The sequence below is a fragment of the Dendrobates tinctorius genome, unplaced genomic scaffold (assembly GCF_039654945.1).
Source record: "Dendrobates tinctorius isolate UK_male_01 unplaced genomic scaffold, ASM3965494v1 ptg000055l, whole genome shotgun sequence".
NCBI lineage: Eukaryota > Metazoa > Chordata > Amphibia > Anura > Dendrobatidae > Dendrobates > Dendrobates tinctorius.
This window is the reverse complement of record NW_027361723.1, coordinates 2283872-2427392: the sequence shown is the minus strand read 5'-3', so window position 1 is coordinate 2427392 and position 143521 is coordinate 2283872. Positions and strand designations below refer to the sequence as shown.

General features: G+C 50.5%; 5 protein-coding genes across 19 annotated transcripts; 3 read left to right on the top strand and 2 right to left on the bottom strand.

Annotated features, from left to right (window-relative positions):
• The first annotated feature begins 49182 nt into the window (after positions 1 to 49182).
• On the top strand, positions 49183 to 60902 carry NAPRT (nicotinate phosphoribosyltransferase). The gene is made up of 13 exons (XM_073577282.1): positions 49183 to 50013; positions 52350 to 52477; positions 53117 to 53199; positions 53788 to 53918; positions 53992 to 54107; positions 54184 to 54389; positions 54473 to 54613; positions 56247 to 56331; positions 58423 to 58503; positions 58588 to 58690; positions 59130 to 59287; positions 59490 to 59597; positions 60369 to 60902. Exons 1-13 carry the CDS (start codon positions 49743 to 49745, stop codon positions 60435 to 60437), a joined length of 1680 nt encoding a protein of 559 aa, XP_073433383.1. The 5' UTR covers positions 49183 to 49742; the 3' UTR covers positions 60438 to 60902.
• Positions 60903 to 61248: 346 nt separating this feature from the next.
• On the bottom strand, positions 61249 to 92942 carry EEF1D (eukaryotic translation elongation factor 1 delta). Of its 7 annotated transcripts, none has more exons than XM_073577276.1 (11): positions 92786 to 92884; positions 80829 to 80845; positions 77802 to 78904; positions 76524 to 76653; positions 75517 to 75588; positions 73785 to 73856; positions 73129 to 73216; positions 72918 to 73027; positions 62218 to 62442; positions 61807 to 62001; positions 61249 to 61335 (listed from the first exon to the last, which is right to left on the bottom strand). In XM_073577276.1, exons 3-11 carry the CDS (start codon positions 78902 to 78904, stop codon positions 61297 to 61299), a joined length of 2034 nt encoding a protein of 677 aa, XP_073433377.1. In that variant the 5' UTR covers positions 80829 to 80845; positions 92786 to 92884; the 3' UTR covers positions 61249 to 61296. The 7 variants fall into 7 exon arrangements, with proteins under 7 accessions (XP_073433377.1, XP_073433376.1, XP_073433379.1 ...); XM_073577275.1 differs by having other exon boundaries at positions 77802 to 78914; positions 92786 to 92880; XM_073577278.1 differs by lacking the exon at positions 75517 to 75588 and having other exon boundaries at positions 77802 to 78914; positions 92786 to 92880.
• An 80-nt stretch (positions 92943 to 93022) lies between these two features.
• Positions 93023 to 99390, top strand: TIGD5 (tigger transposable element derived 5). The gene has a single exon (XM_073577284.1). It carries the CDS (start codon positions 93455 to 93457, stop codon positions 95099 to 95101), a length of 1647 nt encoding a protein of 548 aa, XP_073433385.1. The 5' UTR covers positions 93023 to 93454; the 3' UTR covers positions 95102 to 99390.
• A 10703-nt stretch (positions 99391 to 110093) lies between these two features.
• PYCR3 (pyrroline-5-carboxylate reductase 3) lies at positions 110094 to 135277 on the bottom strand. 2 transcript variants are annotated; one of them, XM_073577273.1, is made up of 6 exons: positions 135146 to 135277; positions 135034 to 135059; positions 132229 to 132408; positions 131817 to 132029; positions 110923 to 111015; positions 110094 to 110796 (listed from the first exon to the last, which is right to left on the bottom strand). In XM_073577273.1, exons 1-6 carry the CDS (start codon positions 135234 to 135236, stop codon positions 110614 to 110616), a joined length of 786 nt encoding a protein of 261 aa, XP_073433374.1. In that variant the 5' UTR covers positions 135237 to 135277; the 3' UTR covers positions 110094 to 110613. The 2 variants fall into 2 exon arrangements, with proteins under 2 accessions (XP_073433374.1, XP_073433373.1); XM_073577272.1 differs by having other exon boundaries at positions 134995 to 135059; positions 135146 to 135262.
• Positions 135273 to 142259, top strand: LOC141091595 (protein brambleberry-like). Of its 8 annotated transcripts, none has more exons than XM_073577265.1 (13): positions 135273 to 135431; positions 137659 to 137909; positions 138113 to 138241; positions 138319 to 138504; positions 138792 to 139014; positions 139288 to 139404; positions 139498 to 139677; positions 139874 to 140080; positions 140696 to 140843; positions 140925 to 140986; positions 141060 to 141241; positions 141403 to 141503; positions 141847 to 142259. In XM_073577265.1, exons 1-13 carry the CDS (start codon positions 135410 to 135412, stop codon positions 141983 to 141985), a joined length of 1947 nt encoding a protein of 648 aa, XP_073433366.1. In that variant the 5' UTR covers positions 135273 to 135409; the 3' UTR covers positions 141986 to 142259. The 8 variants fall into 8 exon arrangements, with proteins under 8 accessions (XP_073433366.1, XP_073433367.1, XP_073433370.1 ...); XM_073577266.1 differs by having other exon boundaries at positions 135312 to 135439; XM_073577269.1 differs by having other exon boundaries at positions 135348 to 135431; positions 137722 to 137909.
• Positions 142260 to 143521: the final 1262 nt, after the last annotated feature.

The window sequence follows — 143521 nt, the reverse complement described above, 5'->3', positions numbered from 1 at the left end:
GTGCCCTTGACTGGCTTCACCAAGGGTGCAGTGAGCACCTGTACTTTCAGTCATTTTGTGTTCAGACTCCCTTTAAGTTTTTTTTTCCCCCCAGAATCAGATTGAATGACAATAGGTCACTATGATGAGTGATGCATAAAGGAATTTTAAATGGCAAGAACTACACATTGTGTCTTCCCATCACCTCCCAGGGGTGTTCTAAACAGACAAAAGGCATGATCATCATACCTAGGATGCAAGTATACGTTTTGTCAGCGAGAAGGGGTTAAAGCATTCTTGCCCACACATTAATCCTCTATATGCCTTAGTTTCGTGCAAACATCTGTAATCCTGCCCCAGAGTCATAGCGCAGCACAGTGCTATCTCCTCTCCGGCAGCATCGCTCGTCCTTCATCCAATTAGTGTTTAATCGCCGTTGCGTTCTGCTGATTACAGCTCTTCGCTCATTACTCAGGAAAATCGGCTCATTTTTCACTTTTTTTTTTTTCCCTTCCTGATGTTTATTTTTTTCACATTTGGTCCCATTTCTTGTACAGCTGGACATACTGTAGCATTTAATGCTTAATTGCCTTCTTTATCTATGTTAGCATGTAATTTGGATCAGGATGCATCAGGATTGCTACGCATCACAGCGCACCGTACCAAAACACTAGTGTGAACACAGCCCCACTCGTACAGCCCCTAACCAGCTGCCCCCATGTTATATACTGTACATGCTCCCAATACATTTTATTATCATTACCACACTATAACATAGGGCACAAACCCTTCTAGTGAGGCGGGAAAGATCACTGTATGACAGATCAGCATACAGACGTAGTCTACATTATGTCTGCATAATGTTCCCATACAGTTTCCTCACTTTCCCATACAGCACATCCCTCGCTTCCGAGCATGCTCAGTGCCGCAAAACGTATCCCTGCACATGGACCCGTGTTCTCCTGGATCCGTGCTTCATAGAGCTCCATGTTAATTCCAGACGTGTAGCTGCGGATCCGTGCGTCTCCCTGCGCCTGCGTGTTTTTCAGATGACACAAAACTGCAATAAGTTGCGTTCTTATGCATCTGATAAAATATGCAGACAGCGATCCGTGGGAAAACGGTGACACCTGGATGCACACGCAAGTCCCATCCGTCACCACTGAAAGTCAATGGAGACTAAAACGGATCCGTGTGCAGCCAAAATATGCCAGTGTGAGACCAGCTTAGCCCTATATAATGATTGGGGCTGGACCTGATCTCTCCACAGGTTTTACCTAAAATCACTTTACATTACTTACCCTACCCTAAGGGCTCATACTCACTTGCGAGAGAGTCGCGTGATTCTCGCGCATGGAAACCTGGCACTGCCGCCAGCACTCGGACCAGAGGGCGCGGCTGCATAGAAATACATGTAGCTGCATGCATCAGTCCCAGTGCTGGCGGCAGTGCCAGGTTTCCATGCGAGAGACTCAGTCGAGAAACACGCGACTCTCTTGCAAGTGAGTATGAGCCCTTAGACTACGTCAGTTGTTGCTGCTATCTTCCTCCCTGTAGTGTTGTCCTGAATCCTGGCCCTGCATTCAACGGGATTCATTACATAGCGGCACTAACGCACCCATTGGCTGCAATGATACTAACGCATCCAAAATCGGTAAGATGCGTTACTTCATGACGCACCCTGGAACGCGGTCTGCAGCATTTGGGGGTGCGCCATGAAGTAACGCATCATGCGTTTGGATGCATTAGTAGCATTGCGACCAATGGGTGCGTTAGTGCCGATCGCTATGTAACGATCCCGTTGAACACAGGGCCATTAACGCAATGTGAACCTGGCCTAATACTATGAGATGATGACATACCAAACAATGTGCTGAGCCTCTCCTCCTGCACATACCATATACTGTATGTATATGCCATTCATGAGGGGACAGTGAAGTGTATCTTTATTTGGGACTAAAGGTAACGCACAGGTCATTGCAGATGATGATGATGATGACAATGTGCTGAGTCCCTCCTCGTACTACACATAGTCACATACCATATATGCCATGGAGGAACTGGCAGGATACTTTTGGGACTGAAGGGTTAACTCACCTGCATTTATTTACAGCCCACAACTCCACATCTCCTCTTCTCCTGACCGCTCCTCCCCCCAGATGAGTCACAGTCAGGCTTCACTAAGCTGGAGCTGCAAGGTGCCAGAAAAAAAAACAAAAAACTCTGCTGTTCTCCCTGCAGAGCCGGCTCATTTCGTTCACAGCAGGGAGCCGGCTCTTTGAATCGGATCGTTCACGAACGACACATCACTACTGAAGAAGCAATGTTATGTCACAATTCACAGGGAGGAAGCCAAAGTCCTTCACACACCTCATCCACCTCCTGACAGACAGAATATAACTATTATAATACTACTCCTATGTACAAGAATATAACTACTATAATACTGCCCCCATATACAAGAATATAACTACTATAATACTGCTCCTATGTACAAGAATAGGCTGAGTCTCCTCCCTCCTCCCAAGGAGCAACATCTTAACTCCTTCTTGTGAGCTCATGTTCTGCAGGGGGAACACACAGTGCTCTGCTACATCCTGACCAAGCACAGCCCACCACTGACAGACAGCCTACACGTGCAGACAGGACCCTTCATTATAACACATCACCTTGTACATGTAGCTCATCAGCACCAGAGACCCTTCTGCTTCCTGCAATGCACATGTGCTGCTACATCTCTGGCCGCCAAGGGAGTGGCGTTCTTATGCATTCCAGCTGGAGACTTCAGCCAACTGCTGACCAGGAAACAAGGAAAGGGGTTCTTCAAGGGGCCCGGGGGTATACGGCGGCCGTCGCTTACATTTAATTAAAGGAGATAGTACTGTGTCAGCACAGCACAGCTGCCAAACCGCAGCGGCCGTCGCAGGCCCCCTCACCTCTCCAGGCCCCATAGCAGCTGCGTGGTCTGCTACTATTAACGGTACGCCACTGCAGATGGGTTGTGTAGTCTCCTTTCTAGCGCTTATCTGAGGCACTTGCAGTTCTGAGTAACACTGAAGTTCCTCTTGCTTGCTCTCTTTAGAACTCCCCTCGTATGGCAGGCAGCCTTAGCCTCCTTTTTCTGGCTCACACACGTTACTGCTGTGCCTCCGAGTCTTAGTTGGGAACAGAGCATTTACAGCTTCTCATTCCTCTGGTTTCTGCTGCAGGGTCATCAGCATCCATACAACCTCGGATACCGGACCATGCGCTACAGCTAGAAGTGAGCCAGAATTCTGCTCAATCCTCCAGCTCCTCTCTTCCACGTCTACTCCTCTAACTTCCCTTTCCTGGCCCCAGAGAGCAGCTCCTTCTTCAGTTTGGTTCAGAGCTCCCTTTGCTGGACTGGAGTGGGAAATGAGCTGTGTGCTGGATTTACCTGATAGAGAGATCCTTCATTGCCTCCAGGCATGACATCACACTCCCTAGGAGGAAGGTAATGCCACTGTGGCGACCATACTCCTGGGGGCACCATAATTGTATGGACCAGCCATAATGTTAAGTGTGTAACAGTACGGACACAGAGAGCTAATGGATGCATAAAGCATGTGGGAACATGATGCGGGAAATCTGGTTATGGTAAGACTTTTGGCTGTGCCACACAGGGATAGGTTAGGTTAATGTGTTGAGGCGATAGGTCAGTCTGAATAAATGCATTTTCAGGGCACGCTTAAAATTGTGGGGATTGGGGACTAATCGTATTGACCTGCGAAGTGCATTCCAAAAAGAATTGGCGCAGCATGAGTAAAGTCTTGGAGACGGGAGTGGGAGGTTCTGATTATTGAGGATGCTAACCTCAGGTCATCAGCAGAATGGAGGGCGTGGGTAGGGTGGTATACTGAAACAAGGGAGGAGATGTAGGGTGGTGCTGAGCCATGGAGGGCTTTGTGGGTGAGGGTAATAAGTTTATACTGAATTCTGGAGTGGATGGGTAGCCAGTGTAATGACTGGCACAAGGTAGAGGCGTCGGTGTAACGATTGGTGAGGAATATGATCCTGGCTGCAGCATTCAAGACAGATTGGTGGGGGAAGAGTTTGGTAAGAGGGAGACCGATTAGAAGAGAGTTACAATAGTAGAGAATGAATAAGAGAAACAGTAAGAGTTTTTGCAGAGTCAAAAGTAAGAAAAGGTCGAATTCTAGAAATGTTTTTGAGGTGCAGATAGCAAGAGCGAGCCAGTGATCGGATGTGGGGGCGAATGAAAGCTCGGAGTCAAGTATGACCCCAAGACGGCGGGCATGTTGCTGGGGAGTAATAGTGGAACCACACACGGAAATGGCAATGTCGGGTATAGGTACATTAGTAGAGGGAGGAAACACAAGGAGTTCAGTCTTTGACAGGTTCAGTTTCAGATATAGTGAGGACATGATGTTAGACACAGCGTTTAGACAATCGCTGGTGTTTTCTAGAAAGGCTGGCGTGATGTCAGGAGAAGAAGCGTATAATTGGGTGTCATCAGCATAGAGATGGTACTGGACACCAAATCTACTGATTGTTTGACCAATAGGGGCAGTGCACAAGGAGAAGAGGAGGGGGCCTAGAACCGATCCTTGAGGAACCCCAACAGTAAGGGGAAGATGAGGAGGAGGAACCAGCAAACGATACAGTAAAGGAGCGGTCAGAGAAATAGGAGGAGAACCAGGAGAGAACGGTGTCCTTGAGGCCAATGGAACGGAGCATAGTGAGGAGGAGTTGATGATCCACAGTGTAGAATGCTGCAGAGAGATCCAAGAGAATTAGCATGGAGTAGTGACCATTTGATTTAGCTGTTAGTAGATCATTAGAGACTTTAGTGAGGGCAGTTTCAGTAGAGTGTAAAGAGAGGAAACCGGATTGGAAAGGGTCGAGAAGAGAGTTATCAAAGAGATAGCGGATAAGACGGGAGTGGACCAGGCGTTCCAGGAGTTTAGCGATGAAGGGAAGATTAGAGACAGGTCTATAGTTAGCGGCACAGTTTTGGTCGAGGGATGGTTTTTTTTAAGTAGTGGATGTATGATGGCATGCTTAAATGAGGAGGGAAAGCTACCAGAAGAGAGAGAGAGAGAGGTTAAATATTTTAGTTAGGTGAGGGGTGACAGCAGGGGAAAGGGCCTGGAGGAGATGTGATGGAAATGGGTCACTGGTGCAAGTGGTTGGGCGAGAAGATGCAAGGAGCCTGCTTACTTCTTCTGTAACTGGTTCAAAATCAGAGAGTGAGCTAGATGCAGTGGGAGAGGGAGGACGGTGCATGGTATGAGGTGATTGGGAGATAATTTCCTGTCTGATCTGGTCAATTTTTTCTTTGAAGTAATTGGCCAGATCGTCAGCTCGGAGCTCCGTGGTTGGGGCCTTTACTCTTGGGTTGAGTAGAGAATGAAAAGTGTCAAAGAGACGTTTCGGGTTATTGGACAGTGAGGTGATGAGGGTGTTGAAATAGGTTCGTTTGGAGAGGTGAAGGGCAGTGTTGTATGTTCAAAGCATAAACTTATAATGGATGAAATCTTCGGGTAGGTTGGATTTTCTCCACAGACGTTCGGCGCACCTGGAGCACCGCTGCAGGAAACGTGTTTGCAGGGTGTGCCAGGGCTGTCGCCGTCTGTGTTGTGGTGTTCTATGTATAGGAAGTGCAAATTCATCCAGGGCACTTTGAAGTGTTTCATTGTAATGCTTCAATGCAGAATGAGGACATGAGAGGGAGGAGATAGGGGCCAATGAAGAAGGCAAGTTCTTCATAAGTTTCTGGGTGTTAATGGCCTGTATGTTTCTATAAGTCTGGACAGTGGGGGTGACCTGAGCGGCCTGGCAGTTCTTGATAGAGAATGAAAGAAGATTGTGGTCAGAGAGCGGGAGAGGGGAGTTTGCAAAATCATCCACTGCACAAAGCCGAGAGAAGACCAAGTCGAGGGAGTTCCCGTCTTCATGCATTGGAGAATTAGTAAGCTGCGAAAGGCCAAACGAGGAGGTTAGAGATAAAAGGTGAGTAGCAGATGATGAGAGGGGAAGATCAATGGGGATGTTGAAATCTCCCATGATGAGGGTAGGGATGTCACAGGAGAGAAAATGTGGAAGCCAAGTGGCAAAATGATCCAGGAACTGATGGGAGAGGCCGGGAGGACGATACACCACCGCCACTCACATGGAGAAGGGGGTGTAGAGTCTGATGGCATGGACCTCAAAAGAAGGAAAGACAAGTGAGGGTAGTTCAGGGATAACCTGAAAGGTACATTTTGGTGATAGGAGCAGACCAACGCCTCCACCTGCTCAGTGTTCTAAAAAACAATAAACACCATACTCACCTCTCCTTGTCATTCCTCCGCTGCTCTGGTCTCCGCAGCACCAGCTTGTCTTCTGAAGCATCGCATCACATCTCAGCGTCTTAGTGATGTCAGTGCGCTGAGACATCAGACATTGAGGAAGAATGATGGGGAGGAAGCCTCAGCTGACGCTCCCTCCTCCATCTTGCTTTCAGCTCTCAGCAGATGCCGATACAGTTGAACTTGCTGGAGGGGCCCTGTGTCAGCGCTGGAACCGGGCTGCACCCTCTGCCCCTGATAGCTACGATACTGGCTCCAGTGATGGGACAAGTCATTTAGGACAATTGTAGCTTTAGCTTTGTGGGAACAGTTTGGGGGAGACGCTTATCTGTCACCCGTGTACAAGGTCCATACAGACATGGGGGACATGAAGGCCACACAGAGCACGGACTGCAGCCCCTATCCTGTAACAGAGATTGTGAGCTTGCTGCCCCCCAACATCAGGGACTGACCCCACAAACGTTCTGGATGATGGGGCAAAAAAGTCGGTATATCTGCCGAAGGCCGACTCCATATTAATGTCTATGGATGTACAACTGCTCTGCATGTACTGAGATTTATTCTTTACTGTACAAGAAACTGAATGGGAGGAGGCACAGATTAGATATTAGAAAAAACTTTTTGACAGTTAGAGTGATCAATGAGTGGAACAAGCTGCCACGAGAAGTGGTGAGTTCTCCTTCAATGGAAGTCTTCAAACAGAGGCTGGACAGACATCTGACTGGGATGATTTAGCGAATCCTGCTTTGAGCAGGGGGTTGGACCAGATGGCCCAGGAGGTCCCTTCCAACTCTACCATTCTATGATTCTAAGCAGCGACCTGATGGATTCCTTATAGTAAGAGCAGTGACCTGATGGATTCTTTACAGCAAGCGCCGTGACCTCATGGATTCTTTACAGTAAGCGTCGTGACCTCAAGGACTCTTTACAGTAAGCGCCGTGACCTCATGGATTCTTTACAGCAGGGTTCCCCAACTCCAAGCCTCAAGGCCCACCAACAGATCATGTTTTCAGGATTTCCTTTGTATTGCACAGGTGATGCAAATATCACCTGAGCAATACTAAGGAAATCCTGAAAACATGATCTGTTGGTGGGCCTTGAGGCTTGGAGTTGGGGAACCCTGCTTTACAGTAAGAGCCGTGACCTCATGGATTCGTTACAGTACGAGCAGGGAGATTACTGGACTCTCTACCACATGATGTTGTAATGGCTAATTGATTAAAGAAGTACAAGGAGGCCCAGATGCATTTCTTGATAAATATTACAGGTTATGGGCATTGGATTCTGTGATGGACGTTGTTTCGGGGAAGTACAGTAATTGCCGTTTTTGGATCAGGAAGGAATTCTTCCCCCATTTTGGAGACATTATCATCCATCTCATGGCGGGTTTGTCTTCTCTGGATCAACATGTCAGGTTGGTTGAACTTGATGGACTTATGTCATCTTTCAACTTTAAATCTATGAAACCTCCTGGCGGAGGAATGTGGCGGGGCACATACTGCTCTCTATTCAGTGCATCTACGTGGTGACCGTCAGTCTGGTCGTTCCCAGGAGGTGAGATCTCACAGGGACACAATGTGATCTCTAGTAGGAAACGACAAGTCCAGTCACTGCTGCTAGGATAACAATGCGCACTGGAACCTCACATGAATCTACCAACAGGAACCCATCAGCAAGCAGCTGGCGGAGAAGAGCCTGCCAATAATGCAGTAGTGAGGCTTACAGCCTGCAATGATCCTCACCACTACTGGAGCTACCGCCTCACCATCACTGGAGCTGCTGCAACCCCCCAACCTACTGTCTCCTTCCCCACCATCCTGTAGCATTTAAGCCCGAAAGGGCAGGGTCCTCTCCCCTCTGTATCAGTCTGTGATTGTCAGTTTACTGTAAGTGATATCTGTAGTTTGTATGTAACCCCTTCTCATGTACAGCACCATGGAACCAATGGCGCTATAGAAATAAATAATAATAAATAAATAGTGAGAGATGTCGCAGATTTGTTCTCCAAAACTGTAAAAAAGCAAGATGACAGACAATATGACATCAATCGAGCACCCAGCGTGGGCTGACAGTAGCCGGGGGGGGCTGACAGTAGGCGGAGGCAGGCAGTAGCCGGGGGGCTGACAATAGCGGGGAGGGGCTGACAGTAGGCGGGGGCAGGCAGTAGCCGGGGGGGCAGGCAGTAGCCGGGGCAGTATTCCCCCTCCTAGCAGCGCTCCCACCTGTCCTGTATTGAACCCTTATCCTCCAATCACACATATTGTATTTATACTGATGAAATCCTCATTTCCCCTTTGATTCTTCAGTTATTTTCTGCTTTTTGCGGAGGTCAGACCTAACATTTAAAAATAAAAAGTTATCAAAAGTGATAAAAACTAATTTTTCCCTGATATTTTTGGTGTAACTATTGCCCCAGGCGCAGCTATAACCTTCACCCGACCACCAATCAGGGTTAGAAAAAGTGTAAAAATGGAGAAAGCCGCTCTCGTATATAGACAGTGATGACTGGCGCTCGGTAGACGGACTGTGGGAGCTCTGACGTGTGTGATCTGACGCGCTATCCGCCCTCCCTGCGTGTATCGGACACACTGGAGCCGCCGTCCCCCCACTGCAGTCATATCTACAGATTGTCATGTTATGTATTAGAAATAAACCGATCCCAAGTCTCCTCATTAATTCTGGAAAAAACACTGACCCATAGATACAAAAATAGACACCGCTGCAGATAAGCTGTGCAAAATCAGTCATTAAACCATGATATGAAATGTTATATTTAGACAGTGAGGCCCACGGCGGGCCCTCTTGGCCTGGAGGAGAGGGATCACACTGGTTTAGGAGCGGAGAACACTTCTGAACATAAAAACTGCAATAGAAGAAAAAATAAACAATAAGAAATCAAGTTAAATACAAAATTGAAAAACTGCTAAAAAAAAAAACAAGCAGGCGAGAAAAGGTGTATCTGGTAAGGATCCGTTCAGGAAGGCTCTTTATAAGCAAGGAGCAAAGTTCAGTGACTCATTTAAACCACCTGGTGTCATCATCCCCAGTGTTACCTGCCATATTAATTCACACTGGGCTAAGAGTTGTTTAAGTTACCACCTCTAACCCCAGTGTGAATGACCTCAATGCCCCTGACCCAGAAATCCCCTGGAATCATAATTGTGGTAGGCCCTGAAGTGCCTGGGGATTGTTTTTAATTCAGAGAGGTCGCCTCTGTCCTGGCCGCCGTTATCCTGCACTCTCCCTCTGAGCCCTCTGGTGGTGCGTCCCACATAAATAAGCGGGCAGCTGCAAGGAGCACAGTAAATAACATTTGTGCTACTGCATGAAATATGTTCTTTAATTTGGAAATGTTTGGCACCATCTGCAGAGTCAAAGGAGGCGCAGATGGGTCATTAATGGATAATCAGCCAGAAAAGATCCCAAGGAGGGTTTGGCTTTCAGTATGGACAAGTGCTTCATGAGAATCGCTCTCATATTGTCCCATTTATGATAAAACACAGAGATAAAGCAGATTTTTTCATCTTTCCTCACTTTTCTTTTCTTTTTTTTTTTGATACAAGAGATGATTTCGAGGGGTTGTTTCAGCCCTATTGTACTCACGCTGTATACTCCTGTGACTATGTCCCGTTTGTTCAAATCTGGCCCTGAGATCATTTGCCTGTGCCTCAAACCTGTCATCTGAGGAGCAGAGCCACCTCATCCTTAGGAACTGCCCTAATGGTGGCGCTATTGTGAGCTGATTGTGTGTAGATCGAGGCATTTACTGAAGTCTCCTTTCGATAGACATCAGTCTAGATGGACGAGTGATCATCCACCTCCAGACTGATGCCCAGAAAGTTAATTTTTCTCAGGTCATATTCGTAAGTTAGCCTTATACTGTGTGAATCAGAACTGAGAGAGTCCCTGAAGCCCTTGAGCTGCTGCACAGATCCATGACAAAGAAACCAGCACAGCACATGGTCAGCGGCCCCCGCGCCCACGTCACTGCAGATCAACCTCCCCCGTACCCCAAGAAGAGGGTGGCGTACGGTTTTATAGCTTTACGTCAAAATAAAATAAATTGATAAAGACTTTACACTTCATTGAATCATATATACAGTGCCTTACGAAAGTATTCGGCCCCCTGGAACTTTTCAACCTTTTCCCACATATCATGCTTCAAACATAAAGATACCAAATGTAAATATTTGGTGAAGAATCAACAAGTGGGACACAATTGTGAAGTTGATTGAAATTTATTGGTTATTTTAAATTTTTGTGGAAATTCAAAAACTGAAAAGTGGGGCGTGCAATATTATTCGGCCCCTTTACTTTCAGTGCAGCAAACTCACTCCAGAAGTTCATTGTGGATCTCTGAATGATCCAATGTCGTCCTGAATGACTAATGATGATAAATATAATCCACCTGTCTGTAATCAAGTCTCCGTATAAATGCACCTGCTCTGTGATAGTCTCAGGGTTCTGTTTGAAGCACAGAGAGCATCATGAAATCCAAGGAACATAACAGGCAGGTCCGTGATACTGTTGTGGAGAAGGTTAAAGCCAGATTTGGATACAAAATGATTTCCAAAACTTTAAACATCCCAATGAGCACTGTGCAAGCAATCATATTGAAATGGAAGGAGTATCGTACCACTGCAAATCTACCAAGACCCGGCCGTCCCTCTAAACTTTCATCTCAAACAAGGAGAAGACTGATCAGAGAGGCAGCCAAGAGGCCCATGATCACTCTGGATGAACTGCAGAGATCTACAGCTGAGGGGGGACAGTCTGTCCACAGGACAACAATCAGTCGTACACTGCACAAATCTGGCCTTTATGGAAGAGTGGCAAGAAGAAAGCCATTTCTCAAAGATATCCATAAAAAGTGTCATTTAAAGTTTGCAACAAGCCACCTGGGAGACACACCAAACATGTGGAAGAAGGTGCTCTGGTCAGATGAAACCAACATCGAACTTTTTGGCAACAATGCCAAACGATATGTTTGGCGTAAAGGCAAGAAAGCTCATCACCCTGAACACACCATCCCCACTGTCAAACATGGTGGTGGCGGCATCATGGTTTGGGCCTGCTTTTCTTCAGCAGGGACAGGGAAGATGGTTAAAATTGATGGGAAGATGGATGGAGCCAAATACAGGACCATTCTTGAAGAAAACCTGTTGGAGTCTGCAAAAGACCTGAGACTGGGACGGAGATTTGTCTTCCAACAAGACAACGATCCCAAACATAAAGCCAAATCTACAATGGAATGGTTCACAAATAAACATATCCAGGTGTTAGAATGGCCAAGTCACAGTCCAGACCTGAATCCAATCGAGAATCTGTGGAAAGAGCTGAAAACTGCTGTTCACAAACGATCTCCATCCAACCTCACTGAGCTCGAGCTGTTTGCCGAGGAAGAATGGGCGAGAATTTCAGTCTCTCGATGTACAAAACTGATAGAGACATACCCCAAGCGACTGCAGCTGTAATCGCAGCAAAAGGTGGCGCAACAAAGTATTAAGTTACAGGGGCCGAATAATATTGCACGTCGCACTTTTCAGTTTTTGAATTTCCACAAAAATTTAAAATAACCAATACATTTCAATCAACTTCACAATTGTGTCCCACTTGTTGTTGATTCTTCACCAAAAATTTACATTTGGTATCTTTATGTTTGAAGCATGATATGTGGGAAAAGGTTGAAAAGTTCCAGAGGGCCGAATACTTTCGTAAGACAGTGTACTCTGTTTTCTCCTTTTTGCCATATTTTGTGTTATGTAAGACTGGTGAAGTATCACCCATTGCCTCTGAAGAAGCCATACTTAGCGGCGATACCCTTGGGACTCTTCCCTACCACCTCCCTGCTCACTTGTGTCTCTATTGGATATCATTACATTTCAGCATTTTCTCCATTTTTCCTCCAGTGGCTTTGCACTTTAGAGTGTAATTTGTACTTTTTGGTACACATGACACTGATTCTGACAGACAATTTCAGAGGATCAGAATTGGGGTGCAAAAAGAAACTCCTAAACAGTCATCCCTTTAAGGAATGCACCGAGACTAACCGATGCAATCAGACCAGCTCCAATCACATCAGTTTAACCCCATAGGGTCAGAATAATATCACCATACTGTTACTAGTAATACCTGTACACGATGACCACATATTATGGCCACAGAGTGAGGCGGTATTATTTAACAACAGTATGATGGTATTAATCAGTCATTATGTGGTGGTACTATAATTTGGTAACAGTACAGTGGTATTATTTAGTTACCATTATTGAATCATTCATAGATGCCACGATAATATCTTCACATAATTACTGAGTAATACCACAACATAGTGTCTGAATAACACCGCCATACATGTGCCAGATAATTTGTGAGATTGTATCACACATAAGAGGCATTGATGCAATAGATCGGCAGACAGCTCTTGAAGAAGGACAGATGTGAGCGAAACATCACTGCTTGTTACAGTGGAATGAATAAATGTTTTATTGCAATTTTCAGGGCTTTTCATCTTATGAATCATACCTATAAAAAACAAAATCAATAAAACGATTAAAGAGCGAGAGGTTATTGAACTATAGGAACCAACAAAGAATTAATAGGCACTCAAAAAACTGACACTATAATTCATCTATATTACTCATTATAGCCTTCTTCACATGTCAGCTTTTTAAGGGCTGCAAATCCGGACACACACACCTATTGTAGTGAACAGTGGTGCACACGTCAGGTTTCAAAATCTCTGCGCGCCGCTCTCTCCCGTCCTCCGCCAGTGACGTGCAGGGGGCGCGATGACGTGGAAAGCACGCGCCCTCTGCCTGAGTCACTGAAGAGCCGGCGACGCTCAGGAGCAGCTGTCATCAACGTAGGTGAGTATATAGTGTTTTTTTTATTTTTAAATTCCAGCAGGGGCAGCGGCAGCAACATGATAAGATTACCAGTAATCCTATCACTTTGGGGGCAGCATTACGGTATTTGGGCCACCATTCACTGTACAAAAAGAGGACTTGAAAATCCTCCAATAATGAGAACAGCAATAGAACAACAAGGTTTACCCGTACAGGCCTCCAAACAAATGCACTATCAGGATGCAGTGGACCCATATAATAAAGATGGCAACACAGGTGCAAAAATACCAATCAAGCAACTGCTCCAGCCTACCAATACATGGAGGGGGCGATTGCCTGGTATGTTGATGCACAAAACAACTTGTATGCGGCGCTGTTCACACTAAGGCCATGCACAGCATCCAGGCCAGCCTAGTACCAACACCCTTCTATTAGTTCAGGCGGGCTGCCCAGCGCTAACAAAATGCATGCTGTGTGAACAGACACCGCAGTTTACGAGACCAGATGGGCCCAACTGCACCCTGAATAAAAAGTGCAAAAAACACATTTTAAAAAAATGTGGAGTATTAGCTGATATTTTAGCCAAAATACGTGAGCCCGTAACCTACGTCAAAGATCTCCACGCTTACGGGTACCTAACACTAAATAATAATACAGCACAGTACAAAAAGAGGACTTGAAAATCCTCCAATAATGAGAACAGCAATAGAATACTGTGCTGTATTATTATTTAGTGTTAGGTACCCGTAAGCGTGGAGATCTTTGACGTAGGTTACGGGCTCACGTATTTTGGCTAAAATATCAGCTAATACTCCACATTTTTTTAAAATGTGTTTTTTGCACTTTTTATTCGGGGTGCAGTTGGGCCCATCTGGTCTTGTAAACTGCGGTGTCTGTTCAAACACGGCATGCATTTTGTTAGCGCTGGGCAGCCCGCCTGAACTAATAGAAGGGTGTTGGTACTAGGCTGGCCTGGATGCTGTGCATGGCCTTAGTGTGAACAGCGCCGCATACAAGTTGTTTTGTGCATCAACATACCAGGCAATCGCCCCCTCCATGTATTGGTAGGCTGCAGCAGTTGCTTGATTGGTATTTTTGCACCTGTGTTGCCATCTTTATTATATGGGTCCACTGCATCCTGATAGTGCATTTGTTTGGAGGCCTGTACGGGTAAACCTTGTTGTTCTATTGCTGTTCCCACCATTCACTGTGCAGCATTTATGGGGGCATATGTTGTGCAGCGTTATTTGGGCCACCATTCACTGTGCAGCATTTTGGGGGCATACTGTATGTTGTGCAGCATTAAATTTACCAGGATCTTCGGGAATTCCCACCCTAGACTTATACTCGAGTCAATAAGTTTTCCCAGGTTTTTGAGGCAAATTTAGGGGGGTCGACTTATACTCGAGTATATACAGTATTTACTCTCAGCCGGGGCACAAATCATTGATCCCAAAGTTCCAGATTCACGTGGATTACACTGAGATTACAGAAGACATTCACCTAACCACCAAGTCAAAACCAAGGTCTACATGAGAAACAGGTGTAAGTCTGGTGACGAGGTCACGGCACCGTTCACCTGTGGTGGTCCCCGCACAGGCCTATGATCTGCGTTGGCTGCAGCTAGTCCCAAAAATCTTCGGTGCCAAAAATGTCTAAAGTAGAGATGAGCGACTTTTCCTTTTTTTGGGTCGAGTCGGGTTTCATGAAACCCGACTTTCGCAAAAGTCGGGTCGAACGAAATAAGCCGACTATAGGGAAAAGTCGGAGGCCGACTGAAACACGAAACCCAATGCAAGTCAATGGGGAATCAAAGTCGGCAGGGAGTGGAGGACAGGAAACACACCTACAGTGCCCATTTCAATTCCAAAAACATCAATTCTTATTACTGAAGCTTGTCAACCTTAATTTACTTCATAATAATAGTTACGCATTGAAAACTGGGGGTTATTTGGCTGAAGTTGTGGGGGGGGGTAGTGCTGGCTCCAGGTTTTCGTGTGTCCTGGGCCAAAGAGTGTCAGTGCGCCCCTTTAACACATACCACAACTCATGATGCTCCGATACGCCACAGAAATATAGGTATAGTACAATGACAAATACTTCACTACTTCCATGACACGACTGATCTATTTTAAATTGTACAATAGCTCAAAAACAGGACAGTATATTACTCCATACAGTATTATGGCCACCACATTGTGCGCCATACAGAATAATGAGCCCCATATATTTCTCCATACAGAATAATTGGCCACATACAATGTTCCATACAGTATATGATGAGCTCCACATAATGCTACAGTATATGATGGTCCCCATGAACGATGCTCCAGTGTATAATGTGCCCCGTAAATGCTGCTCCAGTGTCTGATGTCCCCCATTTGGAATGCTCCAGTATATGATGGGCCTCATGGATAATGCTCCAGTGTGTTATGGGCCCAAATAATGCTCCACATACAGTTGTGGCCAAAAGTATTGACACCCCTGCAACTCTGTCAGATAATACTCAGTTTCTTCCTGAAAATGATTGCAAACACAAATTCTTTGGTATTATCTTCATTTAATTTGTCTTAAATGAAAAAACATAAAAAGAATTGTCCTAAAGCCAAATTGGATATAATTCCACACCAAACATAAAAACGAGGGTGGACAAAAGTATTGGCACTGTTCGAAAAATCATGTGATGCTTTTCTAATTTGTGTAATTAACAGCACCTGTAACTTACCTGTGGCACCTAACAGGTGTTGGCAATAGCTAAATCACACTTGCAGCCAGTTGACATGGATTAAAGTTGACTCAATCTCTGTCCTGTGTCCTTGTGTGTACCACATTGAGCATGGAGAAAAGAAAGAAGACCAAAGAACTGTCTGAGGACTTGAGAAACCAAATTGTGAGGAAGCATGAGCAATCTCAAGGCTACAAGTCCATCTCCAAAGACCTGAATGTTCCTGTGTCTACCGTGCGCAGTGTCATCAAGAAGTTTAAAGCCCATGGCACTGTGGCTAACCTCCCTAGATGTGGACGGAGAAGAAAAATTGACAAGAGATATCAACGCAAGATTGTGCGGATGTTGGATAAAGAACCTCGACTAACATCCAAACAAGTTCAAGCTGCCCTGCAGTCCGAGGGTACAACAGTGTCAACCCGTACTATCCGTCGGCGTCTGAATGAAAAGGGACTGTATGGTATGAGACCCAGGAAGCAGGGCTGTGGAGTCGTGGAGTCGGAGTCGGAGTTAGTTTTGGTTGTAGTCGGAGTCGGTAGAAATGTACCGACTCCGACTCCAGCTTTAAAAAAAATGTATTAATATTTCATAATTGAACTTTCATATGAATTTTATAAATGTTACTCAAATATATATGTTCTATCAAACTATGAACAACAGTGATAAGCAGTTCTGCTGGAGATAGAGACATTTCTTACTTCTTGTGTGTCACTGTTCTCCACTGCCCTTATCTAATCTTATACTTGGTTAACCTCATGCTGCCCCAACCCCCCTACTTACAATGTATGAAACTGAAAGTGAAAATGTGTTGGAAATTCTTAGTAGTAAAGCTCCTCCTCTAGACTAGATCATACTAGGTGTGCGTCTTCCAAGCATCTCACAGCTGCCTGCTACTCAGAAGAGGAAGACTGTAAGAAGTATTATCCTTTCAACAAACTTTGCATCAGTTAACTGTGAGTACATGAGGAATAATAACAGTATTACTGACCACTATATCAGTTGTACGACCTGGCAATAATTTTGTACAATTGTTTTTAGGAAAAACAATTGTCATTTGGATTGTGAATGCAGAATTAAAAACCTGAGAATGTCAAAGAAGCATCACATTAAATCAGCTGTATTTGAACATTTCACCATCACTCAAGATAGAAAACATTATGTCTGTCAGTGTATGACAAATGATCCAGGCGAAAACAAATGCTGTGAAGCCAAGATGAGTGCATATTCAGGCAAAGATAAAAATGCTCCTACCAGAGCTTCTAATCTAAAGAGACATTTACAGAGCTTTCATCCAGAAGTACTGAAAGCAGTGGATGAGAAAGACTGCATCCAAACCAATGAACCAGTGCCCAGCTCTTCCAGCCAAAGGAGCAGAGAACTGTGCAGCCATCAGTTGCAAGATATTTTGTCAGTGACAAAGTTACTGTGACAATGACAGTAGATACATTTAAAAAACAGATCATAGAGCTTGTTGTTTGGATAGTGTGCCTATTTCATTATTTTCACGACCAGCTTTTATGTGTCTGAATGGGGAAATGGCCCGCAAGCTTGGTGTTTCTCTGGAGAGAGAGAGTATTAGAAAATTAGTAATCGAAGAAGCTTTTAAACAAAAGGAAGAACTTAAAAAAACTCTCAAGGGACGCTTTCTGTTTCTTAAAATGGATGCCTGCACACGTCACAGAGTGAACTATTTTGCCATCAATGTCCGATTTGTTTGTGACAAAAATGAAATAGTTACCAAGACATTGGCAGTAAAAGACACCAAAGCTCATCACACCAGTGAGTTTCTCCAGGTCTTGGTGGAAAAGGTTCTGCAAGCCTATGAACTTAAAAAAGAGCAAGTTCTTTCTGTCGTAACTGACAATGCTTCAAATATGATAAGTACTATTAAGCTAATGAATGAGAGTAATGATGGTGACCAGCAGCTAGAAGAACATTCTGGGTCCACAGACACAGAAATGTTTGAAATAGAGGAACACAGTATTGTAACTGAGGAGTAAACTGAAGTTGCTTCAGATGAACAGCAACATGATAGTTTAGATGATCTTGTTGAAACTGTGTCAATATGTTCTTTCATTCATCACATGCGCTGTGTTGTGCATACGCTACAGCTGGCTATAAGAGACAGTCTGCAAGAAGGACATGCTGCTGCACTGATTGGCAAGGTGAGAAAATTGGCTACTGTTGCCAGAACCCCTAAAGTTGACTCAATTTTGAAGAGACGTGCTGGAAAAGGGGCAATTATTGATCAAGCCACACGATGGGGCAGTACTTACTTAATGATTCAGCGCTTGGTTGAACTGAAAACCTTTCTTGTAGACATGGCTAACCCTCAACTGACGCTAAATGAAAGTCAGTGGAATCAGGTGACTGAGCTGGAAAAATTGCTAGAGCACCCATTTACAGTGACTAAAAAATTACAAGCAGAGGACTTAACTCCAGGTATTTTCTTAAAGGAGTGGAAGAACCTGATGTTTCGCCTGTCCCAAAGAGGAGGGTCAATTGCAAGTGGCATTGCTACATCAATGAAACGGAGAGAGGAGCTACTATTACAAAATAACATTCTTTTGGCAGCTGTTTATGTAGACCCAATGCATCGGATTCTTCTAGATGATCAACAGCTAAGTAAAGGAAAAGAAGCTCTGTGTGAAATAGCAGTAAGGATGAAAGGGTTGCAGAACAGTCAGGAGGAACAAGAAGAATTTGGTCGTCCTGCCACATCTTCACCCTCATCATCAACTGATGAAGAATTTAATTTTGAAAAATATTTGGATCAAAAGGACCGTGCAAAGCGTTCCCGCATAGAAGAAGAGTCATCCCCATCAAGGAACACAGCCAGTACATTTCAGCAGAATTTTTCATGTGCACTAAAAGAAATTGAGAAATTTGACCGTTCATCAAAGATAACAGTGCAACAAGCGATTCCTCTGTATCCTGAGATGTTGCCCGAGTGGTTACTGCTTTGCCACCAACACAAGTTAGTGTAGAGAGGTTGTTCTCTGCTCTCAAAATAATTAGATCAGATTTGAGGGCATCCATGAAGGAGGATCTGACAGAGGCAATACTTTTTCTGAGGACAAATTTATAGATTTCTTCTTATTAACGGCATAAAAGTGTTTATTGCATATTTACTTACAGTTTAGAAAAGTTTATAAAAGTTATTTGCTATATTCTAATTGTATTCTAATAAATGTAGTTTTTGCTCTAAGTGGTCTGATTACTTATATGATGGTGAGAAACTGAATAAGCACGATGTTTAATATTTTACAACAGTAAATTTGTTGTTATGAATTGGCTATTTATGAAGGAGTCGGAGCCGGAGTCGGAGCCTGATAAAATCCAGGAGTCGGAGTCGCAACTGTGGCTTACCGACTCCACAGCCCTGCCAGGAAGACCCCACTTCTTAGCCCGAGACATAAAAATGCCAGGCTGGAGTTTGCCAAAACTTACCTGAAAAAGCCTAAAACGTTTTGGAAGAATGTTCTCTGGTCAGATGAGACAAAAGTAGAGCTTTTTGGGTAAAGGCATCAACCTAGAGTTTACAGGAGAAAAAAAGAGGCATTCAAAAAAAAGAACACGGTCCCTACAGTCAAACATGGCGGAGGTTCCCTGATGTTTTGGGGTTGCTTTGCTGCCTCTGGCACTGGACTGCTTGACCGTGTGCATGGCATTATGAAGTCTGAAGACTACCAATAAATTTTGCAGCATAATGTAGGGCCCAGTGTGAGAAAGCTGGGTCTCCCTCAGAGGTCATGGGTCTTCCAGCAGGACAATGACCCAAAACACACTTCAAAAAGCACTAGAAAATGGTTTGAGAGAAAGCACTGGAGACATCTAAGGTGGCCAGCAATGAGTCCAGACCTGAATCCCATAGAACACCTGTGGAAAGATCTAAAAATGGCAGTTTGGAGAAGGCGCCCTTCAAATATCAGGGACCTGGAGCAGTTTGCCAAAGAAGAATGGTCTAAAATTCCAGCAGAGCATTGTAAGAAACTCATTGATGGTTACCGGAAGCGGTTGGTTGCAGTTATTTTGGCTAAAGGTTGTGCAACCATTAGGCTGAGGGTGCCAATACTTTTGTCTGGCCCATTTTTGGAGTTTTGTGTGAAATGATCAATATTTTGCTTTTTGCTTCATTCTCTTTTGTGTTTTTTCATTTAAGACAAATTAAATGAAGATAATAATACCAAAGAATTTGTGTTTGCAATCATTTTCAGGAAGAAACTGAGTATTATCTGACAGAATTGCAGGGGTGTCAATACTTTTGGGCACAACTGTATAATGGGCTCCATTTCTAACGCTCCAGTGTATAATGGGCCCTGTAAATGCTGCTCCAGTGTCTGATGTCCCCAATCTGGAATGCTCCAGTATATGATGGTCCCCATGGACAATGCTCCAGTGTATGATGGGCCCTAATAACGCTTCATATATAATGGGTTCCATTTCTAATGCTCCACTGTATAATGGGCCCCGTAAATGCTGCTCCAGTGTCTGATGTCCCCCATTTGGAATGCTCCAGTATATGATGGGGCCCATTTTTAATTAACCCAAGCATGGTATGTGAAAAGAGCTCTATGAAGTAATCTGAAATGTGTGCTGCCGCATCCTTCACTTTTGGGGTGGGTGAAGGAAACAAGGAAAGAGGTTGCTCCTGACCAGAAGCCTCCACTTAGGACTCAGTGCTTGCATTTTTTTAAACTTCAGAAGAGGAGGCGATAGAGCTGGAGGCTGTTTCAGCAATGTAAGGCAAAAACAGTTCCTGATGCTCCGGCTTTAAAAGCAGTCTACCTACTCCCAGAAAAGGGAGCCTTACAGGCCTTCCAGAGCTACACCATGACACAGGCTCAACACCTCCTGCCTTAGCTGCTATTGTGTTTTTGGCACTACCAGCAGATGCACCACCATCACCATCAGTACCAGGTGGCCGTCCACGTCCACGTCCTCTTCCACCATACTTCCTCATGTTTTGGAAAATGGACCCAAAATACCAGCAGATATATGGTACTGTATCAGAAGCGCACAGCTCTATACAGTCTAGGGATAACAGTAAATCTCCATATATATTTCATGAGTCATACACAGACGCTCACAGGCTCAGTATGGATTACCCAATAAAATAAAAAGTTGAAAAAGGGTACAGTATCACCAGATACAAGGTATATATACATTTCAGGAGGCAGACACAAATGCTCTCAGGCCCAGTATGGATTACACAAGAATATGAAAAGCTGTAAATGGGTAATGTAACACAAGCGTACAGCTGTATACAGTGTTGGGGTAATCTTAAAGCTCCTAATATATTGCCGGAGTAACAGACAGACATTCACAGACTCATTATGGATTACACCAGAATCTAAATAGCTAAAAAGGTTACTGTATCAGTAGCGTTCTGCTGTATACAGTGTTGGCCAAATTGAAAATATCAGTATATATTTCCGGAGTCACCCTCAGACGCTCACTCAGTCTGGGTTTGACCATAATAAAAAATGTTGTCAAAAAGGTACTGGATAACAAGATAGCAAGTATATATATTACAGGGTACAACTAAAATCTCTGTATAAGTAGTCCCGTAGTCACTCTCAGACGCTTACTCAGTATGGATTTGACCGTAATACTAAATGTCGAACAAAGGTACTGTATAACAAGATACAAGCTGTATCGAGTATAGGGTAAAAATTGGTATCTCCGATACACAGTATATATAGAAGGCGTAAACCACACATGCTCACTCACTATGGATGATACCGTAAAACAAAATTTTGAACAAAGATACTGTATCAGCACATACCAGGTGTATCCAGTCTAGGGGTAATTGTAAATTTCCGTCTATACTTCCGGAGTCAGACACAGACACTCACAGGCTCACTATGTATTACACCAGAATTTAAAAAGTAGGGAAAGGTATTCGAGGCGTACACCAGTATACAGTGTTGTGGTAATTTTAAATCTTCGTATATATTTCAATCTCCAGTAAGCCAGTCCAGACTCTCCGCTACTGGAAACTACATGGATACAAGTACAGACGGAAAGTCGAGTGTTTGCAGAAATTTGGGAATTACTCATCGCGGGGAAACCTCCCGGTAGATGTTGCAGAGGCGATGCAGACCCTCAATTACTGTGTCTGTGGAGACAGCTAAAACGGTTCTTTGTGAAGAAAGGATTGCTTTATCGCAGTAGCGTGGATCACATCACCGTTACTCGTCTCCATCAAATTGTGATCACAGGGAGAGATGTACCCATGGTCCTCACTGCCTATCATGATGTGTCTGGTCATTTTGGAGTGCAAAAGGCCGTAGGCGATTCTATTGGATTGGCATGAGAGGAGGTATTGAAAAATGGTGGCAGGAATGTCACACGTCTGTGACTATCACAACTGTGAAAGGTGATCATAAAGCACCACTGCATCCGCTGGTAAGTTGACGTCCATTACAAGTGGTAGCCATTGATCATCTGAAGGTAGAGGCCAGCAGGACAGGCCATAGCTACATCTTAACCATCATTGATCAATACACCAAATTTCTAGTGGTCGTCCCTGTGAAGGATTTAACTGGCCAGACTACACAGCGGTGGAGCAGGGAGCGGTAAGTATTGCAACTTGCAAGTGCTGTGGCCATGACCAAGCAGGGGGGGCACACTCGTGGTCGATGGTACAGGCACAGGGCCCCTCATAGTACGCTGGTGTGTCTGACGGCTAGTGGGCCCACCCACCGTCAGAGACACTGTATTGTACTATGAGGGGCCCTGTGCCAGTGCCGTCGGCCATCAGTGGGCTCATCCACCTGTTCAGAGCAACGGCACTTGCCCAGGTGCGCCAGGTATTGGGGGGTGGGTGGGCAGCCCAGTTAGCGAGGTTTAAAAAATGGCATATGTTGATGTGTAGGCTGGACATTCAGCTGCTGCAAATGGCGGAATTGGGCAAGTCCGAGGAAAAGGAGGACAAAAGCGAGGCAGTTTTCTGGCAACCTATGTGTCATCAGGGGAAGGTGGGACAAAATCCTTTGAAACCCATGCATGGTTCATTTTAATGAAGGTTAGAACATCACCATTTTGGGTCGACAGACGGGTCCTTTTTCCTGTCAGGATTGATCCAGCAGCACAGAAGACGCTTTCAGATAACACACTAGCAGCAGGGCAAGCGAGCTCCTGTAAGGCATAGTGTGCCAATTCAGGCCAGGTGTCAAGTTTAGAGGCCCAATAGTCAAAGGGGAATGACCTGTGAGGGAGAACATCGATATGGGAGAAGTAGTTTGTAACCATAGTTGACAACTGCTGTCTCCTGTCACTTTTAATCGATGCAGTATTACCAGTTGTGTGAGCGGTACTTGAGAAATCATTCCACAACATGGTCATTAAACCCCTGTCTCCAACGCCACTTCTGATGTGTGCACCACCAACACCTCTTCCATTGTGCCAACTACGGCTCGTGGGAGAACCAGTACCGCTACTGTGTGCTGGGAAAGCCTCAACCAACCGGTTTACCAGAGTTGCTTGTTTGTTTGCCAATATTCTAGGTTCTCCTGTTGCATGATGTTGTGTAATTTGCCTTTGTAGTGTGGATCGAGGATGCTGGCCAGCCAGTAGTAATCCTTCATCATTTTGGCAATGCGGGGGTCCCTTTTTAGGATCCGCAAGGCATAATCGCACATGTGGGCCAATGTTCCAGGTGTCAATGATGCACTGCCAGAGGTGGTTGGAGGAGCACTTTCTGGCAAATCCACATCCCTACAGTCACGCGCAAACCCTGTACCAGACCTTGGAACGCCAACATTTTCTCTTGCCCCCTGAGAAGCATCCTCCTGCCCAAAATAATCATCCCCATCATCCTCCTCTTCCTCTTCTTCCTCCACCTCATCCACGAGACTTCCCTGAGCAGACAATGGCTGACTGTCATCAAGGCTTCCCTCCTCCTCTTCCTCCTCATCAACCTCGGCTGCAGACGCCTGATCCTTAATGTGCATCAAACTTTGCATGAGCAGACGCATAAGTGGGATGCTCATGCTTATGATGGTGTCGTCTGCGCTTACCAGCCGTGTGCATTCCTCAAAACACTGAAGGACTGTGTGAGTTTTGCACGGGCTATGGCTGCCAAAAAATTACGGCCGTTATCACTGACTACCTTGCCTGCTTCAAAATGTAGACTGCCCAGCCATGACTCAGTTTGTCGCTTCAAGTACTCGGCCAGCACCTCCGCGGTGTGTCTGTTGTCGCCCAAAGACATCATCTTTAACACAGCCTGCTGACGCTTTCCACTAGCTGCTCGATAGGGGGACACCTCGTGTGCAACAGTGGCAGCTGCAGATGGAGTGCTCGTGCGACTGCGCTCTGTGGACGAGCTTTCGCTTATGGAGGAGGAGGGTCGAACGCCTGCAGCCAACTGTTTCCTATACCGTAGGCTAGGCAGCACTGTTCCAACGCCACTGTCCCCTGTGGACCCTGCATCCACCACATTAACCCAGTGCGCAGTGATGGACACGTAACGGCCCTGGCCATGCCTACGGGACCATGCATCAGTTGTGAGGTGCACCTTTCCGCTCACTGATTGCTTGAGTGCATGGACAATGCGGTCTTTCACATGCCGGTGGAGGGCAGGGATGGCTTTTCGAGAAAAGAAGTGACGACGGGGTAGGTCATAGCGTGGGACAGAGTAGGCCATGAGCTCGTGGAAAGCTTTGCTTTCAACCAAACAGTAGGGCATCATCTCCAACGAGATTAGTTTGGTAATGTAGGCGTTCAAACACAGTGTACGTGGATGAGAGGATGAGTACTTTCTTGTCCTACTCAGAGTGAGTGTCTGGTAGGGTGAGCTGGACTGTAGAGCTGCATGTGGGGGAAATAGCGGTGGACCGGATGGAGAGGGGGTTGGTGATGGTATTGGTGGTGATGGCCTAGATTCAGTGTTGTGTTGCAAAACCATTGTGATTCCCTGAGTGCTTTGGCCTTGCGACGACACCTCCATATTTATTGCTGTGGCTGTGGTCTTACAGTGGGGGTAGCGATGGAGCGTTGCTGGCTACCTTCAGTCGGAGCAGGTGCACACGTGCTACCTGAGGTTTTGTAGTACGTCCACGCTTGCAAGTGCATGTAGATTAAATGTCTAAGCATGCAACTGGTATTCAAATTTCTGAGTTGTTTACCTCGACTAAAGGTCCTTCCGCACTTGTTACAGGTAACCTTTGCCTCATCAGTAGGATTTTGGACAAAGAAGTGCCACACTGCACTCTTCCTACTATGGTATACATTTTCTGGCCTTGCACGCTGTGCTAAGTTGACTGTCTGGCCAAGCTGTCCTGCAACTCTTAGTTTTTGGGCCACGTTTTTGGACCGTTACGGACCTGGCAGATAACCGCTGCTGCGATGTCAATGCCTGCTGTGGATACTTCTCCTTATCTGAACTATTGCCAGCGCCACCCTCCTCCCCCAATGGATGCCAATCCGGGTCCAGAACTGGGTCATTCATCACCTCCTCTTCAAAGTCATCTGCACCTTCCTCTTTACCTTCCTCTGTGTCACCGTGTAAGGTGGTATAGTGTGCGGGAAGGGGCACCTGAGTTTCATCAGGGTCAGATTTTGGCTCAATAGACTGCGAGGACAGTGTAGTGCTGTGGGTCAATGTACCAGTAGAATCATCTAGCAGTGGCTGTGCATCAGTGCACTCCACGTCAGATTCATCTTGGACTGGGGAATTCTGGATTTGACTGGATAACCCAGGCATGGTATGTGAAAAGAGCTCCATAGAGTAATCTGAAGTGTGGGCTACCGCATCCTTAACTTTTGGTGGGGGTGAAGGACACAAGGAAAGGTGTTTTTCCTGACCAGAACCCTGTACTGACGACTCCGTGCTTGCAGATTTCGAACGTTCAGAAGAGGAGGCAATAGAGCTGGTGGCTGTTTCGGCAATGTACGCCAAAACCTGTTCCTGATGCTCCGGCTTTAAAAGCGGTTTTCCTACTCCAAGAAAAAGCAACCTTACAGGCCTTCTTGGGCCAGAGGATGACGCAGGCTCAACACCTCCTGCCTTAGCTGCTATTGTGCTTTTGCACCACCACCATCATTACCAGCTGCGCCCCCCTGCCCACGTCCGCGGCCTCTTCCACCATACTTCCTCATGTTTGGAAAAATGTACCAAAAATGCCAGCAGAGAGATGGTACTGTATGAGGAGCGTCCAGCTGTGTAAGGTGTATTAAAAAAATTAAATCTATGTATATATTTTGTTAGTCACAGACGCTCTCCCAGTATGTATTGGACCGAAATCCAACAAGCAGATATACGGAACTGTATCAGAAGTGTACAGCTGTATTCGTTTTTTGTGTAACTAGCAATCTCTGTATATGTATTTACGGAGTGTCTCACACACACACACATGCTGACTCTGTATAGATGTGACTGTAATGCGAGCGGCAGATATACAATACTATTTGAGAATCAGACAGCTCTATACGGTGTCTGTATGGAAAATTGTCAATCTCCGTCTATTTTTATACGGACTGACAAACGCTGTCTCTGTCTAGTTTTGACCATGATCAAACAGAGCGGACAGCTCTCTAAGGTGTAGGTCTGTAAAAATGGAAAATCTCCTCGGCTTGTTTTTCCAGAGTCACACCCAGATAGCTTCTATTTGTCCGTGATACCAGCCGGTACACGGTAGTGTGTGAGGAGCGTACACCGCTATACGGTGTCTGTATGGAAAATTGTCTATCTCCGTCTATTTTTATATGGACTGACATGCTGTCTCTGTCTAGTTTTGACCGTGATCAAACAGCAGATATACGAAACTGTTTGAAAAGTGGACAGCACTCTAAGGTGTAGGTCTGGAAAAATGGAAAATCTCCTCGGCTTGTTTTTCCAGAGTCACACACAGATAGCTTCTATTTGTCCGTGTTACAAGGCGGTACACGGTAGTGTGTGAGGAGCGTACACCGCTATACGGTGTCTGTATGGAAAATTGTCAATCTCCGTCTATTTCTATACGGACTGACACACTCTGTCTGTCTAGTTTTGACCCTAATCAAGCAGCAGATATACAAAACTGTTTGAAAAGCAGACAGCTCTATAAGGTGTAGGTCTGAAAAAATGGAAAATCTCCTCGGCTTGTTTTTCCAGAGTCACACCCAGATAGCTTCTATTTGTCCGTGATACCAGCCGGTACACGGTAGTGTGTGAGGAACGTACACCGCTATACTGTGTGTGAAAAAAAGAACGCTCAGTAACTCACCAGAACAAAATAATAAAAGTTGGAGTGCTTTGAAAAAAGCAGTTTGAACAGCAGTGTGCACACAGCAATGCAGCTAGCAGGTAGCCTTAAAAGGCAGCCTAATCACCACCAGCGCTGCTGCACACAACAAAAATCCTCCCCTGTCACTGCACACTAACTGTACAGTGAAAAGCGCTATCAGCAGAAGCAGTTTTTTTTTCTTCTTTCCTGCCTAACGCTCTCCCTACAGAATCAGCAGCAGCAGCTCTCCCTATTCTAAGATCGGCAGAAGTAAGATCAAAGGCGGATTATAATGAGGTCAATTTGGGCAGTTGCCCCGGGCCCAGTGGGGTTAAGGGGCCCACAGCCCAGGCCAGTAAATTGCCCCATTATAATCCGCCACCGCGCAGGGCCGGATTATAGGCAGGGCAGGCGGGGCTTCAGCCCCGGGGCCCCCACCACAAGAGCTTCTAAGGGGGCCCCCACCACATTCCTGCTGGCTGCTGCAATGGCACTCCATCTTCTCCCCACCTAAAAGTGAGTGACCGTGGGGGCGGCATTATGTGCTCTGCTACCAGCAGCATCTACAAGTAGCGTGCAAAGGCTTGTGATGAGATCACAGGAGGGAAGGTGTCAGGGCCCCGATCATGTGACCCCTGTCTCCTCCCCTCCTGTGACCTCATCACAGGTCCTGTGCGCACAGCACTGAGCACTGAGAGCAGCCATGTATGTGGAGTGTGGCTCTGCGGGTGGAGGTCGGTGCTGGAGGCCCCATTATTCTCTATGTGGAGTGTGGCTCTGCGGGTGGAGGTCAGTGCTGGAGGCTCCATTATTCTCTATGTGGAGTGTGGCTCTGCGGGTGGAGGTCAGTGCTGGAGGCTCCATTATTCTCTATGTAGAGTGCGGCTCTGCGGGTGGAGGTCGGTGCTGGAGGCCCCATTATTCTCTATGTAGAGTGCGGCTCTGCGGGTGGAGGTCGGTGCTGGAGGCCCCATTATTCTCTATGTGGAGTGCGGCTCTGCGGGTGGAGGTCAGTGCTGGAGGCTCCATTATTCTCTATGTGGAGTGTGGCTCTGCGGGTGGAGGTCAGTGCTGGAGGCTCCATTATTCTCTATGTGGAGTGTGGCTCTGCGGGTGGAGGTCAGTGCTGGAGGCTCCATTATTCTCTATGTAGAGTGCGGCTCTGCGGGTGGAGGTCGGTGCTGGAGGCCCCATTATTCTCTATGTGGAGTGCGGCTCTGCGGGTGGAGGTCGGTGCCGGAGGCTCCATTATTCTCTATGTAGAGTGTGGCTCTGCGGGTGGAGGTCGGTGCCGGAGGCTCCATTATTCTCTATGTGGAGTGCGGCTCTGCGGGTGGAGGTCGGTGCCGGAGGCTCCATTATTCTCTATGTAGAGTGTGGCTCTGCGGGTGGAGGTCGGTGCCGGAGGCTCCATTATTCTCTATGTGGAGTGCGGCTCTGCGGGTGGAGGTCGGTGCTGGAGGCTCCATTATTCTCTATGTGGAGTGCGGGTGGAGGTCGGTGCTGGAGGCTCCATTATTCTCTATGTGGAGTGCGGCTCTGCGGGTGGAGGTCGGTGCCGGAGGCTCCATTATTCTCTATGTGGAGTGCGGCTCTGCGGGTGGAGGTCGGTGCCGGAGGCTCCATTATTCTCTATGTGGAGTGCGGCTCTGCGGGTGGAGGTCGGTGCTGGAGGCCCCATTATTCTCTATGTGGAGTGCGGGTGGAGGTCGGTGCTGGAGGCTCCATTATTCTCTATGTGGAGTGCGGCTCTGCGGGTGGAGGTCGGTGCTGGAGGCTCCATTATTCTCTATGTAGAGTGCGGCTCTGCGGGTGGAGGTCGGTGCTGGAGGCTCCATTATTCTCTATGTAGAGTGCGGCTCTGCGGGTGGAGGTCGGTGCTGGAGGCTCCATTATTCTCTATGTGGAGTGCGGCTCTGCGGGTGGAGGTCGGTGCCGGAGGCTCCATTATTCTCTATGTGGAGTGCGGCTCTGCGGGTGGAGGTCGGTGCCGGAGGCTCCATTATTCTCTATGTGGAGTGCGGCTCTGCGGGTGGAGGTCGGTGCTGGAGGCCCCATTATTCTCTATGTGGAGTGCGGGTGGAGGTCGGTGCTGGAGGCTCCATTATTCTCTATGTGGAGTGCGGCTCTGCGGGTGGAGGTCGGTGCTGGAGGCTCCATTATTCTCTATGTAGAGTGCGGCTCTGCGGGTGGAGGTCGGTGCTGGAGGCTCCATTATTCTCTATGTAGAGTGCGGCTCTGCGGGTGGAGGTCGGTGCTGGAGGCTCCATTATTCTCTATGTAGAGTGCGGCTCTGCGGGTGGAGGTCGGTGCTGGAGGCCCCATTATTCTCTATGTGGAGTGCGGGTGGAGGTCGGTGCTGGAGGCTCCATTATTCTCTATGTGGAGTGCGGCTCTGCGGGTGGAGGTCGGTGCTGGAGGCTCCATTATTCTCTATGTGGAGTGCGGCTCTGCGGGTGGAGGTCGGTGCAGGAGGCTCCATTATTCTCTATGTAGAGTGCGGCTCTGCGGGTGGAGGTCGGTGCTGGAGGCTCCATTATTCTCTATGTAGAGTGCGGCTCTGCGGGTGGAGGTCGGTGCCGGAGGCTCCATTATTCTCTATGTGGAGTGCGGCTCTGCGGGTGGAGGTCGGTGCTGGAGGCTCCATTATTCTCTATGTGGAGTGCGGCTCTGCGGGTGGAGGTCGGTGCCGGAGGCTCCATTATTCTCTATGTGGAGTGCGGCTCTGCGGGTGGAGGTCGGTGCTGGAGGCTCCATTATTCTCTATGTGGAGTGCGGCTCTGCGGGTGGAGGTCGGTGCTGGAGGCTCCATTATTCTCTATGTAGAGTGCGGCTCTGCGGGTGGAGGTCGGTGCTGGAGGCCCCATTATTCTCTATGTGGAGTGCGGGTGGAGGTCGGTGCTGGAGGCTCCATTATTCTCTATGTGGAGTGCGGCTCTGCGGGTGGAGGTCGGTGCTGGAGGCTCCATTATTCTCTATGTGGAGTGTGGCTCTGCGGGTGGAGGTCGGTGCTGGAGGCTCCATTATTCTCTATGTGGAGTGCGGCTCTGCGGGTGGAGGTCGGTGCCGGAGGCTCCATTATTCTCTATGTAGAGTGCGGCTCTGCGGGTGGAGGTCGGTGCTGGAGGCTCCATTATTCTCTATGTAGAGTGCGGCTCTGCGGGTGGAGGTCGGTGCCGGAGGCTCCATTATTCTCTATGTGGAGTGCGGCTCTGCGGGTGGAGGTCGGTGCTGGAGGCCCCATTATTCTCTATGTGGAGTGCGGCTCTGCGGGTGGAGGTCGGTGCCGGAGGCTCCATTATTCTCTATGTGGAGTACGGCTCTGCGGGTGGAGGTCGGTGCCAGAGGCTCCATTATTCTCTATGTAGAGTGCGGCTCTGCGGGTGGAGGTCGGTGCTGGAGGCTCCATTATTCTCTATTTGGAGTGCGGCTCTGCGGGTGGAGGTCGGTGCTGGAGGCCCCATTATTCTCTATGTGGAGTGCGGGTGGAGGTCGGTGCTGGAGGCTCCATTATTCTCTATGTGGAGTGCGGCTCTGCGGGTGGAGGTCGGTGCTGGAGGCTCCATTATTCTCTATGTAGAGTGCGGCTCTGCGGGTGGAGGTCGGTGCTGGAGGCTCCATTATTCTCTATGTAGAGTGCGGCTCTGCGGGTGGAGGTCGGTGCCGGAGGCTCCATTATTCTCTATGTGGAGTGCGGCTCTGCGGGTGGAGGTCGGTGCTGGAGGCCCCATTATTCTCTATGTGGAGTGCGGCTCTGCGGGTGGAGGTCGGTGCTGGAGGCCCCATTATTCTCTATGTGGAGTGCGGGTGGAGGTCGGTGCTGGAGGCTCCATTATTCTCTATGTGGAGTGCGGCTCTGCGGGTGGAGGTCGGTGCTGGAGGCTCCATTATTCTCTATGTAGAGTGCGGCTCTGCGGGTGGAGGTCGGTGCTAGAGGCTCCATTATTCTCTATGTAGAGTGCGGCTCTGCGGGTGGAGGTCGGTGCCGGAGGCTCCATTATTCTCTATGTGGAGTGCGGCTCTGCGGGTGGAGGTCGGTGCTGGAGGCTCCATTATTCTCTATGTGGAGTGCGGCTCTGCGGGTGGAGGTCGGTGCCGGAGGCTCCATTATTCTCTATGTGGAGTACGGCTCTGCGGGTGGAGGTCGGTGCCGGAGGCTCCATTATTCTCTATGTAGAGTGCGGCTCTGCGGGTGGAGGTCGGTGCTGGAGGCTCCATTATTCTCTATGTGGAGTGCGGCTCTGCGGGTGGAGGTCGGTGCTGGAGGCCCCATTATTCTCTATGTGGAGTGCGGGTGGAGGTCGGTGCTGGAGGCTCCATTATTCTCTATGTGGAGTGCGGCTCTGCGGGTGGAGGTCGGTGCTGGAGGCTCCATTATTCTCTATGTAGAGTGCGGCTCTGTGGGTGGAGGTCGGTGCTGGAGGCTCCATTATTCTCTATGTAGAGTGCGACTCTGCGGGTGGAGGTCGGTGCCGGAGGCTCCATTATTCTCTATGTAGAGTGCGGCTCTGCGGGTGGAGGTCGGTGCTGGAGGCCCCATTATTCTCTATGTGGAGTGCGGGTGGAGGTCGGTGCTGGAGGCTCCATTATTCTCTATGTGGAGTGCGGGTGGAGGTCGGTGCTGGAGGCTCCATTATTCTCTATGTGGAGTGCGGCTCTGCGGGTTGAGGTCGGTGCCGGAGGCTCCATTATTCTCTATGTAGAGTGCGGGTGGAGGTCGGTGCCGGAGGCTCCATTATTCTCTATGTGGAGTGCGGCTCTGCGGGTGGAGGTCGGTGCTGGAGGCTCCATTATTCTCTATGTAGAGTGCGGCTCTGCGGGTGGAGGTCGGTGCTGGAGGCCCCATTATTCTCTATGTGGAGTGCGGGTGGAGGTCGGTGCTGGAGGCCCCATTATTCTCTATGTGGAGTGCGGGTGGAGGTCGGTGCTGGAGGCCCCATTATTCTCTATGTGGAGTGCGGGTGGAGGTCGGTGCTGGAGGCCCCATTATTCTCTATGTAGAGTGCGGCTCTGCGGGTGGAGGTCGGTGCCGGAGGCTCCATTATTCTCTATGTGGAGTGCGGCTCTGCGGGTGGAGGTCGGTGCTGGAGGCTCCATTATTCTCTATGTAGAGTGCGGCTCTGCGGGTGGAGGTCGGTGCCGGAGGCTCCATTATTCTCTATGTGGAGTGCGGCTCTGCGGGTGGAGGTCGGTGCTGGAGGCTCCATTATTCTCTATGTGGAGTGGGGCTCTGTGGGTGGAGGTCGGTGCTGGAGGCCCCATTATTCTCTATGTGGAGTGCGGCTCTGCGGGTGGAGGTCGGTGCTGGAGGCTCCATTATTCTCTATGTAGAGTGCGGCTCTGCGGGTGGAGGTCGGTGCTGGAGGCCCCATTATTCTCTATGTAGAGTGCGGCTCTGCGGGTGGAGGTCGGTGCCGGAGGCTCCATTATTCTCTATGTGGAGTGCGGCTCTGCGGGTGGAGGTCAGTGCTGGAGGCTCCATTATTCTCTATGTGGAGTGCGGCTCTGCGGGTGGAGGTCGGTGCTGGAGGCTCCATTATTCTCTATGTAGAGTGCAGCTCTGCGGGTGGAGGTCGGTGCTGGAGGCCCCATTATTCTCTATGTAGAGTGCGGCTCTGCGGGTGGAGGTCGGTGCCGGAGGCTCCATTATTCTCTATGTGGAGTGCGGCTTTGCGGGTGGAGGTCGGTGCCGAAGGCTCCATTATTCTCTATGTGGAGTGCGGCTCTGCGGGTGGAGGTCAGTGCTGGAGGCTCCATTATTCTCTATGTGGAGTGCGGCTCTGCGGGTGGAGGTCAGTGCTGGAGGCTCCATTATTCTCTATGTGGAGTGCGGCTCTGCGGGTGGAGGTCGGTGCTGGAGGCTCCATTATTCTCTATGTGGAGTGCGGCTCTGCGGGTGGAGGTCGGTGCTGGAGGCCCCATTATTCTCTATGTGGAGTGCGGCTCTGCGGGTGGAGGTTGGTGCTGGAGGCTCCATTATTCTCTATGTGGAGTGCGGCTCTGCGGGTGGAGGTCGGTGCTGGAGGCCCCATTATTCTCTATGTGGAGTGCGGCTCTGCGGGTGGAGGTCGGTGCTGGAGGCTCCATTATTCTCTATGTGGAGTGCGGCTCTGCGGGTGGAGGTCGGTGCTGGAGGCTCCATTATTCTCTATGTGGAGTGCGGCTCTGCCGGTGGAGGTCGGTGCTGGAGGCTCCATTATTCTCTATGTGGAGTGCGGCTCTGCGGGTGGAGGTAGGTGCTGGAGGCCCCATTATTCTCTATGTGGAGTGGGGCTCTGCGGGTGGAGGTCGGTGCTGGAGGCTCCATTATTCTCTATGTGGAGTGGGGCTCTGTGGGTGGAGGTCGGTGCTGGAGGCCCCATTATTCTCTATGTGGAGTGCGGCTCTGTGGGTGGAGGTCAGTGCTGGAGGCTCCATTATTCTCTATGTGGAGTGCGGCTCTGCGGGTGGAGGTCGGTGCTGGAGGCCCCATTATTCTCTATGTGGAGTGGGGCTCTGCGGGTGGAGGTCGGTGTCGGAGGCCCCATTATTCTCTATGTGGAGTGGGGCTCTGCGGGTGGAGGTCGGTGTCGGAGGCCCCATTATTCTCTATGTGGAGTGCGGGTGGAGGTCGGTGCTGGAGGCCCCATTATTCTCTACAGTATGTGGAGTGCGGCTCTGCGGGTGGAGGTCGGTGCTGGAGGCTCCATTATTCTATATGTGGAGTGCGGCTCTGTGGGTGGAGGTCAGTGCTGGAGGCTCCATTATTCTCTATGTGGAGTGAGGCTCTGCGGGTGGAGGTCGGTGCTGGAGGCTCCATTATTCTCTATGTGGAGTGCGGCTCTGCGGGTGGAGGTCAGTGCTAGAGGCTCCATTATTCTCTATGTGGAGTGGGGCTCTGCGGGTGGAGGTCGGTGCTGTAGGCCCCATTATTCCCTATGTGGAGTGCGGCTCTGCGGGTGGAGGTCAGTGCTGGAGGCTCCATTATTCTCTATGTGGAGTGAGGCTCTGCGGGTGGAGGTCGGTGCTGGAGGCTCCATTATTCTCTATGTGGAGTGAGGCTCTGCGGGTGGAGGTCAGTGCTAGAGGCTCCATTATTCTCTATGTGGAGTGGGGCTCTGCGGGTGGAGGTCGGTGCTGTAGGCCCCATTATTCTCTATGTGGAGTGGGGCTCTGCGGGCGGAGGTCGGTGCTGGAGGCCCCATTATTCTCTATGTGGAGTGGGGCTCTGCGGGTGGAGGTAGGTGCTGGAGGCTCCATTATTCTCTATGTGGAGTGGGGCTCTGCGGGTGGAGGTCGGTGCTGGAGGCTCCATTATTCTCTATGTGGAGTGGGGCTCTGCGGGTGGAGGTCGGTGCTGGAGGCTCCATTATTCTCTATGTGGAGTGCGGCTCTGCGGGTGGAGGTAGGTGCCGGAGGCTCCATTATTCTCTATGTGGAGTGCGGCTCTGCGGGTGGAGGTAGGTGCCGGAGGCTCCATTATTCTCTATGTGGAGTGTGGCTCTGCGGGTGGAGGTCGGTGCGGAGGCTCCATTATTCTCTATGTGGAGTGCGGCTCTGCGGGTGGAGGTCGGTGCCGGAGGCTCCATTATTCTCTATGTGGAGTGCGGCTCTGCGGGTGGAGGTCGGTGCCGGAGGCTCCATTATTCTCTATGTGGAGTGAGGCTCTGCGGGTGGAGGTCGGTGCCGGAGGCTCCATTATTCTCTATGTGGAGTGCGGCTCTGCGGGTGGAGGTCGGTGCTGGAGGCTCCATTATTCTCTATGTGGAGTGTGGCTCTGCGGGTGGAGGTCGGTGCTAGAGGCTCCATTATTCTCTATGTGGAGTGTGGCTCTGCGGGTGGAGGTCGGTGCCGGAGGCTCCATTATTCTCTATGTGGAGTGAGGCTCTGCGGGTGGAGGTCGGTGCCGGAGGCTCCATTATTCTCTATGTGGAGTGGGGCTCTGCGGGTGGAGGTCGGTGCTGGAGGCTCCATTATTCTCTATGTGGAGTGTGGCTCTGCGGGTGGAGGTCGGTGCTAGAGGCTCCATTATTCTCTATGTGGAGTGGGGCTCTGCGGGTGGAGGTCGGTGCTGGAGGCCCCATTATTCTCTATGTGGAGTGGGGCTCTGCGGGCGGAGGTCGGTGCTGGAGGCCCCATTATTCTCTATGTGGAGTGGGGCTCTGCGGGTGGAGGTAGGTGCTGGAGGCTCCATTATTCTCTATGTGGAGTGGGGCTCTGCGGGTGGAGGTCGGTGCTGGAGGCTCCATTATTCTCTATGTGGAGTGGGGCTCTGCGGGTGGAGGTCGGTGCTGGAGGCTCCATTATTCTCTATGTGGAGTGCGGCTCTGCGGGTGGAGGTCGGTGCTGGAGGCTCCATTATTCTCTATGTGGAGTGCGGCTTTGCGGGTGGAGGTCGGTGCTGGAGGCTCCATTATTCTCTATGTGGAGTGCGGCTCTGCGGGTGGAGGTCGGTGCTGGAGGCCCCATTATTCTCTATGTAGAGTGTGGCTCTGCGGGTGGAGGTAGGTGCTGGAGGCTCCATTATTCTCTATGTGGAGTGCGGCTCTGCGGGTGGAGGTCGGTGCTGGAGGCTCCATTATTCTCTATGTGGAGTGCGGCTCTGCGGGTGGAGGTCGGTGCTGGAGGCTCCATTATTCTCTATGTAGAGTGTGGCTCTGCGGGTGGAGGTCGGTGCTGGAGGCCCCATTATTCTCTATGTAGAGTGGGGCTCTGCAGGTGGAGGTCGGTGCTGGAGGCCCCATTATTCTCTATGTAGAGTGGGGCTCTGCGGGTGGAGGTCGGTGCTGGAGGCCCCATTATTCTCTATGTAGAGTGTGGCTCTGCGGGTGGAGGTCGGTGCTGGAGGCCCCATTATTCTCTATGTAGAGTGTGGCTCTACGATTCGTGACCCCCGTCACGTGACGAGGGGGGCCCACAGAGTCTGAACTGCCCCGGGCCCTGGCTACCCTTAATCCACCCCTGAGTAAGATGGCGGTCGGCGGTCACGGCCTTTTATACCCCCTGTGACGCCACACAAAGCCAGCCAATCACTGCAATGCCCTTCTCTAAGATGGTGGTGACCGCTGCCCATGTCATCGCGTTGCCCACAGTGTGTGTCCTCCATCATTGGCTGAAAAAAGGCGCTGGAAGCATTATTTGAAACGCGACTTTGGCGCTCGGCGACCTCATGGCCGACCTCACGCTATGGTCGGGTTTCGATCGGCGAAACCCGACTTTAGCTAAAGTCGGCTATTTTATAATTTGACTGACCCGTTTCGCTCAACTCTGGTCTAAAGCAAAAACAAGGATCTGCATCTTGTCGGCCGATGCCGAGCCCACACGCCGGCGTTTTGTAGACTCAGGGTACAGTATGGGGAGAACACTTCACCGGGGGTGGTCAGCATCCCCTCAATATGGAGGGTACAGGATACCGTCTCCCCTCTAGAAGTCACACTCAATTTCCCTGGGAGCAGACCGCCTGCTTCTTCACGGGAAAGATGTCTTCCATCACTTTTCAGCTTACTGTCCCGTTCAATAAAAGATCTCTAGCCTAACATAGCAAGAACTTCAAACAGATCCAGAGTCACACCGCTCTGCACATGCTCTACACCTGTCATAGAATCATAGAATGGTACAGTTGGAAGGGACCTCCTGGGCCATCTGGTCCAACCCCCTGCTCAAAGCAGGATTTGCTAAATCATCCCAGTCAGATGTCTGTCCAGCCTCTGTTTGAAGACTTCCATTGAAGGAGAACTCACCACCTCTCGTGGCAGCCTGTTCCACTCATTGATCACTCTGTCAAAAAGTTTTTTCTAATATCTAATCTGTGTCTCCTCCCATTCAGTTTCATCCCATTGCTTCTAGTCTTTCCTTGTGCAAATGAGAATAAAGTTGATCCTTCTACAATGTGACAGCCCTTTAGATATTTGTAGACAGCTATTAAGTCTCCTCTCAGTCTTCTCTTGCAAACTAAACATTCCCAAATCCTGCAACCTTAACTCATAAGACAGGGTTTGCAGACCGGTCACCATTCTGGTCGCTCTTTTCTGAACTTGCTCCAGTTTGTTGATGTCTTTTTTAAAATGCGGTGCCCAAAACTGGACACAATATTCCAGATGAGGTCTGACCAAAGAGGAGTAGAGGGCACACCACAGCAGAGACACACGTTCTCCAGAGCGAGGGATTAGCAACCCCCACAACAAACGCTGGCAGAGAACAGTCTAAGGCTGTGCGCACACGTTGCGGATTTAGATTCGGATCCGCAGCGTTTTTGGCTGCATGGATTCGCATCAGATCCGCATTGTAGTGCATAGCCAACATTAGTGAACGGGAAATTCGGGTTTGGTGTGCACACGCTGCGGAAAAACCTGTGCAGATTCAAAGCGTTTTATTTTCCGCAGCATGTCAGTTCTTTTTGCGGATCTGCAGCGCTTCTGCACTCATTGACTTGCATTGTGTCAGGTACATCCACAGCAAAACCGCAGGTCTAAAAAAGATCTGCGGGTGTGGGTGTGAGAAATGCTGCAGATCGGGAGGAGGGAAGTGTGTGGGCAGAGCTATGTGCGTGTATCTGTGTGAGGGGGTCTGCGTGTCTGTGTAAACAGCCATTGTTTGATGGGACTACAGCTCCCATCCGGCTATGAATGCTCACAGTGATAGCATTGCTAATGATGGGAAAGTTGTCCCATCAGACAATGCATGTGTTCAGTAGTAAAAAAAAAACAAAGAAAAACAGAACATACAGTACATATACACATACAGTACAGACAGTACAAACAACATATAACATAGAGTACATACTCACAATCACCTAGTCCCCGAAGCCCTCGATCTCCTGTAATAAAAATAAAAATAATGAACCAACCTATACTTACTGTTAGGGACGGCGGAACGCACTAAATATAAAATAACCTAAAGTGCGTTCGCCGTCCGGGGTCCACCGTGCAGAAGGTGTTAACACTGCTGCTAGCTGATGGCTGACGTACAATATGGCGGTATAACGCACGCGGGTTGAACGTCACCCAGGTGCGCTGAGCGATCTCTGTTTTACTCACAGAGATGCCTTAAGTGCAAAACACAAAAGGGCTGAGCCTGTTAGCGTCACAGGTCTCAGAGGAGTGCACACACGGTATATGGTCACAGGAGCTGGGCCCTAGGCAGAGGGTCAGCGTCCGTCTAGACCTACCGTGCGTGCGGCGTCGCAACTGCGGACGCCAAGAGGAGCTGCAGACTGCAGCGCGGCGATTGACACTGTCGCTAGTCGACCATGCCCAAGAGGGGGCGCACTGTCGGACGCTAGCACTGTGGAGGATGCTAATGTGGCTTGCAGCTTGCCACTGGCTGGCGCTGACTCTAAAGCTAAGTCCCTATACACACTTGTAATATCAGAGGGAGGGGATCTTAACCCCTTCGCACCCGAGCCTGTTTTTGCCTTCGTGACCGGGCCAATTTTTTCAATTCTGACCAGTGTCACTTTATGAGGTCATAACTCTAGAACGCTTCAACGGATCCTACTGATTCTGACATTGTTTTCTCATGACATATTGTACTTCATGATGGTCGTAAAAATTTTTAGATATGATCTGCGCTTATTTGTTAAAAAAATCAAAATTTGGCGAAAATTTAGAAAATTTTGCAATTTTCAAACTTTTAATTTTTATGCCCTTAAATCAGAGAGTGATATCGCACAAACTAGTTAATAAATAACAGTTCCCACATGTCTACTTTACATCGGCACAATTTTGGAAACAATTTTTTTTTAGGAAGTTATAAGGGTTAAAAGTTGACCAGCGATTTCTCATTTTTACAACAAAATTTGCAACACCATTTTTTGTAGGGACCACCTCACATTTGAAGTGAGTTTGGGGGGTCAATATGACAGAAAATACCCAAAAGTGACACCATTCTAAAAACTGCACCGCTCAATGTACTCAAAACCACATTCAAGAAGTTTATTAACCCTTCAGGTGCTTCACATGAATGAATGGAATATGGAAGGAAAAAATAAACATTTAACTTTTTTTCACAAACATTTTACTTCAAAACCATTTTTTTTTATTTTCACAAGTGTAAAAAGAGAAAAACCGCCGACAGTAGATAAACGTCGGCGCTGCACAAAGCCCAGCAAGCGCCAACGTTTATCTACAGTGGGCGGTCGGGAAGCGGTTAATGAGTGATTTGCAGGTTCATGCATCCATCATCATTCACACAGTAGTAACTAGAGACTATGCTAGCGCATGGCCGAGCAGCCATGCTAACCTTTTATAGCCAGGACCTTCTGGAAGCTTCCAGATCCCTGAGATGGACCAAACAGATCTGGAGAAGGACCTGGACATGTGGCTCTCGATCTCCAATGGGAGATCGTCTCGTGAGCATGCTCAGTAGAGCTATGGAGGGACTTGGGCCTCTGGAGTGATTTGCTGCTGAGCAGCCTGCATTGCCATTGCTGACCCAAAGGTGGCAGCAATAGCCAACCCCACAGAGCAGGTCTGGGCAGAGCGTCTGGGGAGCTGGGATTGCTGAGCAATGTCCTCTGCGGTCGAAAGAAAATGGGAGACCACAGAATGTGAGGCTCTGGATTCCTGTTGAACTGCTGCAGGAACCCGATGCCTAACACTTACCTTTCTGCTGTAGTCCAGATAATAACGAGTGTCCCACGATGATCTCCTATGTAGAACAGTGATGTCAGTGCTCTACAGGGGCTCCCGTGATAACCTGACAGGCGGAAGTAACCACATTGTAGCCCTCCGCTGCCGGGAAAGAGGTCCCATAACCCTAACCCCAAGTTCCTTCTCTCACCTGCAACGCTGTGTGAGAAAGTTCTCATGCAGCATTGCCGTAAAGTGAGAGGATGAACTCGGGTAACCTCTTCAGTTATGCACTGCAGGAGCCATTGTCACCTGTCAGTGCATCATGGGAGGCCCTGTAGAGCAGTGACATCATCTGATGACACTGTTCTACAGAGGAGATTGTCATGGGACACTTGTTATTAAATGGACTATGTCTGAACAGGCAGTATTTATTTTTTCTGCAGTAGATCGAGGGCGTCACATGGATTAGGCATCTAATAAATATGGCAAAACTGTGTAGTGTTTGATTTCATTAAAAGATTTTTTCTGGCTGTGTCTTTTGTTTAACCCTTAACAACTATAGGATTAGTAATGTATACGTGTCTTATTGACAACTCTCCATTACTAACCAGGCTTGATGTCACCTTACAATACAAAGGTGACGTTAACCCCTACATGGCAGTGGGAAGAGAGAGGCTAAGTGCCAGAACTGGCACATCTCAGAGATGAGCCATTTCTGGGGCGGCTGGGGCAGATGTTTGTAGCCGGAGGGGGGGGTGCAATATCCGTGGTCCCTTCCTAGGCTATGAATATCTTCCCCAGTCGTTGGCTCTCCCTCTCTAGCACAGTAAATTGCACGGGAGCCCACACCATTGTTTTCCCTTTTCCAAATTAAACATATTGTTCATTAATAAACCTGGGCCTTGGTATTATATATCTATATATATATCTACAGCTATCTGTATAAATATATATCTGTGTGTAAACATTATTCTTCAACGGAGTATGCAAAATAAGAGGTTGGACAAGGAAATGACATCACACAACTCTTTGTATTTGTAGGAAACACCAGTGCGGTGGTTCCAATCAGCGGTAACATTACCACCAGTACATCGTTACTACCGTGAGAGCGTTGCGATGTCATGCTGTCAGATGTCGGCATGTCAAGCTTGAGAAAGGTCCACACTCTTCAGGACCGAAACGTCGCTGTATGGGCAAATAGCCTGATGGGCTAATAAATAGCACTTTAACTGGAGGCTCCCTGGTGTGCTGCTTTCATTTTTGAACGACTATCTATCTATTAATATTTATCATCTATATATGTTTTGATGAATATTTCGTTTGAAAACTATGTGTAAATGACATAGAGTATTGCAGTATGTAAATGCTCATGTTAAAATTGCATAGCAATCGCACTCCTTGACAATGTAAATCAGATGCTAGGTGTGAAAAATCGGATTGTACTCGCATCAAAAACACATGACACTTGCATTACACTCATCTGACATTGTATTAACAAAATCAGACTCCAGCCTTAGGGTATGCGCTCACGTTAAGAGGGAGGAAATTGTGAGGAGACAGTATGGTGAATGGGGAGGAAAGTGTGAGGAGACAGTATGGTGAGTGGAGAGGAACGTGTGTGGAGACAGTATGGTGAGTGGGGAGGAATGTGTGAGGAGACAGTATGGTGAGTGGGGAGGAACATGTGAACAGACAGCATGATGAGTGTGGGTGAATATGTGTAGATACAGTACGGTGAATGGAGTAACGTGAGTGGAGACAGTATGGTGAGTGTGGTTGAATATGTGTGGACACAGTATGATGAGTGGGGAGGAATGTGTGAGGAGACAGTATGGTGAGTAGGGAGGAACGTGTGAGGAGACAGTATGGTGAGTGGAGAGGAATGTGAGTGGAGACAGTATGGTGAGTGGGGAGGAACGTGTGTGGAGACAGCATGGTGAGTGGAGAGGAATGTGTGTGGAGACAGTATGGTGAGTGGAGAGGAACGTGTGTGGAGACAGTATGGTGAGTGGGGAGGAATGTGTGAGGAGACAGTATGGTGAGTGGGGAGGAATGTGTGAGGAGACAGTATGGTGAGTGGAGAGGAACGTGTGTGGAGACAGTATGGTGAGTGGGGAGGAATGTGTGTGGAGACAGTATGGTGAGTGGGGAGGAACATGTGAACAGACAGCATGATGAGTGTGGGTGAATATGTGTAGATACAGTACGGTGAATGGAGTAACGTGTGTGGAGACAGTATGGTGAGTGTGGTTGAATATGTGTGGACACAGTATGATGAGTGGGGAGGAATGTGTGAGGAGACAGTATGGTGAGTGGGGAGGAACGTGTGAGGAGACAGTATGGTGAGTGGAGAGGAACGTGTGTGGAGACAGTATGGTGAGTGGGGAGGAACGTGTGTGGAGACAGCATGGTGAGTGGAGAAGAACGTGTGTGGAGACAGTATGGTGAGTGGGGAGGAACGTGTGTGGAGACAGTACAGTGAATGGAGTAACGTGAGTGGAGACAGTATGGTGAGTGTGGTTGAATATGTGTGGACACAGTATGATGAGTGGGGAGGAATGTGTGAGTAGACAGTATGGGGGAGATAAGCATGAGTGGGCACAGAATAGAAACTAGGTAGTGTGTGTTGTTGGGGGGCTATAAAGAGGGGTCAGCATGGGAAGACAATGTGAGGGCCTAGAAAGAAGAGGACAGTATGCCAAGGAGGGGGCATAGTATAAAGACTGGGCCCTATAGGGGGGACACAGTGTGAGAGGACAGGGTTAAGAGGGGGCCCAGTATGGCAAAAGAGGACAGTGTGGATGGCATGTACCATAAGAGGCACAATGTGTGGGGTCATATTTTGTGCAGAGAACACAATGAGGGGTCATTCTTTAATCAGGTGCACAAATATTTTTATTCAGAAGTATCGTAATGTTATTTTTAAAGGCACCGAGTAGGGATGTGCTGCAGAAGACCAAAGAAGATTGAAGTCTGCAGACACGGTGTCCAAAGATGGAGAAGAAAAGAAGGAGAAGCACTCTAATCATAGAGGATGTCACCTATAAGGTGCCTGGATGTAAATGCTCATCTGTAATCCTGCCATCAGTGCCGTGGTTTCTGTACGGTCCGCAGTCTGATGAAGGCTGGTTAAAACAGCTCCCAGTATCTCCGACCATTGATGAAGGATGATGAAGGATGCCGATCTGAATGTGAGTGGTTTATTCGTCAACGCGTTTCAAAGTATGCAACTTCTTCATCATGACTACCACCATAGAGACACAGTCAGCGGGGGCAGGTATGAATAGGCACGACATTGGAGAAAAGGGCGTGAAAAAGAGGAGGTCTGGAAGATCATATGCCCGTGGAGGGACAGCTCACCCGAGGTCAGCCGTTACATGTCTCATGATATATACATGTCAGCAGTTACATGTCTCATGATATATACATGTTGTCAGCAGTTACATGTCTCATGTTGTGTACATGTTGTCAGCAGTTGCATGTCTCACGATATATACATGTTGTCAGCAGTTACATGTCTCATGTTGTGTACATGTTGTCAGCAGTTGCATGTATCACGATATATACATGTTGTCAGCAGTTACATGTCTCATGTTGTGTACATGTTGTCAGCAGTTGCATGTCTCCTGATATACACATGTCAGCAGTTACATGTCTCATGATATACACATGTCAGCAGTTACATGTCTCATGATATATACATGTCAGCAGTTACATGTCTCATGATATATACATGTCAGCAGTTGCATGTCTCATCATATATACATGTCAGCAGTTACATGTCTCATGATATACACATGTCAGCAGTTACATGTCTCATGATATACACATGTCAGCAGTTACATGTCTCATGATATATACATGTCAGCAGTTGCATGTCTCATGATATATACATGTCAGCAGTTACATGTCTCATGATATATACATGTTGTCAGCAGTTACATGTCTCATTTGTGTACATGTTGTCAGCAGTTGCATGTCTCACGATATATACATGTTGTCAGCAGTTACATGTCTCATGTTGTGTACATGTTGTCAGCAGTTGCATGTCTCACGATATATACATGTTGTCAGCAGTTACTTGTCTCATGTTGTGTACATGTTGTCAGCAGTTGCATGTCTCCTGATATACACATGTCAGCAGTTACATGTCTCATGATATACACATGTCAGCAGTTACATGTCTCATGATATATACATGTCAGCAGTTACATGTCTCATGATATATACATGTCAGCAGTTGCATGTCTCATCATATATACATGTCAGCAGTTACATGTCTCATGATATACACATGTCAGCAGTTACATGTCTCATGATATACACATGTCAGCAGTTACATGTCTCATGATATATACATGTCAGCAGTTGCATGTCTCATCATATATACATGTCAGCAGTTACATGTCTCATGATATATACATGTCAGCAGTTGCATGTCTCATCATATACACATGTCAGCAGTTACATGTCTCATGATATATACATGTCAGCAGTTACATGTCTCATGATATACACATGTCAGCAGTTACATGTCTCATGATATACACATGTCAGCAGTTGCATGTCTCATCATATATACATGTCAGCAGTTACATGTCTCGTGATATACAGATGTCAGCAGTTACATGTCTCATGATATACAGATGTCAGCAGTTACATGTCTCATGATATATACATGTCAGCAGTTGCATGTCTCATCATATATACACTCACTGGCCACTTTATTAGGTACACCATGCTAGTAAGGGGTTGGACCCCCTTTTGCCTTCAGAACTGCCTCAATTCTTCGTGGCAGAGATTCAACAAGGTGCTGGAAGCATTCCTCAGAGATTTTGGACCATATTGACATGATGGCATCACACAGTTGGCGCAGATTTGTCGGCTGCACATCCCTGATGCGAATCTCCCGTTCCACCTCATCCCAAAGATGCTCTATTGGATTGAGTTCTGGTGACTGAGGAGGCCATTTGAGTACAGTGAACTCATTGTCATGTTCAAGAAACCAATCTGAGATGATTCGAGCTTTATGACATGGCGCATTATCCTGCTGAAAGTAGCCATCAGATGTTGGGTACATTGTGGTCATAAAGGGATGGACATGGTCAGCAACAATACTCAGGTAGGCTGTGGCGTTGCAACGATGCTCAATTGGTACCAAGGGGCCCAAAGAGTGCCAAGAAAAAATTCCCCACACCATGACACCACCACCACCAGCCTGAACCGTTGATACAAGGCAGGATGGATCCATGCTTTCATGTTGTTTACGCCAAATTCTGACCCTACCATCCGAATGTCGCAGCAGAAATCGAGACTCATCAGACCAGGCAACGTTTTTCCAATCTTCTACTGTCCAATTTCGATGAGCTTGTGCAAATTGTAGCCTCAGTTTCCTGTTCTTAGCTGAGAGGAGTGGTACCCAGTGTGGTCTTCTGCTGCTGTAGCCCATCTGCCTCAAAGTTCGACGCACTGTGCGTTCAGAGATGCTCTTCTGCCTACCTTGGTTGTAACGGGTGGCAATTTGAGTCACTGTTGCCTTTCTATCAGCTCGAACCAGTCTGCCCATTCTCCTCTGACCTCTGGCATCAACATGGCATTTCCGGCCACAGAACTGCCGCTCACTGGTTTTTTTTTCTTTTTCGGACCATTCTCTGTAAACCCTAGAGATGGTTGTGCGTGAAAATCCCAGTAGATCAGCAGTTTCTGAAATTCTCAGACCAGCCCTTCTGGCACCAACAATCATGCCACGTTCAAAGGCACTCAAATCACCTTTTTTCCCCATACTGATGCTCGGTTTGAACTGCAGGAGATTGTCTTGACCATGTCTACATGCCTAAATGCACTGAGTTGCCGCCATGTGATTGGCTGATTAGAAATTAAGTCTTAACACACAGTTGGACAGGTGTACCTAATAAAGTGGCCAGTGAGTGTACATGTCAGCAGTTACTTGTCTCATGATATACACATGTTGTCAGCAGTTGCATGTCTTATGTTGTAAACTTCAAAACGTGTAGATGAATAAACCACTTACATTTAGATTGGCATCCTTCATCCTTTCTTCAGTGGCAGCGTAGAATTAACCCATTTGTTTTTCCATCAGTTATGTTTTCATCTCCTCGTGGGTCTGCAGCAGCATCTGTCGCCCTTTTTTTGGCTTTGCAGCTGCCGGCATAGACATCGGGGGCTTATCTACAGCATTCTGTAATGCATTCTGTAATGCTGTAGATAAGCCTCCGATGTAACCTGAAAGAGAAGAAAAACACGTTATATTATACTCACCCGGGGGGTGGTCTGGTCCGGTGGGTGTTGCGGTCCCGTCCGGCGCCTCCCTTCTTCATGCGATGACGTCCTCTTCTCCCGTCCTGTAATGGCTCCGGCGCACTGCTCTCCCCTGTTGAGGGCAGAGCAGAGTCCTGCAGTGCGCAGGCATCGGGAGAGGTCCGGCGCCTGCGCACTGCAGAATTCTGCTCTGCCCTCAACAGAGCAGAGCGCCTGCGCCATTACAGGACGGGAGAAGAGGACGTCATCGCATGAAGAAGGGAGGAGCCGGACGGGACGGCGACATCCACCGGACCAGACCGCCCCTGGGTGAGTATAATATAATGTGTTTTTCTTCTCTTTCAGGTTACATCGGAGGCTTATCTACAGCATTACAGAATGCATTACAGAATGCTGTAGATAAGCCCCTGATGGCGGTGCCGGCAGCTGCAAGGCCAAAAAAGAGCAACAGATTCCCTTTAAGCGTTATCAGTGGTGGTGTGCACACAAACTGACCAGGTGAGCACAACAGTGCAATTCTTCTAACGTTGTTACCTAGAAAAAACCCTATCTTGTACTTCATCCAATACAAATGTCTATAGGGCTGATCTGACTTTACAATTGATCTACAATATACTGCTGGTGGTTCTGGTGATGTATTCATGTACTGCTGGTGGTTCTGGTGATGTATTCATGTACTGCTGGTGGTTCTGGTGATGCATTCATCTAGTGCTGGTGGTTCTGGTGATGTATTCATGTACTGCTGGTGGTTCTGGTGATGCATTCATGTACTGCTGGTGGTTCTGGTGCTGTATTCATGTACTGCTGGTGGTTCTGGTGCTGTATTCATGTATTTCTGGTGGTTCTGGTGCTGTATTCATGTATTTCTGGTGGTTCTGGTGATGTATTCATCTAGTGCTGGTGGTTCTGGTGATGCATTCATGTACTGCTGGTGGTTCTGGCACTGTATTCATGTACTGATGGTGGTTCTGGTGATGCATTCATGTACTGCTGGTGGTTCTGGTGATGCATTCATCTAGTGCTGGTGGTTCTGGTGATGTATTCATCTAGTGCTGGTGGTTCTGGTGATGTATTCATCTAGTGCTGGTGGTTCTGGTGCTGTATTCATGTACTGCTGGTGGTTCTGGTGCTGTATGCATGTACTGTTGGTGGTTCTGGTGCTGTATTCATGTATTTCTGGTGGTTCTGGTGATGTATTCATCTAGTGCTGGTGGTTCTGGTGATGCATTCATGTACTGCTGGTGGTTCTGGCGCTGTATTCATGTACTGATGGTGGTTCTGGTGATGCATTCATGTACTGCTGGTCGTTCTGGTGCTGTATTCATGTACTACTGGTGGTTCTGGTGATGTATTCATCTAGTGCTGGTGGTTCTGGTGCTGTATTCATGTACTGCTGGTGGTTCTGGCGCTGTATTCATGTACTGATGGTGGTTCTGGTGATGCATTCATGTACTGCTGGTGGTTCTGGTGCTGTATTCATGTACTGATGGTGGTTCTGGTGATGCATTCATGTACTGCTGGTGGTTCTGGTGCTGTATTCATGTATTTCTGGTGGTTCTGGTGATGTATTCATCTAGTGCTGGTGGTTCTGGTGATGCATTCATGTACTGCTGGTGGTTTTGGCACTGTATTCATGTACTGATGGTGGTTCTGGTGATGCATTCATGTACTGCTGGTGGTTCTGGTGCTGTATTCATGTACTGCTGGTGGTTCTGGTGATGTATTCATCTAGTGCTGGTGGTTCTGGTGATGCATTCATGTAGTGTTGTTGCTTCTGGTTCTGTGTTTCTGAATTGATGGGGGAGGTGATGCTATGTTTCTGTACTGATGAGGGTCTTAGTGATGCATTCCTGTCGTGAGGCAGGCTTTGTTGCTGTATTATTGTACTGTTATTGGTTCTGTTCCTGCACACATCCATAACTTGTAAGCTTACATGATATATGGCTAGGTTTAATAAAGTGTTGTGCAGCCTGATACGGGTTAGTCCGCTTTTAGTTGTGCTAGGAGCGCTAAATTGGATTTCTACATTTGTGACGAGTCTGCAGACGCTCTATGTCTCTATGTGACCGCAGACTTGTGGATTCTCACAGAGCACGTGCTGCACACTGTCAGGTTCTGGCGGAGACAGCGGATGGTCTCGGGGGCTGGCGGCGACAGCAGACGGTCTCGGGGGCTGGCGGCGACAGCGGACGGTCTCGGGGGCTGGCGGCGACAGCGGACGGTCTCGGGGGCTGGCGGCGACAGTGGACGGTCTCGGGGCTGGCGGCGACAGCGGACGGTCTCGGGGGCTGGCGGCGACAGCGGACGGTCTCGGGGGCTGGCGGCGACAGCGGATGGTCTCGGGGGCTGGCGGCGACAGCGGACGGTCTTGGGGGCTGGCGGCGACAGCGGACGGTCTCGGGTTCTGGCGGCGACAGCGGACGGTCTCAGGGGCCCAGTAGCCGTGTACTGCCTCACAAGGGAATACAGGCGGCCGGAGTGTCCAGAAGGAAGCAGATCAATACTGGCAGACACTGACCTCTGCTGAGAGTGTGAAGAGAAGGACTGTGACAGAGAGACGGCAGACGTCACAACCCTGGACAGCCCCTGTACAACACTGCGCCTGCAGCCGCCCCATCCCTGGAGCGTGCACCGTGCTCACTGCCAGGACTCGGCTCTGCTCATTTGCGGCTGCGGCGCTCACACTGCAGACGTCACCTCTGGGAAGGATTCTGCATCCAGTGACATTAAGGCTATGTGCCCACGGTGCGTGTTAAAACGCACACCAAAAACCGGACTCCTTCCCAGAAATCGCGCGTTTTTTTCCGCGCGATTTTCATGTGCGATATTCAAGCACTTTCCAAGCGATTTGAAGCATCGCTTGGAAAGTGATTGACAGGTTGGTCACACTCATCAAACATAGTGTTTGACAAGTGTGACCAGGTTTCTACTATTGAGGCCACCTATGCGGCATCAATAGTAAAAGATAGGATGTTAAAATGCTAAAAAAAATAAAAAAATCGGGGTATATTTACCTTCCGACGTCCCGAGCTGCCATCCCGGACTAGCGTTCCCAGCGATGCCTTGCGAGACCTGTGATGACGTAGTCTCGCGTTGCTATAGCGATCTCGCGAGACCACGTCATCACAGGACCGTGCCGCAAGGCATCGCTGGGAACGCTGAGGCCGGGAATGCAGCGCGGGACGCCGGAAGGTAAATATACCCCGATTTTGTATTCTTTTTTTTACAGGGGTATGGTACCCAGGGCCTGGAGGACAGTCTCCTCTCCTCCACACCGTGGGTACCAACCGCACATGAGACGCTTAACTTTCCGCATGGTGGGCATAGCCACATGAGGGAAGTCAGCGATTCTCATGCATTCCTATGGGTGCGGAATCGCGGCAATTCTTTGCGATTCCGCACAAAAGAATGACCATGCTGCGATGCGATTCCGCCGCGGAAAAAAGGCGCAGCATTAGCACAGCATGTGCGGAATGCCATAGGAATGCATGGGGGCGTTCTGTACACGATTTTTAAACGTTTCGCTGCGTTTTCACGCCGAAAATCGCGGCAAAAACGCTTAAAATCGCTACGTGGGGACACAGCCTCAATTCTTGCTGCGGATTCCGCTGCGGTTTGCCATCTCCTCCATTGAGGAGATGAAAAACCGCAGGGCAAAACCACAGAGCAATCCGCAGGTAAAACCGCAGGACTTTGGAGCGTGTGCACACAGCCTGTGAATTCCCCATAACCTGGGCAAAGACTGTGGGAGCCGGCGCAGCTCCGCGCGATCACGGGTGAGTACGCGGTGACAGACAGAACTACACTTCCCGGCATGCCCCAGGCGGCAGGGGCGGGACTTCCGGTGTATATAAGGGCTGTCATTGGCCGCGCGGTGCGGGGCTCAGGCGGTATGGAGCTCCCGTTACTCACCGATCTCTACCAGTTCACCATGGCGTACGGCTACTGGCGGAGCGGGCGGCACCGGGAGGCAGCGGAGTTCGAACTCTTCTTCCGGGACGCTCCATTCGGTGGCGGCTTCACCCTGTTCTGTGGCCTGGAGGAGACGCTGCGCTTCCTGCGGGACTTCCGCTTCTCCCGAGCAGGTGAGGACCCGGGGACGAGCGATGTCTGCTCCGTGCCCGTCCGGTGTGACCTGTCCGCTACTACTGACCCCCCGCTGGGTCCCCCCAACATCCTGGACCTGACTCCTCCAGCGCCCGTCACCAATCCCGACCTCTCTCCCCCCCACCGACCCCTGTCCCCCCCCCCACCGACCTCTCTCTCCCCCCCCCCACCGACCTCTCTCTCCCCCCCCCCACCGACCTCTTTCCCCCCACCGACCTCTCTCCCCCCACCGACCTCTTTCCCCCCACCAACCTCTTTCCCCCCACCAACCTCTCCCCCCCACCGACCTCCCCCCCCCCACCGACCTCCCCCCCCCCCCACCGACCTCTCCCCCCCCCCCCACCGACCTCTCCCCCCCCCCCACCGACCTCTCCCCCCCCCCCACCGACCTCTCCCCCCCCCCACCGACCTCTCTCCTCCCCACCACCACCGACCTCTCTCCCCCCACCACCACCACCACCGACCTCTCCCCCCCACCGACCTCTCCCCCCCCACCGACCTCTCCCCCCCCACCGACCTCTCCCCCCCCCACCGACCTCTCCCCCCCCCACCGACCTCTCCCCCCCCCCACCGACCTCTCCCCCCCCCACCGACCTCTCCCCCCCCACCGACCTCTCCCCCCCCCACCGACCTCTCCCCCCCCCCACAGACCTCTCCCCCCCCCACAGACCTCTCCCCCCCCCACCGACCTCTCCCCCCCCCCACCGACCTCTCCCCGCCCCCACCGACCTCTCTCCCCCCCACCACCACCGACCTCTCTCCTCCCCACCACCACCGACCTCTCTCCCCACCACCACCACCGACCTCTCTCCTCCCCACCACCGACCTCTCTCCCCCCCCCACCACCACCACCGACCTCTCTCCCCCCCCACCGACCTCTCTCCCCCCCCACCGACCTCTCTCCCCCCCCACCGACCTCTCTCCCCCCCCCCACCGACCTCTCTCCCCCCCACCGACCTCTCTCCCCCCCCACCGACCTCTCTCCCCCCCCACCGACCTCTCTCCCCCCCCCCACCGACCTCTCTCCCCCCCCCACCGACCTCTCTCCCCCCCCCACCGACCTCTCCCCCCCCACCGACCTCTCCCCCCCCCACCGACTTCTCCCCCCCCACCGACCTCTCTCCCCCCCACCACCACCGACCTCTCTCCCCCCCACCGACCTCTCTCCCCCCCACCGACCTCTCTCCCCCCCACCGACCTCTCCCCCCCCACCGACCTCTCCCCCCCCACCGACCTCTCCCCCCCCTACCGACCTCTCCCCCCCCCTACCGACCTCTCCCCCCCCCTACCGACCTCTCCCCCCCTACCGACCTCTCCCCCCCCACCGACCTCTCCCCCCCCCCCCACCGACCTCTCCCCCCCCCCACCGACCTCTCCCCCCCCCCACCACCGACCTCTCCCCCCCCCCACCGACCTCTCCCCCCCCCACCGACCTCTCCCCCCCCCACCGACCTCTCCCCCCCCCACCGACCTCTCTCCCCCCCCCACCTCTCCCCCCCGCCGACCCCTGTCCCCCCCACCGACCTCTCTCTCTCCCCCCGCCGACCCCTGTCCCCCCCCCGCCGACCCCTGTCCCCCCCCCCGCCGACCCCTGTCCCCCCCCCCGCCGACCCCTGTCCCCCCCCCGCCGACCCCTGTCCCCCCCCCCGCCGACCCCTGTCCCCCCCCCCGCCGACCCCTGTCCCCCCCCCCGCCGACCCCTGTCCCCCCCCCCCGCCGACCCCTGTCCCCCCCCCCGCCGACCCCTGTCCCCCCCCCCGCCGACCCCTGTCCCCCCCCCCGCCGACCCCTGTCCCCCCCCCGCCGACCCCTGTCCCCCCCCCGCCGACCCCTGTCCCCCCCCCGCCGACCCCTGTCCCCCCCCGCCGACCCCTGTCCCCCCCCGCCGACCCCTGTCCCCCCCCGCCGACCCCTGTCCCCCCCGCCGACCCCTGTCCCCCCCCCCGCCGACCCCTGTCCCCCCCCGCCGACCCCTGTCCCCCCCCCACCACCGACCTCTCTCCCCACCACCGACCTCTCTCCCCCCCACCGACCTCTCCCCCCCCCCACCGACCTCTCCCCCCCCCCCACCGACCTCTCCCCCCCCCCACCGACCTCTCCCCCCCCCCCACCGACCTCTCTCCCCCCCCACCACCGACCTCTCTCCCCCCCCACCACCGACCTCTCTCTCCCCCCCCACCGACCTCTCTCCCCCCCCCCACCGACCTCTCTCCCCCCCCCACCGTCTCCCCCCCCCCCCGACCCGACCCGTCTTCCCCCCCCCCCCCTTGGCGCCGGTCCTGTCATCTCTCTTGACCTCTCCCCTTGTTGTCAGACCTCCAGTACTTGGCGTCCGTCCTGCCGCCATCTGTGGACCGCGGCTTCTTTGAATACCTGGAGACCGTGGACGCTTCGGAGGTGTCGCTGGCGTCTTTCCCGGAGGGATCCGTCGTGTTTCCCAGAGTAGGTATGGTTACTGCCCGCTGCTCTGTCCTCCCCTTGTGATGCTGGGACCTGTGGTTCCTCTTCAGGCTGAGATCCTGCTGCCAGCAAGAGATGTCTGTGTTCTGCACTATTGGGGGGCCCAGGTCTCCTTTATAACCTGGTGATCCAGAACCCGACCAGCGATCCCCAGTGCCGGATTATCAGCGGGTTATCTTCTAAATCTCTGGGCCTCAGCAGTCCTAGGTAAATGCAGCTCTCACCTTGTACATTGTGCAGCACAATCTCTCAGCTGCAGATTGTCACAATCGTATCCAGTAAGGGAAACCTTCTGTAACAACCTGTCAGGGGATCGTCTGCGCTGATACATTGTGACAGGCTGCAGCTGTGTCAGCAGGACCAGGTCGGCGCGGGGTTCCCACCTTTAGTGACTGCAGAGATCACAAAGACAAATACGAAACATCAGACCTTTGATGACGGATCGATCAGTTTCCGGACTCTTTGGCGCCAGTCAGAGGATACAGAGGTCGGGGTCCGAGACCCTCCAGTGCAGGCGGCTTTTCTGATATAGTGTGAAAGCTGATTGGTTGGGGCCCTTTGCTGCCATATTGGTCCTCCCAGTGCTGGGGGTCATGTGACTCACGTGTGTGATCTCTGCAGGAGCCGCTGATGAAGGTGCAGGGGCCCCTCCTGGTGGTCCAGCTTCTGGAGACCACGCTGCTCTGCTTGGTGAACTATGCCAGGTAGGTGAGGGGCATCTTCGTAGGGCGGTGGGCACTCTCTCCATCCATCACAAGCTTCCTGGTCAATTAATGTAATGCCGACGCTGCAGTAAGGACTGACACATGGATGGAGGCTGCTGTGTCAGAGTGGGTGGGGTTCGTTACAATGTATCGGTGCAGATACTCCAGGATGAGCACAGCTGCCCGATTCTCTCTCACTTACACTGATACATTGTAACGGCCGCTCAGCTGTAGGAAGATTCCATTCACTGACAGCGAGCATGTAACACCCTGAGAGCTGCAGACCCCCGCTATGTGACGGGACGCCCTTTATAGCCACTTTTTAGAGGGGGTTCCCACCCATAAATCATAGACGTCTGATGGGTGCAGCCTGCCCCCGTCTCTATAGCAGGGGCCGCCATATTGGTGCTCCGAGTACTGGGGGGGTCTAATCAGCGTCTCCTGTGGACCGCGCTCGCTGTTCTGTCCCATGGATGTGCATGGAGGGAGCTGCGCAGGTGCGTCCACATGTGTGAGGCCCCCATTCAGGAGAAAGCCGCAGGACCCAGAAAAGGAGGGATACTTCTTAAACATTTCTTCTTATTTCAGCCTGGTTGCCACAAATGCCGCCCGTTTCCGCCTCGCTGTTGGTCCAAACAAGAAACTGCTGGAAATGGGTTTGCGGAGGGCGCAGGGGCCTGATGGGGGGCTGTCTGCCTCCAAATACTCCTACATAGGTGGTGAGTGCCGCTGACGGCTCTGCGCTCTGGTCGTGGTGCCTGACGAGTCACCGATTCTCTGGTTTTCTTCCAGGCTTTGACAGCACCAGTAACGTGCTCGCCGGGCAGCGGTTTAACATCCCAGTGGCGGGCACCGTGGCCCACTCCTACGTGGCATCGTTCTCCTCTATGGATGAAGTCCAGCACCTGGTGAGGCCACGATCCTCTCCCCGCGGGGGCCGCTGTGTACTGATGGATAGGCTGAGAGCCTTTTTCTTCCCGTCAGGTTCTGCTGCCGGCGGGCGGTGAGGGCGCGGGCGGTCAGGACACGGATTTCCTGTCTCTGTCGCAGTCGTGGCTGCAGAAGGTTTGTCATCTGCTGCAGATTCCTCCTGGGAGCACACACCCCGGGGAGCTGGCGGCCTTCGTGTCCTACGCCACCGCCTTCCCGCTGAACTTCCTGGTGGTGGTGGATACGTACAGCGTGATGATGTAAGTGCTGACCCCACCCCGGGGGGGCGCCATTGTGTTCACGGTTATTGCCAAAATGGTAAATATACTTTTCTCTTGGGCAGGAGCGGGATCCCCAATTTCTGCGCGGTTGTCCTCGCTTTGCAGGAGTTGGGGTACAAAGCGGTTGGGGTGCGGCTGGACAGCGGAGACCTCGCCAGACAGTCAGTAGAGATCCGAAAGATTTTCCAGCTCTGTGCCGAAAGGTCAGTGCCCGTGTAATGCGTGGAGGTGTGGGCGGTCATGCGGCATTTCAGGACTGTCTTAGGCTGGTTTCACATTCGCGCTTTTTAAGCGCACGCACGGCCGGGGGTAGCTCCGCCCCCGAGCCGGCTCTCTGCCCGGCGTGCCCGCCCCTTCCTTGTAGCGCCGCCTCCTAGCGCACAGCGGCGCCTGCGATCGGCGCACCCTATCTTTAGCATAGGGTGCGCAGGCCATGTGCTAGTTGCGCTTTGACCTGCGCTGCGCACTTTTGACGGTGCGCCGTGCGCGCCAAAATCAAACTTTTCGGATTTTGGCGCGCACGGCGCACCGTCAAAAGTGCGCAGCGCAGGTCAAAGCGCAACTAGCGCACGGCCTGCGCACGATCTTCGCACCCTATGCTAAAGATAGGGTGCGCCGATCGCAGGCGCCGCTGTGCGCTAGGAGGCGGCGCTACAAGGAAGGGGCGGGCACGCCGGGCAGAGAGCCGGCTCGGGGGCGGAGCTACCCCCGGCCGTGCGTGCGCTTAAAAAGCGCGAATGTGAAACCAGCCTAACATGGAAGGTGACAAGGATGGAGGGACCTGGAGATCACCCCGGAGGAGACAGTCTGAGAATCCGCAGCCCCCCACTGGTGGGGGGGGGGACCTCAGTCTCAATGTTTTATTGGGGGACACATTGGGAAGAGGGGTCTGATGGGGGTGAAGAGGGAAGGAAGGTTCAGGTGGAGTGTAGTGGCGGTGAGTGCAGAGTAATCAGTCACGAGACGCAGTGAGGTCCGATGTGGGGGTGGCGGAGGGGTCCGATGTGGAGGTGGCGGAGGGGTCTCGCTGAGGAAGTGTGAGAGTTACTGGGTCCAGGCCGAGGAAATGAAGGTGTCTGACTGCAGCAAACAGGTCTGCGGTGCGATGGTCTTTCTAGAAGTTATATTAAGGGTGCACTACATCGGGGGCCTGGTGGGAGAAGCGTAATACTCAGGCGGGGGTCTAAGGAATCTGGTTGGGCAGAGGGAGGGTCAGATGAGGCGCAGAGGCCTGGAAAGGAGGACAGAATGTGCCTGGCGGGGCAGAGGCTCCTGGTGGAGATGTCTGACGGGTACACAAGGGTCTAGTGTGTGAGGGGATGTCTGCTGGGTGATGGGGTGCTGGAGGAGAACAATTGGGGGAGCGGAGACTGGTGGAGAGTTCCATCAGCCACTCCCCATTGAGAACACATGAATACTGGGCCGAGGGTTCGTGTGTTTGGGGAGCTGCTGACTGATCAGTGCAGGGTTGTGTATGGGCCCCATTACTGTAAGTGTAAGACCACCCAGCACTGGGAGATGACGACCACGGCAACCATATTCATAACATGCCCAGATCCTATAACAGGAAGGGGACGCGGAGGACGGAGGGGCCGTCGTAAAGGAGGACAGGCCGGGGGCTAGAGGGCGCACGTGGCTGAGGCTTTATACCTCCAGGACCCCAGTGCTTAGAATAGGATAATGTTACTTCTATGGCTCCCGCAGACTCGGCAGCACTTCACATATCACACAGTAACACGTAACTCACCCGATACAGGACTGAGGGTCTGATCACAAGCTGCAGTCTATGAAGATCTGTATACTGTGCAGCGTGTGTTAACCCTTTCCATCTTGCAGGTTGGAGGCTCCGAGCTTCCAAACATTGTCTATCGCCGTCAGTAATAACATCAGTGAGAAGAGTGTAAAGACCCTGACCCAATCGGTGAGCGCTCAATTACCCCGACGCCCTACAGGCCACAAAGCTGATTATATGCACATGTCACAAATCATCCATTACATCAACGGTGATCACTGATCGCAAGGGAATCAACAACCAAGAGGAGCAGAAATGTCCTCATATTATCTCTGATCCAAGTAATCCACAGTTATGTAATCAATAACTATATGCAGCCACCATTAGGGGGAGCACCCTGTATACAGAGCTACATAAGACCCTGTCTGCAGCCACCACTAGGGGGAGCTCCCTGTATACAGAGATACTGCACATAAGACCCTGTCTGCAGCCACCACTAGGGGGAGCTCCCTGTATACAGAGATACATGATAAGATCCTGTCTGTATACAGGGAGCTCCCCCTAGTGGTGACTGCAGACAGGATCTTATCATGTATCTCTGTATACAGGGAGATGCCCCTAGTGGTGACTGCAGAGATACATGATAAGATCCTGTCTGTAGCCACCACTAGGGGGAGCTCCCTGTACACAGAGATACATAAGACCCTGTCTGCAGTCACCACTAGGGGGAGCTCCCTGTATACAGAGATACTGCACATAAGACCCTGTCTGCAGCCACCACTAGGGGGAGCTCCCTGTATACAGAGATACATGATAAGATCCTGTCTGTATACAGGGAGCTCCCCCTAGTGGTGACTGCAGACAGGATCTTATCATGTATCTCTGTATACAGGGAGATGCCCCTAGTGGTGACTGCAGAGATACATGATAAGATCCTGTCTGTAGCCACCACTAGGGGGAGCTCCCTGTATACAGAGATACATAAGACCCTGTCTGCAGTCACCACTAGGGGGAGCTCCCTGTATACAGAGATACATCATAAGAGCTTGTCTGCAGCCACCACTAGGGGGAGCTCCCTGTATACAGAGAAACATAAGATCCTGTCTGCAGCCACCACTAGGTAGAGCTCCCTGTATACAGAGATACATGATAACATACTCTCTACAGTCACCACTAGGGGGAACTCCCTGAATACAGAGATACATAAGATCCTGTCTGCAGCCACCACTAGGGGGAGCTCCCTGTATACAGAGATACATAAGGTCCTGTCTGCAGCCACCACTAGGGGGAGCTCCCTGTATACAGAGAGACATGATAAGATCCTGTATGCAGTCACCACTAGGGGGAGCTCCCTGTATACAAAGATACATGATAAGATCCTGTCTGCAGCCACCACTAGGGGAAGCTCCCTGTATACAGGGATACATGATAATATAATCTCTACAGTCACCACTAGGGGGGAGCTCCCTGTATACAGAGATACATGATAATATACTCTCTACAGTCACCACTAGGGGAAGCTCCCTATATTCAGAGATGCATAAGATCCTGTTTGCAGCCACCACTAGCCGGAGCTCCCTGTATACAGAGATGCATAAGATCCTGTTTGCAGCCACCACTAGGGGGAGCTCCCTGTATACAGAGATACATAAGATCCTGTCTGCAGCCACCACTAGGGGGAGCTCCCTGTATACAGAGATACATAAGACCCTATCTGCAGTCACCACTAGGGGGCGCTTCCTGTATACAGAGATACATAAGATCCTGTATGCAGTCACCACTAGGGGGAGCTCCCTGTATAGAGATGCATAAGATCCTGTTTGCAGACTGGATCTTATGTATCTCTGTATAGAGGGAGCTCCCCCTAGTGGTGGCTGCAGACAGAATCTTATCATGTATCTCTATACAGGGAGCTTCCCCTAGTGGTGGCTGCAGACAGGATATTATCATATATCTCTGTATACAGGGAGCTCCCCCTAGTGGTGACTGCAGACAGGATCTTATGGATCTCTATACAGGGAGCTCCCCCTAGTGGTGGCTGCAGACAGGATCTTCTCATGTATCTCTGTATACAGGGAGCTCCCCCTAGTGGTGGCTGCAGTCACCACTAAGGGGAAGCTCCCTGTATACAGAGATACATGATAAGATCCTGTCTGCAGCCACCACTAGGGGGAGCTCCCTGTATACAGCTGGATAAGTGAGTTCTGTGTGGATAGGCTGCAGGAAGCTCCTCCAGGTTTATTCCCCTGGTTGGTCAGTGAAAGATCTTTTTACTTGCAGGAGAATGAGATTAATGTGATTGGTGTCGGCACCCACCTGGTCACCTGCCCCCTTCAGCCCTCTCTGGGCTGCGTCTACAAGGTGAGATCATGGTTGGTGATGGAGGGTCGGGTGGGCAGGGAAGGTTTACACCACTGCTGCCATGTATCGATCCTTTGCTTGCAGCTGGTGCAGGTGAACGATCAACCGAGAATGAAGATCAGCGAGGACCAAGAGAAAAGCACGATCCCTGGGAGCAAAGCCGTATACAGACTTTATGACCGCACCAGTGAGCACTACTGCATGACTCAGCAGCTACAGAGCTGAAATCCCAGTGTTCACTGCTGGTTCATTCTCTGTGCACAGCTCACTTTACTGATTGGCAATGTGAGGAGTTGATAGTGAGTGCAGCTCTGGGGTATAATATAGGATGTAACTCAGGATCAGTAATGTAATGTATGTACACAGTGATTGCACCAGCAGAATAGTGAGTGCAGCTCTGGGGTATAATACAGGATGTAACTCAGGATCAGTAATGTATGTACACAGTGACTGCACCAGCAGAATAGTGAGTGCAGCTCTGGGGTATTAATACAGGATGTAAGTCAGGATCAGTAATGTAATGTATGTATACAGTGACTACACCAGCAGAATAGTGAGTGCAGCTCTGGAGTATAATACAGGATGTAACTCAGGATCAGTAATGTATGTACACATTTTGGTGACAGATCAGCCGCTCCTGGACCTCATGACACTGGAGGATGAGCCTCCGCCAGAGTTGGGTAAGGAGGTGAAAGTTTATGAACTGGGCAGAAGCACAGAAAATGAGTGTGTGACCCCGATCAGGGCAGAACACCTTCATCGTACCTACTTCCAGCACACACAGGTAGGAGCACAGCAGTGACCCGGTGCTCGCCTCTAACAATCCCATGTGCTGCCCCATTGTTTGGTTGCTGGAGGACAGTGGCGTTGATAAATACAGCAGTCGGACCCCCACTGCTGTCGATCAGCCAGTGTCCACTTATCAATTCTGTCTGTGCCTGGTTTTGCTGCTTTTCACTTTACTTTGTGTCGTTTTGTGATTTCAGCTCCTGCAGCCCCTTCCCACAATCGCCGATATCCGATCTTACGCCCAGAAGTCGCTCACCAGCCTCCATCCTCAGCAGCAGCAGCTGGATGAGCCACAGCCGTACCGGGTGAGTGCCCACCACAAAGTCATAGCACTACTTACCCCAGCACATCTGAATTAGTGGGGGACCTGGGGTGCAGCTGCTGGGACCCCATAATCTACAGCAAAAAGGAGCTGCAGGAAAAAGGTGAGACCCTTTAGTTATCAGAATTAGTGGTGGTCCCAGACGACAGGTCCCAATGTCCATAACAGTAGAAGATGTGAAGACTAGGGATTTTAATTTGGATACAGCCAGCAGGGTAAAGCATAGGGGTTCACATCTAAGATCATATGTTCAGTGTGCGTTATTCCCTCATCCAAGTCCGCGTTAGTATGTATCCGACAGAATATTCAATCCTGTAAAACATTATCTACAGACATTTTAGGGTTGTAGTTTTTTTTCTTTTGTTGCAACTCTCCCTAAAATGTTGGAAATATCTGATTGAGGCCTTGTTGTTTCTGATATTTCATTGGCAGCACTCTGCTTCAACAGTGGGAAAGTATAAAAAAAAAAAGAGGATTCAGACACCAAAAGGGGGGGGGCACGACGAGACGGTGGTCCCAACACGGCTGCAGCATGGTGTCCTCCCTTACCCCCGGAGTGTCACTATGTGGCTGGAGAATCCCTGTAATCTTTAACCCTTGCTGCCCTGCACAGCTGTGATATGCCACGACTTGTGCGCAACAACCCACGGACCAGACCAACGCGGCTTCCTGCAGAAGTCATCCTGTTTTTTCTGTTCTCATGCAGCACAGTGTAGATGTTTCTCTCAGCTGCCTCGTCTCTTCTTGCTTCCAGGTCGCGGTGAGTGAGAAGCTGCACGGCCTCCTGTCTGCCCTGTGGAGGAGCAGCCGCCAGTTGCAGTGACTATAGCAGGGGCCGAGATCTTCTGGGGATGAAATGAAGCAGAAGCTGCCAGCGGCAGAGACATAATGAACCACTGGTGCCGTCTGCAGGAGTGGAGCCGCCTCCACCGACAGTCACAGGGACCGACTCTCCAGGTCCAGAGAAGAGATATAGCCAACATTGTAGCAGAATATCAGCTCAGCAGGGCTCCTGTCTGTTACATTACTTTCTTGACAAGCTGGCTGACAACACTTTCACACAGCTTTCTGGACATCTCAAATGAAAAGGTTGGGAATAAAAAACTGAAAATCAGTGGGATCGGTTATTAAATCCAAGAATCAAACACTGAGATGAGTCTGACCCAGTCTGTATGGCAAGGTGTGACATGCAGAGAAGAGGAACTTGTCATCCTATGGGGTGTCTGATTATTTCCAGTTTTCACAAAGGAAAAAAAAACAATAAAGCCTGATTTTGTTTTCTGCTCCATCCCTTTGTCATCAGCGAGCAGCACATTGTAATTGAACTTTTCTTTCTTCCTGCCCCTGGTGTATAATGGCCACAGCACCCCCATTATTGTATAACCTCCTGTCGTCCCCCCCCCCCCATACATACCCACGCCCACCATGACACGAGCAGCCGGGGTAACAAGTCCATCCATCTATGACATTTTTCCCTCCTGAATCTTCCTCCATAACCTGCGAGTGATATTACTGAGAAGTGGAAAGAACTGCAACAACTCAGGCAGGCGGGGGGCTCACATTGCCACATACACACGTTAATAAACCTGTGGCTGTGACCCCCTACCCCTACATGACAAGAGACGGACACAGGGTGGATGGCACACGCTACTCTTTATTGACACAAGGCGGCACACTCCGGCCTAGATCTTGTTGAAGGCGGCGATGTCCACGCTCTGCACCTGATAACAGAAGAGGCCGATAAATGGGCAGAAGGGAGCAAATGCCATTATGTTTACTGCAGCTTTGGAGGTGACTGCAGTACGAGAGCAGTCAGGCTTAGTAGTGGATGTAAATGTCCCATGCCCGCAAACCACAAGCTTCATATAATGCTACTTGGTGACAGTTACAGGTCACTTAGGGGCTCGTCGTCTCACCAGCAGTGAAATGGTTATTCACAGTTTAAAACTTGTCACCTCTTGCAAGGATTGGCAATAATTGTAGAAGGACGGTCAGCTCGCTGGGACCCCACCAATCCCCGACAATGGAGGGTTTTAAAATCATTCATTCTGTAGGGGACAACGGAAAAATCTAGGCTCCGATCTCAGGATTGGTAGGGTCCTAGTGGTCAGACCTTTCTATGTGATACCCCTGCAGGATGTGAGGGCCTCACAGAGACCGTGCTGTATGTATGACGACCCTGCAGCACTTACATAGTCTTCAAACATTGTGATCTCCTCTTCTAGCATGTCCGTGCCGACCTTATCATCCTCCACCACACACTGGATCTGGAGCTTCTTGATGCCGTAGCCCACAGGCACCAGCTTGGAGGACCCCCAGAGCAGGCCATCCATTTGCACAGAGCGCACGCATTCCTCCAGCTTTGCCATGTCAGTCTCATCATCCCACTGTGGAGAACACAACAGGGGTTATAATTTGTGATAGGAGACACAGCAGCACGGCGCAGACAAAGGCACGGCGCGGCCTCACACCGCAGACAGAGGCACGCGGCGCATTATGTGCTACACCTTGCGATCTGGTGGGAGCTTTTCATGGAGATTTCATCCAGATTCTGCAGCAATGGAAGGTTGTGCCACCTATGTCCAGTGCCAACCACCACTCACCGGCTTCACATCCAACAAGATGGAGGACTTGGCGATGAGTCCAGGCTTTTTAGATTTCTTTTCAGCATACTGCTGCAATCTTTCCTCTCTAATCCTGGCAGCTTCTGCGTCTTCCTCTTCATCGTCACTACCAAACAGGTCAATATCGTCGTCGTCTTCCTCTTCTGCCTTTGGTTTTGGGGCTGCAGCAGGCGGGTGAGCAGGTGCTGGTTTCGGAGCAGGAAGCTATGGGAAAAAAAAGTCATATTTAATGAGGCGTCAGTGTCCTGTGTATAAGTCGTTTTTATTCTTTCCTTTGTCAGTTTTCGCCATTTCATCCACTGGATCAGGGTTTTATTTTTGTGGCCCCAGTTGTAGGTTCAACTCTTTCAAGACCCATGACTTATAGGTACGTCACAGCCCTTAGGTGCGGGCTGTCACTGAGCCCCCATCTTTCGCCACACATGACAGCTTATCTGATCAGCCATCATATGCCCCTAACAGCTGCGGGTGGAATCACAATCCACCTATGGCTGTTAGCATGTTAAATACAGCTGTTAGTGCGTCACAAACCCCGCCCATCGGCACTCGTCATATGATCTTGGGGCGCCAATAGGTTTGCATCATAACTGGGGATCTGCAGAAGACCCCCATTCTGGTCAGTGCAGATCTGTACAGGAAATGATGATTTCTGCAGAGCAGGGATGAAGCTCTATATGTAGCACAAGTGATCAGACCAACTTCAAGTCTCCTAAGGAAACTACTGAAGCCTGTAAAAAGTAGAAAAACAGTTTAAAAAAATATATTAAAAAAATTCTAATCGCTCACCTTTTGAGCTTTCAAAATAAAACCATTTAAAAAAAAAAAAAAACACATTTGGTATCGCCGCATTCAGAATCGTCCAATCAAGCTCTAAAAAGAATTCATCCGAACAGTAAACGGCGTAACGAGAAAAAAAAAAAAATAAACGCCAGAATTAAGCTTTTTGGGTCGGCACAACATGGAAATAAAATGCAATAATGGGAGATCAAAACATCGCATCTATCCCAAAATGGTGTCAAAAACGTCAGCTCGGCGCACAAAAAAATAAGCCCTCACCCAGCCCGAGATCACGAAAAGTGTTTTTTAATTTAAATAAACTTTGGACTTTTTTTTCCACCACTTAACCCTTTAAGGGAATCGGTCGCCCTTTTTTCGGCTTGCAGCTGCCGGCACCGCCATCAGGTGCTTGTCTACAGCATTCTGTAATGCATTCTGTAATGCTGTAGATAAGCCCCCGATGTAACCTGAAAGAGAAGAAAAACGAGTTAGATTATACTCACCCAGGGGCGGTCCGGCTTCTCCCATCTTCATGCGATGCCGTCCTCTTCTCCCTTCCTGTCGTGGCTCCGGCGCAGGCGCACTGCTCTCCCCTGTTGAGGGCAGAGCAGAATTCTGCAGTGCGCAGGCATCGGGAGAGGTCCGGCGCCTGCGCACTGCAGAATTCTGCTCTGCCCTCAACAGAGCAGAGCGCCTGCGCCATTACAGGGCGGGAGAAGAGGAAGTCATCGCATGAAGAAGGGAGGAGCCGGACGGGACGGCGACACCCACCGGACCTCCCCCTCGGTGAGTATAATATAACGTGTTTTTCTTCTCTTTCAGGTTACATCGGAGGCTTATCTACAGCATTACAGAATGCATTACAGAATGCTGGAGATAAGCCCCTGATGTCTATGCCAGCAGCTAATAGTGCAAAAAAAAGGGCGACAGATTCCCCTTAATGACAGCCAATACTTCTTTTTACTAACCTGAGATATAAGAAACTAGCATCTCCCCATACAGGTGACAATCCAGCAGCTGTCAACTTTCTGTATCACCAACGATCCGTGTTCTTACCATCCATATCTGTTTAACCCCTTAGTTGCTACTGTCAATAGTGACTACATCATATAAATGGTTAATAGATCGTGGGGGGCTTATGCTTTAATCTAATTGACACACCGAGATTATGATGGTGTGGTCATAGCAAGTCATGGCCAAACAGCGGCCTAAGGGTATGTGCACACGCTGCGGATTCTGCTGCGGATTTGGCCTCTGCGGATCTGCAGCAGTTCTGCAGAAAATGTACAGTACAATGTACAGTAAGTCTATGGGATTTACAATCCGCTGTGCACATGTTGCGGTTTTTCAACTGCAGAAAAGCTGCGGTTTTGAATCCACAGAAAGAATTGACATGTCAATTCTTTCTGTGGATTCCGCTGCGGTTTGCCACTTATTCCATTGTCCAGGTGTCAAACCATAGGGGAAAACCGCTGGCCAATCCGCAGGTAAAATCGCAGGTCATTTTAGCTGCGGCTTTAGGCTAGTTTCACACTAGCGCTTTTGAGCGCAGCGACAGCCTGTGCACGGCCGCCGCTAAGCTCCGCCCCCTGCCACGCCTCCGCCGGTAGCTCCGCCTACCGGCGCATGACGCTGCATGCGTCCTGCGTCACCTATCTTAATCACTGGGGGCGCAGGCTGTGCGAAGTATGCGTTTGGCGGCGCATGCGTCCTTTTGACGGTGCGTCGACCTGCGCCAAACGCAACCTGCTGCATTTTGGTTGCGCTCGGCGCACCTTCAAAAAGCCGCATGCGCCGCCAAACGCATACTGCGCACGACCTGCGCCCCCAGTGATAAATATAGGGGATGCAGGACGCATGCAGCGTCTTGCGCCGTTAGGCGGAGCTACCGGCGGAGGCGCGGCAGGGGGCGGGGCTTAGCGGCGGCCGTGCGCAGGCCGTCGCTGCGCTCAAAAGCGCTAGTGTGAAACCAGCCTTACCTGCGGATCGGCAGATACAAATCCGCGGGTGAATCTGCAGCGTGTGCACATAGCCTTAGAGTCTCCCGGCTATAGCGCTCAGTTCAGAAGTTAGCGACATTTAGATGGTAAACACTTTTTCATTCCTGTCATGCCACTTTGCATTAATTCTTGAAAATCACCTGAAGGGTTAATAGACTACCTGACAGCACTTTTCAATATGGTGAGGGGTTCTGTTTTTAAAATGGTATCACTTTGGGGGTTTTCCAGTATCTAGCACCCCCAAAGTCACTTCAATCCTGGATAGGCCCATCAAGAAAAAATAAACTTTGTAAATTTCCTTGAAAAAAACAAAAAATTACTGCTACATTTTTAAACCTCCTAAAAGGCTAACAAAATAAATTAGCGTTTTACAAATGATGCTGATGTAAGGCAGCCATGTGGGAAATGTTATTTATTAATGGTTTTGTGTGGTGTGACTATCTGGATTAAAGGGATAATCATTCAGGGAATGTGCACATGTTGCGGATTTTATCGCAGATCCGCAGCGCTTTTTGCCGCACGGATTCGCCTCAAATCCGCAGTGTAGTGCACAGCCAATGTAAACCTATGGGAAATGGAGATTTGCTGTGCACTTGCTGCGGAAAAAACACGTGGATTCACAGTAGGTTTTTTTCCACAGCTCGTCAATTCTTTGTGCGGATCTGCAGCATTCCTACACCCATTGACTTGCATTGAGTCAGGCACATTCACAGCAAAACCGCAGATGTAAAACATCTGCAGATGTGGGTGCTAGAAACGCTGCAGATCGGAAGGAGGGAAGTGTGTGGGAGAAGATATGTGCGTGTCGTGTGTGCGGGGATCTGAGTGTCTGTGTGTGCGTGTTTGTGTGTCCCTGGTGTGTGCGTGTCTGCTATGCAGCAATTGTCTGATGGGACTACTGCATTGCCGATGATGGGAAAGTAGTCCCATCAGACAATGCATGTAAAGTGTTAAAAAAAAAACCATACAGAACATATAACATACATTACACACAGTACATACAACATATAACAGCGAGTACATACTAACCATATACACCTAATTCTCCGAAGCCCTCGATCTCCTGTAATAAAAATAATAAACTAACCTATACTTACCTTTCCGCCGTAGTCCAGTTAATAACAAGGGTCCCACGACAATCTCCCATGTAGAACACTGACATCGGGTGAAGTCAGTGCTCTACAGGGGTTCCCGCGATAAAATGACAGGCGGAGGTAATCCTACACGGTGTATCCCTCCGCTGCCATGAAAGAGGTCCCCTAACCCTAATTCTCACACAGCATTGCTGTAAAGTGAGAGCCTCAACTCGGGTAACCTCAGTGATGCACTGCAGGAGCTATTGTCTCCTGTCAGTGTGTCACTGGAGGCCCTGTAGAGAGGTCACATCTCCTGATGTGACTTCTCTATAGGGGAGAACGTTGTGGGACACTATATTTAATGGATTACGTCGGAACAAGGAGTACTTGTTTATTATTTTTCATTTTTTTTTTTTTTTTTTTCCCCCAGGAGATCGAGGGCGTTGCATGGATTAGGCGTACAATAAAATGGGAAAACTGTGTAGTGTTTTATTTCAGTAAAAGACTTTTTTTCTGACAGTGTGCGTGTTTATTTAATTTTGAAAAACTATAGGATTAGTAATGGATAGGTGTCTTATTGACACCACTCCATTACTAACCGGGCTTAACCCCTTTACCCCCAAGGGTGGTTTGCACGTTCATGACCGGGCCAATTTTTACAATTCTGACCACTGTCCCTTTATGAGGTAATAACTCTGAAACGCTTCCATGGATCCCGGTGATTCGGACATTGTTTTCTCGTGACATATTGTCCTTCATGTTAGTGGTAAAATTTCATTCATATAACTTGTGTTTATTTGTGAAAAAAAAAGGAAATTTGGCAAAAATTCTGAAAATTTCACAATTTTCCAACTTTGAATTTTTATGCCCTTAAATCACAGATACGGCACACAAAAAACTTAATAAGTAACATTTCCCACATGTTTACTTTACATCGGCACAATTTTGGAACCAAAATTTTTTATTTATTTTTTTAGGAAGTTATAAGGGTTAAAAGCTGACCAGCGATTTCTCATTTTTGTACCATTTTATTTTTACGGACCACATCACATTTGAAGTCACTTTGAGGGGTCTATATGATGGAAAATACCCAAAAGTGACACCCTTCTAAAAACTGCACCCCTCAAGGTGCTCAAAACCACATTCAAAGAAGTTTATTAACCCTTCAGGTGCGTCACAGGAATTTTTTGAATGTTTAAAAAAAAAAATGAACATTTAACTTTTTTTTCACAAAAAAATTACTTCAGGTCCAATTTTTTTTATTTTACCAAGGGTAATAGGAGAAATTGGGACTGCAAAAGTTATTGTGCAGTTTGTCCTGAGTACGCTGATACCTGATATGTGGGGGAACCACTGTTTCGGCGCATGGCTGAGCTCAGAAGGGAAGGAGCGTTGGTTGACTTTCTCAATGCAAAATTGGCTGGAATTCAGATCGGACGCCATGTCACGTTTGGAGAGCCCCTGATGTGCCTAAACAGTGGAAACCCCCCAAAAGTGACCACATTTTGGAAACTAGACCCCCCAAGAAACTTATCTAGATGTGTGGTGAGAACTTTGTGGTGAGCACTTTGAACCCCCCAGTGCTTCACAGAAGTTTGTAATGCCTGGGCGTGAAAATAAAAAAATCATTTTTTCCACAAAAATGATATTTTAGTCCCCATTTTTTTTCATTTTCTCAAGGGTAACAGGAGAAATTGGACCCCAGACATTGTTGTCCAATTTGTCCTGAGTACGCTGATACCCCATATGTGGGAGAATACTGATGTATGGGCACACGTCTGGGCTCTGAAGGGAAGTAGTGACGTTTTGGAATGCAGACTTTGATGGAATGGTCTGCGGGTGTCATGTCGCGTTTGGAGAGCCCCTAATGTGCCTAAACCAGGGGTCTCAAACTCGGCAGAATAAATCGGCCGCACATAAAAAGATTTGAGCTGGGGGGGCCGCATTCCTTTCAAACTTAATACACCCCATACACGCGCGGCTCCATACACACAGGGCTCCGCTCCGTACACCTCGTACACACACGGCTCCGCTCCGTACACCTCGTACACACACGGCTCCGCTCCGTACACCTCGTACACACACGGCTCCGCTCCGTACACCTCGTACACACACGGCTCCGCTCCGTACACCCTGTAAACCCCTCCTGACCCCACGCATAAACTTACCTTCATCCAGTACCATGACAACCAACACACAGACAGCAGCGTCTGTCCTGCACACACAGAGGCCCCTGATCATGTGACCCCCCCTGACTCCTCCCCCGCCTGTGACCTCATCACAGGTCCTGTGCAGTGTGTGCACACAGAACAGCCAATGCCATCGCCGCTCCTGAATGCGTGCCTTCCCCCTGCCTCAGGGAGTGAGACATGTGGTGCACCACGGGCCGCAGATGCTGCGTGTTGGAGACCCTTGGCCTAAACTGTTGAAACTCCCCACAAGTGACCCCATTTTGGAAACTAGACCCCCCCCCACGGAACTTATCTTGATGTGTGGTGAGCACTTTGAACCCCCAAGTGCTTCACAGAAGTTTATAACGCCCGGGCGTGAAAATAAAAAAATCATTTTTTTTTCCACAAAAATGATATTTTTGCCCCCAATTTTTTATTTTCCTAAGGGTAACAGGAGAAATTGGACCCCAAAAGTTGTTTTGCAATTTGTCCTGAGTAAGCTGATACCCCATATGTGGGGGTAACACACTGTTTAGGCACATGGCAGAGCTTGGAAGGGAAGGAGCAACGTTTGACTTTTTCAACGCAGAATTGGCTGGAATTGAGATCAGACGCCATGTTGCGTTTTGAGACCACCTGATGTGCCCAAACAGTGGAAACCCCCCAATTCTAACTCCAACCCTAACCCCAACACACCCCTAAACCTAGCTGGAAAATGGAAATACATACATTTTTTTAATTTTATTATTTTTCCCTAACTAAGGGGGTGATAACGGGGGGTTTGAATTACTATATATGGCGGTTTTTATGTTTGGCAGCTGTCATACGCTAAAAGACACTTTTTATTGTAAAAATAGTTTTTGCATCACCACATTTTGAGAGCTCTAATTTCTCCATATTTTGACCCACTGAGTCATGTGAGGTCTTATTTTTTGCGGGACGAGTTGACGTTTTTATTGGTGCCATTTTCGGACACGTGACATTTTTTGATCGCTTTTTATTCCGATTTTTGGGACGCAGAATGAACAAAAACCAGTGTTTCATTAACTTCTTTTGGGGGGGGGGGGGGGTGCGTTTACACCGTTCCGCGTGTGGTAAAATTGATAAGACTGTTTTATTCTTCGGGTGGGTACGGTTTACAGCGATACCTCATTTATGTTGTTTTTTTGTGTTTTGGCGCTTTTATGCAATAAAAACAATTTTATATAAAAATTAATTATTTTTACATCGCTTTATTCTGCGAGCTATAACTTTTTTATTTTTTCGCTGATGACGCTGTATGGTGGCTCGAATTTTTGCGGGACAAGATGAAGTTTTCAGCGGTACCATGGTTATTTATATCCGTCTTTTTGATTATGCGTTATTGCACTTTTTGTTCGGCGGTATGATAAAAAAAAAGCAAAAAATAATGCTTTATTTTTTAAGGGGTTCGCTAAAAGGGTTAACTAATGGGACAGTTTTATAGGGCGGGTTGTTACGGACGCGGCGATACTAAACGTGTATTTTATTGTTTTTTTTATTTCCAAAAAACGAATTAGGGAATTTTTTTTTTTTTAATTTATTTAGCAATTTTTTTATTAAATTTTTAACTTTTTTTTTTTTTTTAAACTCTATTACATTGGCTTCCTCATGCCGGCGCTGTGCAGGCAGTGAGGATGCCGGCTCCCTGCAGGCCCCCGGAGGTCCCCACCGCCATTGCGCTGCTGTGGGGGTCTCAGGGAGCACGGAGGGAGCCCCCTCCCGATGCTTCCCTAAACCCCTGGTACACTGAGATCGTGTTTGATCGCAGTGTGCCAGGGGTTAACATGCCGGGGGCGGTCCGTGACCGCCCCTGACACAGTGCCGGGTGTCAGCTGTGATAATCAGCTGACACCCGGCCGCGATCAGCGGCACTCACCCCGTGAGCGCCGCTGATCGCTATGACGTGCTATCCCATCCTTGGGAATTCAGGCCCAGGGCACATGGACGAGATAGTACGTCATATGTCAGAAAGGGGTTAATGTCACCTTACAATACAAAAGGTGACATTAACCCCTTATTACCCCATATGCCATCGCTACACGGCAGTGAGAAGAGAGAGGCTAAGTGCCAGAATTGGGGCATCTTACAGATGCGCCATTTCTGGGGCGGCTGTAAGCTGGTGTTTGTAGCCGGGGGGGCCAATAACCATGGTCCCTTCCTAGGCTATGAATATCAGCCGCAGCTGTCTGCATAGCCTTTCTGGATATTAATTATAGGGGGACCCCAAGTCATTTTTTTAGGGTGGGCCACCCTATTTTAATAGCCAATAAAGGATATGCAGACAGCTGCGGGCTGATATTCTTAGCCTGGGAAGATCGATGGGTAATACCCGCTTCCCAGACTATACACACCGGCCCCCAATCGCCAGCTTTCCCACTCTGGACTTGAAAATTGCGCAGGAGCCCACGCAATTTTTTCTCTATTTTTTTTTTTTTTTAAATTAAACAGATATTGTGTTTAAGGCTGCGGTCACACTTGCGAAAAATTCGAACGAGTCTCGCACCTCAATACCCGGCACTCGGAGTGTGCGGCTGCATGTATTTCTATGCAGCTGAACGCTCCGGTCCGAGTGCTGGCGGCAGTGCCGGGTATTGAGGTGCGAGACTCGTGGGAGTTTCATGTACGGCCTAACACAGATTTTTTTCCATCTACAGATACATCTATCGATCGATCAATAGATAGATATATCTATAGAAGGACTGAGATATATAGATAGATATTATCTATAGATCTATCCCATATCTATCTATGTGTGTAATGGAGTGTGGGTTGAACAAATGTTAAAGAGGAGGTTGGACCAGAAATTACATCACAATTTTTTTTTTTTTTTGTTAAATAATAGATCTTTATTTAGTTTACAAAAATGCATAATCCGCAGGAAAATCCACATAAAAAACGCACGGATTGTTACCTGCGTTTTCTGCCAAGAGGTGCTGATTCTGTGCAGAAAATTCTGCAAGCAAATCCGCAACGTGTGCACATACCCATAAAGTTTGAAAACTGCAAGTTATTTTAACTTTTTTGTCAAGTTTGATATTTTTTTTTTATAAACACAAAACGTATAAACTTAAATTTACCATTATCATAAATTATAATGTGCCACAAAAAAATATCAAAATCAATAGGATTTGTTGAAGCGTTTCAGAGTTATCACTACATAAAGTGACATTGGCCAGAATGGAAAAAATTGGCTCCGTCACTAAGGGGTTAAATTAAAAAAAAAAAAAAAAAAAAAAAAAAAACCTAGACATGTTTGGTGTCTATGAACTCGTAATGAAAGAACACTGTGAGCACAACTCAAGATGGTGCTAAGGTTAGGTTCCCAAACCGTTAAAGCAACAAATATAAACCTAGCACTCAACTTAAAGGTATTTGCAAGGCGGTTTATTGTAGTACACGAAAAAGACGTTTCGGTAAATGTGACCTTCTTCAGTTATGAGGAGAATCTCTCTCAGGTAATGAGCTTGTCAGAATATAGGAGAGTGGCAACCGTGCCTCCAGATGCGGTGTCCACCGGCCATCTCAGGTCACATTGACCGAAATGTCTTTTTCGTGTACTACAATAAACCGCCTTGCAAATACCTTTAAGTTGAGTGCTAGGTTTATATTTGTTGCTATGAACTCGTAATGACCTGGAGAATCATAATGGCAGGTCAGTTTTAGAATTTAATCAACATGGTAAAAACCTCCAAAAAAAAAAAAGTGTGTGCAATTACACTTTTTTTGTAATTTCACCACACTTGGACTTTTTTCCAATTTTTCAATACATTATATGGTAAAATGAATGGTGTCTTTGAAACGTGCAACTCGTTCTGCAAAAGATAAGCCCTTACATGGCCATATTGACAGAAAAATAAAAAGTTATGGCTCTGGGAAGAAGGGGAGGAGAAATGAAAACGGAAAATCCCAAGGTCGTGAAGGGGTTAAGCTCTTCCGCCCCCACAGAATCTTATAAGCACCAACTATCCCCACCTCTCAGTGATGGAACATTCGCTCACGGGACACAGATTTTACATGGTAATTGAAAATTTTGACAAAACGTCCATCTTGGGGGAAAAAGATGCCGGCTGTGTAATGTAGTTGGACTCTGCCCTGTGCGCAGCGGGCACAGTTCAGTCCCACTTTGTAGATATCCGCCACAGAGAGCCAAGAGGTTAAACCCTTCCTTACCAGGCAAAATTGTTTTTGCGTTTATTCCCCCATAACTTTTTCATCTCTCGTTCGCCGTGGCCGTATGAGGCTCTCTCTTTGCAGGACAACTTGGAATTTTTTTTTGCGCTTTTTACTAATTTTATATGTTAAAATAACAAGTGCGGAGAAATAGTGAGAAAAAAAAATGAGTTGCCATTTTCTGAGAGCTGTAATCTTATTTTAGCCCTCGATGCGCCAGTATGAGGCTTGCTTTTGTGGGGGTTAAGCTGTATTTTTATTGTTTCCATTTCGTGCACAGAAAAACCACTTTTTATTGCATTTTCTCGGGGAAAGCACAAACATAAAAGACTTTGCTTTGTGAGACTATGAAGATGGTGGTAACAGGGGTGATGGCAGCGGCGATCAGAGCAGTCACAGGTCGCTGCCACGGACGCATATATGTCTGCAGATAAGTGATGAATCCCCCTATAAGCCCCACATACCTTGCACACAGCGGGAGGCAGGGGGGCCGATGCTTTGGAGGCTGCAGACTTCTCCAGTGTACTGATCCGGCTTTCCAGTTTGGAGATGACCGACTGGAGGTCCCTCACCACTAAAACCAAGGAAACGAGGGTGCATTAATACACAATAAACAAGACAAGGTGACTGCGGCCATGCCCTCCGCACAGAGACCATCACCGCCTGATCACGCACCTTTGTGCAGGTTCTGGTTCTCATGTTCTAGGCTGGCGACCCGTGACAGGAGCTCGCAGCTCTCTCCGCTGTTAGGGGCGGCCGCACTCTGCAAAAGTGACCGGGAGAAAAGATTAAAACCTGCAAAAACAACGGTAAAAACGTAACAGACCCCAACAACATGGACAAGGGCTGAAATGTGATGACCAGCGGTGGGGGAGGAGTATAACATACCAGGCTGCAGTCCCTTAAGGTAATTGAGAGGTGAGGGGGTGAAAGGGAGCAGATGGAGGACACTTTAGTGCAGCCAAAGGCGAGAGCCCGGCTCCAGGAAAGAGCAGAATCCCAGCAGCCAAGAGCAGAAAGTAAGGCGGACATGCAGATTGGGGGTGTACGACCTCAATATGGGGCGGGACACCCCCTTATATCAACCTTGTATTCTTCTATAGAACAAGAAAGAAAAGAGTAACTCCACTGTATGTAATACAGTCACATCCAAAGCTGCACTCACAGCCTAGAGAGGCTGGCCTATTTTCTGAAGTCCTCAGCGAGGTGAGTGCAGCTCTGGATGTGACTGGAGCAGACGTGATTGCAGGTGCTACCCCTATAGAGGACAGGTGTAACGTCTGCGGTGCCTGACCCTAAACCCCAGGGGTCTCAGGATGGATTAGACTTACAGTATGGGACCCTGTTTGGCTCGGGGAAGGGGGAGCCTGGCCTTCCTTAGGACTATGCAGGACTGTCCTCAGCTAGAAAGGGGGAGAAATGTGGATGCGTTTAATGACTGGAAACGGGACACCGGGAACGCAGGCAAGCCGGGGAACGCAGGCAAGCCGGGGGACGCAGGCAAGCGTGGGACGGAGAGATAGGAGCAGCCATGCAGAGGAAGGACTGGGGAGGATTAATGGAAGTCATGCACAGGACACCAAGGTCAGCCATCAGTCCCTGCACACCAGTCCCGAAACTTAACAAGTAGTCAAGCGGACCCCCCTTCCTCACCACCCTGTATATAACGTGGCATCTACAATAATGACGCAGAGATCTGATGCTTTTCTATGGATCAGATCTTATACTCCGGCCACATCCAGAACTGCACCAATACTTGGGTGTAAACACTTATTATATATGCATTGTAATAACGGACTGCAGCTTGGGATGTGAGCAGAGTATAAAATATAAAGCAACTCAAAAATCAGTGCTGCAAAGTAATGATGTGCGCAATATGGAGATTTAGCCATAAAGTGGCACCCGATTCCAGGAGTGTGCACAGTAAGGGTGTATACGACCTGCAGGGCAGCTCTGCTTTACACAGCGGCCGCGGTGCTGCACAGATGTATGTAGTCTGGAGCAAGGCCAGTCTGCGCGGCATACTTATCCCGTTACTGTGCACCCCCGGCTCCATCATCATAACGTCATATAATCAGGCCGATCTGGAGGGGGCAGTGTTACTGATCTTACACACAACAGGAGAGTCAGAACAAAACTCAAAAATAGAAAAAGAAAATTGACTGGGAGGAGTCCAGAAGCAGCAGAAGGTCCGGCTGCAGCATCATGGGAGCACGATACTGCCCCCTGTGGGCATGTTCACACGGGGAGGACACGCAGAGGATTTCCTGTGCTGTAATCCAGTACCGGCATGTTATAATATCTCATCCTCACGCTGGTACTTTCACAGTAGTGAAAGCCACAACACTTGGTGCAGATTTTGGCAGAGACATTCAGGGTACTTTCATTCTCTGAATTCAAGGACAAGTTTCCACGAGAAATCTGCACCAAAGTGACATCACTTTCCTCCTCGCCGAATGGAGCAAGGTGCATTTACCACTGCGATCAATGAGGCTTATTCAGCAGAAGGCAAAGCGGTTTCTAATGTGGATTCTGCAGCCGATGCTCCTCAAAAATCTAAATGAAACCCTGTGTGTGAACATGACCCTCTGGGTGCATTCATAGGGGGCTTCCCACAGCAGAAAAAAAATCCACATCAGCAGAAGTAGCCCCCCGCCATATGTGCATCTGCCCAGCTTTCACCCTTGTCCACGGCGTCCTGGTCAGAATCTGATAGGGAATTTCCACTGAGGGTTCTTCCCACAGGGTTTCAATGGGCCACAATAAAATCTCATCCGGGTGAACATGCAGCGTCGCCTGCTCCATCCACTAGTAATGGATGAGGAACTGCTGCCACCTCCGGACCTCTGCGGTCACCGGCAGCTCGGGATACTTTGCATTGAGTTTTGCTCAGAGTTCTCCCATAAACGGTGTCAGGACATCGGAAAAGGATCAGACACGTCAGTGTTAGTGATGGCGGACGGCAGACCTCGGCACACATGGGTTATTAGCACACACAGGAGGAGGTAGAGGACGGCAGCCGCCTATGGCGACAGGATGGCAGCACCGCCTGTGGGTACTCACTCCGGCCAGCGATTTCTGGATATTCTCCCTGGCTCTGGCAATGTCCCTGAGGATTGTACTTGCTCCGTCTTCCTGTAGGCCGTGCACAAAGAACCACACACACACACATTTACATGTTACCACCAGCGACAGCAGGAATCACTGCGGGGGACGATCAAGCTGATGGGAGGGAATAAACAGGTGGCAGCGCAAGGATACAGATACGGGGCGACCACCACCACAGAGCAAGAGGCAAGCGGCCAAAGGGGAAGAGAAGCAGACGCCAGACCAGCCGGAGGGAGGGGGAGGCGGCCACAGGACACTTCGTACATACAGCCATCTGTGGGGACGTAATCAGGGACCGGCGTACAGAGGTCCCCGCACCATCAACAGGACACTCAGTACATACAGCCATCTGTGGGGTCCGGTGTACGCGGGTCCCCGCACCATTCGCAGGACACAAGGGGATCAGCCAGACCCCATTTTCAACATCTCTGCTTGCCGTCTAATAATTTTGTTTTCTGACCACATGTAGGACAGGAAGGATTTTCCACCTCAGGAATGTCTCTGACAGCAAGCAGAGATCTTGAAAAGTGAGGAACATAAATCATCCGGGCGAGCGCCCTCCACACACTGGACCAGATTAAGCAAAAGCAAGATTGGGGGGTTCTCTTTAATTTGCAATTTCAGGTACTCAGGCCTCCACCAGATGTCCTCTATGTGTCCGACAACCACACCACCCATGTGAAAAAGTAACTGCCCTCTCCGACACCGGAATGCAGCCGCCACGATGGATCCTCTGCTGCATAATAACTTGAAAGGACAACAACCCAAGTCGGCAGGAGAATGTGGAGGATGGAAATCAAACCCTATGCTGCAGCCGGACCTGAAACGTGCAGCTCACATACCACTGCACCCAGTGACCTGGGGGGGGGGGCCTTTACTTTTGCACAAGGGTGACATGATAGTTGGAGAACATGTATCCTACATGCATGTGATTTCGGCCCTGCATCCGCTTCAGTGCTCACCTGGGTTTGGTTCTGGCAGTCAGGTCTGGACTTCTGGGTCAGCTGCTCGTAATACTGCTTCTCAGCGTCGTCGTACTTGTACTTATCGAACCAGATCTTGTCTGTACTCAGGAATGAAGCCGCCATGTCTCTGCAAGATACACAGCAACAAGCATGAGGACAACGTGAGGGCAAAGCAGCAGCACCAGGCCGATGATGTGTGTGCTGGCGACTCAATCAGCCTCATCCACCATGTGAGGGTCCAACAGACTCAGCGCTGAGGAGCCTCTGCGGCACGGGTACATTACTGGATGCATGCAGCTCTGGAGGGTATGTCATTAACCACAGCGCCCACACCTGTGGATGGATTTCTTTTTTTTACCTGGGGAAATATGGAAGGTCTTAAAGGGGCTGTATGTCTGATAAGGGCAAGGAATGAACAAGTTGTTGCCCTGAAAAAGGGGCTCGCCAGCCCCATGTAAAAATCTGCCATTCTTATCCATTTTGTGTTTCAATTCTACTTTCAAAACCCTCGGCTTGCAGTCAGTGAACTGAACAGACTCCAAGCCATGTTGTATGCATGCGATCAGCCCACTCACACGCCCGGGCACGGATGTAGGATCCCTTACACTGCAGTTACTAGACCTGCTTGCAGTCAGTGGATAGAAACACTATGTCCACTGGCTCCAATCTTCCTAATCCTGCGATCAGGACGACAGCACGGCTCCCTCCCATCCTGGGGTGACGATCTGTTTGGACCCCACCATGAAGATAATTGACAAGTAAAATGATTCCCCCCCCCCCGTAAAATGGACGCCTCATCGGTGTCGGACGCCTTTACATGCAAGATTGTGGGTTAAAGGAGTTCTCCTGCGGGGGGCTCTGAGGAACTGGCACGGTAAGGTGCCCTGTCCTGATGTCTCCCGAGGTTCTGGATAACCGCTCTAATGGATGTATCTTACCCATTGTCACCGACACGCTACAACAAACCACCACAACAAAGACGCGTGCTCTGTCTGCCAGCGACAAAGTAACAAAACCTCAGTATCAAAATGGGTTTTTATCTGTGCAAAATCGAAGGTTTCCATTCACTGACAGATAAGATGCTAAAGAAGTGAACACAAAGTAGATTAGGAAGTTGTAAGGGGTCTCGGTGACAGCGGAGGCCCGGGCGAGGAGGGCATCACCTATGTGCTAGTCTCACCTGCGGCCTCACACAGACAAAAGGACACACTGACATTAGAGCACACAACGTGACATCACTACAGAAGAATATAAATATATATATTAGGCGCCTACTTCTTGCCACTGTGTCTGCTTTTTACAGCCCTGGGGCGTTTGGCTACAGATGACAACTTGTAGTATTTCATGGCATCGGTGGTCCTATGGCTTCGAGTGGAGTAGAAGTCTACTTCGGCCTGATCGTATGAGGCCTTGTCCAGCCATACCCTCTCGCTGTCGGTGTGCAGGTAGTACGTGGGGTAATAGAGCGTGTTGGCGGTGGCCTCCTCCGGGATACTGGCCAGCTCCTTCCTCTGCTTCCCAGCAGATTTACGGCTCCACTTGTCCTTTTTAGCCCTTTTGCCAGTGTGGTGGCTCCAGGTGTTGGGGTTGGGTTTGGCTTGTGCCACGTGCTCATAGTATCGTGTCTCTGCCTGATCGTACAGCGACTTGTCCAGCCACACCTCGGACAACAGGCTCTGCAGCCCGGCCCAGTGGGGCTTCCCGTTCACAGTGCGGTCCGATACTATGGCATTTACAGTTAGTGGATTGTGCATGGCGGCCGGGGTTGGGGTGGCACTTGCATATCCTTCGTCAGGTGTCGTTGGTGCCGTGCGGTCAGGAGAGACCAGGTTGAGGTTTAGCACACGGGGAGCGAGCGGGGAGGAAAACCGCATGACAAAGTGGCTCTCGGCATCCTCAAAGTTGAACTTGTTGACCCAGATGCCTTTGCTTACGTGGTGGCATGCCACCGTACTGGCATGGCAGCAGCCACCTGTGACACTGTTCTTGTGTTTTATAATGGCAGCCACCTTGGCGGAAGGCGGGAGGTTCTGCTCAGTGGCCAGCCTGGTGTGGTAAGAACATTCAGCATCATCGTAGACATACTTATCCAACCATACAGTGTCTGCCATCATTCCAAGGAGTGCCGCCTCCGCCTTTAGAGGAGAGACTTTGTTTCGGGGGGACCTTCGCCTCTTTTTCTGCTTTTTGCCGTTGACTTTCTTCTGGTCGGTGGTCAGGGAGTTCCCCAAGGGTTCAGACTGGGTGCCGTTTGTTTCTTCGTTCTTCTCAGGGTTTGGCGTTGTCTGGGTTTCGCCCACAAGCTTGGCGCCATCCTCACACTTGAGTTTGTCCACCCAGCTGGACTCGGCCAGGCTCTGGTGCTTCCTTGTCCTCATCTTCACCGTCCAGCAGCATTAAAAGACAATAACAGCTGTAACGCCGAATAGAAATGCACAAGCGACACAGGGCATTCACCAGAGAAGACCCCGGGGGCCGGAAAGGTAAGGGCGGGCAGCCATGGAGGCTCAGACTGATCAGACGCGGTACTAGAGGCTGCTCATCCCTATAGGGAGGACCAGCTCATTACAAGCCACCAGGACCAATCACAACGTGTGGCAGAAAACTACAACTTAATGCAAAAGTAAGAGACCCCTTCAATTGGCAGCTTTGTAAATGAATGCCTGGCCAGGAGTGGTACCTGAACCTTACCGGCAGGACGTTAAAGGGTAAGGAACCGAGGGGTCTTCTCTGGTCAGACCACATTTCTACGAAGACATATCATGCAATGAACTGCTGATGGACCATGAAAGCGCTTCCAACTCCTGCTGCAAGAAACACAGTAAACCTGGGGGAGGTGGAACCGAATTCAGCAAAGTGGAATAGTAGTTCAAGCAGGTGGAGTGGACAATGAATGCACCGGCATTACTACGGAAGAGAAAGAATTAGGACCTGCTGCCGTTAGTCTAACAACCATCAAGAGGAACTGGATGAAACCAGAGGAGATGTCACCACCAGCATGCCTCCAATACGTGAAGTTACATAACTTAACAGCTGCACCCTGGAGGACCCCCAGTGACATCTGCTTCCATCAGGTGCAGCTGCCAATACTGCGTATGGGTCGTTACTGGGCAGTAGATCGGCTCCTCGCGTAATATACAGGCTGGGAATAGTAGCAGTTCCGCTCGATGGTTGTAGTATTGATGCAGATAGACACATGCAATGAAAACTACAGAGCTCGGAAAGAAGAGAGGAGAGGTCAGGATCAGCCAGACAGATGCACAGGTAGAAGGGAAATGACGATTTGTGTGATCGCATGCGGTGGATGATCCAAGACAACATCTGATGTGAGCACTTAACACTACAGATCCCTCTGGTCCTCATGGTGGAGTTTGACACCTCGATGCAACAAATGACACCCGTGCAGATCTGCTTCTATATCTTAGTGACCCTCCTACTTTTATCCTGGGGCTCAGGGAATCTCGATCTAATGATCCGCAATATCAGCTAGTCCACAGTTACATGTAGGATATGTCACTCTGTATAAAAATAAGGTGCCAGGATAGGACACCACTCCATATACTCAGTGAAGAAAGAATCCGGTACGAATCAACTTGCAGAAAAATATCAGATTTATTAGCAAAGCAATCCAAAAGTCATTTCCGTCAAAAGCACGTTCTTCAGACAGATTGCATATGGTGCAATAGCGCTGTGGGGAATAGGTATTCAATACCCATAGAATTTGCACAAATGTGCCAGATCCTTTCTTCATTAAGTCCAGAGTTACATGTAGGGAGAGGGGGCAGGAGAGGCAATCTGTGGCTATCCTGTCCTTTCCTGAAACTTTTTATTTGCTAAACCTGTCGAAACGTCTATGTGGTTATCACCATCTTCCCCAATTTCCAGCTCCGCTCCTCTTCTGGGTCACACAATGACTACTCTGACTTGCTGGCTCAGACCGGGATCCATGTATGAGCCGGAAGGGGCTTCTACAATGCTAGTCTATGGAGTGTTAGAACAAATATCCCTAGCAGGCAAGTCGGAAGTGCTGTCATGTGACCCTAAAGAGAAGCGGCACTGAAAGCTGGTGATCGTCCCTGCCGCCAGCCAGGAGGGCAGAGAGGGTCCATGCCGCCAGCCAGGAGGGCAGAGAGCTTTCCCCGGCTGTGCTACATATAAGTACAGTACCAATATTCCCATTACTAAACATCTGTCTCACTAAATCCTCCAGAAATTGCTGAAAGAAAGAACAGGAGGCTGGAGTGATGGATGGTGAGATCGTGCAGACATGCAGGTGGAGCAGACTACAGTGTGCATACTCACTATGTACCGCAGGAGAACTGTGCAGCGGAGTCAGCAGGAAAGAGAAGGCGGCAAGGTTAGAATAGAGCACCAACTTGGGAACAGGACAGACACACGGAGGATGAGAAAAACAGCAGAATCGACATTTCAAAGTTTCATGCAAGTTACAGATATTTCTTCACAAGGACGACCCCTTATAAAAATGCGACTCCCCCCCCCCCCCCCCCCAGGCATGGACTGCGGGGAGCCGTTACCAGAGCGCCGAGCCTCTCACTCGTCCACATACAACCAGAGTGCAGGATTTACAGGACCAGGAAAGGGAGAACGACAATGGCGACACCAAGTCATTCCGGAGAAGATTCATAAGCAAGTCTGCATTGTGCTGCTCCTCGGTTATTCCTCCTGGAAAACTATGAATACACACACACCATTCCCCTTTTCAGCACTGATCGGACAGGACACCCCATCCCCCCTAACCTGTGATGCCCACCCAGTAATCTATTCCTACGTTTCCAGGAAGAAGAAAACAAATACAAGGATTTACTATAACATACGAATTGTGGCCGCTATTTATACTGTGCAGATTATGGATAAAAATAATCACACAGACCTGCCCAGCATAGCGCCCCCTATACTCAGCTGTATAATATACCCAGCGGTGTAACCGTTCTATAAGATGTACACATACCTGGTGATGTATACAGTCTGCCTCCATATAATACAGCCCCGACTGACAGAGGAGGCGCCATCATACACCACCACACATGGCGTCTATATCAGGCTGCTGGCGGGTGTCAATCTCCAGGCTGTAGGGGGCTGCAGGTCTATGCGGACCCTCGCTCCATATAGTACGTCCCCCTCTTTGTCTTCAATATTTCCTCCTCGCATTACTCGTGTTGTATCACGGCTTGTGATTCGCACTTTACTTTTCAGATTCTATTTAGTTTTTGGGGAAAGTGACTTTTTAGGAAACAGATTATGTTGATGAGGGGCAGAGACTAAGGGTACCGTTACACGTAGCGATGCACCAACGATTCCGACAACGATACGATCTGGCTAAGATCGTTTGTGCATCGCTAGTAAGCAGTCATACAGGCCGATCTTCATAACGACGCATCAGCGATGTCACTAACGACCACGGCGATCGTTGGTACCGTGTCACACACTGTCTATAATAGCGATTCAGCGCTATCTATATGAGTTCGGAGTCACCAACGAGGTCGCTCGTCGTTGATAAGGGGCCTCAAACACAGCGATGCATGCTGGTCAGCGTGATGCCAGCGTTCAAAAAATGATCCTGAACGTTCGCGCACGATCAGCGACATCGCAGCAGGGAGCCGGTCATTTCCACTTGTCCCACTTAGCGAGATCGCTAGAGATGTCGCTGTTGCGTCACAAAATCGTTGTCGCTTCAGCGATATCGCTAGCGATCTCGCCGTGTGTAACGGGGGCTTAAAGCTGGAGTCACACATAGCGACTTACCAGCAATCCCGACAACGATATCAACGTGTCAGGATCGCTGGTAAGTCGCTATGTGATCGCTGGTGAGCTGTCAAACAGACAGCTTCACCAGCGATTAGCACAGCGATGCCGAGCGCACGGCATCGCTGTGTTCGTTAGCGCTGATGAAATATTCATGTAAAAAATAGAATTAAAATAAAAAATATTGTTATTCTCACATTCCGGCGTCCCACGCAGTCTTCCCGCCTCTCTCCACGCTCTGGTCCGAGTAATCCTTTGTGAGAATTACCGTGATGACGTCCGTTCTCGCGGGATCACGAAGTCTCGCGGTCATTCTTGCAAAGGATTACTGGGACCGGGAGCGTGGAGAGAGGCGGGAAGACTGCGCAGGACGCCAGAAGGTGAGAATAACAATATTTTTTTTTTTTTTAATTATTTTACAGCTGATTGCTGGTCTCCCACCTGTCACACGCAGCGATGCGTGCTGGCCAGCGGGAGATCAGCGACGAAAAAAATGTCCAGAGGTTTCTTGCAGCGATCAGCGATACCGGCAGGGGGGCCGGTCGCTGATAGCTGTCACACACAGCGATCTCTCTGGTGAGATCGCTGTTGTGTCACAAAAGTTGTGACTCAGCAGCGATCTCGCTAGCGAGATTGCTATGTGTGACGGGGCCCTAATAGTAGTCGTAGTGGGGAGGTCACTGCCACAACCAGGGCTGTGGAGTCGGAGTCGTGGAGTCGGAGTCGGAGCTCATTTTGGTGGAGTCGGAGTCGGAGTTGGAGTCGGTATAAAATGGACCGACTCCTAAAATATATAATAAATTGGGTACAGTAATTCAATGCAGGATGTGCTGAATATTTTTTCATAGGAGTTTGGGAAAGTTATGAAATGTCCTATAAATGGCTGTTATATTCCTGATCTAAGGCTACATTCACACACAGCGTTTTTCCTGTGTTTTTTGAGGATACGTTTTTCAGCTGCAAAAGCTGATCATCTTTTTAAAAAACTGCATCACCTGAAAGGTTTTTGAGCTCATAGATAATGTTTTCAATAGCAAAAGCAGATTAGAAATCTGCTCTATCTATCCATTTATCCATATCTGTCTATCCATATCGTATCTGTACCAAAAAGAATGAAAACCGGGTAGTACACCAATATATATTCTGTTCTATCTAAATGTCTTGATTATTGTATCATAGAAATGATTAAATGTCTGAGGTTCACATTGTACTACAATAAATTTTTCACTTAAATATAAGCAATATGTGTGGGAGTCGGAGTCGTGGAGTCGGAGTTGGAGTTGGAGTCGGTGTAAGGGAAATTGAGGAGTCGGAGTCGCAGGTTTGGCTTACCGACTCCACAGCCCTGGCCACAACCGGAAAAAAACTCCAGAGTTGTGGACACAGCCACAGGACCCTGGAGGAAAACTGCACAATGGTTGTGTAATGAAGCACAATCCAATGGACAGAAATGCTTTACATGCTGCAGTCAGGGATTGACAGCAGCATCTAAGGATTTAAAGAGAATCTGTCGCCCATTTTTCGACTATCAGCTGCCAGCACCACCATCAGGGGCTTATCTACAGCATTCTGTAATGCATTCTGTAATGCTGTAGATAAGCCCCCAATGTAATCTGAAAGAGAAGAAAAACGAGTTATATTATACTCACCGAGGGGCGGTCCGGGTCTGGTCCGGTGCCTCCCATCTTCTAACGGTGATGTCCTCTTCTTTGCTTCCCATCGTGGCTCCTGCGCAGGCGCATTGCTCTGCCCTGTTGAGGGCAGAGCAGAGTTCTACAGTGCGCAGGCGCCGGGAAAGGTCAGAGAGGTCTGGCGCCTGCGCACTGCAGGACTCTGCTCTGCCCTCAACAGGGCAGAGCAATGCGCCCGTGCAGGAGCCACGATGGAAAGCAAAGAAGAGGACGTCACCGTTAGAAGATGGGAGGCGACTGACCAGACCGCAACCGGACCCCGCCCCTGGGCGAGTATAAACAAACTCGTTTTTCTTCTCTTTCAGGTTACATCAGGGGCTTATCTACAGCATTACAGAATGCATTACAGAATGCTGTAGATAAGCACCTGATGGCGGTGCCGGCAGCTGATAGTCGAAAAATGGGGTGACAGATTCCCTTTAACAGCAGCAAGCAGAGCTTAACCCTTAAATGACCACCAATACGTCTTTTTACTGATATGAGAATATCATCCACATACAGGTGACAATCCAGCAGCCGTCGGCTGTACACTATTACTGACAACTTGATGCATCAGCCACGATCAGTGTCTGCACCGTCCACATCTGTTTAATCACTTAGATGCTGCTGTCAATCCTGACTACATCATATAAATGGTTAACAGTTTGGGGGCATCCTCTTTAGCCCCTTTGGCACTCTGAGATCATGACTGTGTGGTCCTGGTGTTTGCCATGGCAATTTACGGCCAAATAGCGGCCTTAGAGTCTGACGACTATAGCAGCCTGTTCAGAAGTCAGCGACACTTAGGTGGTATAAAACACATTTTTTCATTCCTGTCATGCCACTTTGCATTAATTCCTGAAAATCTCAAAATCACTGGGATACGATGAAGCGTTCCAGAGTTATTTCCATATAAAGTGACATTGGTCAGATTTAAAAAAATTGGTCCAGTCACTAAGAGGTTAGATCGCTCCCATATGATGGCTACACAACACAGCTGGCATCTAGTGGGCATGATGCAGGCGCTGCTCCTGAGCCCGGAACACACACAAGGACCCAAAATGTCCAACATCAGGAAGGGTTGAAATATTCCCTGCACCGGCACTGCTTCTCCACTCTGGGCAAATACCTTATCACTCGCACCACATGCAGCTGTGGTCAGGACGTGGCGTTCACCTTGCCTGCTGAAAGACAAGTGACGGACTGAAGCACCTAGGAAGTTAAGCTGTGATCGGAGCCGGCTCTGCCCGGCCATTCTCCTCCACAGCCGGCTTCACACACACATACACGTTCTGTATATAGGCCCGGCCATCCCCCTCCTCAGCCGGCTTCATACACACACGCTCTAAATATAGGCCTGGCCATCCCCCTCCTCAGCCGGCATCATACACACACGATCTGTATATAGGCCCAGCCATCCCCCTCCACAGCCGGCTTCATACACACACACACACTGTATATAGGCCCGGCCATCCGCCTCCTCAGCCGGCTTCATACACACGCGCTGTATATAGGCCCGACCATCCCTCTTCACAGCCGGCTTCAGACACACGCTCTGTATATAGGCCCGGCCATCCCCCTCCACAGCCGGCTTCATACACACGCTCTGTATATAGACCCGGCCATCCCCCTCCACAGCCGGCTTCATACACACACACGCTCTGTATATAGGCCCGGCCATCCCTCTCCACAGCCGGCTTCATACACACACGCTCTGTATATAGGCCCGGCCATCCCCCTCCACAGCCGGCTTCATACACACACGCTCTGTATATAGGCCCGGCCATCCCCCTCCACAGCCGGCTTCATACACACACGCTCTGTATATAGGCCCGGCCATCCCCTCCACAGCCGGCTTCATACACACACGCTCTGTATATAGGCCCGGCCATCCCCTCCACAGCCGGCTTCATACACACACGCTCTGTATATAGGCCCAGCCATCCCCCTCCACAGCCGGCTTCATACACACACGCTCTGTATATAGGCCCAGCCATCCCCCTCCACAGCCGGCTTCATACACACACGCTCTGTATATAGGCCCGGCCATCCCTCTTCACAGCCGGCTTCATACACACACACGATCTGTATATAGGCCCGGCCATCCCTCTTCACAGCCGGCTTCATACACACACACGATCTGTATATAGGCCCGGCCATCCCTCTTCACAGCCGGCTTCATACACACACGCTCTGTATATAGGCCCGGCCATCCCCTCCACAGCCGGCTTCATACACACACGCTCTGTATATAGGCCCGGCCATCCCCTCCACAGCCGGCTTCATACACACACGCTCTGTATATAGGCCCAGCCATCCCCCTCCACAGCCGGCTTCATACATACACGCTCTGTATATAGGCCCGGCCATCCCCTCCACAGCCGGCTTCATACACACACGCTCTGTATATAGGCCCGGCCATCCCCTCCACAGCCGGCTTCATACACACACGCTCTGTATATAGGCCCGGCCATCCCACTCCACAGCCGGCTTCATACACACACGCTCTGTATATAGGCCCGGCCATCCCCCTCCACAGCCGGCTTCATACACACACGCTCTGTATATAGGCCCGGCCATCCCTCTTCACAGCCGGCTTCATACACACACACACGATCTGTATATAGGCCCAGCCATCCCCTTCACAGCCGGCTTCATACACACACGCTCTGTATATAGGCCCGGCCATCCCCTTCACAGCCGGCTTCATACACACACGCTCTGTATATAGGCCCGGCCATTCCTCTTCACAGCCGGCTTCATACACACACGCTCTGTATATAGGCCCGGCCATTCCTCTTCACAGTCGGCTTCATACACACACGCTCTGTATATAGGCCCGGCCATTCCTCTTCACAGCCGGCTTCATACACACACGCTCTGTATATAGGCCCGGCCATTCCTCTTCACAGCCGGCTTCATACACACACGCTCTGTATATAGGCCCGGCCATCCCCCTCCACAGCCGGCTTCATACACACACGCTCTGTATATAGGCCCGGCCATCCCCTTCACAGCCGGCTTCATACACACACGCTCTGTATATAGGCCCGGCCATTCCTCTTCACAGTCGGCTTCATACACACACGCTCTGTATATAGGCCCGGCCATTCCTCTTCACAGCCGGCTTCATACACACACGCTCTGTATATAGGCCCGGTCATCCCCCTCCACAGCCGGCTTCATACACACACGCTCTGTATATAGGCCCGGCCATCCCCCTCCACAGCCGGCTTCATACACACACGCTCTGTATATAGGCCCGGCCATCCCCTTCACAGTCGGCTTCATACACACACGCTCTGTATATAGGCCCAGCCATCCCCCTCCACAGCCGGCTTCATACACACACGCTCTGTATATAGGCCCGGCCATTCCTCTTCACAGCCGGCTTCATACACACACGCTCTGTATATAGGCCCGGCCATCCCCTCCACAGCCGGCTTCATACACACACGCTCTGTATATAGGCCCAGCCATCCCCCTCCACAGCCGGCTTCATACACACACGCTCTGTATATAGGCCCGGCCATCCCCCTCCACAGCCGGCTTCATACACACACGCTCTGTATATAGGCCCGGCCATCCCCTCCACAGTCGGCTTCACACACACACGCTCTGTATATAGGCCCGGCCATTCCTCTTCACAGTCGGCTTCATACACACACGCTCTGTATATAGGCCCGGCCATTCCTCTTCACAGCCGGCTTCATACACACACGCTCTGTATATAGGCCCGGCCATCCCCCTCCACAGCCGGCTTCATACACACACGCTCTGTATATAGGCCCGGCCATCCCCCTCCACAGCCGGCTTCATACACACACGCTCTGTATATAGGCCCGGCCATCCCCCTCCACAGCCGGCTTCATACACACACGCTCTGTATATAGGCCCGGCCATCCCCTTCACAGCCGGCTTCATACACACACGCTCTGTATATAGGCCCGGCCATTCCTCTTCAGTCGGCTTCATACACACACGCTCTGTATATAGGCCCGGCCATTCCTCTTCACAGCCGGCTTCATACACACACGCTCTGTATATAGGCCCGGTCATCCCCCTCCACAGCCGGCTTCATACACACACGCTCTGTATATAGGCCCGGCCATCCCCCTCCACAGCCGGCTTCATACACACACGCTCTGTATATAGGCCCGGCCATCCCCTTCACAGTCGGCTTCATACACACACGCTCTGTATATAGGCCCGGCCATTCCTCTTCACAGCCGGCTTCATACACACACGCTCTGTATATAGGCCCGGCCATCCCCTCCACAGCCGGCTTCATACACACACGCTCTGTATATAGGCCCAGCCATCCCCTTCACAGCCGGCTTCATACACACACGCTCTGTATATAGGCCCGGCCATCCCCCTCCACAGCCGGCTTCATACACACACGCTCTGTATATAGGCCCGGCCATCCCCCTCCACAGCCGGCTTCATACACACACGCTCTGTATATAGGCCCGGCCATTCCTCTTCACAGCCGACTTCATACACACACGCTCTGTATATAGGCCCGGCCATTCCTCTTCACAGCCGGCTTCATACACACACGCTCTGTATATAGGCCCGGCCATCCCCCTCCACAGCCGGCTTCATACACACACGCTCTGTATATAGGCCCGGCCATCCCCTTCACAGCCGGCTTCATACACACACGCTCTGTATATAGGCCCGGCCATTCCTCTTCACAGTCGGCTTCATACACACACGCTCTGTATATAGGCCCGGCCATTCCTCTTCACAGCCGGCTTCATACACACACGCTCTGTATATAGGCCCGGTCATCCCCCTCCACAGCCGGCTTCATACACACACGCTCTGTATATAGGCCCGGCCATCCCCCTCCACAGCCGGCTTCATACACACACGCTCTGTATATAGGCCCGGCCATCCCCTTCACAGTCGGCTTCATACACACACGCTCTGTATATAGGCCCGGCCATTCCTCTTCACAGCCGGCTTCATACACACACGCTCTGTATATAGGCCCGGCCATCCCCTCCACAGCCGGCTTCATACACACACGCTCTGTATATAGGCCCAGCCATCCCCCTCCACAGCCGGCTTCATACACACACGCTCTGTATATAGGCCCGGCCATTCCTCTTCACAGCCGGCTTCATACACACACGCTCTGTATATAGGCCCGGCCATCCCCTCCACAGCCGGCTTCATACACACACGCTCTGTATATAGGCCCAGCCATCCCCCTCCACAGCCGGCTTCATACACACACGCTCTGTATATAGGCCCGGCCATCCCCCTCCACAGCCGGCTTCATACACACACGCTCTGTATATAGGCCCGGCCATCCCCTCCACAGTCGGCTTCACACACACACGCTCTGTATATAGGCCCGGCCATTCCTCTTCACAGTCGGCTTCATACACACACGCTCTGTATATAGGCCCGGCCATTCCTCTTCACAGCCGGCTTCATACACACACGCTCTGTATATAGGCCCGGCCATCCCCCTCCACAGCCGGCTTCATACACACACGCTCTGTATATAGGCCCGGCCATCCCCCTCCACAGCCGGCTTCATACACACACGCTCTGTATATAGGCCCGGCCATCCCCCTCCACAGCCGGCTTCATACACACACGCTCTGTATATAGGCCCGGCCATCCCCTTCACAGCCGGCTTCATACACACACGCTCTGTATATAGGCCCGGCCATTCCTCTTCAGTCGGCTTCATACACACACGCTCTGTATATAGGCCCGGCCATTCCTCTTCACAGCCGGCTTCCTACACACACGCTCTGTATATAGGCCCGGTCATCCCCCTCCACAGCCGGCTTCATACACACACGCTCTGTATATAGGCCCGGCCATCCCCCTCCACAGCCGGCTTCATACACACACGCTCTGTATATAGGCCCGGCCATCCCCTTCACAGTCGGCTTCATACACACACGCTCTGTATATAGGCCCGGCCATTCCTCTTCACAGCCGGCTTCATACACACACGCTCTGTATATAGGCCCGGCCATCCCCTCCACAGCCGGCTTCATACACACACGCTCTGTATATAGGCCCAGCCATCCCCCTCCACAGCCGGCTTCATACACACACGCTCTGTATATAGGCCCGGCCATTCCTCTTCACAGCCGGCTTCATACACACACGCTCTGTATATAGGCCCGGCCATCCCCTCCACAGCCGGCTTCATACACACACGCTCTGTATATAGGCCCAGCCATCCCCCTCCACAGCCGGCTTCATACACACACGCTCTGTATATAGGCCCGGCCATCCCCCTCCACAGCCGGCTTCATACACACACGCTCTGTATATAGGCCCGGCCATCCCCTCCACAGTCGGCTTCATACACACACGCTCTGTATATAGGCCCGGCCATTCCTCTTCACAGTCGGCTTCATACACACACGCTCTGTATATAGGCCCGGCCATCCCCTTCACAGCCGGCTTCATACACACACGCTCTGTATATAGGCCCGGCCATTCCTCTTCACAGCCGGCTTCATACACACACGCTCTGTATATAGGCCCGGCCATCCCCTCCACAGTCGGCTTCATACACACACGCTCTGTATATAGGCCCGGCCATTCCTCTTCACAGCCGGCTTCATACACACACGCTCTGTATATAGGCCCGGCCATCCCCTCCACAGCCGGCTTCATACACACACGCTCTGTATATAGGCCCGGCCATCCTCTCCACAACCGGCTTCATACACACACGCTCTGTATATAGGCCCAGCCATCCCCTTCACAGCCGGCTTCATACACACACGCTTTGTATATAGGCCCGGCCATCCCCCTCCACAGCCGGCTTCATACACACACGCTCTGTATATAGGCCCAGCCATCCCCTTCACAGCCGGCTTCATACACACACGCTCTGTATATAGGCCCGGCCATCCCCCTCCACAGCCGGCTTCATACACACACGCTCTGTATATAGGCCCGGCCATCCCCCTCCACAGCCGGCTTCATACACACACGCTCTGTATATAGGCCCGGCCATTCCTCTTCACAGCCGGCTTCATACACACACGCTCTGTATATAGGCCCGGCCATCCCCCTCCACAGCCGGCTTCATACACACACGCTCTGTATATAGGCCCGGCCATCCCCCTCCACAGCCGGCTTCATACACACACGCTCTGTATATAGGCCCGGCCATCCCCTTCACAGTCGGCTTCATACACACACGCTCTGTATATAGGCCCGGCCATCCCCCTCCACAGCCGGCTTCATACACACACGCTCTGTATATAGGCCCGGCCATCCCCTTCACAGCCGGCTTCATACACACACGCTCTGTATATAGGCCCGGCCATCCCACTCCACAGCCGGCTTCATACACACACGCTCTGTATATAGGCCCGGCCATCCCCCTCCACAGCCGGCTTCATACACACACGCTCTGTATATAGGCCCGGCCATCCCCTCCACAGCCGGCTTCATACACACACGCTCTGTGTATAGGCCCGGCCATCCCCCTCCACAGCCGGCTTCATACACACACGCTCTGTATATAGGCCCGGCCATCCCCCTCCACAGCCGGCTTCATACACACACGCTCTGTATATAGGCCCGGCCATCCCCTCCACAGCCGGCTTCATACACACACGCTCTGTATATAGGCCCGGCCATCCCCTTCACAGTCGGCTTCATACACACACGCTCTGTATATAGGCCCGGCCATCCCCCTCCACAGCCGGCTTCATACACACACGCTCTGTATATAGGCCCGGCCATTCCTCTTCACAGTCGGCTTCATACACACACGCTCTGTATATAGGCCCGGCCATCCCCCTCCACAGCCGGCTTCATACACACACGCTCTGTATATAGGCCCGGCCATTCCTCTTCACAGCCGGCTTCATACACACACGCTCTGTATATAGGCCCGGCCATTCCTCTTCACAGCCGGCTTCATACACACACGCTCTGTATATAGGCCCGGCCATTCCTCTTCACAGCCGGCTTCATACACACACGCTCTGTATATAGGCCCGGCCATCCCTCTTCACAGCCGGCTTCATACACACACGCTCTGTATATAGGCCCAGCCATCCCCCTCCACAGCCGGCTTCATACACACACGCTCTGTATATAGGCCCGGCCATCCCCTCCACAGCCGGCTTCATACACACACGCTCTGTATATAGGCCCGGCCATTCCTCTTCACAGCCGGCTTCATACACACACGCTCTGTATATAGGCCCGGCCATCCCCCTTCACAGCCGGCTTCATACACACACGCTCTGTATATAGGCCCGGCCATCCCCCTCCACAGCCGGCTTCATACACACACGCTCTGTATATAGGCCCGGCCATTCCTCTTCACAGCCGGCTTCATACACACACGCTCTGTATATAGGCCCAGCCATCCCCCTCCACAGCCGGCTTCATACACACACGCTCTGTATATAGGCCCGGCCATCCCCTCCACAGCCGGCTTCATACACACACGCTCTGTATATAGGCCCAGCCATCCCCCTTCACAGCCGGCTTCATACACACACGCTCTGTATATAGGCCCGGCCATCCCCCTCCACAGCCGGCTTCATACACACACGCTCTGTATATAGGCCCGGCCATCCCCCTCCACAGCCGGCTTCATACACACACGCTCTGTATATAGGCCCGGCCATCCCCTCCACAGCCGGCTTCATACACACACGCTCTGTATATAGGCCCGGCCATCCGCCTCCTCGGTCTCTCCTTCCTCCTCAGCCGGTAGTTTATGCTCAGTGCAGTCTGGAAGACCCTCCGGTTAAGGACTCGGCCCCGCCCTCCCACCGGCCAGCAGCCCCCCGAGCCCGGCCCGGTACTCACGCTGCAGCCGCTGCCGTGTCAGGAGAGAGCGCGGGAGGGAAGGAGGGCAGCACGTGACCTGCCAGCTCTAGTAACCAGGGCAGGACCGTACCACTATACAATCTAGGGTGGGAACAGGAGAGAGGAAAACGGCTTCTAATCCAACCGTCACTACCAGCTTGGCACGTTACTGGCATCACTCCGCTCACGTCATGTATCCAGGGCGCCTACCAATTACTGAGCGGGTGATTTTACCTCAGTTCGCTATTTAGTTCCATGACTGGGATGGTTGAGTCCTTAAGGTAGACTCATCGCAGACGCAGTATAGACGTGTGGTTCTGCGCATGTGTACTACTATGACAGATGTGTACTACTATGACAGAAGGTGACAGCTGGAACTCGAGCGCATGCGTAATGTGCCCGGCAGCGTTCTTTACACGGCGCGCATGCGTGGGGGTATTTGTGTCTCTTCCTGCCTGGACACGGACAGAGTTTGGGCTCTGGAGGTGAGGAGGGGTCAGACAAAAGAGCACACAGCAGAGAGACAGGGCTCTGTCATCACAGCTGGGGCATCTGTGACAAGGCAGCGGGCACAGCCTGGCACCCCATCAACATGGCAGCAAACTTACGGCATGGCGTGAGCAGACGGACTGAGTGACCTTCGTTTCCTCTGTGCCCACAGCTATCACCATGTCGTGCCAGGGACAGCAGATCCTGGGCGATGCAGAGGGCACACAGACCCTGGTGAAGATGGCATTTCGTAAGGCGTACTCCATTAAAGACAAGCTGGAGGCCATAGAGAGAGTTAAGAATGGCGAGCGCCAAGCCAGCGTCTCCAGAGATTTCGGGGTGCCGGGGGGAACCCTACGAGGGTGGCTGAAGGACGAACAGAAGCTGCGATGGTTTCTGGACCAGCTTGGCGGGGACGTGGGGACGCAGCGGAAGAAAATGCGCCTCGCCAACGATGAAGAAATTGACCGTGCCGTATACTCGTGGTTCCTCACTTTACGACAACAGGGCATTCCTCTGACTGGGCCGATAATCCAAGCCCAGGCCGAGATGTTTGCCAAGCAGATCTACGGAGAGGACTGCACCTTTAAGGCAAGCCATGGCTGGTTTTGGCGCTGGCAGAAAAGACACGGTATCTCCAGTCAGCACATATATGGCGAACCAAAAATGAGGCCAACAGATATTGACCCGGTTCTGGTCTACCAAGAAGAAGAACCTGAGACACCGGTGAATGATGGCGGCTATGGAGATGAACAGATCTACAACGCCAACATTACTGGATTATATTGGAAGCTCCTTCCAGACCAAACACAAAATGTGGTAACAGATAACACGGGGCGCTACCATAAAGTGAAGGATAGCCTGACCATTCTCTTGGCCGCCAACCTTACAGGCAATCACAAGCTGAGACCATTGGTTGTTGGAAAGCTGCGGGCTCCACCAAGTCTTCGAAACCAAAATCATGACAGATTGCCAGCCACCTACAGTTTCTGTAAAACCGCACGGCTGACTCTAGATCTACTCCGACAATGGTTTTTTTATGAGTTTGTACCCAGGGTAAAGCGTTATTTGAGACGGTGCTCTCTCCAACAGAAAGCTGTCCTCCTTGTCAACCAGTGTCCTGGAAGCCCTCCCAGTAAGGAGCTTCAGACCCCTGATGGAAGTGTGCGAGTGTTGTTCCTTTCGAAAAACACTAGAATCAAGGTCCCATCCATGGACCACGGAGTCATCTCGTCCTTCAAACTCCTCTACAAGCGGGAGCTCCTGCGGATGGTTCTGTCTGCCGAGGGTTCTCCTTCAGATTTCCTCAAGTCCTTTCTGTTGAAAGACATGATCTTCCTTACTGGCCAGGCGTGGGGCATGATACAGGCCGGAAGTATCGAGAAATGTTGGCTCTATGGTTTCAAAGCTGCTTTCGAAAGCAGCGCCATGGCGGACACAGTTGGAGATGACTATAACAAGATCTTCTCAGACTTGACCCACCTGGTCACTCTGGTTTACAAACATTTAGCCCCAGAGGATGTCACGGAGTGGGTGCACATTGATGACCCCATCCTGGCCATAGAGGAATCATTAGAGAGGCGAACCACAGACAATGCTTGTGACAATGAAGATGCCAGTGAAGATGATGACATAGAGCATGACCTAAACCCATCAATGGCCGAGGCTGTCCAGGGGTTGGAGACTGCGTTACGATGGTTTGAAGCCCAGGAGCCACAGAATGTGGCCCCTATAGCAAAAGCGCAGTTGCGTTCATTAATCGTCATGACGCAACGTCTTCAGCAAATTAAATCTGAAACCAAAGGCCCTAACTATGGCAGCTTCTAATTGATGGTATTAGCGGGCATCATAGATTTGAAACATATTCGTAGGTAGACTATAGATATATATGATGTATGCTCCGCAGTGATATGCATCCTGGTGTCCTAGTGGCTCCTCAGGAAATATTGCACTTCATTTTGCCAGGTTGACCTGTTTACCTGCAATCTAAACTTCCGCATTATGGTGTGTTTTGTCCACACGGATATTTTTGTCATAACATTTTATGCGGGAAATGTTTTAACTTTTTTTTTATATTTTAAAGTCATTATAAAAAATCTGGGAGCCAATGAAATAATTGTTGAGATATTTGATAGCTAGATCCCAGAGGTAAAATATCTGATGTGAGGGGCCATACTTAAAGGCCCCCATACACTGATGCAGACATACACATTAGTCCATCTTGCTTGTTCTAGTCTTTCAGCCTGGCCTTACATGTCACCCAAGGCCACGAACGGACAATCCTTCTGGGAATATTCTTCAAACAAAAGATTTCAGTTTGAAAAAAAAAAAAATCAACCCCGGCTGATGACTGTTGGCTAAAACAATCGTTCGCTTTTAGGTTTCTACCCAACGAACCATCTTTTTGGTTGAAATTGTTCATTTTCAGAAACTTTCATTTGTATGGGGGCCTTAAGTCTATAGGATAACATCCTAATGATCAATTTCTATCAAAATGAATGATCGGTTTAGTTGACTGATCACAGATCGTCATTGCTTGAAATTAAGTCGGCCATGTTTGATTTTTACAGACAAATGTTAGACAAAAGATCGTTCGCCTATAATTTGTTGTTCGTCACCCAGTGATTAAAAATGTATGACCAGGTTGAAATACTGTAACAGGCAATATGGGCTGGAGTCTGTATCTGTATGGTCATGTCAGCCTTACAATTGTCTATTCAGCCAGACGTGTGACTAGGTCTGTGGGATAATATCTTATATGTGTGGGATATTATCATGGCCGGTGGGTATCATTGGTAAGTAAAGTAATATATGATCTGTGGAATAATATCTTGGTCTGTGTGGTAATATTGCACATCAGTAGAGTAACGTCTCAGTCTGTGAGGTAATATCTCAGATTTGTGAAGTAATATCTCATCTGTGAGGTAATACCTCAGTCTGAGGTAATATCTAACATGTGAGGTAATATCTCAGTCTGTGGTAATGTCTTAGTTCTGTGAAGTAATATGTCAGATCAGTGTGGTAATATCTCAGATCTGTGAGGTAAAATGTGAGATCTGTGAGGTAATATCTCAGATCTGTGAGGTAAAATGTGAGATCTGTGAGGTAATATCTCAGATCTGTGAGGTAAAATGTGAGATCTGTGAGGTAATATCTCAGATCTGTGAGGTAAAATGTGAGATCTGTGAGGTAATATCTCATATCTGTGAGGTAATATCTCAGATCTGTGAGGTAATATCTCATATCTGTGAGGTAATATGTCAGATCTGTGAGGTAATATTTCAGTCTATGAAGAAAATTCTCATCTCTGAGGTAATATCTCAAGATTTATGAAGTAATATTTGTTTCCTCTAATATTTGTGCACGGTTAATATCCCAGGTCTCTGAGGTAATATCTTGGTGTACAGGATATTATCTCCTCACATGGCAGAGATCTCACCATCCTACATTATCATATTACATGTCCCAAATGGCATGGTCATATAAAATCTTCTAGTGGGTCACAGATTGTGCCCTCCTACAGTATCCTCTCCTCACATATTCCAAATTTCACCCTCCATTATATCATCACATGTCCCTGATGGCGAAGTCATACAATATAATCTCATGTGTCCCAGATTGACTCCTTCATACATTATATCCTCACATGGCCCAGATCATGCAATATTTAATTGCACGTCCAGATCACACACTCACACAGTATCAGCTCTTCACAAGTCCGAAATCACACCCTTTTGCAATATCATCTCACACGTCCCATATTGCGCCATCCTACAATATCTCCGTACACGTCCCATATCGCACCCTCCTACAGTATCTTCTCACACGTCCCATATTGCACACACCTACAATATCTCCACACATGTCCCATATCGCACCCTCCTACAATATCTCCACACATGTCCCATATTACACCCTCCTACAATATTGCCACACATCCCATATTGCAACCTTCCTAAAATATCTCCACATGTCCCATATCACGCCCTCTACAATATCTCTGCACATGTCCCATATCGCGCCCTACAATATCTCCTCACATGTCCCATATTGTGTCCTCCTACAATATCTCTGCACACGTCCCATATCGCGTCTCCTACAATATCTCCTCACATGTCCCATATTGTGTCCTCCTATAATATCTCTGCACATGTCCCATATTGAGTCCTCCTACAATATCTCTGCACATGTCCCATATCACGCCCTCCTACAATATCTCCTCACATGTCCCATATTGTGTCCTCCTATAATATCTCTGCACATGTCCCATATTGAGTCCTCCTACAATATCTCTGCACATGTCCCATATCACGCCCTCCTACAATATCTCCTCACATGTCCCATATTGTGTCCTCCTATAATATCTCTGCACATGTCCCATATTGAGTCCTCCTACAATATCTCTGCACATGTCCCATATCACGCCCTCCTACAATATCTCCTCACATGTCCCATATTGTGTCCTCCTACAATATCTCTGCCCACGTCCCATATTGTCCTCCTACAATATCTCCTCACATGTCCCATATTGTGTCCTCCTACAATATCTCTGCCCACGTCCCATATTGTGTCCTCCTACAATATCTCCTCACATGTCCCATATTGTGTCCTCCTTCAATATCTCTGCACACGTCCCATATCGCGTCTCCTACAATATCTCCTCACATGTCCCATATCGCGCGCTCCTACAATATCTCCTCACATGTCCCATATGGTGTCCTCCTACAATATCTCCTCACATGTCCCATATTGTGTCCTCCTACAATATCTCCTCACATGTCCCATATCGCGTCCTCAAACAATATCTCCTCATACATCTCATATCGCGCCCTCCTACAATATCTCCTCACATGTCCCATATGGTGTCCTCCTACAATATCTCCTCACATGTCTCATATCGCGCCCTCCTACAATATCTCCTCACACATCTCATATCGCGCCCTCCTACAATATCTCCTCACACATCTCATATCGCGCCCTCCTACAATATCTCCTCACACATCTCATATCGCGCCCTCCTACAATATCTCCTCACACATCTCATATCGCGCCCTCCTACAATATCTCACACATCTCATATCGCGCCCTCCTACAATATCTCCTCACACATCTCATATCGCGCCCTCCTACAATATCTCCTCACACATCTCATATCGCGCCCTCCTACAATATCTCCTCACACATCTCATATCGCGCCCTCCTACAATATCTCCTCACACATCTCATATCGCGCCCTCCTACAATATCTCCTCACACATCTCATATCGCGCCCTCCTACAATATCTCCTCACACATCTCATATCGCGCCCTCCTACAATATCTCCTCACACATCTCATATCGCGCCCTCCTACAATATCTCCTCACACATCTCATATCGCGCCCTCCTACAATATCTCCTCACACATCTCATATCTCGCCCTCCTACAATATCTCCTCACACATCTCATATCGCGCCCTCCTACAATATCTCCTCACACATCTCATATCGCGCCCTCCTACAATATCTCCTCACACATCTCATATCGCGCCCTCCTACAATATCTCCTCACACATCTCATATCGCGCCCTCCTACAATATCTCCTCACACATCTCATATGGCGCCCTCCTACAATATCTCCTCACACATCTCATATCGCGCCCTCCTACAATATCTCCTCACACATCTCATATCGCGCCCTCCTACAATATCTCCTCACACATCTCATATCGCGCCCTCCTACAATATCTCCTCACACATCTCATATCGCGCCCTCCTACAATATCTCCTCACACATCTCATATCGCGCCCTCCTACAATATCTCCTCACACATCTCATATCGCGCCCTCCTACAATATCTCCTCACACATCTCATATCGCGCCCTCCTACAATATCTCCTCACACATCTCATATCGCACCCTCCTACAATATCTCCTCACACATCTCATATCGCACCCTCCTACAATATCTCCTCACACATCTCATATCGCGCCCTCCTACAATATCTCCTCACACGTCCCTTATTGTGATTTGCTACAAAGTTGTCCTTGTTTGTTTTTTTAAACCAGTCCCCAAACTGGCACTTTACACATTTGTCAGAAGTGTTGTGTACTGTAATAAATTATTTTTATCTTCTTGGTAGTTTCCTATATTATATTCTTTTTCTTCCTTAAAGGTGCTGTCACACTTAACGATGCACCAGCGATCCCGACCAGCAATATGACGCGGTCAGGATCGCTGGTGCATCGCTAAGTGGTCGCTAGTGAGCTGCCACACAGGCAGATCTCACCAGCGACATCGCTGGGGACGGGGGTCGCTACTTACCTGTCAGACGCGGCGATCCTGACGTCCTGACGTCCTCCCGCCCGGCTCCACACTCGTCTCCACAGGAAGCGCCGCAGGAAGCTGACGGCGAGAAACAGTCCTGGACGTTCTCGCGCGATCAGCGATAACCAGCGGGGGAGCGGGTTGTAGGTAAGTATCACACACAGCGATATCGCTTAGTGTGACAGGCCCTTTAATATTATCACTATGTCAAACAGCTCAGGTGACCATATGATGACTGCCATATGTGAAGCTACACTGCATAGTGGTGAAAGAGACTAAGGCTGGGGTCACACAACGTATAAAAATATGGACTGTATTGTACGGTCGTAATACGCAGAAATGGTCCCCGAATAGTGTTCCGTATGTCATCCGTTGTCAAGGTGTGGCCGCATATTTTGCGCATGTAATCATCCGTATGGCATCCGTTTGCCGAGATTTTCTCGCAGGCTTATAAAATGGACATATAATGGAGCCCAATGACAGGTTTAAACCCAAGCGACATACAGTATATATCTGATATATAAAGCTCAAGTGTGTGTATGTCCGGGATAGGCATCCGCACCGTCGCAGCTACAGCCACAAAATTTGGCACAGTCACACGTCTGGACCTCGAGAGCGTCATAGGCTATGTTGTGAGGCGAAATTTTAACCCCGCGCGTTCCAGTTCACAAAACAATTTTGCCCCTAACTACATACTGGGGAAAATGTGTGTGCGTCAAGCCCCGCCCCTCATTATGATGTCATAATGCCCCTATCTACATAATGGGGAAAGTGTGTGCGTATCAAGCCCCACCCCTCATTATGTCACAATGGTTGCCATGGCGATGCTGATGTCATCATAGGTTGCAAGCCCCGCCGCTCATTATGTCATAATGGTTGACCATGAGATGGAAGATGTGTGATGGGTATATGGGCACTGGACTATGGGATGGAGGATATGTATGATGGGTATATGGGCATGGGACTATGGGATGGAGGATGTGTGATGGGCACGGGACTATGGGATGGAGGATGGGTATATGGGCACGGGACTATGGGATGGAGGATATGTATGATGGGTATATGGGCATTGGACTATGAGATGAAGTATGTGTGATGGGTATATGGGCACTCAACTATGGGATGGCGAATATGTATGATGGGTATATGGGCATGGGACGGAGGATATGTATGATGGGTATATGGGCATGGGACTATGGAATGGAGGATGTGTGATGGGTATATGGGCACTCGACTATGGGATGGAGTATATGTATGACAGGTAAATGGGCACGGGACTATGGGATGGTGGATATGTATGATGGGTATATGGGCACGGGACTATGGGATGGAAGATATGTGTGATGGGTATATGGGCACGGGACTATGGAATGGAGGATGTGTGATGGGTATATGGGCACGGGCCTATGGGATCGTGGATATGTATGATGGGACTATGGGATGGAGGATAATTATAATTTGTTATAACTAACCACAGTTAGTTACTATGCCCGGGCAGCGCCGGGCTCTTCAGCTAGTATATCTATACACACACACACGTCATTGAGACACGTGTTCTACATAGCAGATTAGCCGCTAAATTAATTGCCGGATTCTGTAAAATCAATCCCAAATCTGACATGAAATGACACATGGTTACATACAGTAAACCATTTCATTTCATGTATTTTGTTATATGTCCCTGACGAACAATTAAAGTAAAGGAAAAACAAGGGAGGGGGCGCAGACATAGGGCTTCACCTGGTATAAATCAATGAAAATGAAAAAAGTACTCTAAGGTACTCACCCTTTATGGGTTGTGTTCAGACACAACCACTCAACATTTTTTGCAGTTGTATAGCTGCTGCAGAGCTCGTGCAGGTGGAAATGTCCACTAAGAATCACAAGTTGAGGATCAAAAAAAAAAAGCACTTCTGAGCAACCGCGCTGCTACAGTGACACGAATTCTTCAGAAATCCATATAAATCTTTCAAGTTCTTTATTAAATGTACTACAAAAACTACGCGTTTCGAGGAGACAAACCGCACCTCTTCTTCAGGCTACAGTACAGAGTAGTATATCTATACACACACACTTCATTGAGACACGTGTTCTACATAGCAGAATAGCCGCTAAATTAATTGCCGGATTCTGTAAAATCAATCCCACATCTGACATGAAATGACACATGGTTACATACAGTAAATCATTTCATTTATTTTGTTATATGTCCCTGACGAACAATTAAAGTAGGGTATGTGTGTAAAATTTGCGACGTCTAGGTGTTAAATTAAGGGGTTAATTCGTTTTTTAAAAAATGGGTGGGCTCCCACGGTAAAATCGCAACCAGAGAGGTAAAGCAGGTGAGTGAGGGCAGATTTTAATAGCCTTGAGAGGGACCATTGTTTTTGGCCTCCCTGGCTACAAAAATCTGACCCCAGACACCCCAGAAAAGGCGCATCTATAAGATGCGCCTTTTCTGGCACTTAATGTCACCTTGCAATTGCCAAATCTAGAGGTTCAAAGGGAGGCTTCACAGGGAATTGAGCATAATTCTAATTTGGTCTGCAGATCTCCAGGCCAGCATTTGAGCCAAAGTGCCCTTCGGGCTGCGTTGGAGAGGGCTGCAGATTTAGATGCTAATCTGAGTTGGCTGAGGAATCCACCAGAAAGGCGGCTGCTCCCCCCCATATTAACCCCTTTGCTTCCCTCCCTTTGATGTGGCCTCCAGCTGTGAGCCCACATCTTTCCCCACATGGCAGCTGTTTTGAACTCTGACAGCAGCATTTAACACGAGCTTCTGGCCATTGTGCCAGAAATCCTCCCACTAGTGACCCCTGTCATGTGTTCGCGGGTCACCGGTGCATTAGCCTGACAACCAGAGGTGTCCTGCAGACCTCTATGGTTGTTAGTGCCATATTGCTATGAGCGCCGCCCGGTAGTCGGCGTTCATAGCAAGTAATTCTACTACATAGAGGTGATCTGATCATCGCCTCTATGTAGCATAGCCAATCCGGTTGTGGCAGCTTCTAGTCTCCCATGGAGACTGTTGAAGCATGCCAAAAGTTTAAAAAAAAAAAAAAGTTTTTAAAAATATAAAAGGTCAAATCACCCCCTTTTCGGCCCATTCAAAATAAATTAAGAAAACAATCAAACATACACGTATTTGGTATCGCCGCGTTCAGAATCGCCCGATCAATAAAAATAAGGATTAACATGATCACAACACTGTAGCGGAAAAAAAAATAAAAACGCCAGAATTACGTTTTTTTTGGTGGCTGCGACATTGCATTAAAATGCAATAACGGGCGATCAAAAGATCGTATCTCCATCAAAATGGTATCAATAAAAATGGCAGCTCGGCCCTCAAAAAATAAGCCCTCGCCCAACCCAAGATCACGAAAAATGGAGACGCTACGGGTCTTGGAGAAAATAGTGCAATTTTTTTTTATTTTTTTAACAAACTTTGGATTTTTCTTTCACCCCTTAAATAAAAAAGAACCTGGACATGTTTGCTGTCTATGAACTGGTAAAGACCTGGAGAATCATAATGGCAGGGCAGTTTTAGCATTTGTTGAACATGGTAAAAAAAAAATCCAAAAAACTGTTGTGGAATTGCAGTTTTTTTTGCAATTTCACCACACTTGGAATTTTTTTTCCCGTTTTTGAGTACACGATATGGTAAAACCAATGGTGTCGTTCAAAAGTACAACTCGTCCCACAAAAAACAAGTCCTCACATGGCCATATTGACGGAAAAAATATAAAAGTTATGTTTTTGAGGAGTGGGAAAACACAAAAACAAAAATGGGCAGGGTCTCTAAGCGGTTAAAAGGTATGGACTCTAGCACTTCATTCCTGGATACCCCCTCCCGGAGCTGTTCCTCTAGCTGATCTACCCAGATCATAAGGGATCTAGACGTGCAAGTAGCAGGTATGGCGGGCCTAAGATTACTCCCCCGATGTCTCCCATGCCCCTTTAAAGGGAATCTGTCACCTCAATTTGGCGGGCTATTTAAATGCCTTGTGTCCGGTCCGATGGGCGGTGTTTTGTCTCCTTTCCTCCACCCTATCCTTGTCCACCGTTCTGCAATATTTTCAGGAATTAGTTGTCCTCCTTAGTCGGCGCGTGCGCCATGCAATCTTGCCTCGTGCACGCGCAGTATGCTTTGCCCAACTGCGGACAAAGCCAAAAAGCATTACTGCACATGCGCCGGTGAACTATGTCCTGGAACACAGCGAAATACTTCCGGGACATAGTTCACCGGCGCATGCGCAGTAATGCTTTTCGGCTTTGCCCGCAGTTAGGCAAAGTATACTGTGCTTGCGCGAGGCAAGATTGCATTGCGCACGTGTCGACTATTGAGGACAACTACTCAAACTCCCGAAAATATTGCGAACAGCGGACAAGGATGGGATGGAGGAAAGGAGACGAAACACTGCCCATCGCACCGGACACAAGGCATTTAAATAGCCCGCCAAATTGAGGTGACAGATTCCCTTTATAGAAGGAATCTGCTTTCTTGTCTAACGGGTCTTTTAATGTCCCCATGTCCTCAAAGGAAAGGGTGATTTTTTTTAGAGGCCTTTGCTACCGCCACATCTAATTTCAGGGCTTTATCCCAGGATACCAACGCTGAATCCTCGAAGAGGTATTTCCTTTTAAGGGATGGAACGGAAGATTTTTTTTTCTAGCGGGTTTCTCCCATCCTTTTTTGGTCAGGGCCTGAATATTTTCAATCAAGGGAAATGATCTCCGCTTTCTCTGGGTCAATACCCCAAACATAACATCTTGCACAGTTTTTTCAGGCCGAGGATCTATTAGCCCCATAGTGGATCTTACAACCTTAATCAGGCTACCTCCTCTAGATGAAAACGGTGGCGCCCCCCACTTCATTGTCTGGGGATGAGTCTGATATATCTGAGCCTTTTCCCTTGGAGCTAGAAGACTCAGACTGGGGGTGCTTGGCGGCTTTCTGCTCTCTGACCTTATCCCCCTGCATGAGGGATCTAAAGGAACTTTCAACTTCCGACTTAATCACCGATCTTAGCTCAGAGGTGAAGTTTGGGGATTCTTCACACAACACTTGCTCTATGCAGGAACGGCAGTCTGTTATCCCAGGTGACTGGTAACTTTGTTACACATGGGGCAACTTCTGTGTTTGCTGTGCAGAGTAGAATCGCTGCCGGAACGTCTGCTCCGCTAGCCTGCAGAATCATGCCTCTTTAGTTGCTGCTTCTCCTGCTGCAGTTCGCTGTCATCCATCATGCCGGGGGACCGCTAGATGAAGGGAGCGTCTCCATCTTGCTCTCCCTTTTTCAAATCGCCCGGCGTCCTCAGTCCGATTTCTGGTTTACCCTGGAAGGACCTCCCCCGGCGGCGTCATCAGGGGGCGCTTCGTCAGCCGGGAAACCTGGAAGCCCTGCATCCACAATCTGGTGCGGTGGCTGCACTCAAGCCCCGCTCACCCTGCAAGACCCCTTGGTCTCAGCGGTGGCAGCTTCAGGGCACAGCACCAGCCGCAGCAAAGACCTCCCAGCTGCCTGAAACGGACTGTCCGGGTCTGGTCCATATTCATTTGGATTCTTCCTTCTTCATTCCAGTTACGGCAAACTGAAGGTTCCAGTAAGGGACAGGAAACCAACTGATACGAGGGAGAGGTACCGCCCTTTTATCTGTAGGTTTCCTGTCCCTGAAGGGCGGATCCCCTCTCTCCGTGGTGCTGTCATGGGGGAAGGAGAAAACCAACTTTATTAACCATGGACTAAGCACACGTAAAAAAAAATGCCACAAAACAGGCATTGTGAATGCAGCGTTTAGAATCATAGAATGGTAGAGTTGGAAGGGACCTCCTGGACCATCTGGTCCAACCCCCTGCTCAAAGCAGGATTTGCTAAATCATCCCAGTCAGATGTCTGTTCAGCCTCTGTTTGAAGACTTCCATTGAAGGAGAACTCACCACTTCTCGTGGCAGCCTGTTCCACTCATTGATCACTCTGTCAAAAAGTTTTTTCTAATATCTAATCTGTCTCCTTCCATTCAGTTTCATCCCATTGCTTCTAGTCTTTCCTTGTGCAAATGAGAATAAAGATGATCCTTCTACAATGTGACAGCCCTTGAGATATTTGTAGACAGCTATTAAGTCTCCTCTCAGTCTTCTCTTCTGCAAACTAAACATTCCCAAATCCTGCAACCTTTCCTTATAAGACAGGGTTTGCAGACCGGTCACCATTTTAGTCGCTCTTTTCTGAACTTGCTCCAGTTTGTTGGTCTTTTTTAAAATGTGGTGCCCAAAACTGGACACAATATTCCAGATGAGGTCTGACCAAAGAGTAGAGGGCAATAATGACTTCACGTGATCTAGACTGTATGCTTCTGTTAATACATCCTAGAATTGCATTTGCCTTTTTTGCTGCTGCATCACACTGTTGACTCATATTCAGTCTGTGATCTATTAGTATACCCAAGTCTTTTTCACATGTGCTGTTGCTTAGCCTTATTCCTTCCATTCTGTATATGCGTTTTTCATCTTTATTGCCCAGATGTAGTACTTTGCATTTTTCCGTTAAAAACCATTCTGTTAGTTGCTGCCCACTGCTCCAGTTTATTTATATCTTTTTGAATCCTCTCTCTCTCTTCTCTAGTATTAGCTATCCCTCCTAGCTTTGTCATCAGCAAATTTAATCAGTTTACCCTCAATTCCTTCATCTAACTCGTTGATAAAGATGTTGAACAATACAGGGCCCAGGACAGAGCCCTGTGGTACCCCACTTGAGACATTCTTCCAACTGGATGTGCAGCCATTTACGACCACTCTTTGGGTCCGATCTCTAAGCGAGTTATGAATCCACCCAACAGTTGCCTTGTCCGTTCCATACTTGGTCAGTTTTTCAATAAGGATTGCATGAGAGACTTTGTCAAATGCTTTGCTGAAGTCAAGATATACTATATCTACAGCATTTCCTTGATCCACCCAATCAGTGATTCCGTCATAGAAGGAAATTAAGTTAGTCTGACATGACTTATTAGTTACAAACCCATGCTGTTTAATCACTTCATTCTTATCCAGGTACTGACATACATGTTGTTTAATAATTTGTTCAAAGTTCTTTCCTGGTATAGAAGTCAGACTCACCGACCTATAGTTGCCTGGGTCCACCTTCTTTCCCTTTTTGAAGATAGGAACAACATTTGCTCTTCTCCAGTCTTCTGGGACTTCTCCTGTTCTCCAAGAATTTTCAAAGATTATGGAGAGGGGTTCAAAAATTTCTTCTGCTATCTCCTTCAGTACTCTGGGGTGTAATTCATCTGGACCTGGAGACTTGAATTCATTTAGGTTAGCTAAGTGTTTCCTCACTATCTTTCTGTTTATAGATATCATGGATTCTTCTATTCCCTTAATAGGACAGTGAACAGTTGATGTTACATTTCCTTTCTGAGAGAAAACAGATGCAAAATAGAAATTTAAAAGTTCGGCCTTCTCAACACCCTGTCTTACCATTTCATCATTTTCAACCTGTAAAAATCCTATAGCATCTTTGACCTTTCTTTTACTTTTGACATATCCCTAAAATCCTTTATTAATGCTTTTGCATCTCTTGCAAGCCTCCATTCATTGTCAGCTTTAGATAATCTGATTTCAGCCCTGCAGGTTCTGCAGACAGCATTATATTCTTCTTTAGATATGCCCCCCTCTTTCCATTTTATAAACATTTCTTTCTTCTTTTTTAGCATGTGCTTAAGTTCTGTGTTCATCCATCCTGGTTTCCTTAAATGCTTCCTATTCTTCCCTCTTTTCGGAATTGTTAACAATTGTGCTTTGAGAATTTCATTTTTCAAGATTTCCCATCCTTCCTGGACATTTTTGTCTTTAAGGATATCCAGCCATTGGATCCCTCCAATTCTCTTTCTGAATCCCAAGAGAGCAGGATTTGGCTGCAGTAAAAAAAAAACCGCTAGTGAACATAGCCTTAGTCTCTGACCGTGGGAAAATAAAATACTTCTTACTGCCTACAACATGGGTGTGGAGATCAGTGTATCCAGTGGAAAGCCACATCAGATTCCTATAGGGCAGAGAGTGCCTCCAGTGTCAGGAAACTGGTTCAGTAGCAATTCCCTACAATGTGATGTCAACGAGCTAGAGACTGCAGGTTATTGGCAGTCTATAGTCTGCATACACATCCCATAATGCACAGTGTGTGGTGGCACTGCATGCGGGGGAGGCAGGTTCTGTCCTGCTCATTGTGAGCACAATATATACCGTATTTTTCCGACCATAAGACGCACTTTTTTCCCAAAAAACTTTGGGGGAAAGTGGGGGGTGCGTCTTATGGTCGCAATACACGGTACTAACCTGGTGGCTGGTGGCAGCAGGCGGGGCTCTGCGGTGCGGTGGTGGCAGCGGGCTGTGCTCCGGTGCAGGGGCGGCGGCTCCGCCGGCATTTCTTCGCAGCCCGGAGGCCCCTGCAGTTCCCTTGCTGGCCACCGCCATGTTGCGGTGGCTTCCGGGAGCATGGACGCCGGGAAGATGGCCGCCAGTCCGGGGACGGCCCATGCGCAGCTTCAGATCTCGTCCCGAGATCTCGGGGGACAAGATCTCGTTGCCGAGATTTGAATCTCGTCCCCCGAGATCTCGGGACGAGATCTGATCCCGCGCATGCGCCGTCCCTGGACCGGCGGCCATCTTTCCGGCGTCCATGCTCCCGGAGGCCACCGCAACATGGCGGCGGCAAGCAAGGGAACTGCGGGGGCCTCCGGGCTGCGAAGAAATGCCGGCGGAGCCGCGGACCCTGCACCGGAGCACAGCCCGCCTACCCCAGCCCAGCTGCCCCTGCCTCAGCACAGCTGCCCCTGCCTCAGCACAGCTGCCCCAGCCCTGCTGCCCCTGCCCCAGCACAGCTGCCCCTGCCCCAGCGCAGCTGCCCCACCGCAGAGCCCACCTGCCCCAGCACAGCTGCCCCTGCCTCAGCACTGCTGCCCCAGCCCCAGCACAGCTGCCCCTGCCCCAGCACAGCTGCCCCCACCAGAGCCCACCTGCCCCAGCACAGCTGCCCCTGCCTCAGCACTGCTGCCCCAGCACAGCTGCCACCACCGCAGAGCCCACCTGCCCCAGCACAGCTGCCCCAGCCCCAGCCCAGCTGCCCCTGCCCCAGCACAGCTGCCCCTGCCCCAGCACAGCTGCCCCAGCACAACCAACCTGCCCCAGCACTGCTGCCCCAGCACTGCTGCCCCAGCCCCAGCACAGCTGCTCCAGCACAACCAACCTGCCCCAGCACAGAGCCGCCACCGCACGAGCCTGGACCACTGAATGACCCCCTGTGACTACTTCTCCACCTGTGCCGGATCCCTTCCCAGGTAAGCTGAATTCGGACTGTAAGGCTGAGATCACACGTGGCGTTTTTTTCGCGTTTCCGCGGCGGTTTTAACCACGCGATTTTGCCGCGAAAACGCGAAAAATAAGCATCCCATGCATTCCTATGGGATTCCGCAATGCTGTGCTAATGCTGCGGTTTTTACCGCAGCGGAATCGCTTCGCGGTAAAAACCACAGCATGCTCATTAATTTTGCGGAATCGCGGCGATCCCGCACCCATAGGAATGCATTGTTCCGCTTACTTCCCGCATGTGGCTGTGCACACCATGCGGAAAGTAAGCAGAACAATTGCGGATGGTACCCACGATCTGGAGGAGAGGAGACTGACCTCCGGGCTTTGGGTACCATATCCCTGTAAAAAATAGAATTTAAAATAAAAAATATTGTTATTCTCACCTTCCGACGCCCCGCGCAGCCTTCCTGCCTCTCTCCACGCTCTCGTTCCCAGTAATCCTTTGCGAAAATGCCCGCGATGACGTCCGTTCTCGCGGGATCGCGAAGTCTCGCGGTCAATCACACGTCATCGCGAATTACCGTGAGACATCGCGATCCCGCGAGAACGGACGTCATCGCGGGCATTTTCGCAAAGGATTACTGGGAACGGCTGCGCGGGACGTCGGAAGGTAAGAATAACACCATTTTTTTTTTTACATTTTATCTTTTACTATTGATGCTGCATAGGCGGCCTCAGTAGTAAAAAGTTGGTCACACTTGTAAAACACTGTTTGACGAGTGTGACCAACCTGTCAATCAGTTCTCCAAGGGATGCTACAGATCGCTTGGAAAACGCTAGCATTTTGCAAGCTAAATACGCTTGCAAAATGCTAGTTTTTCCGTGGGAAAATCGCGGGAATTTAAAATGCGATTTTCCCGCGGAATGGAATTCTGGAATTCTCACGGTAATTTCCGCGAGAGTTCCGGTACGTGTGAACTTAGCATAAGACAGACCCCCATTTGACACATTTTTTTTTCCCCTATTTTCCTACTGAAAATTGGGGTGCATCTTATGGTCCGGTGCGTCTTATAGTCCGAAAAATACGATACATGTGGTACGCTGTGAATGGGGCAGAGTCCTCCAATGTGGACATGTACAGGATTCTGGGGAGCAGCAGGACATGGGGCGACGCAGGACAAGGGGTGAATCAGGAGTCGGGGAGCAGTCCACATACAACACAGCTGCAATGGCGCCTCTGCTTTTATTACATAGGTCAGGACAAAACGGTCTTGTAGGAACACGTCAGAAATTTGCTCACGGCTCCTACAATATCAGCAAAAGCGACAAGAAAATCCCAAGTGTCAGCACCGAGAGGAAACACCCACAGTAACAAGCCAGCAGCTGTGCTAGCGAGACGGCATGAACACTATATGGATGTTTCTATTCACTGATAGCAAGCACATCAAGGACTTTTCTTTCATTTCCATCCAAATCCACCCAAATTTCCAAAAAAAGATCCTGAGGTGAAGTGGCAAACGATGCTCCTAATAAAGAGGCCCCTCCTGCACAGCAGCTGCGTACCAGAAATGTCCTGGAAGACAGAGCACCTTAAAGGAGCACTCCTGGGAGAGGGGGTGCAACCCATGATGCGGACCACCAAGCGGTGGATGCCTGGGAATTGGAGCAGCCTGAGTTTAGTTCCTTTGGTCCCCACACCTGGAGTGTGTTTGGCATCGCTGCCGTTTCTAGTGCTTGTCCAGCTCTCGCGCTCTTTTGGTTGCGGCTTCCACAGCGTTCATCACTGCAGCTTTCAGACCCCCCTTCTCCAGTTCGTGGAGGCCATGTATGGTGGTCCCGCCGGGGGTGCAGACGTCATAGCGAAGCTTTGCTGGGTGCTCACCCGTCTCTAATATCATCTTAGCAGCTCCCTATGATACAAAGAATTGGCATTCAATGCATGAACCAGGAAGCACAGGATGAGCAGAGCTATACCTTACCATAACAAAACTGACACCGCAGGTAATGGAGAATGTGACAAAAATTCATCAACTCACCAGCAGAGTCTGGGCAGCGATGCGGCTCGATATGGTGCTGGGCATTCCCATCTTAACGGCACCTTCCACTAATGCCTCCGCAAAGAGGTAGACCTGCAAGACATCAGTGCAGTAAAGAGCGCCAGTCAGCGTGGGAGGGAGGGTGCAATAATGCTATGGAGAGAAGTCAGTGAACTCGAGTTTCTTCTTCAGTCCCATTGACCCCAATGTATAACACCTGTTCCCCATTGCCCCCCCGGTGTCAGACCCCCCGCCATGCTTCCTGCCTTTACTACCATGTGACAGAGCAGACTGTGGGGCAGAGCTCCTGATACCAGCGCAGTCCTGTAATAGGAGCCCCCAGGGTAACAAGTCCATCCATCACATTTCTTCCTCCTGAATTTTCCTCAGTCACATGTGACTGATATTACTGAGAAGCAGAAAGAACCGCAGCAACTCAGCCACAAAGTGGAGACCCCATAACATTACAGCAGGGGGCCGAGTGCTGAGTAGCAGAGGGTAGAAAAGTCACCACCGCTCTGCTGACCCCATAACTGCAGAGTCCAGACCTCCTCTGGTATCAGCACAAAACCTGCACCCCCGCCGGGAGCTTCAAGGCCGAGCAGCTGCCTGCAGCCGTACATCACCAAGCACAAAGCCGAGCGTCGGATGGAGTGGTGTAAAGCTGCCACCACTGAACTCTGGAAGAGACGTGTTCTGTGCAGTGACGGATCACACTTATCCCTCTGCGTCTGATGGAGGATCTGGGTTTGGTGATTCCATGAGGACGTTCCCCCCGACTGCATTGTGCCCCCTGTACAGATGGTGGAGGAGGATAATGCTATGTGCTGTTATCAGGGGGTGGACACGGACCCTCAGCTCCAGTGACAGAGAATCTTAGTCTTCAGCACAAACCAACATGGACAATTAAAGCTTCAACAGTTTGGGTTATTCCCTTATCTGCCCCGTGCACACGCCCCATACAGACATGGAGGAGCGGGAAAGGGGGGAAAGCGACCGCATAGAGCCGGGACCTCAGCGCCATCCAACACCACAGAGATTGTGAGCCCACCACCGCCCAATATCAAGGTCTGACCCCACAAATGCTCTGGATGAAGGGGCAAAAATCCCCACAGACGCCTCCAAAATGTTGTATAAATCCTTTCCAGAAGAGCAGAGCCGGTATATCTGCCGATGAGCGACTCCATATTAATATCTATGGATGTAGATGAGGACAGTGAAGCCCCCGAAGGATGTGGGGGGCACATACTTTCTCCATATTAATGTTTATGGATGTAGATGAGGACAGTGAAGCCCCCGGAGGTGGATGTGGGGGGCACATACTTTCTCCATATTAATGTCTATGGATGTAGATGAGGACAGTGAATCCCCCGGAGGTGGATGTGGGGGGGGCACATACTTTCTCCATATTAATGTCTATGGATGTAGATGAGGACAGTGAAGCCCCCGGAGGTGGATGTGGGGGGCACATACTTTCTCCATATTAATATCTATAGATGTAGATGAGGACAGTGAAGCCCCCGGAGGAGGATGTGGGGGGCACATACTTTCTCCATATTAATGTTTATGGATGTAGATGAGGACAGTGAAGCCCCCGGAGGTGGATGTGGGGGGCACATACTTTCTCCATATTAATGTCTATGGATGTAGATGAGGACAGTGAAGCCCCGGAGGAGGATGTGGGGGGCACATACTTTCTCCATATTAATGTCTATGGATGTAGATGAGGACAGTGAAGCCCCCGGTGGTGGATGTGGGGGGCACATACTTTCCTCCATATTAATGTCTATGGATGTAGATGAGGACAGTGAAGCCCCCGGAGGAGGATGTGGGGGGCACATACATTCTCCATATTAATGTCTATGGATGTAGATGAGGACAGTGAAGCCCCCGGAGGAGGATGTGGGGGGCACATACATTCTCCATATTAATGTCTATGGATGTAGATGAGGACAGTGAAGCCCCCGGAGGTGGATGTGGGGGGCACATACATTCTCCATATTAATGTCTATGGATGTAGATGAGGACAGTGAAGCCCCGGAGGAGGATGTGGGGGGCACATACTTTCTCCATATTAATGTCTATGGATGTAGATGAGGACAGTGAAGCCCCCGGTGGTGGATGTGGGGGGCACATACTTTCCTCCATATTAATGTTTATGGATGTAGATGAGGACAGTGAAGCCCCCGGAGGAGGATGTGGGGGGCACATACTTTCTCCATATTAATGTTTATGGATGTAGATGAGGACAGTGAAGCCCCCGGAGGAGGATGTGGGGGGCACATACTTTCTCCATATTAATGTCTATGGATGTAGATGAGGACAGTGAAGCCCCCGGAGGTGGATGTGGGGGGCACATACTTCCTCCATATTAATGTCTATGGATGTAGATGAGGACAGTGAAGCCCCCAGAGGTGGATGTGGGGGGCACATACTTTCTCCATATTAATGTCTATGGATGTAGATGAGGACAGAGAAGCTCCCGGAGGTGGATGTGGGGGGCACATACTTTCTCCATATTAACGTCTATGGATGTAGATGAGGACAGTGAAGCTCCCGGAGGTGGATGTGGGGGGCACATACTTTCTACATATTAATGTCTATGGATGTAGATGAGGACAGTGAAGCCCCTCGAGGTGGATGTGGGGGGCACATACTTTCTCCATATTAATGTCTATGGATGTAGATGAGGACAGTGAAGCCCCCGGAGGTGGATGTGGGGGGCACATACTTTTTCCATATTAACCCCTTCACGACCTTTGACGCCACGTAGGTGTTTCATGGGCGCCATCTTAGAAAATGGCGGGCGCATGCGCAGTGCGCCCGCCCGAATCTGCCGGCTGCAGATTCCATTCTTTCATTTTGATCACTCTCACAGTGATCAAAATGAAAGAAAAAGTAAATAAACCCCCCGATTATCACCCCCATAGGTAGGCAGAACTAATAAAATAAAGAAAATATTTTTATTTTTATTTTTCCATTAGGGTTAGGGTTAGGGTTGAAAAGAGGGTTAGGGTTAGGGTTGAAAAGAGGGTTAGGGTTGAAAAGAGGGTTAGGGTTAGGGTTGAAAAGAGGGTTAGGGTTGAAAAGAGGGTTAGGGTTAGGGTTGGAAAGAGGGTTAGGGTTAGGGTTGGAAAGAGGGTTAGGGTTAGGGTTGGAAAGAGGGTTAGGGTTGGAATTAGGGTTAGAATTAGGGTTAGGGTTGGAATTAGGGTTAGCATTGGAATTAGGGTTAGGCTTGTGGTTAGGGATGTGTTAGGGTTAGGGCTGTGGTTAGGGGTGTGTTGGGGTTAGGGTTGGAGTTAGAATTGAGGGGTTTCCACTGTTTAGGCACATCAGGGGGTCGCCAAACGCGACATGGTGCAACCATTGATTCCAGCCAATTTTGCGTTCAAAAAGTCAAACGGTGCTCCCTCCCTTCCAAGCCCTGACGTGTGCCCAAACAGTGGTTTACCCCAACATATGAGGTATCAGCGTACTCAGGAAAAATTGCACAACAACTTTTGGGGACTAATTTCTCGTGTTACCCTTGGGAAAATAAAAAATTGGGGCTAAAAAATTATTTTTGTGGAAAAAAATGATTTTTTCATTTTCACGTCTCTGCATTATAAACTTCTGTGAAGCACTTGGGGGGTTCAAAGTGCTCACAACACATCTTACATACATTCCTTGGACGGTCTAGTTTCCAAAATGGGGTCACTTGTGGGGGGTTTCCACTGTTTAGGCACATCAGGGGCTCTGCAAACGTAATGACGACCACAGACTATTCCATCAAAGTCTGCATTTCAAAACGTCACTACTTCCATTCCGAGCCTTGACGTGTGCCCAAACAATGGTTCCTCCCCACATATGGGGTACCAGCGTACTCAGGACAAACTGGACAACAACTTTTGGGGTCCAATTTCTCCTGTTACCCTTGTGAAAATAAAAAATTAAGGGCTAAAAAATCATTTTTTGAGGAAAAAAAAGATTTTTTATTTTCACGGTTCTGCGTTATATACTTCTGTGAAGCACTTGGGGGTTCAAAGTGCTGCTCACCACACATCTAGATAAGTTCCTTGGTGGTCTAGTTTCCAAAATGGGGTCACTTGTGGGGGGTTTCCACTGTTTAGGCACATCAGAGGCTCTGCAAACGTAACATGATGCCCGCAGGCCATTCGATCAAGTCGGTATTTCAAAACGTCACTACTTCCCTTCCGAGCACCGACGTGTGCCCAAACAATGGTCCCTCCCCACATATGGGGTATCAGCATACTCAGGACAAACTGGACAACAACTTTTGGGGTCCAATTTCTCCTGTTACCCTTGTGAAAATAAAAAATTGCGAGCTAAAAATTCATTTTTTGAGGAAAAAAAAAAGATTTTTTATTTTCATGGCTCTGCGTTACAATCTTCTGTGAAGCACTTCGGGGTTCAAGGTGCTCACCACACCTAGATAAGTTCCTTGGGGGGTCTAGTTTCCAAAATGGGGTCACTTGTGGGGGGTTTCCACAGTTTAGGTACATCAAGGGCTCTGCAAATGTAACATGATGCCCGCAGACCATTCCATCAAAGTCTGCATACCAAAACGTCACTACTTCCCTTCCGAGCCCTGACGTGTGCCCATACAGTGGTCATCCCCCACATATGGGGTATCAGCGTACTCAGGACAAACTGGACAACAACTTTTGGGGTCCAATTTCTCCTGTTACCCTTGTGAAAAAAAAAATTGCGCGCTAAAATTCATTTTTTTTGAGGGAAAAAAAATGATTTTTTATTTTCACGGCTCTGCATTATAAACTTCTGTGAAGCACTTGGGGGTTCAAGGTGCTCACCACACATCTAGATAAGTTCCTTGGGGGGTCTAGTTTCCAAAATGGGGTCACTTGTGGGGGGTTTCTACTGTTTAGGCACACAGGGGCTCAGCAAATGTAACATGACGCCCGCAGACCATTCCATCAAAGTCAGCATTTCAAAATGTCACTACTTCCCTGCTGAGCCCCAACGTGTGCCAAAACAGTGGTTTCCCCCCACATATGGGGTACCAGCGTACTCAGGACAAACTGGACAACAACTTTTGGGGTCCAATTTATCCTAGTACCCTTGTGAAAATAAAAAATTGCCAACTAAAAAATTTTTTTTTAGGAAAAAAAAAGATTTTTTTATTTTCACTGCTCTGCATTATAAACTTCTGTGAATCACCTGGGGGTTCAAAGTGCTCACTATGCATCTAGATAAGTTCCATAGGGGGTCTAGTTTCCAAAATGGGGTCATTTGTGGGGGAGCTCCAAAGTTAAGGCACACAGGGGCTCTCCAAACACGACATGGTGTCCGCTAACGATTGGAGCTAATTTTCATTTCAAAAAGTCAAATGGCGCTCATTCCCTTCTGCGCCCTGCCGTGCACCCAAACAGTGCCCCCCCCCCACATATGGGGTACCAGCATACTCAGGACAAACTGGACAACAACTTTTGTGGTCCAATTTCTCCTGTTACCCTTGTGAAAATAAAAAATAGCGTGCTAAAAAATCATTTTTGAGGAAAAAAAATGATTTTTTATTTTCACTGCTCTATGTTATAAACTTTTGTGAAGCACTTGGGGGTTCAAAGTGATCACTACACATCTAGATAAGTTCCTTAAGGGGTCTAGTTTCCAAAATGGTGTCACTTGTGGGGGAGCTCCAATGTTTAGGCACACAGGGGATCTCCAAACGCGACATGGTGTCCGATAACGATTGGAGCTAATTTTCCATTCAAAAAGTCAAATGGCGCTCCTTCCCTTCCGGGCCCTGCCGTGCACCCAAACAGTGGTTTATGACCACATATGAGGTATCGGTGTACTCAGGAGAAATTGCCCAACACATTTGAGGATCCATTTTATCCTGTTGCCCATGTGAAAATGAAAAAACTGAGGCTAAAAGATAATTTTTGTGAAAAGTACTTTTTTTTTTTTTTTAAGGATCAATTTGAGAAGCACCTGGGGGTTCAAAGTGATCACTTTGCATCTAGATAAGTTCCTTGGGGGGTCTAGTTTCCAAAATGGGGTCCCTTGTGGGGGAGCTCCAGTGTTTAGGCACACAGCGACTCTCCAAACGCGACATGGCAAGCGCTAAATATTCCAGCATATTTACCATTCAAAAAGTCAAATGGCACTCCTTCCCTTCTGAGCCCTGCCGTGCGCCCAAACAGTGGTTTTTGACCACATATGAGGTATCGGTGTGCTCAGGGGAAATTGCCCAACAAATTTTAGGATCCATTTTATCCTGTTGCCCATGTGAAAATGAAAAAATTGATGCTGAAAGAAAATTTTTGTTGGAAAAATTAAAATGTCCTTTTTTTCCTTCCATGTTGCTTTAGTTCCTGTGAAACACCTAAAGGGTTAATAATCTTCTTGAATGTAGTTTTGAGTAGCTTGAGGGGTGCAGTTTTTAGAATGGTGTCACTTTTGGGTATTTTCTGCCATATAGACCCCTCAAAGTGACTTCAAATGTGAGGTGGTCCCTAAAAAAAATGGTTTTGTAAATTTTGTTGTAAAAATGAGAAATCACTGGTCAACTTTTAACCCTTATAACTTCCTAATAAAAAAATATTTTGCTTCCAAAATTGTGCTGATGTAAAGTAGACATGTGGGAAATGTTATTTAGTAACTATTTTGTGTCACATAACTCTCTAGTTTAACAGAATAAAAATTCAAAATTTGAAAATTGCGAAATTTTCAAAATTTTCGCCAAATTTCTGATTTTTTCACAAATAAACGCAAAAATTATCGCTCTAAATTTACCACTAACATGAAGCCCAATATGTCACGAAAAAACAATCTCAGAATCGCTAGGATGCGTTGAAGCGTTCCAGAGTTATTACCTCATAAAGGGACACTGGTCAGAATTGCAAAAAATGGCCAGGTCATTAAGGTCAAAATAGGCTGGGTCATGAAGGGGTTAATGTCTATGGATGTAGATGAGGACAGTGAAGCCCCCGGAGGTGGATGTGGGGGGCACATACTTTCTCTATATTAGTGTCTATGGATGTAGATGAGGACAGTGAAGCCCCCGGAGGTGGATGTGGGGGGCACATACTTTCTCTATATTAATATCTATGTATGTAGATGAGGACAGTGAAGCCCCTGGAGGTGGATGTGGGGGGCACATACTTTCTCCATATTAATGTCTATGGATGTAGATGAGGACAGTGAAGCCCCCGGAGGTGGATGTGGGGGGCACATACTTTCTCCATATTAATGTCTATGGATGTAGATGAGGACAGTGAAGCCCCCGGAGGTGGATGTGGGGGGCACATACTTTCTCCATAGTAATGTCTATGGATGTAGATGAGGACAGTGAAGCCCCCGGAGGAGGATGTGGGGGGCACATACTTTCTCCATATTAATGTCTATATATGTAGATGAGGACAGTGAAGCCCCCGGAGGTGGATGTGAGGGGCACATACTTTCTCCATATTAATGTTTATGGATGTAGATGAGGACAGTGAAGCCCCCGGAGGTGGATGTGGGGGGCACATACTTTCTCATTATTAATGTCTATGGATGTAGATGAGGACAGTGAAGTCCCCAGAGGTGGATGTGGGGGGCACATACTTTCTCCATATTAATGTCTATGGATGTAGATGAGGACAGTGAAGCCCCCGGAGGTGGATGTGGGGGGCACATACTTTCTCATTATTAATGTCTATGGATGTAGATGAGGACAGTGAAGTCCCCGGAGGTGGATGTGGGGGGCACATACTTTCTCCATATTAATGTCTATGGATGTAGATGAGGACAGTGAAGCCCCCGGAGGTGGATGTGGGGGGCACATACTTTCTCCATATTAATGTCTATATATGTAGATGAGGACAGTGAAGCTCCCGGAGGAGGATGTGGGGGGCACATACTTTCTCCATATTAATGTCTATATATGTAGATGAGGACAGTGAAGCTCCCGGAGGTGGATGTGGGGGGCACATACTTTCTCCATATTAATATCTATGGATGTAGATGAGGACAGTGAAGCCCCCGGAGGTGGATGTGGGGGGCACATACTTTCTCCATATTAATGTCTATAGATGTAGATGAGGACAGAGAAGCCCCCGGAGGTGGATGTGGGGGGCACATACTTTCTCCATATTAATGTCTATGGATGTAGATGAGGACAGTGAAGCCCCCGGAGGTGGATGTGGGGGGCACATACTTTCTCCATATTAATGTCTATAGATGTAGATGAGGACAGAGAAGTCCCTGGAGGTGGATGTGGGGGGCACATACTTTCTCCATATTAATGTCTATGGATGTAGATGAGGACAGTGAAGCCCCCGGAGGTGGATGTGGGGGGCACATACTTTCTCCATATTAATGTCTATAGATGTAGATGAGGACAGAGAAGCCCCCGGAGGTGGATGTGGGGGGCACATACTTTCTCCATATTAATGTCTATGGATGTAGATGAGGACAGTGAAGCTCCCGGAGGTGGATGAGGGGGGCACATACTTTCTCCATATTAATGTCTATGGATGTAGATGAGGACAGAGAAGCCCCCGGAGGTGGATGTGGAGGGCACATACTTTCTCCATATTAATGTCTATGGATGTAGATGAGGACAGAGAAGTCCCCGGAGGTGGATGTGGGGGGCACATACTTTCTCCATATTAATGTCTATGGATGTAGATGAGGACAGTGAAGCCCCCGGAGGAGGATGTGGGGGGCACATACTTTCTCCATATTAATGTCTATGGATGTAGATGAAGACAGTGAAGTACCCGGAGGTGGATGTGGGGGGCACATACTTTCTCCATATTAATGTCTATGGATGTAGATGAGGACAGAGAAGCCCCCGGAGGTGGATGTGGGGGGCACATACTTTCTCCATATTAATGTCTATGGATGTAGATGAGGACAGTGAAGCCCCCGGAGGAGGATGTGGGGGGCACATACTTTCTCCATATTAATGTCTATGGATGTAGATGAGGACAGTGAAGTACCCGGAGGTGGATGTGGGGGGCACATACTTTCTCCATATTAATGTCTATGGATGTAGATGAGGACAGTGAAGCCCCCGGAGGTGGATGTGGGGGGCACATACTTTCTCCATATTAATGTCTATATATGTAGATGAGGACAGTGAAGCTCCCGGAGGTGGATGTGGGGGGCACATACTTTCTCCATATTAATGTCTATATATGTAGATGAGGACAGTGAAGCTCCCGGAGGTGGATGTGGGGGGCACATACTTTCTCCATATTAATGTCTATGGATGTAGATGAGGACAGTGAATTCCCCGGAGGTGGATGTGGGGGGCACATACTTTCTCCATATTAATGTCTATGGATGTAGATGAGGACAGTGAAGCCCCCGGAGGAGGATGTGGGGGGCACATACTTTCTCCATATTAATGTCTATGGATGTAGATGAGGACAGTGAAGTACCCGGAGGTGGATGTGGGGGGCACATACTTTCTCTATATTAATATCTATGTATGTAGATGAGGACAGTGAAGCCCCTGGAGGTGGATGTGGGGGGCACATACTTTCTCCATATTAATGTCTATGGATGTAGATGAGGACAGTGAAGCCCCCGGAGGTGGATGTGGGGGGCACATACTTTCTCCATATTAATGTCTATGGATGTAGATGAGGACAGTGAAGCCCCCGGAGGTGGATGTGGGGGGCACATACTTTCTCCATATTAATGTCTATGGATGTAGATGAGGACAGTGAAGCCCCCGGAGGAGGATGTGGGGGGCACATACTTTCTCCATATTAATGTCTATATATGTAGATGAGGACAGTGAAGCCCCCGGAGGTGGATGTGAGGGGCACATACTTTCTCCATATTAATGTTTATGGATGTAGATGAGGACAGTGAAGCCCCCGGAGGTGGATGTGGGGGGCACATACTTTCTCATTATTAATGTCTATGGATGTAGATGAGGACAGTGAAGTCCCCAGAGGTGGATGTGGGGGGCACATACTTTCTCCATATTAATGTCTATGGATGTAGATGAGGACAGTGAAGCCCCCGGAGGTGGATGTGGGGGGCACATACTTTCTCCATATTAATGTCTATGGATGTAGATGAGGACAGTGAAGCCCCCGGAGGTGGATGTGGGGGGCACATACTTTCTCTATATTAATATCTATGGATGTAGATGAGGACAGTGAAGCCCCCGGAGGTGGATGTGGGGGGCACATACTTTCTCCATATTAATGTCTATAGATGTAGATGAGGACAGAGAAGCCCCCGGAGGTGGATGTGGGGGGCACATACTTTCTCCATATTAATGTCTATGGATGTAGATGAGGACAGTGAAGCCCCCGGAGGTGGATGTGGGGGGCACATACTTTCTCCATATTAATGTCTATAGATGTAGATGAGGACAGAGAAGTCCCTGGAGGTGGATGTGGGGGGCACATACTTTCTCCATATTAATGTCTATGGATGTAGATGAGGACAGTGAAGCCCCCGGAGGTGGATGTGGGGGGCACATACTTTCTCCATATTAATGTCTATAGATGTAGATGAGGACAGAGAAGCCCCCGGAGGTGGATGTGGGGGGCACATACTTTCTCCATATTAATGTCTATGGATGTAGATGAGGACAGTGAAGCTCCCGAAGGTGGATGTGGGGGGCACATACTTTCTCCATATTAATGTCTATGGATGTAGATGAGGACAGTGAATTCCCCGGAGGTGGATGTGGGGGGCACATACTTTCTCCATATTAATGTCTATGGATGTAGATGAGGACAGTGAAGCCCCCGGAGGAGGATGTGGGGGGCACATACTTTCTCCATATTAATGTCTATGGATGTAGATGAGGACAGTGAAGTCCCCGGAGGTGGATGTGGGGGGCACATACTTTCTCCATATTAATGTCTATGGATGTAGATGAGGACAGTGAAGCCCCCGGAGGTGGATGTGGGGGGCACATACTTTCTCTATATTAATATCTATGTATGTAGATGAGGACAGTGAAGCCCCTGGAGGTGGATGTGGGGGGCACATACTTTCTCCATATTAATGTCTATGGATGTAGATGAGGACAGTGAAGCCCCCGGAGGTGGATGTGGGGGGCACATACTTTCTCCATATTAATGTCTATGGATGTAGATGAGGACAGTGAAGCCCCCGGAGGTGGATGTGGGGGGCACATACTTTCTCCATATTAATGTCTATGGATGTAGATGAGGACAGTGAAGCCCCCGGAGGAGGATGTGGGGGGCACATACTTTCTCCATATTAATGTCTATATATGTAGATGAGGACAGTGAAGCCCCCGGAGGTGGATGTGAGGGGCACATACTTTCTCCATATTAATGTTTATGGATGTAGATGAGGACAGTGAAGCCCCCGGAGGTGGATGTGGGGGGCACATACTTTCTCATTATTAATGTCTATGGATGTAGATGAGGACAGTGAAGTCCCCAGAGGTGGATGTGGGGGGCACATACTTTCTCCATATTAATGTCAATGGATGTAGATGAGGACAGTGAAGCCCCCGGAGGTGGATGTGGGGGGCACATACTTTCTCATTATTAATGTCTATGGATGTAGATGAGGACAGTGAAGCCCCCGGAGGTGGATGTGGGGGGCACATACTTTCTCCATATTAATGTCTATGGATGTAGATGAGGACAGTGAAGCCCCCGGAGGTGGATGTGGGGGGCACATACTTTCTCAATATTAATGTCTATATATGTAGATGAGGACAGTGAAGCCCCCGGAGGTGGATGTGGGGGGCACATACTTTCTCCATATTAATGTCTATGGATGTAGATGAGGACAGTGAAGCCCCCGGAGGTGGATGTGGGGGGCACATACTTTCTCCATATTAATGTCTATGGATGTAGATGAGGACAGTGAAGCCCCCGGAGGTGGATGTGGGGGGCACATACTTTCTCTATATTAATATCTATGGATGTAGATGAGGACAGTGAAGCCCCCGGAGGTGGATGTGGGGGGCACATACTTTCTCCATATTAATGTCTATAGATGTAGATGAGGACAGAGAAGCCCCCGGAGGTGGATGTGGGGGGCACATACTTTCTCCATATTAATGTCTATGGATGTAGATGAGGACAGTGAAGCCCCCGGAGGTGGATGTGGGGGGCACATACTTTCTCCATATTAATGTCTATAGATGTAGATGAGGACAGAGAAGCCCCCGGAGGTGGATGTGGGGGGCACATACTTTCTCCATATTAATGTCTATATATGTAGATGAGGACAGTGAAGCCCCCGGAGGTGGATGTGTGGGGTACATACTTTCTCCATATTAATGTCTATAGATGTAGATGAGGACAGAGAAGTCCCTGGAGGTGGATGTGGGGGGCACATACTTTCTCCATATTAATGTCTATGGATGTAGATGAGGACAGTGAAGCCCCCGGAGGTGGATGTGGGGGGCACATACTTTCTCCATATTAATGTCTATAGATGTAGATGAGGACAGAGAAGCCCCCGGAGGTGGATGTGGGGGGCACATACTTTCTCCATATTAATGTCTATGGATGTAGATGAGGACAGTGAAGCTCCCGGAGGTGGATGAGGGGGGCACATACTTTCTCCATATTAATGTCTATGGATGTAAATGAGGACAGAGAAGCCCCCGGAGGTGGATGTGGGGGGCACATACTTTCTCCATATTAATGTCTATGGATGTAGATGAGGACAGAGAAGCCCCCGGAGGTGGATGTGGGGGGGCACATACTTTCTCCATATTAATGTCTATGGATGTAGATGAGGACAGTGAAGCCCCCGGAGGTGGATGTGGGGGGCACATACTTTCTCCATATTAGTGTCTATGGATGTAGATGAGGACAGTGAAGCCCACGGAGGTGGATGTGGGGGGGCACATACTTTCTCCATATTAATGTCTATGGATGTAGATGAGGACAGTGAAGCCCCCGGAGGAGGATGTGTGGGGTACATACTTTCTCCATATTAATGTCTATGGATGTAGATGAGGACAGTGAAGCCCCCGGAGGTGGATGTGGGGGGCACATACTTTCTCCATATTAATGTCTATGGATGTAGATGAGGACAGTGAAGCCCCCGGAGGTGGATGTGGGGGGCACATACTTTCTCCATATTAATGTCTATGGATGTAGATGAGGACAGTGAAGCCCCCGGAGGTGGATGTGGAGGGCACATACTTTCTCCATATTAGTGTCTATGGATGTAGATGAGGACAGTGAAGCCCCCGGAGGTGGATATGGGGGGCACATACTTTCTACATATTAATGTCTATGGATGTAGATGAGGACAGTGAATCCCCCGGAGGTGTATGTGGGGGGCACATACTTTCTCCATATTAATGTCTATGGATGTAGATGAGGACAGTGAAGCCCCCGGAGGTGGATGTGGGGGGCACATACTTTCTCCATATTAGTGTCTATGGATGTAGATGAGGACAGTGAAGCCCCCGGAGGTGGATGTGGGGGGCACATACTTTCTCCATATTAATGTCTATGGATGTAGATGAGGACAGTGAAGCCCCCGGAGGTGGATGTGGGGGGCACATACTTTCTCCATATTAATGTCTATGGATGTAGATGAGGACAGTGAAGCCCCCGGAGGAGGATGTGGGGGGCACATACTTTCTCCATATTAATGTCTATATATGTAGATGAGGACAGTGAAGCCCCCGGAGGTGGATGTGAGGGGCACATACTTTCTCCATATTAATGTTTATGGATGTAGATGAGGACAGTGAAGTCCCCAGAGGTGGATGTGGGGGGCACATACTTTCTCCATATTAATGTCTATGGATGTAGATGAGGACAGTGAAGCCCCCGGAGGTGGATGTGGGGGGCACATACTTTCTCATTATTAATGTCTATGGATGTAGATGAGGACAGTGAAGTCCCCGGAGGTGGATGTGGGGGGCACATACTTTCTCCATATTAATGTCTATGGATGTAGATGAGGACAGTGAAGCCCCCGGAGGTGGATGTGGGGGGCACATACTTTCTCAATATTAATGTCTATATATGTAGATGAGGACAGTGAAGCTCCCGGAGGAGGATGTGGGGGGCACATACTTTCTCCATATTAATGTCTATATATGTAGATGAGGACAGTGAAGGTCCCGGAGGTGGATGTGGGGGGCACATACTTTCTCCATATTAATGTCTATGGATGTAGATGAGGACAGTGAAGCCCCCGGAGGAGGATGTGGGGGGCACATACTTTCTCCATATTAATGTCTATGGATGTAGATGAGGACAGTGAAGCCCCTGGAGGTGGATGTGGGGGGCACATACTTTCTCTATATTAATGTCTATGGATGTAGATGAGGACAGTGAAGCTCCCGGAGGAGGATGTGGGGGGCACATACTTTCTCCATATTAATGTCTATATATGTAGATGAGGACAGTGAAGGTCCCGGAGGTGGATGTGGGGGGCACATACTTTCTCCATATTAATGTCTATGGATGTAGATGAGGACAGTGAAGCCCCCGGAGGAGGATGTGGGGGGCACATACTTTCTCCATATTAATGTCTATGGATGTAGATGAGGACAGTGAAGCCCCTGGAGGTGGATGTGGGGGGCACATACTTTCTCTATATTAATGTCTATGGATGTAGATGAGGACAGTGAAGCCCCCGGAGGTGGATGTGGGGGGCACATACTTTCTCCATATTAATGTCTATGGATGTAGATGAGGACAGTGAAGCCCCCGGAGGTGGATGTGGGGGGCACATACTTTCTCCATATTAATGTCTATGGATGTAGATGAGGACAGTGAAGCCCCCGGAGGTGGATGTGGGGGGCACATACTTTCTCCATATTAATGTCTATGGATGTAGATGAGGACAGTGAAGCCCCCGGAGGTGGATGTGGGGGGCACATACTTTCTCCATATTAATGTCTATGGATGTAGATGAGGACAGTGAAGCCCCCGGAGGAGGATGTGTGGGGTACATACTTTCTCCATATTAATGTCTATGGATGTAGATGAGGACAGTGAAGCCCCCGGAGGTGGATGTGGGGGGCACATACTTTCTCCATATTAATGTCTATGGATGTAGATGAGGACAGTGAAGCCCCCGGAGGTGGATGTGGGGGGCACATACTTCCTCCATATTAATGTCTATGGATGTAGATGAGGACAGTGAAGCCCCCGGAGGTGGATGTGGAGGGCACATACTTTCTCCATATTAGTGTCTATGGATGTAGATGAGGACAGTGAAGCCCCCGGAGGTGGATATGGGGGGCACATACTTTCTACATATTAATGTCTATGGATGTAGATGAGGACAGTGAATCCCCCGGAGGTGTATGTGGGGGGCACATACTTTCTCCATATTAATGTCTATGGATGTAGATGAGGACAGTGAAGCCCCCGGAGGTGGATGTGGGGGGCACATACTTTCTCCATATTAGTGTCTATGGATGTAGATGAGGACAGTGAAGCCCCCGGAGGTGGATGTGGGGGGCACATACTTTCTCCATATTAATGTCTATGGATGTAGATGAGGACAGTGAAGCCCCCGGAGGTGGATGTGGGGGGCACATACTTTCTCCATATTAATGTCTATGGATGTAGATGAGGACAGTGAAGCCCCCGGAGGAGGATGTGGGGGGCACATACTTTCTCATTATTAATGTCTATGGATGTAGATGAGGACAGTGAAGTCCCCAGAGGTGGATGTGGGGGGCACATACTTTCTCCATATTAATGTCTATGGATGTAGATGAGGACAGTGAAGCCCCCGGAGTTGGATGTGGGGGGCACATACTTTCTCATTATTAATGTCTATGGATGTAGATGAGGACAGTGAAGTCCCCGGAGGTGGATGTGGGGGGCACATACTTTCTCCATATTAATGTCTATGGATGTAGATGAGGACAGTGAAGCCCCCGGAGGTGGATGTGGGGGGCACATACTTTCTCCATATTAATGTCTATGGATGTAGATGAGGACAGTGAAGCCCCCGGAGGTGGATGTGGGGGGCACATACTTTCTCCATATTAATGTCTATGGATGTAGATGAGGACAGAGAAGCCCCCGGAGGTGGATGTGGGGGGCACATACTTTCTCCATATTAATGTCTATGGATGTAGATGAGGACAGTGAAGTCCCCGGAGGTGGATGTGGGGGGCACATACTTTCTCCATATTAATGTCTATGGATGTAGATGAGGACAGTGAAGTCCCCGGAGGTGGATGTGGGGGGCACATACTTTCTCCATATTAATGTCTATGGATGTAGATGAGGACAGTGAAGCCCCCGGAGGTGGATATGGGGGGCACATACTTTCTCCATATTAATGTCTATGGATGTAGATGAGGACAGTGAAGCCCCCGGAGGTGGATGTGGGGGGCACATACTTTCTCTATATTAATATCTATGTATGTAGATGAGGACAGTGAAGCCCCCGGAGGTGGATGTGGGGGGCACATACTTTCTCCATATTAATGTCTATATATGTAGATGAGGACAGTGAAGCTCCCGGAGGTGGATGTGGGGGGCACATACTTTCTCCATATTAATGTCTATGGATGTAGATGAGGACAGTGAAGCCCCCAGAGGTGGATGTGGGGGGCACATACTTTCTCCATATTAATGTCTATGGATGTAGATGAGGACAGTGAAGCCCCCGGAGGTGGATGTGGGGGGCACATACTTTCTCCATATTAATGTCTATAGATGTAGATGAGGACAGAGAAGCCCCCGGAGGTGGATGTGGGGGGCACATACTTTCTCCATATTAATGTCTATGGATGTAGATGAGGACAGTGAAGCCCCCGGAGGTGGATGTGGGGGGCACATACTTTCTCCATATTAATGTCTATAGATGTAGATGAGGACAGAGAAGTCCCCGGAGGTGGATGTGGGGGGCACATACTTTCTCCATATTAATGTCTATGGATGTAGATGAGGACAGTGAAGCCCCCGGAGGTGGATGTGGGGGGCACATACTTTCTCCATATTAATGTCTATGGATGTAGATGAGGACAGTGAAGCCCCCGGAGGTGGATGTGGGGGGCACATACTTTCTCCATATTAATGTCTATGGATGTAGATGAGGACAGTGAAGCCCCCGGAGGTGGATGTGGGGGGCACATACTTTCTCCATATTAATGTCTATAGATGTAGATGAGGACAGAGAAGCCCCCGGAGGTGGATGTGGGGGGCACATACTTTCTCCATATTAATGTCTATGGATGTAGATGAGGACAGTGAAGCCCCCGGAGGTGGATGTGGGGGGCACATACTTTCTCCATATTAGTGTCTATGGATGTAGATGAGGACAGTGAAGCCCCCGGAGGTGGATGTGGGGGGCACATACTTTCTCCATATTAGTGTCTATGGATGTAGATGAGGACAGTGAAGCCCCCGGAAGTGAATGTGGGGGGCACATACTTTCTCCATATTAATGTCTATGGATGTAGATGAGGACAGTGAAGCCCCCGGAGGTGGATGTGGGGGGCACATACTTTCTCCATATTAATGTCTATGGATGTAGATGAGGACAGTGAAGCCCCCGGAGGAGGATGTGGGGGGCACATACTTTCTCATTATTAATGTCTATGGATGTAGATGAGGACAGTGAAGTCCCCGGAGGTGGATGTGGGGGGCACATACTTTCTCCATATTAATGTCTATGGATGTAGATGAGGACAGTGAAGCCCCCGGAGGAGGATGTGGGGGGCACATACTTTCTCCATATTAATGTCTATGGATGCAGATGAGGACAGTGAAGTCCCCGGAGGTGGATGTGGGGGGCACATACTTTCTCTATATTAATATCTATGGATGTAGATGAGGACAGTGAAGCCCCCGGAGGTGGATGTGGGGGGCACATACTTTCTCCATATTAATGTCTATATATGTAGATGAGGACAGTGAAGCTCCCGGAGGTGGATGTGGGGGGCACATACTTTCTCCATATTAATGTCTATGAATGTAGATGAGGACAGTGAAGCCCCCAGAGGTGGATGTGGGGGGCACATACTTTCTCCATATTAATGTCTATGGATGTAGATGAGGACATTATGGCTGGTCCATACAATCAGGGCAACTGTTACCACCCACCTTTCGTGTCTCCCTCTTTCCTCATAGACTGTAAGCTTGCGAGCAGGGCCCTCACTCCTCTTGTTATTTGTTATAATCTACTGTATGTGATTATTGTTATGCTGTAATGTCTATTGTCTGTACAAATCCCCTCTGAAATGTAAAGTGCTGCGGAATATGTCGGCGCTATAAAAATAAAATTTATTATTATTATTATTAAGCCCCCGGAGGTGGATGTGGGGGGCACATACTTTCTCCATATTAATGTCTATGGATGTAGATGAGGACAGTGAAGCCCCCGGAGGTGGATGTGGGGGGCACATACTTTCTCCATATTAATGTCTATGGATGTAGATGAGGACAGTGAAGCCCCCGGAGGTGGATGTGGAGGGCACATACTTTCTCCATATTAGTGTCTATGGATGTAGATGAGGACAGTGAAGCCCCCGGAGGTGGATGTGGGGGGCACATACTTTCTCCATATTAATGTCTATGGATGTAGATGAGGACAGTGAAGCCCCCGGAGGTGGATGTGGGGGGCACATACTTTCTCCATATTAATGTCTATGGATGTAGATGAGGACAGTGAAGCCCCCGGAGGTGGATGTGGGGGGCACATACTTTCTCCATATTAGTGTCTATGGATGTAGATGAGGACAGTGAAGCCCCCGGAGGTGGATGTGGGGGGCACATACTTTCTCCATATTAATGTCTATGGATGTAGATGAGGACAGTGAAGCCCCCGGAGGTGGATGTGGGGGGCACATACTTTCTCCATATTAATGTCCATGGATGTAGATGAGGACAGTGAAGCCCCCGGAGGAGGATGTGGGGGGCACATACTTTCTCATTATTAATGTCTATGGATGTAGATGAGGACAGTGAAGTCCCCGGAGGTGGATGTGGGGGGCACATACTTTCTCCATATTAATGTCTATGGATGTAGATGAGGACAGTGAAGCCCCCGGAGTTGGATGTGGGGGGCACATACTTTCTCATTATTAATGTCTATGGATGTAGATGAGGACAGTGAAGTCCCCGGAGGTGGATGTGGGGGGCACATACTTTCTCCATATTAATGTCTATGGATGTAGATGAGGACAGTGAAGCCCCCGGAGGTGGATGTGGGGGGCACATACTTTCTCCATATTAATGTCTATATATGTAGATGAGGACAGTGAAGCTCCCGGAGGTGGATGTGGGGGGCACATACTTTCTCCATATTAATGTCTATGGATGTAGATGAGGACAGTGAAGCCCCCGGAGGTGGATGTGGGGGGCACATACTTTCTCCATATTAATGTCTATAGATGTAGATGAGGACAGTGAAGCCCCCGGAGGAGGATGTGGGGGGCACATACTTTCTCCATATTAATGTCTATGGATGTAGATGAGGACAGTGAAGTCCCCGGAGGTGGATGTGGGGGGCACATACTTTCTCCATATTAATGTCTATGGATGTAGATGAGGACAGTGAAGCCCCCGGAGGTGGATGTGGGGGGCACATACTTTCTCTATATTAATATCTATGTATGTAGATGAGGACAGTGAAGCCCCTGGAGGTGGATGTGGGGGGCACATACTTTCTCCATATTAATGTCTATGGATGTAGATGAGGACAGTGAAGCCCCCGGAGGTGGATGTGGGGGGCACATACTTTCTCCATATTATGTCTATGGATGTAGATGAGGACAGTGAAGCCCCCGGAGGTGGATGTGGGGGGCACATACTTCCTCCATATTAATGTCTATGGATGTAGATGAGGACAGTGAAGCCCCCGGAGGTGGATGTGGGGGGCACATACTTTCTCCATATTATGTCTATGGATGTAGATGAGGACAGTGAAGCCCCCGGAGGTGGATGTGGGGGGCACATACTTTCTCCATATTATGTCTATGGATGTAGATGAGGACAGTGAAGCCCCCGGAGGTGGATGTGGGGGGCACATACTTTCTCCATATTATGTCTATGGATGTAGATGAGGACAGTGAAGCCCCCGGAGGATGATGTGGGGGGCACATACTTCCTCCATATTAATGTCTATGGATGTAGATGAGGACAGTGAAGCCCCCGGAGGTGGATGTGGGGGGCACATACTTTCTCCATATTAATGTCTATGGATGTAGATGAGGACAGTGAAGCCCCCGGAGGTGGATGTGGGGGGCACATACTTTCCTCCATATTAATGTTTATGGATGTAGATGAGGACAGTGAAGCCCCCGGAGGTGGATGTGGGGGGCACATACTTCCTCCATATTAATGTCTATGGATGTAGAAGAGGACAGTGAAGCCCCCGGAGGTGGATGTGGGGGGCACATACTTTCTCCATATTAATGTCTATGGATGTAGATGAGGACAGTGAAGCCCCCGGAGGTGGATGTGGGGGGCACATACTTTCTCCATATTAATGTCTATGGATGTAGATGAGGACAGTGAAGCCCCCGGAGGTGGATGTGGGGGGCACATACTTTCTCCATATTAGTGTCTATGGATGTAGATGAGGACAGTGAAGCCCCCGGAGGTGGATGTGGGGGGCACATACTTTCTCCATATTAATGTCTATGGATGCAGATGAGGACAGAGAATCCCCCGGAGGTGGATGTGGGGGGCACATACTTTCTCCATATTAATGTCTATGGATGTAGATGAGGACAGTGAAGCCCCCGGAGGTGGATGTGGGGGGCACATACTTTCTCCATATTAGTGTCTATGGATGTAGATGAGGACAGTGAAGCTCCCGGAGGTGGATGTGGGGGGCACATACTTTCTCCATATTAATGTCTATGGATGTAGATGAGGACAGTGAAGCCCCCGGAGGTGGATGAGGGGGGCACATACTTTCTCCATATAGTGTATGTAGTCAGTCACCAGGAGGTGGCGCTGTTTCCCCGCTATACTCACATAGGCCACGCCGCTGCCGCTGATCGCGGTGTGGATATCCATGTAGGACTCCGGCACCTCCTCACACATCCCGCACACGGACAGGAGATCCTTCAGCATGTCCGCCTCCTCCTGGCCTGCACAGGACCCCCGGGAGAACACAACGGCCCCCTCCTGGATGACACACGGCAGATTGGGGCACATGCGGAGAATCCGGACCCCTTGGGGAACAAGCTGCAGACACAATGAGTGATCAGCGCTGTGCACATACAATGGTGAGCGCCTCCTCTGGTGACACCAGGGCTGCGGCCAGAACTGCACTGATCTGCTGTTAGCTCTCAGGACACTGATCAGCAGCGTCATCCGCAGGGGCGGTGGCGACTTCAGAGTCCTCCACAGCAGCTGTGACCGCCGCCTCCTCCCCTGGACTTACTTTCTCCAGAGTCTGCAGCGACACGCCGGCCGCCATTGACACGATGACATGATCGGGGGTGACGGCGGAGGAGATCTCCACCAGGACCTGCGGGACAATGTGCGGCTTGGTGGCCAGAAAGATGACGTTCGCCTCGTACAGCACGGTGATGTTGGAGTGGGTTGTGTGACAGCCGAGATCCTGCGGAAGAGATCAACAGCCAATCAGTGAGCTAACGATCTGCTGCAGCACCATTGTCGTGACGTCAGCGCTGCAGAGAGAAACAAGTAAAAAAGCAATGAAAAAATGGCAGCTGGCAGTGGTGGGCAGCGGTCAGTGCGGTGGGGGGGCCAGCGTCCCGGGCGGTGGGGGGGGTCGGGGGTTAGCGGCCCATGCGGTGGGGGGTCGGGGGTCAGTGGCCCGGGCGGTGGGGGGTCGGGGGTCAGTGGCCCGGGCGGTGGGGGGGGGTCGGGGGTCAGTGGCCCGGGCGGTGGGGGGGGGTCGGGGGTCAGTGGCCCGGGCGGTGGGGGGGGGTCGGGGGTCAGTGGCCCGGGCGGTGGGGGGGGGTCGGGGGTCAGTGGCCCGGGCGGTGGGGGTCAGTGGCCCGGGCGGTGGGGGTCGGGGGGTCAGTGGCCCGGGCGGTGGGGGGTCGGGGGTCAGCGGCCCAGGCGGTGGGGGTCAGTGGCCCGGGCGGTGGGGGGTCGGGGGTTAGCGGCCCGGGCGGTGGGGGTCAGTGGCCCGGGCGGTGGGGGGTCGGGGGTCAGTGGCCCGGGCGGTGGGGGGTCGGGGGTCAGCGGCCCGGGCGGTGGGGGGTCGGGGGTCAGCGGCCCGGGCGGTGGGGGGGGTCAGCGTCCCGGGCGGTGGGGGGGGTCAGCGTCCCGGGCGGTGGGGGGGGTCAGCGTCCCGGGCGGTGGGGGGGGTCAGCGTCCCGGGCGGTGGGGGGGGTCAGCGTCCCGGGCGGTGGGGGGGGTCAGCGGCCCGGGCGGTGGGGGGGTCAGCGGCCCGGGCGGTGGGGGGGTCAGCGGCCCGGGCGGTGGGGGGGTCAGCGGCCCGGGCGGTGGGGGGTCGGGGGTCAGCGGCCCGGGCGGTGGGGGGTCGGGGGTCAGCGGCCCGGGCGGTGGGGGGTCGGGGGTCAGCGGCCTGGGCGGTGGGGGGGGTCAGTGTGCCGGGCGGTGGGGGGTCGGGGGTCAGTGTGCCGGGCGGTGGGGGGTCAGTGTGTCGGGCGGTGGGGGGGTCAGTGTCCCGGGCGGTGGGGGGGTCAGTGTCCCGGGCGGTGGGGGGGTCAGTGTCCCGGGCGGTGGGGGGGTCAGTGTCCCGGGCGGTGGGGGGGTCAGTGTCCCGGGCGGTGGGGGGGTCAGTGTCCCGGGCGGTGGGGGGGTCAGTGTCCCGGGCGGTGGGGGGGTCAGTGTCCCGGGCGGTGGGGGGGTCAGTGTGCCGGGCGGTGGGGGGTCAGTGTGCCGGGCGGTGGGGGGTCAGTGTGCCGGGCGGTGGGGGGGTCAGTGTCCCGGGCGGTGGGGGGGTCAGTGTCCCGGGCGGTGGGGGGGGTCAGTGTCCCGGGCGGTGGGGGGGGTCAGTGTCCCGGGCGGTGGGGGGGGTCAGTGTCCCGGGCGGTGGGGGGTCGGGGGTCAGTGTCCCGGGCGGTGGGGGGTCGGGGGTCAGTGTCCCGGGCGGTGGGGGGTCAGTGTGCCGGGCGGTGGGGGGTCAGTGTCCCGGGCGGTGGGGGGTCAGTGTCCCGGGCGGTGGGGGGTCAGTGTCCCGGGCGGTGGGGGGGTCAGTGTCCCGGGCGGTGGGGGGGGTCAGTGTCCCGGGCGGTGGGGGGGTCAGTGTCCCGGGCGGTGGGGGGGTCAGTGTCCCGGGCGGTGGGGGGGTCAGTGTCCCGGGCGGTGGGGGGGTCAGTGTCCCGGGCGGTGGGGGGGTCAGTGTCCCGGGCGGTGGGGGGGTCAGTGTCCCGGGCGGTGGGGGGGGTCAGTGTCCCGGGCGGTGGGGGGGTCAGTGTCCCGGGCGGTGGGGGGGTCAGTGTCCCGGGCGGTGGGGGGGTCAGTGTCCCGGGCGGTGGGGGGGTCAGTGTCCCGGGCGGTGGGGGGGGTCAGTGTCCCGGGCGGTGGGGGGGGTCAGTGTCCCGGGCGGTGGGGGGGGTCAGTGTCCCGGGCGGTGGGGGGTCGGGGGTCAGTGTGCCGGGCGGTGGGGGGGTCAGTGTGCCGGGCGGTGGGGGGTCAGTGTGCCGGGCGGTGGGGGGTCAGTGTGCCGGGCGGTGGGGGGGGTCAGTGTCCCGGGCGGTGGGGGGGGTCAGTGTCCCGGGCGGTGGGGGGGGTCAGTGTCCCGGGCGGTGGGGGGGGTCAGTGTCCCGGGCGGTGGGGGGGTCAGTGTCCCGGGCGGTGGGGGGGGTCAGTGTCCCGGGCGGTGGGGGGGGTCAGTGTCCCGGGCGGTGGGGGGGGGTCAGTGTCCCGGGCGGTGGGGGGTCGGGGGTCAGTGTCCCGGGCGGTGGGGGGTCGGGGGTCAGTGTGCCGGGCGGTGGGGGGTCAGTGTCCCGGGCGGTGGGGGGGTCAGTGTCCCGGGCGGTGGGGGGTCAGTGTCCCGGGCGGTGGGGGGGTCAGTGTCCCGGGCGGTGGGGGGTCGGGGGTCAGTGTCCCGGGCGGTGGGGGGGTCAGTGTCCCGGGCGGTGGGGGGTCAGTGTCCCGGGCGGTGGGGGGGTCAGTGTTCCGGGCGGTGGGGGGTCAGTGTCCCGGGCGGTGGGGGGTCAGTGTCCCGGGCGGTGGGGGGTCAGTGTCCCGGGCGGTGCAGGCTCACCCGGAAGTGCTGCAGGTTGCTGCCGCTGGGGGCGCTTACACTGATGTTCTGCGCTGGAACTTTCCCTAGAAACACAATGAGCGGTTGGTTAGTACAGAGGTAGGTGGCGGAGGGAGAGCGGCGCTGAGGCCGCGGGCACGGCTCCGGTTACCGCTGGTGATGAGGCCGCCCAGCACGCCCCGCGCCATCCTCCCAGCCCCGATACAGCCGACCCTCAGCGCGGAGCCCGGAACCGCCGCCATCTGCGCGCAAACTGACGGGGGGCGGAGCCTGGGCACCAGGAGTGGGCGGGGCGCTGCGCATGGAAGGGATCGGACGTGACGTCACACATGTTTTTTTTTTTTTTTTTTGAAATAAAAGATGTCGGCGCGGTAGCGCTCCAGCATAGAAGAGACGGCGGGTGACTGTCCGGTACATGCTGATCGGCTGCTGCTGCGGTAACGGTGTATGTGGTACTGTAGTGAGAAAGGGTATCACTCCTAACCGCCCCCCTGTGGTGAGGATGGGGTATCACCCCTGACAGTACACCGCCACCCTGTGGTGAGGATGGGGTATCACCCCTGACAGTACACCGCCACCCTGTGGTGAGGATGGGGTATCACCCCTGACAGTACACCGCCCCCCTGTGGTGAGGATGGGGTATCACCCCTGACAGTACACCGCCCCCCTGTGGTGAGGATGGGGTATCACCCCTGACAGTACACCGCCCCCCTGTGGTGAGGATGGGGTATCACCCCTGACAGTACACCGCCCCCCTGTGGTGAGGATGGGGTATCACCCCTGACAGTACACCGCCCCCCTGTGGTGAGGATGGGGTATCACCCCTGACAGTACACCGCCCCCCTGTGGTGAGGATGGGGTATCACCCCTGACAGTACACCGCCCCCCCTGTGGTGAGGATGGGGTATCACCCCTGACAGTACACCACCCCCCTGTGGTGAGGATGGGGTATCACCCCTGACAGTACACCGCCCCCCTGTGGTGAGGATGGGGTATCTCTCCTGACAGTACACCGCCCCCCTGTGGTGAGGATGGGGTATCACCCCTGACAGTACACCGCCCCCCTGTGGTGAGGATGGGGTATCTCTCCTGACAGTACACCGCCCCCCTGTGGTGAGGATGGGGTATCACCCCTGACAGTACACCGCCCCCCTGTGGTGAGGATGGGGTATCACCCCTGACAGTACACCGCCCCCCTGTGGTGAGGATGGGGTATCACCCCTGACAGTACACCGCCCCCCTGTGGTGAGGATGGGGTATCACCCCTGACAGTACACCGCCCCCCTGTGGTGAGGATGGGGTATCACCCCTGACAGTACACCGCCCCCCCTGTGGTGAGGATGGGGTATCACCCCTGACAGTACACCGCCCCCCTGTGGTGAGGATGGGGTATCACCCCTGACAGTACACCGCCCCCCTGTGGTGAGGATGGGGTATCTCTCCTGACAGTACACCGCCCCCCTGTGGTGAGGATGGGGTATCACCCCTGACAGTACACCGCCCCCCTGTGGTGAGGATGGGGTATCTCTCCTGACAGTACACCGCCCCCCTGTGGTGAGGATGGGGTATCACCCCTGACAGTACACTGCCCCCCTGTGGTGAGGATGGGGTATCACCCCTGACAGTACACCGCCCCCCTGTGGTGAGGATGGGGTATCACCCCTGACAGTACACCGCCCCCCTGTGGTGAGGATGGGGTATCACCCCTGACAGTACACCGCCCCCCTGTGGTGAGGATGGGGTATCACCCCTGACAGTACACCACCCCCCTGTGGTGAGGATGGGGTATCACCCCTGACAGTACACCGCCCCCCTGTGGTGAGGATGGGGTATCTCTCCTGACAGTACACCACCCCCCTGTGGTGAGGATGGGGTATCACCCCTGACAGTACACCACCCCCCTGTGGTGAGGATGGGGTATCACCCCTGACAGTACACCGCCCCCCTGTGGTGAGGATGGGGTATCACCCCTGACAGTACACCGCCCCCCTGTAGTGAGGATGGGGTATCTCTCCTGACAGTACACCGCCCCCCTGTGGTGAGGATGGGGTATCTCTCCTGACAGTACACCGCCCCCCTGTGGTGAGGATGGGGTATCTCTCCTGACAGTACACCGCCCCCTGTGGTGAGGATGGGGTATCACCCCTGACAGTACACCGCCCCCTGTGGTGAGGATGGGGTATCACCCCTGACAGTACACCACCCCCCTGTGGTGAGGATGGGGTATCACCCCTGACAGTACACCGCCCCCCTGTGGTGAGGATGGGGTATCACCCCTGACAGTACACCGCACCCCTGACAGTACACCGCCCCCCTGTGGTGAGGATGGGGTATCACCCCTGACAGTACACCGCCCCCCTGTGGTGAGGATGGGGTATCACCCCTGACAGTACACCGCCCCCCTGTGGTGAGGATGGGGTATCACCCCTGACAGTACACCGCCCCCCTGTGGTGAGGATGGGGTATCTCTCCTGACAGTACACCGCCCCCCTGTGGTGAGGATGGGGTATCTCTCCTGACAGTACACCGCCCCCCTGTGGTGAGGATGGGGTATCTCTCCTGACAGTACACCGCCCCCCTGTGGTGAGGATGGGGTATCTCTCCTGACAGTACACTGCCCCCCTGTGGTGAGGATGGGTATTACATCTCTTTATTTTCGTGCAGCTATCGCGATGTCTTCCGGCCGCCATGTTTTTCTGCTCTTCCTCGTCATCTGCCTTCCTGCAGGGAGTGGAGCGTTTTTTGGCTGGTTCACCCGCAAGTCCCCCACTGTCTCATCTGCCCCCCAGAAGGAGGCGGCCTCGGACCCCCAGTCTCTTTCCATCGCCCCCTTTGAGATGACCATGACTGATGAGAAATTTTTAGCTGAAGCCAAGATCCTGGAGCTGTCTCCTCTGGACAGCTGTCACTACAAGGTGCGGAGAGTGGGGGTCCTGCTCTGTCCATCCTGCTGTACTCCTGTCACACCCAGAGCTGCATCCACAGGGGATCACCGACTACCCCTCCCAATAACACGGCAGTGCGTCAACTAAGGCCCTGCAGCTCTAGAGCGGCTGCAGCTCTGGATGTGACTGGAGTACCTGCCTTGTGCGGTGATGGCGCCTCCGTCTCCTTACAGGTCGTCGGTAAGCTGAGGGCGTCTTGCGCAGACATGTCGGAGGAAGAGATCGCCAAGCTGGGTGTCTCGCTGTTCAACTGCCAGGCAGAAGTGGAGGGGCGGCGGACGTACCCCTGTACGAAGGACATGGTGAGCAGGACAGGCGGTGCTGGACAGAACGTCTTACGCCGTGCGTTTTACTGAGCCGCTCCGTTGCCTGTCCACAGACCCTCGCCGAGTGCACGTCCCCCATGGACCCTGACACCTGGAACGCCTACCACATTGTCAGTAACCGGGCGCGCTCCGTCTGCTATGCCACACGACAGCTCCACTTCCGCCGACACACCGAGCTCACGGTCAACACCCTGGTGTCAACGGCCATGGACCAGCTGGAGGCCATGAAGACGCTGAAGGTAACAGAGCACAACGGGCGTTGGGGGAGAGGGTGGGGGCTGGTCACCCCCCCCCCCTGAGCGCGTGGCCTGTGGTGGGTGGGTGTCCCCCCCCTCCCTCTCCGAGCGCGTGGCCTCTGGCGGGTGTACCCTCCCCCCCCGAGCGCACGGCCTCTGGCGGTTGGGTCGTCCCCCCGGAGCGCGCGGCCTCTGGCGGTTGTGTCTCCCCCCCCCCCCCCCCCCCCCCCCCCCCGAGTGCGCGGCCTCTGGCGCTGCCCCTTCACCTCTGTCTTTACCTCTTTTCCCAGGACGGACAGGAGCAGCTGAAGGAGCTGACCTCGGAGTCTCTGCAGAGGGTCCTGAGCAGCCAGGACCACCTCCTGACCCGACAAGAGCAGCTGCAGAACAACCAGGAGAAGATGGAGAGCTCCATCAGCGGGAACCTGCAGCTGCTGGTGGAGGAGAAGGCGCTGATCGCCAGCGGACACCACATGGTGGTGGACATGATCGAGGGGATCACACGAAACATAGGTATGTGAGAGCGCCCCCTGCTGCAGCGCACTCCTGGCGATGGAGTCTGGTAAAGAGACACGAGAGTGCTGAGAGAAGTGAGACTACAACTCCCAGCGGACTGGGCCAACCATGCTGGAGCTGTCGCTGAAATTCCAAAGCTCTGCTGTGCATGATCCGGGGGGTCCGCAGAGACCCTGCCCCTGGGGACACAGTCGGGAGACCTCTGGGTGGGTCTGTGGACCCCTACACTCATCCTCTTCTCGCTGATGGGGGTAACTTTCCTTTCTGTAGAGAATGTGAGTGGTCACCTGACCGTGCAGGATGCGGAGCTGCACGAGGGGCATAAAGCCATCATGGCCGACCTCGCCGAAGTCCGGGCCAGGTCACGTGACGTCTATGCCAAAATTGGTGAGTGCTGTACCCGATGTGCTGGTGTCACACAGCTGAGGGTTTGTTACAATGTCTCAGTGCTGCTGCACTGTTCTTCTCCTGTATCTGCAGAGTCGAGCCTGGCGCTGTTCCTGTCCTACCAGAACCGCAGCGCGCTGTACTACGACACCCTGATGGAGAAGCTGCAGCGCATGAACCGGAGCCTGAGCGCCGCGCTGTACGCCGTGGAGCACATGCACCGCAGCGTGGAGCACCGGCTCAGCTCCATCCAGGGGATCATCATCTGGGCAGGTAAGGAGCGGCCGGGACGTCTGCAGGGAGAGACGGCCAGTACGCGCCACTCCTTAATGGTTAAGTATTCTTGTGGCGCCATATTGTCACCCAGCGGACATGCTGTATGGCAGGCTCGGCGCTGGTTGTCAGATACTCGGGTGCACTACTGCCGGGGACACGGCGGATGATCGGCTCACACGACCTCTGTTCACAGGTGGGAACCTGGACGCCATTTCCACGTGTGTCCTTCATGGCGCCTACTTCCTCCTTCTGGCCCTTCTGATGACGTTCCTGCAGACCCCCGGCTTCTCCCGCCTCGTCCTGCTGGTCCTGATCCTGCTCAACGCGGTTTCTGAGCTCAACCACAACACGTCGCTTGGGTTCAGATCGCTGACGGCGTTACTGGTGTGCACGGTGATAGGTGAGCGCAGGCAGTGGGGGTGGTGCCTGAAGGGGGGGGGGGCTGCTGTGTCTGGGGGGGGTGCCTGACGGGGGGGGGGGGGGCACCTGCATGCTGGTGGGGGCTGCTGTGCCTGGGGGGGAGCCTGACTGGTGGGGGCTACTGTGCCGATGGGGGGGGGGGGGGACGCCTGCCTGCCGGTGGGGGCTGCTGTGCCTGAGGGGGGGGACTGCTGTGCCGGGGGGGGGGGCGCCTGACTGGTGGGGGCTACTGTGCCGATGGGGGGGACGGCTGCCTGCCGGTGGAGGCTACTGTGCCGGGGGCGAGGACGCCTGCCTGCTGGTGGGGGCTGCTGTGCCGGGGGGGGGGGCGCCTGCCTGCTGGTGGGGGCTGCTGTGCCTGGGGGGGGGATGCCTGCCTGCCGGTGGAGGCTGCTGTGCCTGAGGGGGGGCACCTGCCTGCCGATGGGGGGGGGGGGGGGGACGCCTGCCAGCTGGTGGGGGCTGCTGTGCATGGGGGGGGCACCTGCCTGCCAGTGGGGGCTGCCACTCCTGAGGGGGGGCCCTCGGCTGGTATGTGGGGACATATCTGATTTCTTGAGGAGAGTGCGGATTATTCCTCCTGCGGCCCCCACAGGTCACTGGACACTACTGCGTTTTCTTCGCTGCCTGGTGAGGGTGAAGGGCAGGAAGGCCGCGGCTGCACTGACAGCCCCCAAGGAGTCTCCTGTGCTCCTGCCTTGCGTAGAGAAGGACGCAGGGTTTTGTAGCTCAACTCTTGAAAAGTAAGTACACCCATAATGTAATTTAAAAAATCAAATCCTAAAGCAGCACAGAGGGTTTCAGCAGATCTCTTCTATGTTTAGGGTGGAGGAGGACGCCCTGCTGCAGGAGGAGCTGAGGAAGCTGGTGGACGTCAGTTACATAGGTGTGGTGTCCGTCCCTCCCTCCGGTTTTCGCCCCGGTTTTGCGTTCTGATGCTCTCGTTTTCCTTCTTCCAGATGATTCGGTGTTGGGTAACGAGACGTTGTGTAAAGATGCGTCTGTCGTAGCGTCTCCGGCGCGTCAGGACTGGAAGTCGCAGCCATGGACGAGAACTCCGCAGGCGTCCACTCCCGCCATGAAACTGCGCCGACTGAGCGTCTCCAACTCAATCCGGGGGCACGGCAGCCCCCTGAGAATGGTGAGTGCTCAATGTATGAATGACTGCTGTGCCGCAGCCACCACCAGAGGGCGACGTGTATCGGCTACAGCCTAATATCGGTGTGTCGACATCGCCTCCTAGTGGGAGCTGCAGACACTGCGGAGATCGGACACAGCAGATGTGTCGTCTTGTTCCTGCAGATGGCGCCGGACAGAATTCCCCAGCGACACTTGGGGGCAGCGTTTGATGCCATGTCGGAGTCTATAAGTAAAAGTCCAAATTCCTCTGTTTGCAGTAACTTGTGAGTATCCAGAGGGATGTGAAGGAGACGGGAGGTGACACTACAACTCCCAGCATGCTCCTACATGATACACTACAGATTCTGTGAAGCCACAGGCTGCAGACCACAGCTATATACCCTGAGCCCGCTGCTGTGGGACTACAGCTCCCAGCATGGCTGCAGGAGCAGATGTTGCTGTGGTGCATTGTGGGACTTGTAGTGCAGCTTGTTGCAGAGACTCCTTATCCCAGGGCGGCTGAGGATATGAACAGAGCAGAAGACACGATATAACCCACCAGTAGGGGGCAGATGTGACTGATCTCGGGGCATCGTCCTCACGCTCTGCCCCTTGTTACCCGCACAGGTCGCTGTCATCGATGTCTCCGCGCCAGTTCTGCCTCGCCATCACCCGGGCGGGTCAGCCCTGCAGGAACAAGGCCAGCGGAGGGCAGGAGTTCTGTAGGGTCCACGCTGCGGGTCAGACGTCCTACATCGCCTCCTGATGGCCTGATCCAGGCACTACCCCAACCTCAGCGGTCTTCGGCCCCTCTGCTTGTGCTGCACTTTATTCTGCTCCATCTGGAGGACACTTCTGCAGATTTTGCACTTTACAGACCCGTGTGGCCCCTGATGGGATCCCTGATTACCAGTTTGGCTCCCGTGTCCTCTGGTTCCAGCAGATATCTGTATTTTACCTGTTTTGTGAGTCTTGCTGTCTTCTCTGTATTTATCTTTTCTGTAGAAATACGTTTTTATAAAAGGTCGTTCTGTAATAAACATGAAGTCTTTTCTACACATTCCTGTACAGAAGGGAGTGACGCTGGATGAGCAGGGACTGGGATCATGGGGGGGGCTGCCGGCTGTTACACAATATATAGGCTGGATCTGAGCTCTGTGTGTCTCTCCCAGTAATACAGGCTGGATGGGTGAGGTCTGTGTGTCTCTCCCAGTAATATAGGCTGGATCTGAGCTGTGTGTCTCTCCCAGTAATACAGGCTGGATGGGTGAGGTCTGTGTGTCTCTCCCAGTAATATAGGCTGGATCTGAGCTCTGTGTGTCTCTCCCAGTAATATAGGCTGGATCTGAGCTGTGTGTGTCTCTCCCAGTAATACAGGCTGGATCTGAGCTCTGTGTGTCTCTCCCAGTAATACAGGCTGGATGGGTGAGGTCTGTGTGTCTCTCCCAGTAATATAGGCTGGATGGGTGAGGTCTGTGTGTCTCTCCCAGTAATATAGGCTGGATCTGAGCTCTGTGTGTCTCTCCCAGTAATATAGGCTGGATCTGAGCTCTGTGTGTCTCTCCCAGTAATATATGCTGGCTGAGTGAGGTCTGTGTGTCTCTCCCAGTAATACAGGCTGGATGAGTGAGGTCTGTGTGTCTCTCCCAGTAATATAGGCTGGATCTGAGGTCTGTGTGTCTCTCCCAGTAATATAGGCTGGATCTGAGCTCTGTGTGTCTCTCCCAGTAATATAGGCTGGATCTGAGCTCTTTGTGTCTCTCCCAGTAATACAGGCTGGATGGGTGAGCTCTGTGTGTCTCTCCCAGTAATATAGGCTGGATCTGAGCTCTGTGTGTCTCTCCCAGTAATACAGGCTGGATGGGTGAGGTCAGTGTGGCCCTTACAGTATTACAGGCTGAATGTAATGTCAGTGTGTCTGTGTGTGTCTCACGGGCTGGATCTCTCTCAACTTGGCACTCTGATAAATGTAAGAAGATAATTGTATTGTGTGCAGGCAATCCTAATATAAAGACATTTCGATCTTACAATGACCTTCATCAGTCACATAGTTATTGCCTGTAAGACTGAAATGTCTTTATGTTAGGATTACCTGCACACAATACAATTATCATCTTATAACGTTTACCAGAGTGTCACATTTTCTACAAGATCTCTGTAATATGGGCTGGGTGTGAGCTCTAGCTGTCTCACTCTCTCTCTGTAATATAGGCTGGGTGTGAGCTCTGTCTCTCTCTGTAATATAGGCTGGGTGTGAGCTCTGTCTCTCTGTAATATAGGCTGGGTGTGAGCTCTAGATGTC

What these genes read in the sequence shown, in the direction of transcription:
- NAPRT (XM_073577282.1), top strand. Translation starts at nt 49,743, where the DNA reads ATGCCCCAGGCGGCAGGGGCGGGACTTCCGGTGTATATAAGGGCTGTC. An exon ending in CCTACTTCCAGCACACACAG is followed by an intron (nt 59,288 to 59,489) that starts GTAGGAGCACAG and finishes TTGTGATTTCAG; the next exon opens with CTCCTGCAGCCCCTTCCCAC. An exon ending in ATGAGCCACAGCCGTACCGG is followed by an intron (nt 59,598 to 60,368) that starts GTGAGTGCCCAC and finishes TCTTGCTTCCAG; the next exon opens with GTCGCGGTGAGTGAGAAGCT.
- EEF1D (XM_073577276.1), bottom strand. Translation starts at nt 78,904, where the DNA reads ATGAGGACAAGGAAGCACCAGAGCCTGGCCGAGTCCAGCTGGGTGGAC. An exon ending in GCCAAACAGGGTCCCATACT is followed by an intron (nt 73,217 to 73,784) that starts GTAAGTCTAATC and finishes TCACTTTTGCAG; the next exon opens with AGTGCGGCCGCCCCTAACAG. An exon ending in TCTTGTTGGATGTGAAGCCG is followed by an intron (nt 62,002 to 62,217) that starts GTGAGTGGTGGT and finishes TGTTCTCCACAG; the next exon opens with TGGGATGATGAGACTGACAT.
- TIGD5 (XM_073577284.1), top strand. Translation starts at nt 93,455, where the DNA reads ATGTCGTGCCAGGGACAGCAGATCCTGGGCGATGCAGAGGGCACACAG.
- PYCR3 (XM_073577272.1), bottom strand. Translation starts at nt 135,236, where the DNA reads ATGGCGGCGGTTCCGGGCTCCGCGCTGAGGGTCGGCTGTATCGGGGCT. An exon ending in GCAACCTGCAGCACTTCCGG is followed by an intron (nt 132,409 to 134,994) that starts GTGAGCCTGCAC and finishes TCTCTTCCGCAG; the next exon opens with GATCTCGGCTGTCACACAAC. An exon ending in CGCTGCAGACTCTGGAGAAA is followed by an intron (nt 132,030 to 132,228) that starts GTAAGTCCAGGG and finishes TTGTGTCTGCAG; the next exon opens with CTTGTTCCCCAAGGGGTCCG.
- LOC141091595 (XM_073577264.1), top strand. Translation starts at nt 135,410, where the DNA reads ATGCTGATCGGCTGCTGCTGCGGTAACGGTGTATGTG. An exon ending in AGGCCATGAAGACGCTGAAG is followed by an intron (nt 138,505 to 138,791) that starts GTAACAGAGCAC and finishes CTCTTTTCCCAG; the next exon opens with GACGGACAGGAGCAGCTGAA. An exon ending in ACTGGTGTGCACGGTGATAG is followed by an intron (nt 140,081 to 140,695) that starts GTGAGCGCAGGC and finishes CGGCCCCCACAG; the next exon opens with GTCACTGGACACTACTGCGT.